The sequence below is a fragment of the Zalophus californianus genome, chromosome 5 (genome assembly GCF_009762305.2).
Source record: "Zalophus californianus isolate mZalCal1 chromosome 5, mZalCal1.pri.v2, whole genome shotgun sequence".
Classification (NCBI taxonomy): Eukaryota; Metazoa; Chordata; class Mammalia; order Carnivora; family Otariidae; genus Zalophus; species Zalophus californianus.
The window spans coordinates 119,854,097-119,975,120 of NC_045599.1; the positions used below are offsets into that span (position 1 = coordinate 119,854,097).

The following is a 121,024-nucleotide window of genomic DNA, read 5'->3' on the forward strand; positions in this document are numbered from 1 at the left end:
AATCCAAGTGAGGTAAGTAGGATATCCATACTATTATTACTGTCTGGACACTGGAGTGTGTCTATACAGGTAAGGGACACATGTTGCAGAAGTCAAGACCCAAGAAAGATGAAAAGGATGTCCACGTATGGGGACAGCCCAGCAAGGGAAATAAGAATCTGAGCAGAAGAGGTTCCCATGCAGAGAGACAGCTGGATGTGGGTGTCAAAGCCCAAGCAGACGAGGATCTACATAAGAGGGGCAGATGGGCATGACATATTGGAGCTCCAGGGTAGTACCAAGAGCATCCGCCAGGGAGGGTGCACCAGCAGCATTACGAATCTAGGTACCAACAGGGGGGTTAGTTAAATAAGTAAATTTATTTAGAGTAAATGGGAGCAAATGTTCTCACTTTTGAATCACAAATACAGAAAGAGAAAAAATAGGATCAGATTCAAATTAATAAATATTGGTGTGAACTCGTAGTTTTCAATATATACATATAGAGAAATAAATGTAATTATAAATAGATATGTGTGTGGTTGTGTGCCTATGTGTGTGTGTGTGTGTGTGTGTGTAGCTAGACTTTTAAAATATAAAACAATAAGCTATTTACAAAGAACAGGTCAAAAACATAAGGGCATAGAAAAGTTGAAAGTAAAGTTATCAAAAAAGGTATACCGTGCAAAGCTAAACTAAAGAGGAAATCAAGAGCCAAATTTCGAAGAACTTTATATGACACACCAAGGACTCCAGATGTAGCCACCATTATGTGTTGGGTAGTAAGAGATGCAATCTGGTTCACAAGCAAGACAGGTTTGTGGGTGAGAAATTCAGTACTGGTAGCAACTGGAACTGGGTCACCCAAAGAGTGCTAAAATTGAGGCAACTGTAATACTTTGATGAAAGGAGTAGAGCTCATCCAACTGTGACATTAGGGTGTATTTTTTGTCTGAGGGAGGCCAGTGGACTGTTCATGCAATCTAGCATAAGGTGACATTAGCTTGGTAAATTTACCACACCCAGAATCTATCTGTTTCTCAGAAACACTATTCCAACAGTATCCCAGAGTTTATCAGACTCAGGAAGAATTACTCTGACAAAGCTCACAGAAGCCTGGTTTATAAAACCAACATGCTGATTCATTAACATTTAATGAGAAAAAACCCAAAAATACTTATGGGTCAGGCTGACCAACCTATTGTCTTCTTGTATCTACATGGCAACCCATACCAGAAGATGATCTAATGAACTCGGAATGTTATGTGGTCTTCCTCTGCTCCTTTCCTCTATTCCTTTCCTTTCCTCTGCTCCATCTTCCTTTTTGGTCCTTCTTTGCCTAGCACCATGTCCAGAGAGGCTAGCCCCAGTGGCCTGCATGCACGCCCCTACCCTCCTTGCCAGAGGCTTCAGTTTGGGTTCAGCTTTTGAGAGGCACCAGCAGGAAATTAGAGGGTGGGAAAAGAGAAAAGTTGGGATGTTTCTTCCTTGGTCTCTCCTTGCTTGGTTCCACTTCTCTTGGCAGAAAGCTCGTCCCTCAAGACCACTGGGAATCTCATCATTTATGCTCCAGCTCCACTGCCTGGGCGCTGAGCCTGGAAACACCACTTCCTCCCCCTTGCGTCTTCAGCCTCCAGATAGGTAATGGCTTTCAGTTGTTGCTAGTCTCCACGGACCACCTCAGGATCTAGTTTGTTTCCTCAACCTGCCCACACCTCTGTACGTATCTTCATTAGAATTATCTGGGCTGACTTGCAATTCCTGCGATTTGAATGAGTAATACAGTGTTTGTGAAACACCAAACATTTTTGTATTCTACTTGAGAATGACCAACCATCTCAATTTGCACAGGACTGAAGTAGGATTCAGGACATTCTGTTTTCCTATCAAGATGAGTTGATCGGGGGGGGGGGGGGGATGGGTTAGCCTGGTGATGGGTATTAAAGAGGGCACGTACTGAATGGAGCACTGGGTGTTATACACAAACAATGAATCATGGAACACTGCATCAAAAACTAATGATGTGGGGCGCCTGGGTGGCTCAGTTGTTGAGCGTCTGCCTTTGGCTCGGGTCATGATCCCAGGGTCCTGGGATCAAGCCCCACATCAGGCTCCCTGCTCCATGGGAAGCCTGCTTCTCCCTCTCCCACTCCCTCTGCTTGTGTTCCCCTCTCTCGCTATGTCTCTCTCTCTCAAATAAATAAATAAAATCTTTAAAAAAAAAAACTAATGATGTAATATATGGTGATTAACATAACATAATTAAAAAAAAAAAAAGATGAGTTGGTCACCCTAATCCCACCTGACTTTGACATATCTTCTTGCCACAACTACCTGGCTATTTATTTCATTTTTTTCTTGAAATTGATTCAATTCCCATTCAATTTTCCCTTCCTTCCCCTATGATCCTCTGCACTGTTTCTTATGTTCCACATATGAGTGAAACCATATGATAATTGTCTTTCTCTGATTGACTTATGTCACTCAGCATCATCCCCTCAGTTCCATCCATGCCGATATAAATTGAATTTAAATTTAAAAAAGAAATTGATTCATTTCATTAACTTGTTACTTTTAAAAGAAACATTAAGTCACTACTTTAAATGGAAAACTAATATAACTTGCCTTTGATTGAACAAAACATATTATAGAAACAAGAATAAACGGAAACTAAGTAATAATATTAAATTTAAGAAGAAATTATTATTTGTAAAGGGACCTGAGCGCGAGTCCTGCTCTCTCTATGCTTAAAAGGGAAATTGGTATTAAAGACATTCAAGACACACTGGCCCCAAAATGAAACTCTCTGCTTCGTGTATCAGAATATGATCACATTTTCACCAAATAAGTCTATGTTATTTAAGGACATGCATGTATTACCTACATCATCTTGTCTATGCCCTATGGTATGGGCTCCATCCTGGGGGAAACAATAGTGTAGTGGAGGGTCAAACACCTAACAAGGTCAGGCTCTACCACTCTGCTGTCCCAATATCCACAGTCAATGTAACCAGCAGACTGACCGGGTGCTTACGTGGCCCCGACAGAATACACTTTACCCCTGGACAGTGCTGGGATGGACATCATCACCAGGTGCTTCCATCTTTATTTCTATGAGCCCAAGCCCTATTCTATTGGACAAACTTTTTTCGTTGGATACAGCAATCCTTTTATAAGAAAATAGCCAAAGTTTTTAAACCAGGGACAGTTTGGTCTCTTTCAAGTAACTTCATAAATCTCTAATCTGATAGAGTGTGTGTTTATTACACATTTCAACTCTTAGAATACCATCTTATTTCTTTCCATTTTATGTTTTTAGAAGGTCACTTAAAATTACATCCGCGTTCTACCTGTAACTACAAAATACTCTGGCAACTTGTGGGAGTGGGAGTGAATAGGTATATGTACAGCGACCAGGTCTAGGGTCATACAAGAGGTGACATTAGAGCTCGGACTACAAGACGAGTTTGCTTTCTTTAGATGGAGAGAGACAGCAAAGTTAATCTGGGCAGAAGGAACAGCATGTGCAAAGGCACAAGATAATGAAAAAATAAAATATATGCAGGGACTGAAAGTAGTTAAATATGATCTGGCAGCGGACTCTCAGAGGGCATAGTTCCTGCATAAATAAAAGAAGCCCAAATTCATATAATAGTAATTAGTATGGCACAGAGGTAAAAGACATCAGGACTTAAAGTCGGATTTGTGCTATTATCTCAGTTTCAGAAATCACTCTTTGTATGACCCTCAGTAAATTCTTAACATTATAAGCCTCCATTTCCTCACCTGTAAAATGGGAAATAATAATTCTACCTGTTCCATAGAATTATTATGAGGATTAAATTCAACAATATCCTTAGACCTGTGGTTCTCAACGAGGGGCAATTTTGCTCCCCCCCCAAGACATTTTGTAGTGTCTGGAGATATTTTTGATTATCACACCTGGGAGAGGATGAGAGGCTGCTCCTGGCATGTAGGAGATGAAGATCAGAGATGCGGCTTCATATCCTACAATATACAGGACAGCCCCCCACAACAAAGGCTTATTTGGACTAATATATTAAAGATGCTGAGGTTGAGAAACCCTGGCTAACCTAATACCTAGCTTGCAGTATGCAGCCAGTAAATGTGATCCCAAAAGAGAAGGAGGAGGAGGGGAAGGGATGATATTGTACAAAGGAGATGAGTTCACTGCAGCTGCCTTCTCGGCAGGTGAATGCCCAACCATCATGACCTGCTGTCACCAAGTTCACCCCCAGTGCTGGCCACCAGCTATCTTTCTACATGGACAATTGGTTGTAGGGTGACTAGATAAGAATTATAAACTGGTGGGCCCTGGAAGAGGAGTCAAGCACCTGACCAGTTTTCTAAAACTGAAGTTTTCTAAAACAGGGAGAGTGACCAACCCTCCCTGTAACTCTGACACATGGCCACCATCTCTTGTCCAATGAGCAAGTATCTCAGGCCTGAGAAAACAAATGGCAAGACTCAGTAACCAACTTTGGCAGGTCATTCTGTCCACGAGCCTTGAAATAGTGAATCATCACAACTCAGGTCTAATGGACCACACATGTATTTAAAAGGGGTCTCGGTACACTATACAAACAGGTCTTGCATAAAAAACCCGGGAAGCCAGAAGACTTCTGATGATCCTTCCATCCAGACGATGCTGAGGCAAAGCTAGGAGGGGCTGGGGGCCAGAACAGTCGATGCCCTGAGGAGCATGTAGTCTCAGTGATAGTGAAGCCTTTTTCAAACTAAGTTTCAGCTAACCACACTTTGGCAGAACAAAATACAGAAGCAAGGCTCTGCCAACAGAGGCTTGAGCCACAAACCAGAGAGCAATCTGCATGTATACATAATGTGGAAAGAACTGCTTGTCAGCTGTTGGTTTTTCTCAGCCACAGCACACATGCGGTGGTATCATCTTCAAATTAGGAAGGACAGTTTGATTCTTTGACAACCCAGGCAAGCGGGGAACTAATGAAGGATAATGCCCTATGTTGACAAGTTAATGTCTCAGCGGGGAAGACCAATTAGGAAATGTGTCCTTTAGGGTGCTGCCTATACTTCCAGAATCGATTCAAACAATGTCTTTGTTTGAACTGACATCTCAGGATAATGCATAAAATTCTGAGGCTCTGGAGTCAGATGGCATGGGGTTTGATTACTAGCTCTACTGTTCGCTGACTATGCAATCTAAGGAAAGCTACTTATTGAACGTCTCCAACTACCCATTTCCTCAATGGGAAGAATGGCAATAATGGCAAATGAGGTTGATAACACTGGCAACTCTGTGGAGTCGTGGTGAGCGTTAAATGCGATACTTCCGGAAGAATTCCTACCATCGCCCTGAGCCGAGTAACTCCTTGGTAAATACCGGCTGTCTTGTGGCCATCATGGTCTGTCCAAAAAATCACTTACATTTTCCTCACAGATCATCTCCTAGTTTTCAGCACAAAGGACACAGGTCCTGTCAATCATATCACATGATGATAACTGTCAGTTGGGGCACAGGGGTCCACGTACACTACACATAGAAGTGTAAACAAAACTGTGACTGGTGACCTTGTTGCTGATTCTTCCTAGACCTGGACATAGCCTTTCTCCAGTTTTGGATGTATCCATTCAAATGTATGTCCTTTTCTTTTTCACATCCATATTGCCACCATTTGGGGAAGAATACATATTTCTTTTGAATAATTTCTTCCTCACACTCTTTTCTTGCTTTGCTGTGATACTTGCCATCCACTGTAGCATCCTTCAGGTTCTGTCAGCCACAGAAGCTCCCTGGGGAGAAGTTTGCTGTCAGTCACTGCAATCCTTCAATCTCAGGGACTGTAACAAGAAAACAAAACCGTCTTTTCCTGAAGTTTAGAAGAAGCTAAGCTATCCCAACCATCACACATTAGAACAGAAATGCCTAGTGCTCACTTCGGCAGCATATAGACTAAAATCAGAATGATACAGAGAGGATTGGCATGGCCCCTGAGCAAGAACATAAATGCTTCGACTGAGCATGAAGGGACAGTTTGTCCCCTAAACAAATACTTGGTAAATATAAGTGAGTTTCATAGATAAAGTCAGAGTGGTAATAGGTCAGAATCCTGGAATGAGGAAAAAAAGGAAAGAAATGCAAACTTAATTAAATTGACATTTTCCATGATTGTTTTGTGACTTGGAATATATTAGACTTGATTGGTAAGTGAAACATGATGAGAAATGTCAAGAATGTTAACATTTTTTGAGGGCTTACTATGTGCCAGGCACCATTTTAAGTCTTTTATATATATTGTCACAACAATCCAATAAGGTGGAAACTGGCACCCTCATTTTCCAAGATGAGGGAAAGGAAGTTTAGAGAGGTGAAGTCCCAAGATTACACAGCTAAGAAGGGGCAGATCTGGGGTAAAGTCAAGCAGTATGAATCCAGAGACTTCTCTTTCAACTCCTACACTTTAAAGCCTCTAAATGAAAAGAAAGGAATACCGCCTATCACGCCATTTGAAATCTGAACAATAACCCACTTCACAAAGTAACACTATGAAATGGAAAGATTACTCGCCACATGTAACAATTTAAATGGTTTTGCTTCCAGCCAAAGATTAATGCTGCATTTTAAGGAGAGGAAAGAGAATTTTTTAATTCACTAGGTTTGGACAGTTAGCCCACAAAACATTCAAAATTTGGTGATTGTTCCTAATGAGTACTTTTTTTTCTTTCAAGAGCTTAATATTTTTACCAAAAAGGAAGATGAGATTTTCTCCAAGTAGTTTAACAACTCTAAAAGGCTGTCTTGAATTTTTCTAATTTTTCATAGCCTTATTCTATTTAATTCACAAATTTCCCCTTGCTTCCCCTTCAGTGAATAAACCATAAACCCAATCTTTCTCTAATTGGCTCACAAGCACCATCTAGTGAAGAAGCAGAATAATTACAGAACATTTCCTGCTGAGGAGCACGATTTAATCTGTACTAACGAAGACTAAATAAGAACCATTTTACTGCTGTCCTACAAGAGAATGAGATTTGTGAAATGCAAACATTATGGCTAAGGTCAAAAATATGCATTCCAAGTTTTTTTGTTGTTTTGAATTTTTAGAAATTGAGAATCAGCTTGCTTTCTATTTCCAATTCCCATCAGCCTTTCCACTACCAAAAACTGGGTCCTAAGACAGCATAAAGTGGCACATTTCACTGTACCAATATCCCAGGGTAGTTTTGACATTTCATTTTCTGTATCGGTCCACGCACTACTTTCTTCCTCCCCCTTTCATTTATCACACGAAAATGACTTTTTTAATATATTCACCTAGCCATTTATCAAGGACAATCTCTGCCCTCAAGAAGCTCACTCTCCAGCAGACGTAGACTTTAGGGAAACAAAATATTACAGGTGTTCTGACAGAGGTAATGTGCTCATAGACTGTTAATTACAGTGGCAGTATCCTAAAGAAGAGACACTTTCCATAGTGGCTGGTCAATGCTGTCAAATGTTACAGAGATGTCCAAGAAAATTAGTTCTGAGATTTATACTGGGTGATAAGGAGGTCATTACTGACTTTCAAGAGAGTGATCTTAGTTAAGTAATTAGGGTAGGAGCCAACAACAAAGGTTTCTGAGGAGTGAAGAGAGTGTGGGCAAAAGTAAACTACCCATCTGAGAGCTTGGATTGGTAAAGAAAATAGTTTTTAGGTAGAGAAGATAAACTAATGTCAGATCAATGTTAAGTTCTCTTGTTTTAGAAAACCTTGATCATGTTCCACAATTTAGAGCAAAAAAAACCCCAAAACTATAATTAAAACTCAAGAGCATAATATGGTTAGTCTTCTTAGAATATTACACAGCTTCAGTTATGCTCTGCCTCTAATAATTTCATTTTAATTTTACATTTATTAGATAAACAAATACAGAAAGATAAGTTTGGGGGTAATACAGAGGAAGTAGAATATGGCTTAGCAGAATTATTAGGCTAGTAAAGAAGAAGAGTCTAAACCATGAGCAACTGCAGAATGAAAGACAATTTTCTGCCAAAACTGAATCAGCTCTGCTCTGAAGAAGCAGCCCCTGTAGGGAACGTGAACCAGCAGAAGACAAGGCAGACCCCAGGTGATAGCACGGAGGAGGACCAGAAAGAGAGGCAGGATGGAGACAGTGTGTAGATATGGAGAGCCACACCATTAAAAAAAGAGAAAAGGAAGAAAAGGAAAACTCATGAGCAGCCTGCACTTCAAAACCAGCAGTCCCTGTCCTAGGAGCGGGGCACAGGGTCCTTCTCATGGCACCGCACCAAAACATCACCCTCTGTATTTCTAAAAGGTGAAGACGTCTTCTGGAAAAATTGACTGCCAAACACATGCATGAAGTGAACAAGTGTCCAACTGGTACATGAAACTGCACTTCTTTGCTTCTTTGTTTAGCATCCCAAAGAGTTCACAAATTACAAGTAGTTCCCATCCTACCAAGATGTTGCTCTCTTAGTTGGAAAATCAGTTCTACGACCGCATAGTACTGTGGTTCAGAGTAGAGCCAGACTGCCCAGGTTCAAATCCTGACCCCGTCACCTACTGAATTCACCGGACTCTTAGCTTCCACAGCCGTAAAATGGGATAGCTACTCAACAGCTTGTTCTGTTGGAATTGATGAGTTATCACACTGAAAGTTTTTACAGTCATGCCTGGCACAACAAATGTTAGCTATTATTATAATTATCATGCTGATAGGAATAGAACACAGTAAGTAGTTCCTAGAAAAGGAGGATTGTAGAGCTGTGGTTATGGAAAAGGCCAGGAGAGAAATAAGTCACCAGGGATTTGGTAAATGTATAGACATACCTCTCTAAATGTATAAGAGAAGACTTCTCTCTAGGTGTTTAGCAGAGCACATTTAAATTCCAAAGAGCACATGAAGCAAAAAAATCAATTAAAATGCTGAATCACATTTCAAAATTCAGTGACCAAGTGACAGTGGGAAATGCTGTCTATTACATCCTTTCCTCTTGGAGCTTTACAAGGAATGTTATCAGTCCCTGTAATTAAAAAAAGGAAAATAGCATTGAATTTGGTTTAATCCAGCATTGCCTAAACTTTTGTGACCATAGAAACCATTTTCCTCAGTCAACAAAACCAAAAGACAACCGACTTAATGGAAGAAGATATTTGCAAATGATATATCAGATAAAGGGTTAGTATCCGAAATCTATAAAGAACTTATCAGACTCAACACCCAAAGAACAAATAATCCAGTCAAGAAATGGGCAGAAGACATGAACAGACATTTCTGCAAAGAAGACATTCCAAATGGCCAACAGACACATGAAAAAGTGCTCAACATCGCTCAGCATCAGAGAAATCCAAATCAAAACCTCAATGAGATATCACCTCACACCAGTCAGAATGGCTAAAATTAACAAGTCAGTAAACAACAGATGCAGAGAAAGGGGAACCCTCCTACACTGTGGGTGGGAATGCAAGCTGGCGCAGCCACTCTGGGAAACAGTATGGAGGTTCCTCAAAAAGTTGAAAATAGAGCTACTGTACAACCCAGCAATTGCACTACTGGGTATTCACCCCAAAGACACAAATGTAGTGATCCAAAGGGAGGGGTACGTGCACCCCAATGTTTATAGCAGCAATGTCCACAATAGCCAAACTATGGAAAGAGTCAAGATGTCCATCGACAGATGAATGGATAAAGAAGATGTGGTGTTATATGTGTGTATATATATATATATACATATATATATATATATATATATATATAATGGAATATTATGCAGCCATCAAAAGAAACAAAATCTTGCCATTTGCAATGACGTGGATGGAACTAGAGGGCATTATGTTAAGCGAAATAAGTCAATCAGAGAAAGACATGTATCATATGATCTCACTGATACGAGGAATTCTTAATCTCAGGAAACAAACTGAGGGTTGCTGGAGTGTTGGGGGTGGGAAGGATGGGGTGGCTGGGTGATAGACATCGGGGAGGGTATGTGCTATGGTGAGCGCTGTGAATTGTGTAAGACTGATGAATCACAGACCTGTACCTCTGAAACAAATAATACATTATGTCATATTAAAAAAAAAAGAAGATAGTAGGAAGGGAAAAATGAAGGGGGGAAATCTGAGGGGGAGACAAACCACTAGAGACTGTGGACTCTGAGAAACAAACTGAGGGTTTTAGAGGGGAGGGGGGAGGGGGATGGGCTAGCCCAGTGATAGGTATTAAGGAGGGCACGTATTGCATGGAGCAGTGGGTGTTATAAGCAAACAATGAATCGTGGATCACTACATCAAAAACTAATGATGTAATGTATGGTGATTAACATAACAATAAAAAAAATTTTTTAAAAACTAATGATGTAATGTATGGTGACTAACATAACATAATAAAATTAAATTAAAAAATAAAGAAAGGAAACCATTTTCCTTTTACCTGTCATTAGGGCCACATTTTGAGAAATGCTTCTCCAGGTCAATTACTTCCCAGATATTCTAAATTGAAGAATAAACAGCAGTTATCCCTAAGGAAATAAAAGTAGAAGCTTTTGATTTCACAACCCTCAGAGGATTATAAAAATGCTATTCATAAATTGAATATTGGCTAAATCATGATTGCCATTCTTGCTCAACCCATTCAAAGTCAGAATAGCAATGTTAAAATAAAACATAAAGCTCCAACACTTCCTTTTTTCTGCTCACATTAGTAAACCCATTATAAATTATTTTCTGTTTAATTATTACGTATTTTAATGAAGATAAATGTGAGAACTACAAAGTGTATTAAAGCGTTATAGTTCTGACTTACTATGGTGATCAGTTTGCAATGTATACAAATATTAAATCCCTATGTTGTACACCTGAAAATAATATAATGTTATGTGTCAGTTGTACCTCAAGTAAAATAAAGCATTACAGTTTTCCTTAATAATCCAAAATTGTTCAATTACAGAAGAAAGGGAAGCTTTTAACTCTTAGTGCATGGAAAAACAGGATTATTTATGGCAGCCCAGTGATGTTTTCACAAGGCATGCTAGTACTCATGTGAACTCTTATTAGTTTTCTTGCTTCTGAGAAGGTCTTTATTCAGGGGTAAGAATTTAAACGGATAAGGCATTGTAAGGGAGTCCACAATGCTCTAGTAAGACTTAGCTTCAGGGCGCCTGGGTGGCTCAGTAGTTAAGCGTCTGCCTTCGGCTCAGGTTATGATCCCAGGGTCCTGGGATCGAGCCCCACATCGGGCTCCCTGCTCGGCGGGAAGCCTGCTTCTCCCTCTCCCACTCCCCCTGCTTGTGTTCCCTCTCTCGCTGTGTCTCTCTCTGTCAGATAAAGAAAATCTTAAAAAAAAAAAAAAAAAGACTTAGCTTCAGCATAGCACTCAACTTTAATTTTCCCTCTTGAAACACCTCGTAGAGCTTTTAGAATGCCATGGGCCTGCTTTCTTGCCTGCAATAGAACGAAAACACCCAGTCTAGGCACAAAAATGTCTAAAGAAAGAAGGTAAAAGAGAAGTCAATTGTTTAGAATCTCAGTTCACCCACCCATCCATTCATTCTCTGACACATATGTACTGAACACATTCCACAGGTCAGGGTATATTCTAAGTATCGAGAATACTCCAGTGGGTAAAAATCAACAGGATCTCTATCTCCTTGGAGCTTATGGCCCCAGGTGGTATAAATATAATTACATATAAAAAAGGTTAGGGTATGAGCACCTGGAATAGAATAGACTTAATCAGGGGGTTCTGGGACACTTCCCTAAGAAAGTATTAATGGAGTCAAGAACTGAAGGAAGAGAAGTAGTTAACTGGATGACAAAATAAGGAGAAAGCCTTGCAGACTGATGTAAATGTGTGGGCAAGGCCCTCAGGCAAGGCAGGGCCAGCTCCTCTCAACGGCTTCCTGGGAGAGCAAACTAACAAACGAACCCTGGCTGCATGCTGAATGATGGGGAGTGATGTTCTGTGTCCACGGATAGTTGCGCATTCATCCTTGGAGATGGAAATTCTTAGCTTAGAAGGAAAAAAAATCATTTTTTAAATAATGTTGAAGTTTCAAGTACCAGGACAGACTGAGAAGGAAGATATTCTGGAGTAAACAGGGTTTCTAACTGTCTCCCAACTCATGCCACCTGGAAAAATGACCACCCATGCTCGCACAAGGAAAGGGGAAGTGGAGACAATGAAACGAAATAAGAAGGAATTTAAGGAAAGGGGGAAAGGCACCATAGTCAGAACTAAGTCGATGCATAGGTTTTTTTCTAAAAAAAAAAAAAAAAAAAAAAGGAAGAACAAAGTCTGTTATTAATACTTTGTCATAGCTGTTTCAATCTTCCATGGCTGTATAATGAACCACCCCCAAACTACAAGCTATTATTGCACAGAATTCTGTTTATTAGGAATCCTGGCAGGGTTCAACTGGTGATTCTCCTGTTACATGGATGTTGCTCATGCAGCTGCCTTCAGCTGCTAAGTCCAAGACAGCCCCTAATCCTCCAAACTCTCTCCAGATTGCCTCTCATGATTCAGCCCAAGGTTTCTTATAGTATGACCACAAGCTCCCAGGAAGGAACTTTCCAAAAGGCCAAGTCCCAATGCACAAGCACTTGTCCAGCCTCTCTCTGCAGGTCACCTGTTAATGCCCATTGGCCAAAGCGAGGCATGTGGTGAAGCCCAGAGTCAAAGAAGGTTTGATTCACATAAGCAAAAACAAGAGCTCTTGGAATTTCTAAAAATGTCCATCTTTCTCTGTATGTGTGCATATTCTAGAACCAAAACATCATGGAAATTTTTAGCCTGCTCCTTTTATCATACCTGGAAACATTCTCTCCACACCGCCCCACTCTATGCCAGAAACAAGATAGCTTTTACAAGTGTTTTAATCCCCCATGGCACTAGATTGTGCTCTTTGGAAAAAAGTATTAATCTATATGAAAGAATCATTCACTGAACTCATCATTCAATCCATTTGCAAATGTGGTGAAATGTGAGTCATCTAATTTTGATATTTGTTAAGAGAAATGGCTGAAATTATTAAATAAGACACTTGACCACCTGTAATTTCAATTACTTATGCCATCCTAATTCCTTATCACCATTAATGATCACAAATTAGTTACATTAGCATCATGACGTGTTGTGAAGGACTTATACCAGTTACGTTTCAATCAGGGAAGCAGAACCACAACGAGGGATAGGAAAAAAGAGATTTACTAGGAATGCAACTTGACACGATTGTAGATGCTGGGGAAAAGTGAAAGCCTATGAAAGGCCATTGGCTCTATTTCTGGTCAGGGGCCTGAAGTGACCATCAGTGAGCAGGGCTGACAGCCCGACATGAAGTGAGAGAGAGGACAAACTGGAACCCTCATCTCACACTTAACAACATGGGTGACCTGCACAAGCTGGTACACTTCCTGAGTCCATGTACATGAGTTTGCCCAGAAAGTTGAGAAGCTGAAGAAAGGGATCCAACAGGATTGAGAGGAGCTGGGGTCCCAACTGGTGTGCAAGGTCAACAAATGGGCCTGAGGGGCGCCTGGGTGGCTCAGATGGTTAAGCGTCTGCCTTCGGCTCAGGTCATGATCCTGGAGTCCTGGGATCGAGTCCCGCATCGGGCTCTGTGCTCCTTGGGAGCCTGCTTCTCCCTCTGCCTTTCTCTCTCTCTGCCTCTGTCTCTCATGAAAAAAAAAAGGGGGGGGCCTGAGATGAGTCCCACGGAGCTGCAGTGGTACCCAGGGGCCCTGAACAAGCCTTCAGAGTGGTATGGCTACCGCTTTGCCTCATCTCCCAAATTTCACACAATTTCTCTTGGGGCTAAGCTAGAATCAGACAAGGAAAGAAATTCTAGGAACCGTACTTGCTAGGTAAACTGACACAAAACCACACTGACTACGGTCACCACAGAAACAGGCTTGCTTCTTGTCTGATAGACTGATCTTCTGAGATCAACCCAAAAGTCAAAGAAAGTCCCAGACCTTGGGAAAAGGTAGAGAAATCTAGTACTACTGAGTTACCACTGCCCAGTTTCAACTGACTCCACTCTTTCTTGGTAACCTGAGCCTTCTGTAACACAAAGAATAGAGTCAGAGTCCCTCCTTCACGAGTGCTCTGACAAAGATGGGGTAAGGAACAGATTGTGAAAAATACTGGCAATGTTATTTTTTTATTTTACTTGTGAGAGCAGTGCAAGGAAAGGGAGATTCGTCAGTACCAAAATTGACAAATGACTATTGAAAGGCAGTAGAAAAACTTTTTTAAAAACAATGACTATTCCAAGAGCCATGACCCCAAGCATCCTCTCCACAATAACCTGGAAAATGACAGTCCTCTAGCACCAGAGTTTTATTTAAAACATTAATAACTATGAATAAAAAATCTGTGTTGTGTTACATATTTGAAGAGAATTATTTCCTTTGAAAAATCTTGATTCAGTGAATTTTCACATGCTATCTCTTCCATTTAAAATGCTTATTCCAGGGCACTTGGGTGGCTCAGTCAGTTAAGCATCTGCCTTCAGCTCAGGTCATGGCCCCACAGTCCTGGGATCTAGCTCCCTGCTCAGTGGGGAGTCTGCTTCTCCCTCTAACTCTCCCCACTGGCTTGTGCTCTCTCTCTCTCTCTCTCACTCTCTTTCTCTCAAATAAATAAAATCTTTTAAAAAATAAAATAAAATAAAATGCTGTTCCTTCCTTATGTGCCTAACCATCTCTTATTTAGCTTCCAGAATGCTTCTCTGCAAAAAGCTCCCCAGAATTCCCTCCTCTTACCCAGGCAACAATCATTCTCTTCTGTGAGCTACCTCCATAACTTGCAAATCATTTAGTTTTTGCACTTCCACCAAATTATAATTTTGCATCCCATATTTCACTGCAAGGGAACATGCCACATATATCTGCTCCCTGGTACAGCACATGGCAAAAAACAACAGCTAAGCTTGTCATTGCCACTTGATCATATATTTTATAGAAAGGAAACCCAACCGAGTCAATGGTGGAGGGAATAGAACAAAACATTTCAAGCATAAGCAATTTCCCACATCACCTTGTAGTCTAGAAAATGTCATTAGTGCTACCATTAACTCTTTTTATGGCTTCTTCCAGTTTAAATTGCAATTCCCTACTCCACATCCCTTCCAAAATTCTCATGCCAATGATCTCGGATTCTTCTTTCCTTTGCCATCCTCTCCCTCCACTTGGAATCAAGAAGAACAACCGTAGTTTGGGTTTCACCCACCTCATGAATGCTCCCTTGGTCTCTTTTCTCGGGGGCTTTTCTTCCCCATCTCCCCCAGGCTGAGCAGAGGCCACTTCCCCCTCTCACCCTCTGTTCCACCTGGACAAGCCCTCTCATCCCCCAGACTCTGGTACATTGGGAACACCTATTATGCTAAGCTCTCTACCTGATTGCTCCTTGTTGTCCCTTGCAATCTATTCTAAAATCATACTCAAGTGGTGGCATGAAAATACTAAACCATGGCACTTTTGAACATATTTATTATCTTCTTTGTTCCATTTTGCTCCAATTCCTTTACTTCCGGTGGGCGAGGGAGGAGACTATATTATTCCAGAGGAGCAAAAAGCTTACACGTAAAATAGGAAACATGATACTTATTGAAATGACCAAGCACTTGTAACTTAAGAAGACAAACATAGTTAATTGGCAGAAGATACCGTTCTTGTTGTTCCATCTGCCACAGGGTAATTAGGGGAACATTGTGATGCTTTGTGCTCCAATTTCCCCAGTGAAAATTAAAATAACATACACAGAAATTATTTAAAAAAAATTCATCAGTACAAAAAAAAATTAGATGGATGGGCTATAAATGCTGACTTGTGTTCTTAAAAAGACAATAATTATCAAATGAGCTGTTTTTTGACTTTTCTGTCTTTGTTTCAGATGTGCTCCAGATCTGAATGAATGGTTCAACTCTGGCTATAGATTTAATACCAAAGTACTACTGATAAACTAATAGATTAGATGAAAGAGCACTTTACATTCCTCACAGGGCAGAGGACCAAATGAAAAACATTCCCCAAAACAACTCAATGTCTAAATTTTTAAAATAAAGGTCTCTGGGGAGCCTGGGTGGCTCAGATGGTTAAGCGTCTGCCTTCGGCTCAGGTCATGATCCCAGGGTCCTGGGAGCAAGTCCCGCATCGGGCTCCCTGCTCCTTGGGAGCCTGCTTCTCCCTCTGCCTCTCTCTCTCTGTCTCTCATGAATAAATAAAATCTTTTAAAAAAATAAAATAAAATAAAGGTCTCTGAAGCTCATATGCTGTTAATCTCAGGAGAAAAATTAACTGGCTCCTCCAAATTTCTTTGCTTGAAGCATTCTAATCAATTCACTTTAAATTACTTAAATAGAGCACTTACTACTTTCTTTGTAGAAATTAATATTCTGTTCTCATACAAAGGCTTTTTCTAAAGTTTCACCCCAAATATAAATCGTAGGAGAAATTTGCCAAAATAGAGAGATTATCATTGAGATTATCATGTCCTCCACCTTGCGTATTTCTTCCTTCCCATTCTATATTGCTTTAAACAAAAGGAATTCAGTTCAGTTATAGAAAATAAAGTCATATTTTGGTACATCTGAGTTTGTGGCCTGGGAGGTGACAATTCACAGCAAGAAGCTGTGGCCTGACTGGCTGTTGGGTAGGAAGCTGTGAGAGGTCAAAGCAGACATGGTGGTATGGTAGCTATGATTCTGGAAAGCAAAACCCTGGAAGGGTTTTGGAAAATCTGCTCCAAAGACTCCTTGGTTCTGCTCCTAAGGAAGAAGCAACCCCAGGATTTAAGCTTTTGTGTATGAGGCAAATGGCAGCTTGGAGACAGAATGGGTGGAGAGACAAATCATGACGCGATAGGTAGCAATTTTTGTCGTGCCGTGTGTGAAAACAGCTGGCACTGGTTTCCTCCCCAAAAGTCACATTTCTTCATGTCATTTTGTAAGTGGTTGGCATCTTCTGGCTGAAATTTCAACTGGGTTTTTTTAAAAAATAGAGTTTAGTATGACGTGGTTCCTCCCTTCTGTGAGTGCCATCTTTCCTTTAAGCTACATCTGCTTAACAAACATCAAGAGTGGTTGAGTGGACCCTGCTGCCGTCAGGTAGAGGGCACCATCTTCTATTGTAGAAGGCCCTGAAAACTCACAGGATGCCAACAAGATGGTGCCTAGCACAAAATGAGCACTCATCAACTAGTAGCTGCTGTTACTATTACCAACTGAGCTACTAAAATGAGTAAGAGGGCAGAGTCTTTCTATCTGGAATTAAAAAAAAAAAAAAAGGGGTTAAGATAAACTTCCAGATGAGTCCTAAACAGAATTCCATGTGGAACACACATAAAAATGCACTTCCTTCCCTCCCCCCCCCCCACACCCATGGTAACATACTTATTAAAATGCCTTTATCTTTAATTTAGCAAAAGGTGAGACCCTCCAGAAATGTAGGCATTACCAAAAGTGATTCATAGTGATGCCATCACCCAACTACTTTTCCTGTATTCATCATTAAAATCCACTCATTCGTGATGCTTACACAGACAGCATTCTGGGTGAGATGCATGACAGCAAGGACCAAAAGCAGTACAGTACTCTAAAGCTCTTCCGTGTAGGATAAGATTTTCATAAGATTTTGTCATAGTCTTTGAATGTTCTATTGGTCTCATTTACAATGATGATTCTAATCTTTATATGAGCATGTTTCCAAGTTACTATAATTACACCCAACACTAATGAAGCAGTCATCCTCAATCAGACACAAGGGTGTGGACCTAAAGTATGTCTAAGCTTCCAGGCTCATAGATACCCCAATGGGACAAAACCACAGAGCCGGCTATAATTTGCAAGAACAAAATTTTCCACGAATCAGTAAAGCCCTGAAAGCTTTAAAAGGCCTTTTCTAGAAGGACTGATTTCTGAGGCATAGTGTTCCAGTAAACTCAGAGTAGTGACAAAATATTTTAAGATAAAGCCATGACATTCTGTTTCATCCCTCTGGGGAAGACGTTATCTCCCTACTGACGTAACACAAGGCAGTTACCCAGTCAGACTTTCTCCCATTTCTCTAGAGGTTTAGAGGTGACCTTTCAGTTCAGACCCAGCGTGTGTGTGTGAGGAGGAGGAGGAGGAGGAGTAGTAGTAGCAGTAGCAGTAGTAGTAGTAGTAGTAGTAGTAGCAGTAGTAGTAGTAGTAGTAGTAGTAGTAGCAGCAGCAGCAGCAGTAGTAGTAGTAGTAGCAGTAGTAGTAGTAGCAGTAGTAGTAGTAGCAGTAGTAGTAGTAGTAGTAGTAGCAGTAGCAGCAGTAGCAGTAGTAGTAGCAGTAGTAGTAGTAGTAGTAGCAGTAGTAGTAGTAGTAGTAGCAGCAGCAGTAGTAGTAGTAGTAGTAGTAGCAGTAGTAGTAGTAGTAGTAGCAGTAGTAGTAGTAGTAGTAGCAGTAGTAGTAGTAGTAGTAGTAGTAGTAGCAGTAGCAGCAGTAGCAGTAGTAGCAGTAGTAGCAGTAGTAGTAGTAGCAGTAGTAGTAGTAGCAGTAGTAGCAGTAGTAGTAGTAGTAGTAGTAGTAGTAGTAGTAGGGGCCTAGAATCCCAAGGTCTGGATGGAATTCACCAGGAACAGACCCTGCTCCATTTGTGTAAGCACTGTACTCTTGTGGAAAGTGCACTCCCAAACTGGAGGAAAGAAGGGGGGGAAGGCAAGCCTGGCTGACAGTGGTTCACTGGCTTTTGGACAATCGGGTCCAGAGAAGGGCTGATTTAGATAAAAGTTCACTGGCTAAATCTAGTTCTACACCTTACTGGAGAAGTTTCCAAGTTTTGTTTTTCCTGTGGTAAGCCAAAAACAAGGTAGGTGGATGGGGGAAAAATGGCCTTATCTGAATTTCTGAATGGTCCATTTCCACGGGTTTTTACTATTCCCTATACATCAAATCACTTTGTGCTGTGCTTTTCAACTTCCCAAATGCAACAGGAAGTTGGATGAGAAAGTTCTTAGATCTTCCTCTTCTGTCTTTATAACAAATAGGAACACCTCCAACCCCTTGCCCTAAGTTCTCAATTCCTTTTTCACACCTCTCCATCGTTGGGGAAAGGAACTAGCCACCATCTTCCCATGTGTCACCTGTGTACCCCAAATCCACACCACCTCAATTCTTCTCAAAGTCTGTGACAACCACTTTTACTCCCCACCATTCTATTGCTGACACAGGTACCTCCCCCACACTCATAATCCCCTGAGGTGGGCTAGATCACTCTCCCTCCACCTTCCACTCCAGCCCCTTCATGCCACTGTTATCCACAATGACCCACACAACAGAGCCCAAGCACCCAGATGTCTGAAGGGCTGGCTTGGTCTCTGAGCAAAATGTGAAATATCCAGGGACAAACTGGACTCCATATCCTTTAGGCTATCTTTTCATTAGTTATTATTCTTCAGAAATGGGCTTTTGGAAAGAACTGGAAAACAGAGTTCAAAGTTGTGATCTTTGGCAAGAATATGAAGTACAAATATTTTATATAGAATGAGGTAGTCATATGCTTTCACAATCAACATAACAGAGATGTAGATTCTCCCCACTACTTGAGCTCCAGCTTTTAAAGTTCTCCATAATCATAAACTGGCCTTTCTCTACCTATCCAATATGGTTTTCCATTCTTCCCCAAATAAGTTATCTACCCAGATCCAACTATCTTTTTCTACCATTACCTTAATCATTGTATGTCAGAGTTTCAAATATTCAACATTCTAATTACTGTCTCATCATCTTCATCACTATTTTATCCAAAAGGTTTCCATCCAGAATTATAGTATACACCATGGTAAATCTTTATATAACCATTAAATAGTGAACAGTTTAATTCCTTAGCCCAATATGTAACTTCTAAAAGTTTAAGAACAGCAATCTTAAGAGCTTCAAAATTTCTGCTCCTTTACTGCACTAACACTTTAAAAGTTTCACTTAAAGTTTTTCTTCCTTCCTTGTTAATTAAACTCATCCTTCTTTCCTTTGAGAATCTAAAGAGCAGCAGGAATATCAAGTTGCTGCCTCTGGAGTATAGGGTTTTGTTTTTTTCTTTTACCATTCTGACCCAGTGATATTTGTTGGCAAAGACTCTCAAAAACTGGTGGGAGCTATAAATTAGACATTTGAACTACCTCCCATAGCTATCCAAGAGAGCTATCCAACTTTCCAGTTCTAAAATGCTTTAACTCATAAGACTTATGCCTTAAGGGACTTGAAAATTTGCCTCTCAGTCAGATGAACACATGGGTTATGAGTTATTAATTATACATAATAAGGCTTTGGGATAGGATAAATTGAACTAAACCCTAAAGCTGACTGATACATAATATATCCCATATTTGTGTTGGATGACAAAACAGCAAAATCTAAAAGTTAGGGCCATGACTTGGATCAATTCAGAAAGGCCAAGCCCACCATCCAGATTCATTACCAAATACCTAACTGTTATTCCCTGAGTCCATAAATGCCTGAAACGCCCAATGTAGAAAAAGATTAGTCCTCTCTCTCACTCTTCTCTATTCCAATCCCTAGAAAAAATGGAGAGAATGATAAAAAGATTTATATGCCAGAAAACTGTCCACAGTTAGAAACATACATATAATGTATTAAAATGTATACATTTACTTATATACATTCTTTACTCAGACGCATAACTTTAAACACAAATTTATCCCAATTTATGACAAACAAGAGGAAAGAAAGGATTGTTAAAAAGGTCTAAAAGACACATCAACATTAGCCTTTCACTGCCTACATGTAATTCTATTTTTTTTTTTTTTGGTAACAGCCTCTGAGGTACAATGGTTTTTTTAAAAATTATTTCTAGTTGAATATCAATATATACTGTGAGCAATACAAGAATAAAAAGGAGTCAGATCTTCCAGTTGTATGACTTAGCAGAAAAAAAAAGTAATAAAATAGGATGGATGAAGATTATTTTTGTTGATATTAGACTTTTCCATAAATAATCCAAGGCCAGCAACTTTTAGGAGTATTACTTTAAGAAATTATGTATCCAAATTCATTTAAGTATCCTAACCAATAAAGTAAAAAAAAAAAAAAACAAAAAACTGGATGTTGGTTCAATTCAGTTAACACAACTGAATGACCAAGGACTAGTGAGCAGCAAAGAATGAGGTCCTCACTTTTAAAAATACTATAAACAACAAAAGTAAATAAATCCAAGTATAATTACTTTTAGTTCAAGCTGAATGCAGGAATTATCTCAAAAACAACAACAACAAAAAATCCAAGTTGCTGCTTTCCAGATGTACCTACTACTTTGAGAAAGGGAAAAGGACATAAATAAAGATACTAGTTTTTTCTAGAACTTGCATGATATAATTCAGACTTTAGGTTATTAATGATCTGAGATCCAGTAGCAAATTGCATTTACCACTTAAAAATTAAAAAGGAGTCTTTCCTGCTTTTAAAACAAACATATGTACACACACACACACACACACACACAACCAGATTTTAATCTCAGGCACAGCGAAACAGAAGCTGATTACCAAACCAACAGATACTGTGAGTTGTAAACTGAGTAAACACAAGCATTACAGTAAAAAATTTCACACCAGTTATATCTCTTTCTGGTTTAGAAATAGTTTTTATGTGTTTATAATTGTTTCGAGAAACTTAGTACCAAATTAGTTAAATAGAGAGGCAGATGTTCCAAGTATTCCTCACACATTCACCTATAAGGAGCTTTTGGAACAGTAGCAAAGTCACAAAGAAAATCTACACTTTTACCGCAAAAAGACATGGTTTTTACTGGTGCTTAGATAAATAAGTAGCTAAAAAAAAAAGTGCCACCATTTTTCTCAAATGTCATCAATTACATAAGACCTCAAAACACACTCTGATTTGGAAAAAAAATTCTTGCCAACAGTTAAGAGACCAATTAATTTCATCTATTTCATAGTAGCAAGTCCTCCCCAGATGTCAGTAACAGGCAGAACTATTCACTTTAGCCCTTTGTTACCAGAGACAATTGCTACATCTCTATGCAAACATGATGAACTCATTTTATTAGTCAAATACTTGAATTCCATTCAAGTGCACTTAATATAGTAATACACAGTATAAATTGATTGAAATTAAAAAAGATCTCTGATTGGAAATAGGATTTTTAAAAATACAATATTGATTTCAAATTACATGTTTCTTTGGTGTCCTGATGAAACATACAAAGCAAATGATTTGTTTCCAGCATCTCTGAAAGATTATCTAGTCCTTTAATGTATTAAAATAGAAGTCAGAAAATACATCTCTGAAACCTGGAATTGGAAGTACAGTTCGAAAAGTTGAAGCCAATTTGATATGGTTAATTCAGATTATGGTTAAATGGTAAGAGGATAGCTCAGAAGTTGACAAAAGTTTCAAATTAGTAACACTGGTTACAAAAAACATAAATGAAGGTAGCTGTAATGTTTACAGGGTCAGATTTTTCAGATCCATGTATATAATGTAAGTTCTAAGATCCTAAAGATTTAATTTCTTAAACACTCTACTGAGGAAGAATAAAAAAAAAAATCCAAATGGATTAGAACTAAAATAAGGCTGTTCTTTCTCCTTTTATAAAATACTTTTGGAATTCATAACACAAAAAATATGCACAGGAAGACATGTAGAATTTTCAATCTTTTTTTTTTTACATCAAGGGATCACTGCTCCTGAAAAATCTCCCTGCTTGCTTTGCTTTCTTCAGTCTTCTTTTTCTTCCAAGAGCTTTGCTACATACAGATGTCTATCAGCTGTATAGAGTGATACTTTATTTGCCTGTTCCCACAACAGAAGAGGTGGCTTTGTCAGACAACAGCTTGGTCTTTAAAGTTTACTTCTGGTAGGATTCTCTCACTTTCGCCTGCAGTGCATCACAGGTCTTCTTAGCATCGCCTAGAAGCATGGCCGTGTTAGGTTTGTAGAAGATTGGATTGTCCACTGCAGCATAGCCAACACCCAAGGACCTCTTCATAACGATGACCTAAGGAGCAAAGATGAACTGAGAGAGTGAGTGTATTTAACAGACCTGACTGGGATGTGATAGGCCGACCCTGCCCTGCCCTAGCTTTGAATGAAGCACGTACCACTACTAACTCCTGAGCACACAGACTTCTACAATACACAGGGAGTGCTTTTTTTCTTTTTTTGGTGGTAAATTTTTTATTATGTTATGTTAATCACCATACATTACATCATTAGTTTTTGATGTAGTGTTCCATGATTCATTGTTTGCATATAACACCCAGTGCTCCATGCAGTACATGCCCTCCTTAATACCCATCACCGGGCTAACCCATCTCCCCAACCCCCTCCCCTCTAGAACCTTCAGTTTGTTTCTCAGAGTCCCTGGTCTCTCATGGTTCATCTCCCCCTCCGATTCCGCCCCTTCATTTTTCCCTTCCTACTATCTTCTTCTTTTTTTAACATATAATGTATTACTTGTTTCAGAGGTACAGGTCTGTGATTCAACAGTCTTACACAATTCCAGGGAGTGCTTTCTAAAGGCATGTTTACATTGTATTAACTTTCATTTGCCCGTACTCCTATCCCTGAGACAAAAATCATGTTAACAATAGTTTATCTATGAATGATAAGATTAAAAGAGATTTTCTTCTCAGTGCTTTTCTTCCATAAAGACTATGTAACATTTTCTAGTCAGAAAAATAAGTATCTTTCTCTGAATGGGCTTCAGAGAACAAATTTAGCGTATAAACTTCTGCTACAAATCCTAAAATAAATGTAGCCGAGTGGGAAAATGGTGTGATTTTTATTCCATCACTTTAAAGTAGATCAGAAGATTCCAAGACAAAAGCAATCTAGCCTGTCACAAGACAGAGCTAATAACTAATATTATGCTCCTACAAAGCAAAATGGAAGAAGTAAAGCTATTTCTAATATTGATGTGTCACAGTCATTTACAATTACATGAATTATGGATGGTACTATTCAGTTAAATATCAAGTCAGTTCTTAAGGAAATGGAAAGCCCTTCTATAGTAGTCTAGGACATGTAATCTATCCAAAAATGAAAGCAATATAAACTTACTTACACTTCACACAGCCTTAGTACCATAATGCATTCTGCAAACTCTCAAATATTGATGACCAGTGCAATAGTTTTTCATCTACACATGAACAAGTGCATATCTCACCCACCACACATTTCAAGCTCACATATTTACAATAAAAAGAAACAAAATTAAAGGGAAATGTATATTACATAATTATGACTGTTAAAATGCAGATCTGACCTGAGAGTGGTAAAGAGACCTGTCCTCCACCAGGGCAGGGGAAATGTACAAGCCTCTGAGCTCTCTATAACCCAGAGTTAGCTTCCACAGAGGTGATGTGCGTGAGCACGCCTTGCTTCCTTATGCCATGTTATAGTTTGGATTTCTAAATCACCTTTCTTCTGGACACTCCATAACAACAACAAATTCCCTTTCAAAAAAATTAAATGAAAAAATGTGCTCGTCTTCATATATGAAGGCGATGATACTGACTCACTGTCCCAGAGGGAAGCCATCTGCTTCACTGGACTCTATCTGGAAGTCAGCCAGACTCATTCCAAAAGCTCACAGCTCTTTTTTCAGCTGTGGTTACAGATTTTGTTAATCCACCCACATAATACCATCTAGTTCAAATGGTGACCAGGGCATTTACTTGGGTTCTCTGGTGACCACCGAATAGACAGAAGCTGGATAAGGAGAGCTGGGCCCTACACCCACTCTAGCTCCTGGGGCTCCCAAAAGGCATCGGTGCTCCTCACCAAGTGAACCAGGACAGCTCTGGGTGCATGTTGTAGGAGACATTTGATTATTAGAATGAAACACAAGTCTGAAACCTTACCTGCTTTGATTTCCAGACCTCGAGGACTGGCATGCCTGCAATAATAGAGTTGGGGTCTTCTTGAGCTGCTGAATTCACAGTGTCATTAGCTCCAATCACAAGAACCAAATCGGTGTCTACATAATAAAGGAAAAAAAGTAAATAAAAAACTCAAATGGGTCATTTTCACTTTTTCCAGGCAAATTATAGTGATCTGGACTTTAAAACAACAATAACAGAAGGTAATATTTATAGGATGCACGCTTGTGTCAGGCACCACACAAAGAGCTTTATCAGAGAGGCTCAGTAACCTAGCCAATGTCACACAGCTAAAAAGCAGTAGGCCCTGCATCTCAGCCTGAGCACCCTGATGAGCTTGCATTATTGTGCTTCCCCTTCCCCCAGGGGATCTGCCTAATCTGACTTTACAGTTTTTTTATGAACTCACAATGATCTTGCCAGTTATATTATTTTATAAGATTTGCATCCCATTTTCATCTTTTAAAATGACCCCCATAAGATGCTATTTTGATGTCTAAAAGAAAATGGTCTAAGGGTCTGTACTGTATTAAAAGCTTGGTCCATAATTCCTGGAACTGGCAGGTTTCACAGATCATTTAGCAATAGTGAAATCTGAAAAGGGGCATAAAATGGCCCAAATTCCCTCTTTAAGGACTATAATATAAATTACCTTAGAACTTTGCCAAAAATGCCATGTGAATGTAGATATACACACAACTTCATTATTTTTCTCTAATAAACAGTATTTTTTAAGTTTACAGTGGATACTTGCCAGAGGGAACTGGTTTAATTTTAACAAACATGATCTTGAGCCAAATGTCATTAACATTCAACATCTACCCAACGACAGCCATAAAGTACGGCACCTTATCTAGTGAAGTCCTAGTACTTTAAAGGAAAACAGAAAACTACTTTCTTGATCATGAGTTGGTACAATTGGAAGCCAGTAAAATCTCAGATGCTGACGAGAATTAGACATTAAGTTACCAATAGAAGCAATTTTATAAATGAGGAACCTGAGGCTGAGTATCTAGTTCCAAAAGTGGAGTCAAAACCTGGATCCCAAAGCCAGGTCTCTTCAGAGTCCCTCTTCCACTGCCTCCGGAGATTTTCACCACCCTTCCGATCTGCTCCTAGGCCCCAAAACTACCCATGCCATTCACAAGCCTGTTGTACCTTATTCAGTACTGTCTTTCGTTTATTTCATTTCAACTGCACACCTCCTAGGAGCAGGTTACTCTTCATCGGACTAGTAGGTCTTCAGTAATCCCACAATTTATGTCCTAAGACTGGTATCACTTTATTCGGACGAAGAACAAGCTTCACCATGCCCCCACTACTTACCTGGGAAATCATGGTTGATCTCGTCCATTTCCAACACAATATCATATGGCACCCCAGCCTCAGCCAGCAGCACATTAAGCTGACCAGGCATCCGGCCTGCAACTGGGTGAATTCCAAACCTAGACATAAAACAAATGAACAGTTGGCCTTACATGATGGGCCAAAATGTACAGAGACCCCAACATCACCTCCAAATCTGCACACTTTGTTCCTGGCACCTCGGCTCTTCCTGGTACTATCTGATCTCTACAAGAGGGGCTAGAACTAGTCCAGATATATGATCAATCTACAAATATTGAAGTTGGAGGTTTAATCTCTCCATATACACAAATGATAACTCCTCTCAAGAAATAAGTGTAACCTTAGAACCTGACTCTTATGTTTTAAGTACAATGAATTCCAACATTAGTAAATAATATCACCTTACATTTAGTAAGCATTATGTTCTCTCATGATACTTTCTGATAAATCTTGCATCTTTAAAAACTTACGTAAGTCAGCCTGGAATTAAACACTTGCCATGAAAAATCAACATTATTCCATCAAAAGCTGACTCCACATTCAACTTTAACCTCCATGTTCAAAGCTGGAGAAATAAAATATTGTCATGTACAGGAGTTAAAGGCCTCCAATCTTTCTGAGAGTGATATGAAGCATAACTCCACATCCCATGAGAAATGTGATAGCAACATGCTGGAGTGTTTCAAAGAGAGAGTAAGACACACATCAGAGCTCCACACTTTTATTAAGGCAAAAGAAATCGAAGCATCAAGCAATTTCTTTCAACCACAACCATGATGGGATCTTTGGGGTTATTTAATCCAGCTTCTTGCCCACAGTATTGATCTCTGTCTCCTCAGCACTGAGCACCATGCTTGACACATAGGCAGGGCTCAATAAGAAGTGAGTGAGTGAGTGAGTGAGTGAGTGAGTGAGTGAGTGAGTGAGTGAATCCAGCGAAGCAATGCATTTTATGGTAGTTCTTGGCAGGGATCCATCCAACCTCAGCTTAAATACTTTCAGTAACCAGAAACTTACTCCTTCCAGAGGTCTATTCCATTACTAGACAATCCCAATATTTACATCACACACACACACACACACACACACGTACACACTCATATTCAGCCAAAGAGAACCCCCATCTCATTGCTTTCCAAGGTCTGTAGTTTGGCCATCTGGAGCCTTAATGAGTCTACTCCCTCTTTCATATGTGGACTCCTTTGCGCTCTCCTAGGATGCCTACTAAGCAAAACATCCTCAATTCTTTCAACTATTCAGTGCTGACAGGACCCACTGCTGTCCTAGTCGCCTGTTTCTACATTGTCAATATCCAGCTCAAACCTCAGGCCCCCAAAGTGAATAAAATATGCTGGATGTGATCTAGATGCATAGGGCACAGCAAGAAAATCACATCCTGAGATCTTTCATTGACAATGCCCAAGTCTGGGCATTTACAGCCGCCACAACACGTTGCTGGCTCATACAAAAGTTATGGTCCTTTAAGATGCCCTGTTACTTTTCACGGTAACTACTGCCAAATCAGGCCTCCCCATTTTTAACACAGGTCCTGCTAGGAACAGATTAAAGCAACAGAGGAATTGACACCTCCCCAAAAGTAGACCTGAAAAGAGCTTTAAAATGGCCTCTATATTGCCCAAATAGCTGATAATTGATTTTCTACATCTTTAAAAGTGATAATGAAGAGCCTAAATTATTAGGGGTCTTATAATTGGGAGGGAAAAAAGACATCAAGTGACAGGTATTCTTTTATCGAATACACTTTTATATCACCTTCCTTCTGGGATCACTAAATGTTCCTAAATAACAATTTATGTTAAAACAAAAACAAAAACAGAAACCGGGGCTAAAAGGAAACAAAACAGTTACCTCTAAGCAGTTATACAAGAGATAATCATTTTACTTCTCCTCTTTTTTAAATACATTTCCCCAATTTTCTATGAGAATGTATACTTTTGTAGGGGGATCAAACCATGTCATTGAAGGGTTTCGGGGAAACTTCAAAGAGCTAGGAGGCCAATGAGATCGATGTCCTTGGCCCAGCTGGGATCTTCCCAGTTTCACAGTTGCCAAAAGGAAGAAAATGTACAACTTTTTATGGTGGAAAAAAATTAACTTCAGTTAAAATACTTAACTTCATGCTCTCCTATTGTAATGCAATTTACAAATGATTTTTCATCTATTGTTTCATTCTATCCCTAATCATCTTTTAAAAATCTCCACCAAGATTAGAATGTAGAGCAAGTGATTCAAGCCCAATCCTCAGTGAAATAAAGAAGGCTGTAGAGCCGCATTCTCTATCTAACAAAAAGAAGCAAGAATGTAGACCTATTTTGGCACAGTGGCTAATGCTGGCTCTTCATGAGGTGCTATGCCATTTGTACAACTTTTTTAGTACATAGTTAAGCTGGGATTCAAACTCAGGTCTTTCTGCCTCAAGAGTCTGAACTTTTAACTACTATATAATACAATAGTATAGTGAGGCAACTTGAGAGGTATTTTTGCTTAGTTAACAGCTCCGGTTTACTAGTTATGTTGATGTGGAGCAGGTTACTTAAGGACTCTCTGTGTCTCAGTTTTCCCATAGAGTAGTAACCAGCTGTTACTATAAGCCCACATCCTGCCAAGGGCTAGAGAAAATTCTGCATAGAACAGGCTTGAGAAATACCTATTTATCTCTGCTTGAAGGAGTTCCAAAAATCCAATTCACAGTGTTCTTTGAGAATAATTGAGAGCCCAGGAAGTTTCAACAATGCTAAGAGCTATAAAACAAAATAAATATCTGCATGAACAAATAGACACAGGAGAAAAATGTGTCTCAGTATACAAAGTATCTACCACAATGTAAAACTTTTAGGAGCACCTGCTGAACGTTGGGGAAGTCTATTCTGAAAAATTACTCGGGATGGGAGTTAGAAATTACCTGGACAGAATGAACTATTTCATCTCTTTCAACTACTTCGTCATCTTTCCCCTTCAGTGGGCTAGCTGTAGTTTTATTCTAGTGAAAATAAAATTAAGGGCAGTCATTAGTTCACTCCAGACCACGGTCACCCAAACTCACCACCTCATAAGGTTTTAAGTTCTTCAACCACAAATTCTTCTGTCATTTTGGGGATTGTAACAGTTCGACACTTGAGCACAATTTTAAAATGTTCCCTAAAGACAAGATTGCTTTCTTTTTAAACTGCACATTGTTATCCTAATGTCATAATCTATACCAAGTCAGAGTTTTCAATCATTCCTGAAAACAAAAGAAGTAAGGCAAAATACTGACAATTCATGTTCTCACTCTTCATGTGGTCATGTAAACCGTATTCAGTACTGTGGCTCTTTTCACACCGTCTCGGAGCAAGCATTTCTGCAATGTCAACTGGACTCTTTGGTTGGGGTATGCTACTTTAAAATTTTAGTATTTTGTACAGTGGCAATAACATAAAATATTTTTTAAAAAATTCTCTAGGAACCAAAGCTTATGCTCAATAAATGGGGCTTATTATTACTAAACCTCAAATGTGAACATAAATATCATTTTAATACTTTAATAATAATATAGTATTTTAGGGGCGCCTGGCTGGCTCAATTGGAAGAGCATGCAACTCTTGATCTTGGAGAAGTGAGTTCGAGCCCCATGTTGGATATGGAGCCTATGTAAAAAAAGAAAGAAAGAAAAAATAATAATATAGTACTTTAAGCATGAATATAAAAAACAGACCTAGAGAGAAAGTGCATTATATTGAAATAACTAAAATATACTGCCAAGCCTGCTGATTGCATGAATTTAAAAAAAGACAAGACATATTGAATGGAAGTTTCAAAGGTGCTTGATTTTGTGAACAACAGCAGGGTGGTTCTCTCACGTTCTTAAAAAGGTACTCTTACTTTTATCATTGACTAGACCCAATGAAAAAACTAAACAACCAAATTTAGTTCTGGGAGCTTTGGTTTAAAAGGATCAGAGAGTACCTGGCTAAGATGCAAGAGAAACACAAAACATCTAACGACTTAGAAAATAACACACTCTAAGTGAAAAAAGATCAACTGGCTCAAAAAAAGGCAAAACATGATTTTCAAGCAGACCAAATAAAACAGAAGTGGACCAAATCGTCCTCATTTTCATAAAACAGAAGAAAAGAAAATGTATTCAAATGCACAGGAAAGCAGGAGGATAAAAAAAATTTTTTTTTTAATAAAAAAAGAAAAAGACTCTCTGTTAACTGTTTAAAAACAAATGCCCCAGTTAGGGAAAGTTTCCATCTTCTTTTCTGGGGTCAGGAAGAGAGAGGCTCAATGTGAGCTGATGTACCATCCACCAGTTCAGTACAAAAAGGATTCAAGAGCATCTCCCATATATAACAAAGGATGGTTGGCTGGCAGTGGACATAATCAAGACGGTTGCGGCTGCTTAGACCGCCCTTCATTTAAGGGAGGATTGGGGAGGATTTAAAGCAATGGTCTTAACCACTAGTAAGAGACAGCAATGAAATTCAGGATTTCCGGAACTACCAGAACCACTCTACCTCAAGCCAAAGGTACTATAATTGCCACGAATTACTCATTTGTGCTCTTTTGAAATGTGAATAACAAATCTTGAACACCAAAAATTTCTCATAAGCTCCCAATCTTACTGATCACCAATAAGTGTTTCCTCCTTCCCCCAGGTCCGAACCTCTTCCCAAAACCTGATTCGTAAGACTTAAGGAAGACTTGCAGTCACTGTACTATGTGATATTTAAGGTCTGTATTAGTTTCTGATTGCTGCTATAACAAATTACCACTTATTTAGTAACTTAAAACGACACAAATTGATTATCTTACAGTTCTGGAGGTCAGAAGCAGAAAATCAGTTCCCCTACACTAAAATCAAGGTGTTGGCACAGCTGCATGTCTTCCAGAGGCTCTATGGGAAAATCCATTCCTTGCCTTCTCCTGCTTCCGGAGGCACCGCCATTCCTTGGCTTATGGCTGCATCCCTCTGACTACTGCTTCCACTGTCATACCTCTGTCTCTGACTCTCTCCAACTCCTTCCTCTCTGAGGACCCTAGTGATGACATGGGCCTGCCCAAATAATCCAAGATAATCTCCCCACTTCAAAATCCTCCCCTTAAATCTACAAAGCCCCTTTTGCCACATGAAGTAACATGTCCACAGGTTTGGGGGATTGTAGGTGGACTCTTTGGGGCCATTATTCAGCCTACCACAAACTTCCTTTCCAGCCCTAAAATTTCATGAACTAGGGTTTCTATTGTAGCTGAATAATCCAATATATGCTATGCAAATTACTTTTGGATTGCAGTTCTGTATCCCTCCTTTATTCCAGTAAGTTTTTCATCTTAATTAATTTGTTTTTAATACTGCCCTTGCTTATCTTTAAATTAATCCATCTGGCCATCATCTCTATGCTTTAACTGACATGTCTTGGGCCAAATTAGAAATCAAAGACCTCTAAACGTATTTATTGTTATTGTAACATTTGATTAGCTACAGAGTGCATAAAGACATTATTTCTGTTGAGCTAGTTGTGAAGGGTAAATAATCACAAAGCTAACCAATATGTTATGTTGAATACCCCAAAGGACAGATCATTTTATATCTGTTGGCATAATAATTTATTATACTAAACCTTAAGGCTCTAATGTTGGAGAAAAACACATGCAAGGCTCTTACAAGAAAATGCCAGTATTTTGAGAGAAATAACAGAACACACTGAATTTGTAGAAATATATATGTGTACAGTGATAAGTCAATGTGAGTTAATAACAACTCTGGCCCATGTAACTGGCTAATCTCCAAAGTATGTATTAAAGTTAATTATACCAGACATTGGTTTGGCCATGACCAGCAATTTCCAGGAACTGATGACCAAAGCTCATCAATGTTCCATCACTGTATGAAGAATATCCAGAATTTGAAAATGCAAAGCCTACTAGACTTTTAGTTCTTCCCTTTGAGCCATGAAAATTATCTTTATTGTACACATGCTTAACAAAGCAGAATCAGCTGTCCCTGTCCACAACAAGATTCTACAAAAGGAAAATACTAAAATGAGATCACAGAAAGATCTTCAATGTTCCCAGAACTCTTTCTTGATGCACCTCCTCCTTATGATGTGCTGCAACATAGTAACATCATAGTAACGTAATGTGTCTTATTTATCAGCACCCACAGCACCTGGCACTCCTTCTAGGGACTCAATGGGAGGGAAGGAAGGAAAGGGTTTTAAGTAACACAGTGTGCCCAGTGAGATACATTGACTCAAAAACGTTCTACATCTCTTTTTAGAGAAAGAATTTAGGGAAGTAGTAAAGAACTGCAGTGAAAGGTCTGGAGTACCACTGCCCGGATTCACAACCTTTGGACAGTTTACTTCTGTATGCCTCCCTTTCCTCTGCACAGTGGGATTGAGAATAAAGCTCTTCAGAGAATTATCATGAGATTTAAGTGAGATAGTTCACATAAAGAGTTTTTCCTACAAAGTACTTTAGACCAATGCCAAGCGTAATGAGCCTTTAATAAATTAACCTTCAGTGGTGATATTCTATTCAAGTACATCTGTGTGATATAAATGCTCGTGTATTTTTCAAATAAATGCACCGTTTAATGATCATTTATATAAAAATAAATACACATTTTTACATTAAAACAAATGGTGGTTTGATGTCAACATTTTCTGAGTTGGTTTTCTAATTTTTACCTTAAAATTCCAATAAATATCAATATAGTCCAATAAAAGCCAGAAGTTCTTTGTATTCACAACTACACTGAAAGATTAAGAAAACTATATAGTCAATATAGTCTGAGGCCTGTAACTGTGAATACTGGACTCAGTGGGAACACATTCATAACTTGTATTCAGATACGCACTTATTTGATAAAGTCAAATTCCAAAAGGCCACATTCAACCCTTCCACAGATACTATTAGGCAAAAAAGTATTGTTTCCTCAAGTGACAGATACAACAAATATCATTATTAAGTCAGGGTAATCTTTTCACTTATCTTGAAGAAAAATTTCAACACTTTTTGCTATTTTCCTCTCTCAAATATGAAAATGATAGTCTTTTGTGACATATTATATAATAAAAACTAAGGCCTCAGTCCCTGATTAAAGATAGACCCAGGCACAGCTCAAAAAAAGTGGAATAATCTACTCAAATAAAGCAACCTGATCTTCAGAGACTTTTAAATCACCCAAGAAAGAACAAAAACAATTAAGAGTAAATACAAGAGCGGGGCGCCTGGGTGGCTCAGTTGGTTAAGCAACTGCCTTCGGCTCAGGTCATGATCCTGGAGTCCCGGGATCGAGTCCCGCATCGGGCTCCCTGCTCGGCGGGGAGTCTGCTTCTCCCTCTGACCCTCTTCCCTCTCGTGCTTTCTATCTCTCATTCTCTCACTCTCTCAAATAAATAAATAAAATCTTTAAAAAAAAAAATTGGTTAAGAGTAAATACAAGAGCGATTTGTAAATATCACATGAACTGGATAAAACTTGGTAAAGAGGCAATTCAAAAAACACCACATTTTCTAATCCTCTTTTAGAACACATGATGATATAAACCCCATTCTTATACTTTTTTGCAACTTCACATTAGATTTCAGACACCACATGTTCTAAAGGGGACACAACAATGTGAATTCCCATGATCGCAGGCCATGGAGACAATATGTCCTGACCAGGGTGCATTACAGCAGTTATTCTAGGACATGTGGGACTAGTAAAGAGTATAAAACATTCACCACATGGATCCTACCACAACTGTTCAAATAAACTACATTTTCCTTCTTGCATTATGGAAATATCCAGATTTAGTTCAGCAATAAAACATGAAGAAGAGCCAAGTAACCCAATTCAACCATAAGACAAAGAAACTACAGAGACAACAGGGCCTCGTTCTACAGTATTTAGAGTGTTTTCTCCATTTTGCTGCCTCTTAGTATTATACATACTGAAAAGGATCTTCATATCAAAAAAAAATCCTTTTATAACTTTCAACTATTTGGTCATACATTTTGCCAGTCACTGCACAAAATGTGTTTTCATACTCAAGATGTTCAAAGAGTTCGTTTCCTTTCTTTCACTGTGTTTTATACTTTCAAATATACATTGAATGCATTTGGGAAGTCTGCCTTCCCAATACCATCATCCCACAATTTTCCTAAATATGTTATTCCAAGATCCTAGGAAATTGACAAATGAGGAAAAAGACCTAACAAAGGGAAAATTTTTTGAAGTTTCACTTGTTGAAATCCTATTTATTCTTCCTGCTTTTAACCATAAGTATTTATAAACCAATAAAACCTTAAGAGCCAAAATAGAGGGATGGGGCTTGGGTTGTGTGTGGCCGGCAGCCACGAGGCAGCTTGGGAGCCAGGCCTGCGGGACGGCTCTGGGCCTCACCCAGCTGTCTTGGAGCTGCTACTCCTTCCTGTGATTACAGGCAAGGCAAAGGCATGCTTCCACACTCAGAATGGGTTTGGGGGAGTCACTTCACCATTTCTCTCCTTATTACCCTACCTCAGGATTTCTCAGATTTTTGTCACTTACTATCCAAAGATCTCCAGCAAAAGAATTTTTTCAAGAGCGCTAATGATGATGATATTTCCCAGGGAGAATGCCATCCAATTCCTCGAACAAGAATGTCTTGGTCTGATTGAGCTGCTATAACAGAACACCATCGACTAGGTGGCTGAAACAACAAACATGTCCGTCGCACAGTTCTGGGGGCTGGGAAATCCAAGATCAAGGCATTGAGAGATTACTGCATCGTCTGGAACGGAACCTATAACATCTCCAAGCAAGGGAAGCCAGAAGGCAGTGGAATAAAATCTTCAAATACTGGAGAGAAAATAATTATCATCCTGGAATTGTGAGGTATATAAAAAGAGAGGAAGAAAACTTATTATTAACCTCTCACTTAAGAACCTTTAAAAGATATGTTTCATATGGTATTTGTCTTTCTCCGACTTATTTCACTTAGCATAATAGCCTCTAGATCCATCCATTGTTGCAAATGGCAAGCTCTCATTCTTTCTGATGGCTGAGTAATATTCCACTGTGTGTGTGTGTGTGTGTGTGTGTGTGTGTGTGTGTGTGTGTGTGTGTGTGTGTGTGTGTGTTGTGTGTGTACTGCATCTTCTCTAGCCATTCATCAGTCGGTGGACATGTGGGCTGTTTCCATAATCCGGCTGTTTTCGATAATGCTGCCATGAACATCAGGGTGCGTGTACCCCCTTGAATTAGTATTTTTGTGTTCTCTGGGTAACTGCCTAGTGGTGCAATTACTGGATCATAGGGTAGTTCTATTTTTAACTTCTTGAGAAACCTCCATACTGTTGTCCACAGTGGCTGCACCAGTTTGCATTCCCACCAACAGTGCAAGAGGGTTCTCCTTTCTCCACATCCTCGCCAACACCTGTTGTTTCTTGAGTTGTTGATTTTAGCCATTCTGACAGGTGTGACGTGGTCTCTCATTGTAGTTTTGATTTGTATTTCCCTGAGGATGAGTGATGTTGAGGATCCTTTCTTGTGTCTGTTAGCCATCTGTATGTCTTCTTTGGAAAAATGTCTATTAATGTCTTCTACCCATTTCTTAACTGGATTATTTGGTTTTTTGTTGAATTTTATGAGTTCTTCATATATTTTGGATACTAACTGAAACAGACTCTTACCTATAGAGAATTGGTGATTACCAGAGGGGAGGTGGCGGGGGGGGGGGGGGGGGGGGGGGGGGGGGTGTGGATGAAACAGGTGATGGGGATTAAGGAGGGCACTTGTGATGAGCACCAGGTCTTGTATGGAAGTGTTGAATCACTATATTGTACACCTGAAACTAGTGTAACACTGTATGTTAACTGGAATTAAAATAAAAGCCTAAAAAATAAAAAATAAATAAATAAATAAAAGTTAAAATAGACCTTAAAGATTCTCCAATCAACTACTTCCTAAGGCAGGACTCCTTTATTTAGAATTACACCAAATATGTGTGCACTGTATTCTGTCACAAAACAGGTTGGGAGCTCCACTGCAGATGCAATGAAGAGTCCCTGGTCTGGGCTACGTACACCTTAAGGACTCTTGTATCCTATGTTTGCACATGGCAATGCTCTGTTCTGAGGAGGGCCTGTGAAGGTAATAAAAAGATCTTGGCACCTGGGTGGCTCAGTCAGTTAAGCGTCTGCCTTCAGCTCAGGTCATGATCCCAGGGTCCTGGGATCGAGTCCCACCTCAGACTCCTTGCTCAACGGGGAGCCTGCTTCTCCCTCTCCCTCTGCTGCTCCGCCCTGCTTATACTCGCTCTCTGATAAATAAATAAATAAAATCTTTTTTAAAAAAAGGTCTGTTACTATATTCAATTATTTTTGTAATCTAATTGTGCATTTCACCTGTGAAAAATATGGTGGGACCTGAAAAAGGCAGGTTTCTTTGGTCTATCACATTCTGATCAGAACTTCTGATTGACAGCTACACATCACTGATTAAAAATATAGGAAGTTTTTTTAAAAATAAATAACTGTAGTAAATGCAGTTTAGAATAAAAACTTATAAAACATGAAGCAGGGCAAATGTTACACAAATCATCCTTACTGCTGGAAAGGCTGGGACCAGCTGGGTAGGGTCAGCTTATCCACCTGAAGAGAAACATGGTAATGAAGTAGGGAAAACCACCCTGACAAGGCTACTGCTGTCCACAAAAGCTGACTAATGAGAAAGGCTGTGGAATCAACCTTCTGGCGAGGCTTCTTAGGTAAAAGGACAGACACCCACCTCTCTAAAATTGTGAAAGTCCTTAGAAGCAGTGGTTCAGACAAACTCACAGATTCTCAGTGGGAAAAAAAAAAGTTCATTTAATTTTCTAGAACATTCCAATAGCCAGAATTACAGAGCATTATGTACCTTTCATTCTTCTTTTTGAGGGCAAATCAGGGCTGACCTGCTACTCTGATCTGAAATCTGATGTTTATCTATGGTCTCCCCTTCTTCAGGAAAAAAAAAATATGAATGCTAAAGAGCTCTAAAAATGGCTCAGGGGCACAGTTTTTCTAATACAGAATAATAGAACCTGTTCTATGACTGTGAATGAGAAAATGTTTAACAAAAGGCTACAGTCCCATTTTCCATTTGTGCATGTGGCCTGTGACACTGAGGTCACCAGGAGAGTGAGAAATCATCTAAAGAGGATCAGGCCAGATGATAGTGCAAACATCAATGGAGCCCTCTGCAGAACCACATCACAACACCGCCCGTTCCCCTCCGGGGATGTTTTTATAGATTGTGCCCAAATCTGGGTTTTCCATCACTGAGCCAAATCCAGCAACCAAGCCCAGAATAGAAACTGTATGATGACTGACACACTTTTTATTTCCAAAATAACCAACAAGACTATGAAGAATGATATCACAGAAAAAACTGAAATTCTATTGGCCACTCATGTTCTAAAATATTATATTCTGGCATATTGCAGAGACTTGGTTAAAAAAAATGCATAATTTCTTCTTGTCTGAATAACTTTCATGATGCTGTTGGAAAGTAATGGCTACTGAAGCACCATAAGATGGAAACTGTAAGCAAAATATTGAAGAATTGGAACATAAAATGAGAAACGGGCTTTTATTTATTTATACTCCACCATGTTTACGTGACCCTCACTGAAGAACCTCAGCTCAGAGTTTATTATGACTAATACTAGAACAAGAAGCCGAAAAACATCCTGATGGTCAGAGGCCATCATCAGTAGTGAGAGCTTCTCCCTCAGACCACCAGAACTCCTGTGACAAGACAGACCGAGCAATGAGTCCTAGAATGAATGGTAAGGCAGAGGCTGTACAAAGCATCTAAATCACAGGCTTTCTTTCCACCACACCAATATGCTATGAACAGTACAAAGAGAAAGCCAAAGCCAAATTCTGGCCAACAGTCAGGATCTGGGAGGAACAGCGTTGCTTTCTAAAAGCACGAGAGACACCTCTGAGCTGAGAAATTACTGGCAATTCTGTACAATAGGCGGAACACAGATGTGAGTGAATGTACATACTTTCTTTGGCTTTCCTCTCTTCCACCGAAAGTTTCACCCATATGACTAATTACACAAATAACTCCCACCACACCCACCTTCCTACCACTATGTTGTTCAAATAGGCAGGCTCAGAGCAAAATGCAAAGAAACACACCATATTCTTTCAGAGAACCTGAAGCACTGGCTAACTCATTACCTAACAGTACTGGTCATAGCTCTGAAACTCTGGTCTATGCTACAGCTATGTGTCATCCTTTGCACCAGCATCTGAGCTGGAGACACAATGGGGTGTAAGTATCTCCAAGCCAGAATATCTTCAAGCCTATTAAATCACCTCCCAGCGAATGTACACTTCACAGGCTCAGGAATTTTCATCTGTGTATTCACGGATGTATTCTCAGGACCTAGAAGTGCCTGGCACAAAACACTATGTAATCAGTTGTTCAGTGAATGGTCATTAACCTGAATAGTCACATCTAAAAAGAACGTATTGCAAAGCTGTCATAAAAATGCTAAGGGCGCCTGGGTGGCTCAGTCAGTTGGGTGTCTGCCTTCAGCTCGGGTCATGATTCCAGGGTCCTGGGATCGAGCCCCGCATCAGGCTCCCTGCTCAGTGGGGAGCCTGCTTCTCCCTCTCCCACTCCCCCTGCTTGTGTTCCTGCTCTCGCAGTCTCTCTCTCTGTCAAATAAATAAAATCTTAAAAAAAAGAAACAAATCTGAGAAGGCTGAGCTCTATTTACTTGAATTACATGTAACCCACAAAAAAAAGAAAATACAGTTAGATTGACAAAATATCTCATCCTGAAATATCTTCAAAGAGTGGATTCCTAAGCAAAACTAACATATATTTAAACTTACAGCCATGCCACACAAGACTGTAAAACACTATTAAACCATAAATACCACTGGCGGCTAGATGTGTTTAGACAGAAAATGTAAAAAAGATTAAATGTTTTTAAAAACCTGCGCCTGGGTGGCTCAGTCGGTTGAGCTTCTGCCTTCGGCTCAGGTCATGATCCCAGGGTCCTGGGATCGAGCCCCGCATCGGGCTCCCTGCTCCGTGGGAAGCCTGCTTCTCCCTCTCCCACTCCCCCTAGCTTGTGTTCCCTCTCTTGCTGTCTCTCTCTCTCGTCAGATAAATAAATAAAATCTTTAAAAAATAAAAAATAAAATAAAATAAAATAAAACTTCTAAAAAAATAAAAATAAAAATAAAAATAAAAGCCTGCAAAGAAACTCATGTTACAAGTAGCATAAAAGGTTTAAAATGTCCCCTGGACAAATAACTACTCTTGTTTGCATTCCGACCCTCCTTCTACTCGATTTCTCCGAGCACACTGTCACATTAAATGGACTTCATTCACTGATTCATTTGTTTATAGGTTTGTTTTCTTCATAACTATACACTTTTGAGAGTGGCAACTTTTATCTCAATACCTGATAAAAATAAATTTCTATCAACAAATTATTAATAGAAAGATATAGTTGAACATTAACAAGAAAGCAATGTATAACATCAGTTAACCAATCAAACAAATTGAAAGGTGGTTTCATAAATTCAAAAGACTTCCGTGATAATCCAAGCAATAATGCTTTCTGAAAAGAAAATCGACCTGTAATTAACTGCAAAAAGAAAAAAACTACACCTCTTTCTCAGAATTACTCAGTGGGAACACTATTTCTGCTTTATAATGAAAAGCCCACTGTATGGATCCAAAGATTGGGAAATAAAGAGAAAAAAATGTCTGCATTCTCATAGTGTAAGATTTTTATAATAAAATGCTTTTAGAGATCAGCCATAAGTTAGGTAAGTTGCAGAGGTGTTCTGGGCAACTGGGAAGCAACAATATACTGGCCACTAAAGAAAGTCTAGGTCAATGAACACTCATGAGCTCTTGTCATGAAATGTCATGTGCTTCATTATGTAATCTCAGCTCCCGGTCAGCACGTTATGACTATAGCCAAAGTAAAGGAAAACAGGAGTGTCTCTAAATCAATCATGAGCCATGAAGCCAGACAGACTGTATGACAGATGCAATTTTTCTTGGCACCACTTGGGCATAACTAATTGATGACAATCGTATGTCCACACTGGCACATTTCCACGGGGGATGTGTGTGAATATGTCACAACATCTGGATGCTAGGCATGCTGGGTCCTGAGGCACAAAGATCTACTAAAATGAGAGGCCCAGCAGCTGTGCTCAATGAACACCGTGGGAGCTCCACTGGGTGATGAAAGGACTAAATTACTGCAAACTGTAAATACAGATTTATTTCATTAAAATGCGAGGTAACGCTGCAGCCATCTCTTGTGCAAACAGACATTTGTCTCCTTAAAAAAAAAAAAAAAAAAAAGGTAGCATCTATGGATACACGTATTCCTAACTCCGTCAAGAAAATCCACATTTCTCTGAGGAAAAGATGACGATGCACATGAGACAAAATCAACAGTTTCTATGACTCCCTTTAAATAAAAAAATCCCTATTCAATAACTAGCAAGGAAAAATAGGATAATCTACTGTCACTGTGTTAGCAATAGTTCTAGACTCCTCCATGTAATTCAAACATGAAATCTGCATAACTTGTTACAAAGCCATGTTGAAAATTCAACGGATCACAGTAACAAACTGATATATTAATATATAATTTCATCTTAATGTGAAATTGATCAATATAAGTGGTTAATGTTTCCTAACTCACAAATAGAGAAATTAGACTGAACAATTTTACTCTGATCCTACATAATAAATTATTAATAAGTTTATTATTAAAAAATTATTTGAACTATGACAATTATGTGAAATGACAAAATGCTCTCTCACATCAAGTGTGACATCCTGTTCACAAAATTACTTCAATAAAGCACAAATTATAACTGAGATACTATTTATATATGTTTAATTAAATATCTCCCATAAATCTTAAGTAATTATTTTTCCCCTGCAGGGTGACAGAAATCATCCTAAAACAGCAATTTATCTTATGTCCTCATGGATCAAAATCAAATTTTAATCAGGTCAGAAACTGAGATTTCATCTGTCTCATCCCTTTTCTTTCCAGATTTTTCCATCCCTCTTATTCTTTTCCCCTCACATCCTGCTTCCATCAAGCTACCCTACAGTCATGATGCTCCCCAACTTTGCATCCACCTCACTCTGCACTGATTTTCCAAGATGTCTGGTCAACATAGGCTGGTCAATGCGTATTAGAGAGGGATGTCAGACTAATCACTCCCTTCCCAAAAGATAACTAAGACAGGAAAGCCATCTTTCTCTACTTCATTAAGATTGCCACTCATATCCTAAACATTTGTGGTGATAGAAGGCATTACTAATACATTAGACTTCTTACATGTGGACTGAATAAAGAAAAACAACTTCTTTTTAGGAAAATCATAAAAGATTCTTTAACACATCCTTTCCTTATATAGGTCTGCAAATGCTTTAAGTGGCAAGCGTCTGATTAAAAGGGCAGCCCTGAACAATACCGGATAAGAAAACGGGCAATGGTGACCAAAATGAGACTTCATACGGGAAAGTCAAAAAACAAAGTCAGGGCGGCACCTGGGTGGCTGTTGGTTAAGCATCTGCCTTCAGCTCAGGTCATGATCTCAGGGTCCTGGGATTGAGCCCCATACCCAGCTCCCTGCTCAGTGGGGAGACTGCTTCTCCCTCTCCCCCGCCCCCTGCTCGTGCGCCCTCTCTCTCTCTCTCTCTCATGCACTTGCTCTCTCTTAAATAAGTAAATAAAATCTTTTTTAAAAAGTCAGTGATTTTTCTCATCTTCTAGCTTCAATTTTCTAAGACTATACTAAACATGGAAACATCTACATCACAGAAAAGCTGGTCCTACCACAAAATAGTATTTTGACTCTCTGTATATGAAAAACACTAACTATGGATCACAAGAAGGCAGAGTGGGTAAGGAGTGAGAGAGGGGAAGAAAGAAGAGGGAAAATGCAGCTGATAATAAAATGTTAGATCCACTTGGGGCACCTGGGTAGTGCAGTCAGTTAAGCGCCAGACTCTTGGTTTTGGCTCAGGTCGCGATCTCAGGGCCCTGATCTCAGGGTCGTGAGATAGAGCCCCGTGTCAGGCTTTGCACTCAGCAGGGAGTCTGCTTGAGATTCTCTCTCCCTCTCCCTCTGCCCCTCCCACTCGTGCGCTCTCTCTCTCTCTCAAATAAATAAGTAAATCTTTAAAATAAAAAAATAAAATGTCAGATCCACTTATTTCATCATGTAAGTCTCTTCACCACTGTTAATAGCTGGGACATTCAGGATTCTGCACCCCATCTTGCATAGACACTATGACTAGTTCTGGGCAAATGGTTGAGCTTATTATCTTATCATTTGTCCCAGAAAAAGTGTAAGATAGACATCTAAAAGGAATTTTCATTAATAGACATTAACAGTTTTTTCAACACACATTAACATTCTGGTGAACAAATGAATTTTATTTACTAATAGAGTTAGCTTGTCTCTCTGACTTATGGTACCATGTCAAAGAAACTGCGAGAGAACCAGCTTCTCTAGCAAAGAGGCAGCAGGTATCTACTCCCAGGGACAACTCCAGACAGTCCCTTCATGGACGCCAGGACAGGGATCCAAAGGTGCACAGACCAATGCAAAGTACTGCAAAGGTCTGTTACCCACTGACCCCATCTTTACGTCCCTCAAACCCTTTATCCAAGGTCATGGGGAATAATCTGGAAATGCAGAGTTCTCAAATTCTCCATTGTGCTCAAGATCCTCCAAGAGCAATCTAGTGCCCAAATGCCAAGTGGCAGGCACAGCTACTGCCCTGATTCTTATTTCAAAAAGTGTATGGTGTTAGGAAAAGAACATTTGCACCAGTCTTTTCCATGGGAGAATATGAGAGCGAACCCAGTCGGGCATTAAGCAGCCCACAGGATCACCACCAAGTCTCACTCAGTCTTCAAAGACCTCTCATTTGAGATACTGTTCTTCAGTCAGTGTGAACACCAAAAACCAAAAAGGGAAAACTCAATGTGGTTCTAATGATTTATTTGACCTCCTTCCCCAAATCCAACCAGAAACAGAACTTCTGTTTTTCCCCATTAATAAAAATCCTGGAATTCAGTATAATAGTTTCCCTTTCTAAAATGAGCCTGTATTTAGGTTCTGTGGTACTAGAGACAGCAAAATGAGGTAGCCAGAATAAGGCCAGAATAGGGTTTTTACAACTCAGTTTCTTTACCTGTGATTACATATGTAAACTCCACTCTAAGTAAGAAAATCATCCAGATGTAAGTCATCACTTTTCCTTTTCTCTCTCTCTCTCTCACACACACACACACACACACACCCCACAAGACTCGTGCTACACGCACTGACCTCACTTTCTTGCCCTGTTCCGAGAGCATCTTCACCAAGTCAGCGATGGGGTACTGCGCTTTGGCTGCACAGAGACCATAGCCTGCAAAGAACATGAAGCACACAGAAGAGGGTGATTTTTATTTAGAAATCTTATGAATAATAATTTCTTCCTTGATCAAGACATATTTTTAAGCCAAGGAAGGCAATCCGCTAACAGGATGAGACATGAAAGCAAACTTTTGGCCTTTTTAAAGTATTAGCCTAAATCTCAAATTCAAAATCTAATGGTCCCTCCTCAATCTTCTGCCTTGTCTGATACTGCTGGGCACTCCCTCCCCACACACCACACCGCACACACCCTTGTGTATGCACACACTTTGTGTGTGGGTGCACCTGTGGCTCACGTAAATGGTTTCCAACTGTCTTCATACTTGGTTTTGAGAAGACTCCTGCAGCTGCAGCTCCCTGGTTCCCCTCCTCACTTTACTATTCTTCCTTGATATCCTTGAATAGATCTCCTTCTGTTTCCCTTAAACAATGAAACTCCCCAGGGCCTTGGCTTTGCCCCTCACACTCTCCTTGGAAAGTCTCGGCCTGTCCCATGGCTTCAAGAACCATCTGATGACTCCGATTTGTGTCCAGCCTCAGCCTATCCTTTAGCTCCAGGATGGCATGTTCATTGTCCTATCTCCATCTCAAACTTAATGTCTCCTACAAAGAACTTAAAAATTTCCCCCTCTGCCAAAAAAACCCCAAAGTGCTCCCTACTTCCGATGTAATTACAGGTGTGACCACAAACTGCAGGCCTCTTCCTTCTTCTTTAACCCCTACATTCTGTCCGCTCCCCCTGTACAGTCAGTCTCACCTGTCCCCACTTTTCTACCCCCGGTTTTCCCAATACCAGTGTCTGCTCAGGCTGTTCCCTCTGCCTTCCCCATCCCCAACACCATCTATCCTTAAGGCCCAAAACAAACCCTCACATCCTAACAATGCTTCTTAGGTTCCTCATGATTAAAAAGAAAGTGTGTCTACCCAGTCTAATCTAGCCCTTATCATAACCCACCGTGCACTATTTATTGATCTGACTTCTTCCCTGGATGGAAAAATGTCTAAAAGAAAGAGTGTGTCCTTTATGTCTTTCCACCTCTACATTCCAGTTGTGTTTCTCACCAGGCAACAATTACACCACTTTGGCTGGGATCATTCATGATGCAGGAATGTCCCAGGTAATACAACATATTTAGTGTGTCTGCTCTCACACACTAGTGGACAGTAGCAGCCCCAGCTGTGAGACAAAAACCCAAATCCACAAGTTTCAAATGCTTCTAGAAAGTGATACTGCCCCAATTGAGAACACTTGCACCTGAACATTCAATTCTCCTAGTGTTTGGTATTTACATCTTAGCATATAACCAACCAGCAAACCACCCACATGTCAAATCAACAGATTTCCTTTATAGAAAACTCTTATAATACCGTAATAGACTTAAAATCTTAATCTGAACCCAAAGTATTACCTGTAATACCACAGCATTCTGTGGTACGATTAAAGAAAAATGGAGCTAACCCTCAAAAAATTAGGGAATTGAGGCTGGGAGATTAAATGATGTGGTCAATGTCAGGTCAATTGTTAGAGGCAAAACTAAGAACAAAAGTGAAGTGTTGGGGCGCCTGGGTGGCTCAGTCGTTAAGTGTCTGCCTTCAGCTCAGGTCATGATCCCAGGGTCCTGGGATCAAGCCCCACATGGGGCTCCCTGCTCAGCAGGAGGCCTGCTTCTCCCTCTCCCACTCCCCCTGCTTGTGTTCTCTCTCTGTCACTGTGTCTCTCTGTCAAATAAATAAAATCTTAAAAAAAAAAAAAAGTGAAGTGTTACCACTCCCAGACCAAGTTCTATTAGGCCATGCTACCTCATCTTATTGGAAACCACATGATTATCAATGATTTTTTAAATATTTACTTTTGAAAAGAAAGAGATTAACATTTACTAGCATTCACTGATTTAATATTTAATTTTGACAATAATTCCAAAAACTATCAATGAGGAACAAATAACCAAAACTCAAAGATGACTAAAACGTTGTGTACAGAATCACAGAAAGACATGGATAGAACCTACCACATCGATCTGTAAAATCTCTATGTGATTCCCCGAAATATTAACCCTAAGCTGAGGATTCTCAACATTTTTTAGTTGGTAATCATAGGGTTGCTTCAATGTTTCCATTACATTTTCAAAAATGGATAAGTTCCAATTCAATTTTTTTCCTATTATAAGAAACTGTATTAACATAATCAATTCCAATAGCGATTATAGGTTGGTTTTTTTTTTTTTTTTTTTTTTTTACCTGGAGTGATAATAATGCTATTAGCTTCTCGAATCAAGTCAATTGCATTGTCAAGGTTGATTTCTGTATGTGTGCCAGAAATTTCCATGGGTTTTCCACCAGCTGTTGAAGTAGTACCATAGCCTCCGAGAATCACATTAGCCAGGGAGCGATTCATTGCCTGGAGAGCAAAATTATTAGCTGTGAGAGTTTAATCCACATAACTTTTTGAAAGTGGTATGAAGCCTGTGTATATGATATTCATAATTATTTTAAGAGGTTTATTTGATCATCTAAAAAAATCACATAGATCACATCTATAAAGTCAACTGTACACAGATATATTTTCAGTAAAAGTTAATTTTAAAAAAGAATTTAATGGAAAATTACCAATAATATTAAGAAATTAATGAAAAATTCAGATCCAGTTATTACTGTCCGTGTACTGATCAAGCAACTTCTACGTCCATATTCACATGTATTTCACCAGAGTAAGAGAATGATATCTATGAGAAATTTTCCAAGGTGACTACAGATGTCTCAGGCGAATCCTGCTACCAGCTGCAAGCTGTCAAGAGGCTAAAAGAAGGAAAGGAAAGCGATCCACGGCATTTAGAAGTCTGCTGCCCTCTGTCGTCAAGAAAAAAAGAAAAGTGGGAGTTGATAAGGTCTTATTTTCCAAATCAACTACATACAGCTCCAGGAAGCTGTGACAGAAGTGACTGGATTCATTAGGCTCCTAAAATATTTACTTCCAAAAAGGCAGATGAGTAAGTTCATACACTGTTTCATTAAAACTTACATCTGCCCTTTTAACTGGAAAAATAATCTCGTAAAAGAAATCAGAGGAAGGCATGCTCATTTACAATCATCCAACAAAGTGCCACACAAATGCGACAACTGAAACATGACAATGGCAGGTGTGGTTTCTAAACAGTTCATCTGTAGACCTCGGGAACTGGGGTGGTAAAAGCAAGAAGCTAGATGGTTTGGGTAACCAAATGCCTTTTAAGAATTCAAATCACTGTACGTGAAGAAAGCAGTCATTTTACATGATCATAACTGGATTTCTCACTTCAGAAAAAAATCCAAAAAATTATTAAACCTTATTTTAAGGGCTATAATAAACATATCATTGATCCATTATTTATTCCTATAAAAGCTATATAAGTGTTAATCTATCACTTTTTTTAAAAAAAGACAATACTTTATTATTAAAGAACAAAAAGCACCTGAAGATTTTCAGTGATAAGTAACACATTGGGAGAAAAAAAAAAAAATCATGACCATCCATCCAAAGACAGCCCAGCCTGCTACCATCTTAGTGGAGACATGTACATACACTGCTCAAGTGGGACAGAGGTAGAGGCAGGGAGGAAAAAGCAGCAGAGAAGATAAACAAAAAGCCATTAAAGGCAGCATATCAATAACATAAACATGATGAATCAAAATGTTGTCAGAATTTTTTAAGTTGCCCTTTTGACCGAAGCTCATTTCTCAGACACAGCATTCACATTTTACAGAGCCCACACCCCAGGAAACTAGCCTAAGATTATTACATACAAAATAAATACCCTCAGAATACCTTTACATATTTATGAAGAGATAAGAGGGTCAGAAAAATCAATAATGCTTTTAATTAGGGTATATAGTCCCAATCTGACACGAGGATTTATATTCTTAACCCAACCTCCTATACTTAAATCCAAGTTCTACTGAAAATCCAAACAGCCATACCTGAGACTTCCAAACATTCAATATTTGTGGATTTTGACAAATCCTTTCTAGTTCTGAATTAGAAGATTCTGAAATTAAATTACCAGAAATATATTCTATCAAATGTTTGCCTTAAAAACTGGCTCAAAGGACTATTTCAGACATTGACATATTTCTGTCATAGATAACTTCTTTTAAAAAAGTCAAACCCACAAAGCGGCTCCATCACCTGCATCACACAGTCCTGCAGAGGGACAGATGACAGAGGGACATGATGTAGAGGGACAGATATACAAAAATATGACCACTTTATTCTAACTTGGCTTAAAAGGAACCATTCTATACAAAAAATACAGATTCGAAGGGACACATACCACCTCCGGTGTCTATAGCAACAATGTCCACAATAGCCAAACTATGGAGAGAGCTCAAATGTCCATCGACTGATGAATGGATAAAGAAGATGTGGTATGTGTATACAATGGAATATTACTCAGCCATCAAAAAGAATGAAATCTTGCTGTTTGCAACAACATGCCATCTAGAGGGCATAATGCTAAGTAAAATAAATCAGAGAAAGACAAATACCATATGATTTCACTCATATGTGGAATTTAACAAACAGATGACCATAGAAGGAGGAGGAAAAGAAAAAAAGGAGAGAGGGAAACAAGCCATAAAAGACTCTTAAAAACAGAGACAAATTGAGGGTTGATGGAGGGAGGTGGGCAGGGGATGGGCTAGGTGGGTGATGGGTATTAAAGAGGGCACTTGTGATGAGCACTGGGTGTTATATATAAGTGATGACTCACTGAATTCTACTCCTGAAACCAATATTGCACTGTATGTTAACTAGGATTTAAGTAAAAGCTTTTAAATAAATAAATAAATAAGGAACCATTCTCTCCCTATAAAACTGAATGGAGGAGAAGAAAAGAATTTCTGAGGACATTTAATTAATGTTTACCCACTATTCTAATGGCATCTTCAGGAGGAAAAAAGGGAACCACACAGTAGTTTAACAATCAAAGTCAACTTGTTGAACACATAGCCACAATTATATCACCATTAAGCTGATTCCATGTGGTCTCTTAAAAACTAAATTATTTTTCATCTCTGAATTTACCATTGCAACATCATATTTTCAACAAATGTTTAGGGTTTAGGACTTTGTTCTGTTCCTTTTTTTTTTTTTTTTTGCTTGTTTAAGTGATTAATGAGACTATCCTGTGACCACTGATCCACAGATTGAGGAGTTCCCAGCTTCCAAGACAAAGTATTCGCAACACTGTCCAAGACTGTTCCTTTTAAGTTATTAAGCCCTATAATGAAAATTGCATGCTACATTAAAGGGACCCTTAATTCACATAATTCCAAGCAAACTCTAAGAAAAAAATCTGAAAACAAAGGAAAGGCCATAAAATAGACAAAACCAAAGCAATAATAACATATACTCCATTTACTATCATCTCTCATTTCGATGCTTTGTGGGTGCTGAGTAACTGACTGCAAAGCAAAAAAAAAAAAAATTATTTTTGGTTTGGCTTTGATCCACTTCATTCTGTTCTATTTTCATTTGGAAACAAGTAACGAAGTGCAAAAATCAGAAAATTCAGTTTGAAAATGCTGTCCCATTTTTGCAAGCCCTCTATTTCCCAGGCAATTTGGACACTATCTCAAGTAAATGGACTGTAAAATCATGAAGAGGTTAATGTCTATATGACACCTGACATAAAGCAAATTATTCATTTGAGGGGGCTGTCTGGACACTATCGACATTTTTCAGTTTAATATTGGATACTGTATAACCACAGCATGCAGCTCAGAAGACACCCAAAAGAATTCTTTGTCAGAACAAAAGTGCAATTTTAGGGATTATTGATTAGCCACTCGGGGAGCATTCCATTCCCTCTCACATAATAAAACCACTCTGTTCCGGTTTGGACTTGAAATGTTTCTTCAATAAATAATAAAATATTGAAGCTAAACATACTAGTATTATTAACAGATACTGATATATGGCAGTACATCTGTTACCATAACCTATCCAGAGAAGATTCCAAAATATGAAATGAGCAAATATTCATTTAATGTTCATTTAATAATTATTATACTCATATGAGTGTGCCAGGTGCTCGGTTAGCCTCCATAAACACAAAGGCAAATAACCAATGGCGTCTTCAAATACCTTCCTTGTAAAATGAGAATATTTCCTACCTCCAGAATTAGCATGGAGATTAAATGAGCTAATATTTGTAAAGCACCCAGTGTTAATGCCTACAGTATGTTAATGCCTACTACTACGCCCAATTACACGCGGCTATTTCATTTTTATTATTAACATGAACCACTCTGAGCTGCTAAAACACCAGCCATGAAGAAACAATTTCTTATAATAAAGAAGCACAAGCCAAGAATCAGTGAAGATTAATGGGAAAAGTCAAAATCAGGGCAATTTAGAAGGAAAGAAAATTTCTATCTTCAAAATTGAAAAATACAGCAGGCTGGTTTTTGCTGTTGCCTTGTTTGTTTTGTAATAAGATGAAGGGAGGGAGAGCGTGCAGGAAAACAAGTGCGCCACACATCGCTGGTGAGAGCTCAGCCTGGAGAGTCCTTTGTGGAAATCAATTCATCGATATCGACAGCCAACACAAAGCCCTTACTCCATTCCCAAGGAAATAATCAAAATGCGCAAGGAGGTACACTGAAGGAAAAAAAACTATTAGTGAGATAATTAAACAATTCAGAATATATTCGAACATATGCTTATGAAAAAAGACTGGAATTAGAATATTAAATTTTAAGAGTTAAGTGGTATTGGCATTATAAATGATACATCTTCTACTTTCTTCCAAATTTCCCACATTAAACATCTTTTATTTTTGTAATTGCATAGTATTTTTTTAAAAATTAAAGCTTCAACTGTGTTTGAATCCAAATTACTACAAGTTGCTATTTTAAACAGAGCATCCATCTGATCCAGTGTGACACGTATGGTCATGGACAGCTACAAGAACACGTTATTATAGAGCGCAGGAATAAAAAATAGCTATGCTATGTTGCCAATAAATGACATGCCTGAGGCGGTGGAAATAGAAGAAAAAAAAACAAAAGAAATATAGAAAGCAGATCACAAAATATGAAAGGAAAGAATAAGAGAAAGATGATATAGGTACAGAAGTACACACAGAAAAAAGTATTTTCAACAAGTGCCTCTTACTACCTTATTCTAGTTAGTGTCATAGAACTGCTACTGTAAGTGTCTGTAGTTACTAGAACCAATAATAATTAAAGAAACTAGATGAAGAGGAAGGGAGAGGAAATAAAAAAGACACAGACAAATTTGGGATATACTACTGATACATTTAAGAACCTAAGTAAAACCATTTAAGAAAAAAAACAGTAAAGGCAAAAAGGCACCTGTAATGACACTCCAAGAACTACACACAGGTCCACACCTCTCCCCATATCAATAGGCCACTGGCTTTGTGAAAATTCAAATCCTCCCATTTAATTTTAAAATCAGAATTTTGACCAACCACAAGTTTAAATAATAATGAAAATCTGCTGCCCCCTGCTGATCATTCAAATTCACCAAATGAAGCAAAGTCAAACTAAGAGTTAAAAGTTCATTTTTAGACGCTAAGTGAAATAAGTCAGTCAGAAAAAAGACAAATACCATACAATTCCATTCATATGTGGAATTTAAGTAACAAAACAAATGAACAGAGGAAAAAAGAGACACAAACCAAGAAACAGACTATAGAGAACAAACTGATGGTTACCAGAGGGGAGGCGGGTGGGGGATGGGTGAAATAGGTGAGGGGGATTAAGAGTGCACTTATCATGACTTACCATGATGAGCACTGAGTAATGTATAGAATCGTTGGATCGCTATATTATACACCCAAATCTAATATAACACTATATGTTAACTACACTGGAATTAAAACAAAAAACTTTTTTTAAAAGTTCATTTTTAGAGAAAACTATTTCTAATACAACTGAATAAATTTTTCCTTCTTTATAAACATTTGTTTTTTAGAACCCCACAGCCTGAACCTTTTCAAATAGGAGACCCAAACCACCTCCTTTCCAAATTCCCTGAACGACTTGGGAGATTTAATTTTAAAACCTCTTCCTCAGGGCCAAAGAAAACTGATTTCTTATTATAAAAAGATAACTTCAGCACTCAATTTACAAAGAGATTTTCAATTAAAACATGAGGAATTCTGAGTTATAAAATAAGGGGCTTTTTAAATACTGTAATAAAAGAACGGAGGTGGCAGAAGTACCCTTTCTCTGCCTGAAGGATTAATCACCGTAGAGTCATGTTCTGAGGTCACTCCACTGCACACTCGCCCTTCCACAGCCATTCAGAACTACCACTGAGAAAACAGTATCTATCATTTGGAAAAGTTTCCTAGTCAAACCTTTAATTATTTCCAGTATACCTTCTTGCCTTCTTGTAGAAACAAAAAGGAAGCTAGGAAGTATTTGTTTTCTTGATTTTTTTCTTTTCTTTTTATTTTTTTAAAAGATTTTATTTATTTATTTGACAGAGGGAGACACAGCGAGAGAGAGGGAACACAAGCAGGGGGAGTGGGAGAGGGAGAAGCAGGCTTCCTGCTGAGCAGGGAGCCTGATGTGGGGCTCGATCCCAGGACCCTGAGATCATGACCTGAGCCGAAGGCAGACGCTTAACAACTGAGCCACCCAGGTGCCCCTAAAAAGCAGCTTAAACAAGAAAATTACTTAGAATATAGTAAGAATATAGTAAGATGAAAAGAATAAAATGGAAGGGCGGTGGGTGGGGGGATGGGGTAACCAGGTGATGGGCATTAAGGAGGGCAGGTGTTGTGATGAGCTCTGGGTGTTATATGCAACCAATGAATTGTTGAACACTGCATCAAAAACTAATGATGTTTAATACGCTGGCTAATTGAACATAATAAAAAAAGAAAGAAAAAAGAATAAAATGTAAAATAGTATACAGTATGATACGTAAATACACAGATATGCAGTAAAGAAAGAAACAGAATAGAAAGAAATAAACCAAAATCTTAAGTGCTTATCTCCAGATGGAGGGAGTCAGATTTTTTTAATCTTGATATTTAATTTTCCTAATTATCAACACTTGGGGACTTTAAAAGCAGTCTTGGAGATTAGAATGAAACACTCTGATATTTCTACTGAAGAAAAATAAGAACTGACATAGTCGTTTTTTACTGCAAATAAAGTAACAAACATATCCTTATTTTCAGAACACCATTTCCTTTTTGTTCAAACACCTGTTTCTTACCACACACATGATGTAGGACAAGATAGCGCCAGAGGAGCCTATGAGTGCCCCCACAATGGTCAGCAGGTTGTTGTTCAGCAGGAAGCCCTCCGCACACAGGGCCCAGCCTGAGTAGCTGTTCAGCACAGTGATGACGACGGGCATGTCCGCACCCCCGATAGCAGCTGTCAAAGTCACACCCTAGGATGAAATCCAACATGGAAATCAAAATTAATAAAATAAAAATAAAACCTCTGACACTGGACATCTTGGTTCTTAATCATTCTGGTTTTCCAATTAATATATTTATCTTGAAGTTCCACGGGGTAATGACCAAGTGCCTCCCATCTGATCAATTCTCCCACAGATATAACACGTTTAAACACTGAACCACCCCCTTCCCCGAAATATCCCTAAATCCCTCACAGGCAGTGATGAAAAGCAGGCAGAAACTAGAGAGGGGTCTGCACTTGAAAAAAAGTAACAGCACTGAGTGAATTTCCCAGTTTTTATGGCGTTAATGTAAGGGTAGGCCCCTGGTAGTGCCAAGAGAAACAGCTAAATCTGAAATATAAGCCCATAGTCTTGCTAGTTTCAAGGTCCTAGGATAGGATTTAGGGTGACTACAGCAGCTGCAAAGTGAGAAGGGAAACTACAGAGGAGCAGGCTAAAGAGAGGGAGCCCCAAATTCTATGTATGAACTCTGCCCAAAACTCTGGCTCTTTATGCATGTGGGCAGACTCCAAGCAAACCTATTAAGGATAAAATAATAACAGATTTCAGCTGCTCCCACCATAAGGGAGCCAGATTTGAAATCTGATGCAGCCAAGTTAGCTGCCTACAAAAATAAATAAAAAATAATGATCAATACTCCTTGGAGGAATACAACAGAATCCAAAGTCTCTCTAGTGCAACCCCAAATCACTAAACACAGGAAAGGGAAAAGAACGATGGGGAGAAAGATTTTTGCTTTTTATTCCACAAACACCTATGTATTTTGAGTTTAAGATGTGAATGTATTCATGTACTACCTAATGAAGTCAAAAGCAATTAAAATAGTCCACAAAATATTTTATTTTAGTCATTCTCATATAAGCATAAAGTACCTCTTAAATATCAAATTCACCTCTTCTCAAAAATAGTAATTCTTAAAGTTTTGCATTTCTGTGCTGTTGGTTTTATTTTGAGACATTCAGCTTTACTGGATAAAAAAAAATATCAAAACCGTTTTTCTTTTCTTTAAAATAAAACAAAAGCCAGTGCTATATATATAAGCCAGAAAAAAAATGGACTGTCAGTAGTTATAAAAAGAGTTTTAAGTTAATTTTCAGACTTTTCTTTTCTTTTCTTTTTTTAAGCAGCCTCCATGCCCAGTGTGGAGCCTAACACTGGGCTTGAACTCACAACCCTGAGATCAAGACCTGACCTGAGATCAAGAGTCAGACACTTAACTGTCTGAGCCACCCAGGAGCCCCTACTTTTCAGACTTCTAAAGTTTCTCTGGCAAAATCAGTCCTCTTAGGATTACATAAAAATAAGTATCATTTTAGGGCCCCTGGTTGGCTCAGTCGTTAAGCGTCTGATTTCGGCTCAGGTCATGGTCCCAGGGTCCTGGGATCGAGCCCCGCATCAGGCTCCCTGCTCAGCGGGAAGCCTGCTTCTCCCTCTCCTACTCCCCCTGCTTGTGTTCCCTCTCTCGCTGTCTCTCTCTGTCAAATAAATAAAATAAAAATAAAAAAATAAGTATCATTTTTAACACTGTAAATCTTCAATCAAGCAGCCAGTATGTATTTGATAAGCAATTACTGTATGTCTAATTTTGTGCTAAGCACTACAAATTATTTTAAAAACCTAAAACAAACCAATGTCTACAACGTAGACTCCAGACTAGACAAACATGAAGGAACTGGTGAATAATAGCTGTTTTGCAAAAGCATCCTACACTGATATAATAAAATGCTATATTGTAGCATATAGACACCCAGATAATACTGTATGTATCAATATAATAAATGCAAAAATCAGAGAGGGAGAAGAGGACCATACCTATCATGAAAGACTTCCCTGAACTCCCCCACTGAACACACAGGGTTTATTAACTGCATCTCATTTTATATAATTCTTTAACTTGGTATCATAACTTCCATTAAATGAGAGCGCAACTAATGGGCAGGGAGTATCTGACCCTTATTGCATAAAACCCAAAGCACCATTTTGTGGGCCTTGTCACAATAAGTAGGCACCTAATGAACAGAACTGAAACACTTGGCTTTTTAAAATTCCCATTCACCAACACATTGATCCAGGGAAAAGACCCCAGAGCAATAAAGATGTCACCCGACAACTTTGAAAGGAACCATTCAGTGGAGAGAAAGAGTGGTTTTCTTCTTACACTTTTTTGTATTTTCCAGATTCTAAAAAGAAGAACATGTAACATCATTCTAAAACGTGTTTATTCCATCAAGGGTCTTGAAGAGCTAGAAATAGGTTAGACTGCAATCTAATAAAATATGCCAGTTCCTCATTGAGGACATGCTTTCCACCCCAACTTCTTACCATGACAGCAGAGAGAGCCGACACAGAGCCCAGACAGGTAATGCCCATGGTAAAGCTAGGGTCCATCATGAATGGGATTATTCCACCCACACTAGCAGCCAGCAGGCCTGCATTAAGTAAGTGCCTCCCAGGAAGCAGGAGAGGGGCAGATTTCAAGATACCTAGGACCAAGTGCAAGTCAGTCAGAAGCTAGCACATGTCATGAAAAACCCCCTCACACACTCTCTCTCTCACACACACACACACACACACACACACACACACTCTCTCTTAAGTGCATGTCATTTAATCCTTAACTACCAAAATTAAATATCAGAATTCTAAAAAATGGTCCTGAAACATAAAAGCAAATTAGGGCTCTTACACGTAACAAATGTTAACAGAAGTAGGAAAAGTATGGCTCAACTTAACTGTTCTTTACTTTGATCACACAACAATTTCTTTACTCTTTGTCCTAGCATCTTAAAAAGTTACATTTTTCCCGTATGACCAACACAGAAGTTGTTAAGTGTGGTTTCATTTATTTAAAACTTCAAAACAGAGTCCTAGCACATTAGCATTTCTGATTCTATCAACTGAGCCCAAGGGAGCAGAGCCCCAGTTTGCTAGTTGTTTTTGAAACAAAGCATGAGACAAGAGCATTGGAGGCTTGAAGTTCTTTTGTGATTTTTAAGTTTCATGGAAGTTCTCTATTTAATTTTATGGCTTGATTACTCAGAGGAAAAGACCAGATTTTTATATCACAAGCTAGTTTCTCTATAGACTCACTTATTCATGAAAACACTGAAAACAAACTCTGTGAGGTTTGGGGGTTCTTTCTCCCACTTCCAGTCTCAGCCATGAGAAGTAGCAAAAGATGGTAAGCCAGAGCCGAAAAATGTGTATGTGTTCAAAATAAGTACGTATGGTGATCACACAAACTTATTCAACAAGCTTCTCTCTATTCTGGAAAATGTATAAAGTTCATTTCTGTGAACAGGCATCCCTAACTAAGGATTAGGAAGATGTAGTTTTGTTCACATGTATTATCAATTGTCAACTAGTCCTGCTACCCCAATTTCTGTGCACTAGCCATCTGCAGAAGAAATCGCTTCAAAGCTTTGTGAGCTCTGTAATCAATGAAGGGAAGCAATCTCGATGTGGAGGAAGGGTCTTTTAGATATCTCTCAGCGCTATATAAATTCTTCACCTAACAGGTTCTACCATGAAGCCATTTTCTGAAACTGACACAGACCCTCAAGCCCTGTAAACAGTAGCTATTGACCCCTCTGTGATGTGGCATCACTTACCCTGCAGCTTTCCGTAGGCAACAAGAGAGCCACTAAACGTGACACCACCGATGTAAGTACCGAGGTAGGCCACGATCTTGGTGAGATTTGCAGCTGCATCCATGGCAAAATGTGGATATTCTACAATGTACTCAGCTATGCAAGTAAGCACAGCTGCCAAGCCCACTAAGCTGTGGAATGCAGCAACTAATTGAGGTAAATCAGAAATCTGGATGCGTTTGGCAATTGTCAATCCTGTTGGGAAACGAAAGTCAAAGAGAAATTAAAACTCAATAGACCTTTGAGAGGCAACTACAATAAAGCCAACACCTGAGTATTATTCAGCCATAAAAAAGATGGAAATCTTGCCATTTGTGAAAATATTGATGAACCTTGAGGGTATTATGCTAGGGGAAATAAGTCAGTCAGAGAAAGACAAATACCATATGATCTCACTTATATATGAAATCTGAAAAAAAAAAAAACGACAACAAAAAAAACCGGGGCACCTGGGTGACTCAGTCAGTTAGGCGTCCAACTCTTGGTTTCAGCTCAGGTCATGATCTCAGGGTCATGGGATTGAGCCCTGCATCAGGCTCTGCACTCAGCGGGGAGTCTGCTTGTCCCTCTCCCTTTGCTCACTTGCTCTCTCTCACTTTCTCTCAAATAAATAAATAAAATCTTAAAAAAAAAAAAAACAAGTTCATAGATACTGTGAACAGATTGGTGGTTGCTAGAGAAACGGGATGGGAGGTGGGCAAAATAGGTGAAGCTTCCAGTTATAAAAGAAGTCATAGGGATATAATGTACAGCATGCTGACTATAATTAATAAATCTGTATCACATATTTGAAAGCTGCTAAGAGAGTAGATCTTAAAAGTTCTCATCACAAGAAAGAAAATTCTGCAACTATGTATGGTGACAGATGTTTACTAGACTTACTGTGATCATTTTGCTATAAATACAGATACAGAATCATTATTTTACACATCTGAAACTAATATGTCAATTATACCTCAATTTTATTTATTTTTAGAAAGAACACATGCATACAGGAAGGGGCAGACGGAGAGAGAGAATCCCAAGCAGGCTCCGTGCTGAGCGTGGAGCCTGACACAGGACTCGATCTCACCACCCTGAGATCATGACCTAAGCTGAAATCAACAGTCAGACGCTTAACTGACTGAGCCACCCAGGCGCCCCAACTATACTTCAATTTTTTAAAAAAGGACCACATTTAAGGATTTCCATCCTTATCCCTAATAAGTATTTATCTGCTTCCTAATATGGGCTAAATATTCTCTTACAAGGACTATACAGAAGGTAAGGACACTGGCTATGTATACCCTTTCAAAATAGCAGGTTTTCTCAACACACCTAATGAAGATCCAGCTCCAAAAACCCAAACACACAACACTAACACATGCCTCTTCCATCACAACCTGCAAACACTCCCCTAACACTTCTTCAGATTACTTGAGGCTCCAACCAAACCCTTACATTCTCCCCACTGCATGAATAACCCAAGCTCTCTTCTCCACAAGCCAAAACTTGCTCCTGAGCACGGGAGAAAACAGCTGAAATATGAAGGCCTGTGTTTTCAGGTGGGTGAGTGGGAGCCGTGTCCAAAGGTAAAGAAATGCAAATACCTGGGTAGTCAATGTCCAAATAAGGAGACTCTTATTTGGACATTGTATGTATGGCTCTAGGTAGGTGATAGAGAAGGGGTGCACCTCAGAACATTTGCTAAGATCTTGTCTAGAGGTTTTCCTGCCATGAACCTACAGCACATTTTCCTTCGTTCCTTTCCAGGGACTATCAAGAAAGGACACAAAACTTTCCTGGGGAAGTATAAAAGGAGTCCTAAAGCTATTGTTATACCAGTAAATATATAACCACCAGCTCCTCAGGATAAAAACATGTGCATATATAAATATGTCCAAGAATTTTTAATGATATAAGGTAGCACATAATTTTCAAATAATAAAATATATGGTACTCTTTATTGTAAACCCCATATTGCCAATTGACTTTCACAGAATGTACTTGTTGACTTTTGCCAAACTCTTGTCAAATCTGTCACCAACCTAGTGTTTGCAACTGATGAAATGAGTGTAGTTCCCACGGGAATGTTGGCTGACATTTTTGTTTGCACTGACAAAAGTGAAACGAGGTATATGTGAGAACCTCACTCACTGTCAACAATGTGAGCAACAGCTTGACTCTGATAATAGTTTTCAAATACTGGAAGAATATTTGCTCAATTTTTGTGATATTCACAATGTAATGGCTACAGAAACAGCACACTTTTAAGTTTAAGCTGCATTATTAATATTTTCTCCATCACTTTCTTAGGTCTGGACAATCAACGAAATAATAAATGAAATCCAGATTTGTAGCATTTGTTGATTTCCATGGTGTAAATGCAACCACCATGGTCAATTTCAAGCTACCAATGCATGTCATTAAAGATGGAGTTGGGAAGAGATGGACAAAAGCCTACCTTTACACAGTATTTTTAAAACCAGATATAATATGGGTAATCTCAGGAGCATAGAAAATAAAATCTAACAAATTAATTAGAAAGTTATGAATAATGTAATTAACTTTGTGTCTAATATATTTATTTTGGTGAAGAATCATAGTTGGTATAATTCTCATTAAAATACAAACATTTTAAAACATTTAACATTGAGTAAGTAGGTCAACTATGTCCAAAGAGTGCGCTAAAAAAATGGGTATGTGTTCCCATAAAGGCAGATTTCCACCAAGTGCTTACCAATGGTACCGCCCAAAGCCATTGCTCCAGACATCTGAGCTAACAATTCTGGGGATGGTTTTAGGCCTCCGAGGGTGGCTGCCAGGCCTCCAGCCACCCCAATCATGCCCAATGCATTGCCAAGACGAGCTGTTCCCTGGGTGGAAAGGCCGGCCAGGGCACCAACACAGCACAGACCTGAGCCCAGATACATGATCTTTTTAAACGAAAGGGAAGAGAAGAGAGAAAGAGAGAGAGAGAGACTATCAAAACTTCCAGTCTATTAGCATAGGGAGGACTTCTCTTGAGGAAACATGATTTCCTAAGAACAATTTTAAATTCAGACAATAGAGGGACCAGTCGGACTTCTTCTTTGAATATTTCAATATATTTTCCTATCCATCAGGCATATTAATAAATTAAATACCTTAGATTGTACTTGCAATTATACCATTTATGTAAATTGGTTTCTTTTTGGATTTGATAGCATGCACAAATGCATATAAAAGTACCTAAATTTAAACAGAGTTATGATGGGACCTGACCAAACACTATAAAGGAGCCAACCCCTGATGCTGTAAATGCCAGGGACCATACATACATTTTACTCAAGTCAGCCCCATGAGATTCACAGAAGTTGAAGGAATCATCATCCTCATTTTGCAAAAAGAGAAAACCAAAGCTTGAAAAGTTTACATAATTCTTCCAAGGTCACATGATCAGAAAATAGCAAATCTGGGATTCAGACATGGGTTTCTCTGACATACCACTCCAACTCCTCTCAAAAAAGATTTTGTTCACTCAACAAGTAAGAAATGTTGTAAACAGCAGAAACCAAGGGACACATGATTTTTCTGTTGTCAGGTGCAATCTTGTGGTAGGCATCGAAAAGTGATAAAAAATACTGAGTTCAGAACAAAGTTAAGTCTCTATTATAATCATATTGAGAGATGGAACTTTCGAAGTTCAACTTGATTATTTCTGTTTTTTTATAAACATTCATTTTTACACTGTCTTTTTTAGATGAATTGAGATAACATCTCCTGGTTACAAGAGATGATGCACTGAATCTGTGGAAGAAAGTAAATAGGAAAAGAACTAATAGTATTTAACAGAAAAATTTCAGATTCTGTTACTGATTATTTCACTGTATTCCTACAACAATCCATCCAAGTATAAAACAACCTTTTGACACTTTTTACAAGTAGAAAACCTGAGGGACAAACAGGTAAACCCATGTTAGCACATTCAGGTAGCAGGCAAATCTGTTTCTAGAATCCAGGGTCGTGAACCTTAGGGGATAGGAATGCTCTATTTGACCAAGATGTTTCTAGAGTTATTATTGTATTTGCTTGGTAGAGCCTGAATTGTGGTAATGATAATGTTAAATCTAGTTGGAAAGAAAACACGGTGGCAAAAATAAAAATTCTCCAAATAGTCTCTTACTTGTTCAATGTTATAACCACTGTAGAGGGCAGCTAAATATCCTCCAACGAAGGTTCCAGCAGGGAGCAGATACACGTAATTGTATTCTGGGGGATCTGTGGGACGCTTGAACATGTCCAGCATTCTCTGGGTCACCAGAAAGCCGCCTGACCAAAGTAAATATGAAACAGAAAGAGGTATTTTGAGCAACATGATTTTTAAACTGGTACAATTTTTCTATTTTAAGCACATCTTTATCTCCTAGGGATAAATATATTAAGTAACATTTTAGAACCTCAAAATTAAAACTTATTCTATCACTCAAGCCAGTTTCATTGAAGGTGGGGAACCCTATATTCAGGAAGAAGACTTGCAATCAGAGTACAGAACCAACTATTTCTGCCTGACTACAAGTAAATAGGCATTCAAACAGCTTGGGAATGCAAAAGATCAAAGGCTAGTGTTTTTTTCAAATAGGTTACTCTGTTTGTTAAACCTATAATAACTGATAAAAGAAAAAAATGCCACATCAACAGGCACCGGATTTCTTGGACATATTAACTAATTTTTAGCTACAAAATAGCATCAAATGAGCTACACAAGTGATGTGCTAGGCTTTCCGTTTTCAGAAACACAGGCTAGGATAAGGCAAAGGCTAAAGTTTTTATCTAGAAGTATACTCATTTACAGATGTTATGGTGATAGCTACAAGTCGACGTGATTCAAAACTATGCATTCAATAACTTTCCAGTTAACTTGTAGCAAGACAATCATTTGCTTGTTTATTTTGGGGCACTGAGGAAGGGGGTGTTCTATCAAATAGTTTCTAAAAATTACAAATGAGCAAAATAAGTTTTCTTCATAGAGAGCATTTATGGTCTGAGTGAAACAATTTTTAAAGGCACAGTTAAATTCTTAAAATCCAAATGTCTAAAAAAGTCCAAATGTCTATTCTATAATGAATATATTTGCTTCTCATGTCTCCATTAAAAATAGCACTCTAGGGGCACCTGGGTGGCTCAGTCATTAAGCGTCTGCCTTCAGCTCGGGTCATGATCCCAGGGTCCTGGGATCGAGCCCCACATTGGGCTCCCTGCTCAGCAGGAAGCCTGCTTCTCCCTCTCCCACTCCCCCTGCTTGTGTTCCCTCTCTCACTGTGTCTCTCTGTCAAATAAATAAAAAATAAAATCTTTAAAAAAAAATAGCACTCTAGGGGCGCCTGGGTGGCTCAGTCATTAAGCGTTTGCCTTCGGCTCAGGTCATGATCCCACGGTCCTGGGATCGAGCCTCACATCGGGCTCCTTGCTCAGCGGGAAGCCTGCTTCTCCCTCTCCCACTCCCCCTGCTTGTGTTCCCTCTCTTGCTATGTACCTCTCTGTCAAATAAATAAACAAAATCTTAAAAAAAAAAAATAGCACTCTAGGGGGGCGCCTGGCTGGCTCAGTCAGAAAAGTATGCGACTCTTGATCTCGGGGTCGTGAGTTCAAGCCCCACGCTAGGTGTAGAGCTTGCTGAAATTTTTTTTTTTTTTAAATAGCACTCTGGGCTCTCTCACCACCACTGCCATCATACCTGCAATGTTGACTGAGGAAATAAACGTAGCAAGAGCGGCAAGGCCCTGAGAAGTTGTGGAAGGATACAAATGTCCTCCCATCAGTGCCAACCCACCAACTGCAGTCAACCCTAGGAAGAAAGAAGCAAGATGGTGAATGGTTACAGAGACAAGGCCAAATGAAGTATCACAGCTGTAGGATCTCACATGGACAGACACAACGGAGAAAGTCCTCACGCACCATTGTCACTGAAGTACTCTTGTGGGCAAACAGTCAACAAAACTTTTTCTCCTTCTGCATAAAAATTTGGCCTCCCTTTAACTTTCTAGCTCTGTTCCCCTGATAAAGATCTAAATTGATAATGTTATTGGATAAGAGGTAAAAAGGGACCGCGGGTGGATAAACTGCTTCTGAACTGGAAGAAACTATGCATGAACTAGAAATATATGATGGCGAAGCCATGACGTTGACCTTTCCAGAGTATGGTGCCCCTTGGAATTAGCCATGTTCCCGGCAGAGCCCCTAGCAGCTGTGCCTAGAGCCCTGCAGCACGAGGCTTCCAAGCCAGGGCTGGCCCCACACCTTCCCAGGTGGGTCTCACTCCTCAGATCTGAGCATCACTGGGGGCCAAAGAGAAGAGCTCTTGGACACCACAGGGACCACTGTGAAGACTCGCACCACCAGTCTGATGTTCGGCTGATGCTCAGGGGATGCTCGGCTACCCTGGCTGGCCAGCTGGTCACTCAAAGGCTTCAGAGTGAATCTGATGACAGGTATGGCCTACTTACCACAGACTTGCTAGGCTGGGGATATTTAGGTGAATCTAAGAGCCCCTAAAGGATGCTACAATTACGATTCTGTGATATCAGAGGAATACTTTCTTTAAAGGAAATTACAATCAAAAGGAAGAACAATGGCCCTGCCCTGCTTGAAATGGGAGCAGCCCCAAGGCCTGACAAGCTTGCTGGGCCCCTCACTTCTAGACCCACCCTCACCCCCTCGGGGAGCCCAAACCACCACAACCACCACCTCAAGAGGCCAAGCCATACAATTTGTAAACAAAGACTTTGGAAACCTCATTGAAAGCAGTTGCAGAGTTGAATAAGCCCATGAAAACCTAAAATGAGGGGAAACGAGAGGAGCAAACCTGAGATTGCATTAGTCACAGACATCAGTGGTGAGTGGAGAGCAGGGGTCACTCCCCAGACGGTGTGGTAGCCCACAATGCCGGCCAAGCCAAAAGTGGTCACCATCTGGGAAAAGGCTAAATTGGGCGCCACAATGCCCAAACCCAGCATCCCAGTGAGACCTACAGAAAGAGAAGAGTATGAGCTGACCTCCAATTATCTCAACATTAAAAGCATGCACACCCACACACAAACATGTGCAACAGTCAATGCTTTTAAATTCTACACCCGATAATGAGTCTGCCAATAATGAGATTTTTTACATATTTCGTGATGGGGGCCAGGGGAGGTTAAAGGTATTATGAACAAAACTTAACTTCCTGACCACCACCTCCCAAAATAAAATAAGCTGTAAAGATCTAGTAAAATTTATGAGTCACCTTAATAACAATTTCCCCATTGTCCTCTTTCCTGTTTTGACTTTCACTGACGATGCCACACGTGTTTATACAAGTGCTTTTGTTCCAGAATTACAGACCTCCACAGGATCTACCAAAGCATTTTCTACTTGGGCAAGACACGACCTTTACAAGACAGGACTTTTTTGAAGCCAATTTCATGTCACTCAGCTTTGGCTGAGGAAGAGGGATTTTAAGAGTAGGAAGGATTTCATTCACTCCAGCACCTCCCCAAAACATATGGCCTCCACCTCCCACCCCCCCACCCCCCGGGACAGAGGTTTTGCAATTGCTCCTGAAGCTGGACTGGACTGCTGGCCAGGGCAGTCAGCTCCAGCCTCAACACCAAGTCAGCAAACAGGATTTTACAAAGAAAAGGAAAAAAAAATACAAATTAAATTAAGAATGTGCAGAATACAAACAGTCAGCTCTGAACATACATCTTTAATTATTGCCTTCCCTAATAGCAAACATGTGGATGGCTGTTCTGCAACAGAAGGAAGGGTTACCTAGTGGTCAGTAAAAACAGAATGCGAATGGGGGACCAGGGAGCTGGAATTCAACTTTCTTGAGTAAGGTACTTTTTTTTCCCCGTGATATGAAGTATTTCTTTATAAGTGGCACAGCTAGAACATCTAGGAATTGACATTAATTTTACTTTAGATCATGTAATAAGACTTCAGTTTTAATTTATATTTCCCTACGCACATATAAAATGCCCAGGGTTCCAATACATGGCCTGTTAACCATCTGGAGGGAGAGTAGACAGAATATTGTTTTGTGTTCTAGTTAAACATCAGAGAAGCTGTATAGAGTTGTGGTTAAGAATATGTTTTCATAAGCCAGATTGCCTCCTTCAAACTGTGGGTCTACTGCTTGCTAGCTGTGTGATTTCAGGCAAGCTACTTAACTTCTCTGTGCTATAGTATCATCATCTGTAAAATTATTAACCCTCTCTGTCCTCAGCTGGAGAAAGAAAATAATAATATGCCCACCTCACTGAGGTCTTGTAAAGAGTAAATAGGTTAAGGCATATGAAGTGTTTAGTGCAATGCCTAGCATTCATTAAATGACCACGTTAATCAAGCAGCACTAATTATAATCTGGAGTCCATTCTTTTGTTGGGCATCTAAGATAGAAATCACCTATCTAAAGGTTTTTTTTATCAACTCTTTAGTAAACTAATGTCTTTTCTATAGTATATTTCACAATGTCAACTATGCTATTTCTATACTGTTTGTAACAAAGGAAAGAGAAAGGCAGAGAAAAAAGAAAGGGAAAAAAAAGCAAATCATATTCTTTGGAGAATGCTATTCAAATGGATTTCTAACACACACATAAAAGAAAAATGCTTGTTTTTATTATAAAGGAGGAAGTTTAAGGTAAAGAAAAACAAATAGGAGGCCATTCTTTTATTCCCTAAAATATGCTAATGCCCTATCTATTAAAATGCAATAAACCTTCACTTAACAAATGAGAGAGAAACCTAGAAAAATAAACCATCATACATGCCGCACTGTATTTCCTCACAAATCGCAAAGAGAAATGGAAATTTACAATCCTTCCAAGAATCCTCTCCAGGTACAATATAATAATCTGGTTTCTTTTTTTTTTTTTTAACAAGTAAGTGCAAGTAGGGACACTGCCCCATTTATTCACCATGTTCACAACTAGAGGCTTTCAGTCATTTTGCTGAGACTCGCTCTTTATTCAAGGAGAGTTACATATTTCTCTTTCAAACATCTGGGCTCGCATGGGAATTTGGAGAATGCTGAGGCTACAAGAATTGTGTGCCTGGTGCTGGTCCTTAATTCTTTATAGTTTGCTTTTGTTTTGTTTTTGCTTTGGCTCCAAGTAGATCTAAATATTTTTAATTCATTCGATGAGAGAGAAACCAATTTAAAACCAAATGTCCCTATTTCAGACTCTTAACAATTCATAACCAGAATGAATATTTACCACTATTTTACAGTGATTGCTTAATGTTTTCATAAAGGCGAACTAAAAAGCAAAGAATTTGTGTTAAACTGTAAAGAAATGAAAACTTAAAAATTGAATTTTTTTTACTAGGTGAAGAACTTAGGATGTTAGACAAACGGTCAAGGGCCATACCTGTCTCCTACTGTTTATTCTTCAACACAAATATGTGGTTCCCCAGTCTTACCCAACGTGCAGATGATCACAACTGATGTTTTATAACTCGTAAAGATAAATAAATAACCATATTTACAGGCACTTAACACCAACACAATCTGACACAGATCACTACTCGATATACTTGATGTAAGCCAAAACTCTTAACAGCTATATTTTAAATGTTTTCTATGAAAGAAAAGCACTAACAGCCCGTCTATGCTTTCACACACATTCATGCCAGTATCCAGCAAACACCTGGATCTCTGGGGTCAGCCATCAGTGCAGTCTCCAAGGCCGCGGAGGTGAGGCTAGTAACACATTTACAAAAACTTGCTTCTAACAGGCCCACTTCCTCATGGAATCCAAAGGAGGACAACAGGATCTCATTCACTAATTTTGACAATTATATGCATTTCTTACAAAATCCAAACAATCAGGACTCAACCCTCATGAATGGGGTCCTCACCTGCTGTATATGCAGAAGCCGTAGTCATTGTCTTCCTGAAGGGGGTGATGGTAGCTGCTTTCTCAGCTTCCAGCTCAGCCACTGTCTTCGGTTTTACTGGGGCACCTTGAGGAATATTTTTCGGGGTGGGAGCAGGGAAAATTACGTCACCATCCTAATAGAAATTAGAAAAATAGAAATTTTTTTAACAGTCAATCCAGCATTTCAAAAACACAGAAGACAGTGACTCTCCTGGGGGGGAGGGACTGTTCTTTTAAATATAATTTTTTAAAAGATTTATTTTTTTTTAAGATTTTATTTATTTATTTGACAGAGAGAGAGAGAGAGAGAGAGAGAGAGAGAGAGAGAGAGAGAGAGACAGTGAGAGAGGGAACACAAGCAGGGAGAGTGAGAGAGGGAGAAGCAGGCTTCCCGAGGAGCAGGGAGCCCGATGCGGGGCTCAATCCCAAGACCCCGGGATCATGACCTGAGCCGAAGGCAGACACTTAATGACTGAGCCACCCAGGCGCCCCTACAAGATTTATTTTTAAGCAATCGCTACACCCAATGTGTAGCTTGAACTTATAACCCCGAGATCAAGCATGGCATGCTCTATTGACTGAGCCAGCCAGGAGCCTCTTATATATAATCTTAAATAAATTCATGTCATTTATAACTTATTTTATATAAATACATATGTGTATATAAATATAGAATGTTTGTTATGCATGGATACACAATTTCTATGTGCACAGAACATATATGGAAAAACATAGATCAATCCCCTAAAAGGAGATAGGTGGCAAGGGGAAAGTTTAATTTTTACTTTATTCAGTTCTGGTTTTTTGTTTTGTTTGCTTCTGTTTTTCAAAAGCAATGCATATTTCAGATGAGTTCGTGTGTATATAAGCCTTTGTGATTTTTTCTTTAAATCGTTCTGCATTTATAAACACTTTTTATTGGTATAAACCCAACACATCAACCCTTTATTAGACTATATCTCCATTCCAAATTAGGATCCTTCCATAAACAGAAATCCTAAAACACATTTCTAATGAAAACTCAGAAAGGAACAGGTCTCTTTACTTACCTTCATCACTACAGTTCCTCTAATGACATGACCCATCGTACCAAAGTCAAAGTCGTCTTTCACTTCAAAATAAAAATTATCTTTGTCAGGGCTGATGGCCTTCAGGAGCTTGGTGATGTTGTTGGAATATAAGGTGCTGGCCTGCGTGGCCATTCGGCTGGGAAGGTCTGTGTAGCCTATGTGAGTAACTCCCTACATGAACAAAAATGCAGTCAGAAAGGTCTAATTGTATCTGTTCACATTCCTTCTAGGACACTCCTCAGTCATCGTCAAGGCTAAGCTGTGAAATTACATACCTTTATAAATATATACATGTCTCACAAACAAATACAGATTTCAAAAAGAGCTTTCAATGTGCCTGTTTTTAATTTTAAAAATTTTCAGGACTCAGTTTCTCTGACTACCTTAAAGGAATAAACACTCCCTTACAAATCACTAAAGACATGGGAGATGGTTCGTAGATAGAAGAAGCTGTTTGGTATACCTTATGAACATAAAGTTCTCCCGGCTTAGTGGTTTCAAAGTTTCCGCCAGCCTCAGCAGCTAAATCCACAACAACTGAGCCTTCCTTCATTGACTCAATCATCTCTTTACTAAATAAAACTGGAGCTTTTTTACCTGATAAAATCAAAGAGAACAGTACAAATTATATTATATTTTTTACAACTTTATTTCCTAATTATTACAGTAGTCTCTGGACACTAAAAAATGTAACATCTGAAATATTAACTCTTTCAAGATACCCCGAAAGTCCATCACCAGGTGAAACTGGTCATCCTCCCAGGAAGAAACATGATAAGTATGAACTGCAAAGCCAATATGCAGAGGGATCTTGCCGTTCGTTTACTTAGTACTGCTCTTCCAAACTGGTTTACATCCAGGACCATTCATGAAGACATAAACATTTTGCCTGTTTCTTTTTGAATGCAAAATAGTAAGCTATTAAGAAAACTGTGCACCTGAATTGGACAACTCATAAAGATCACAAATGTCAAGGGAATAGTCAATAGTAATTTATGAATTACAAAATGGAATATTTCCAAACATCTTAACAAACTTCACCAGATTTTCCCACATATTATACTAAGCTACCTTCATTTATCACAGGATAACTTCAAGGAGAGAAAGGGAAATGCCACGAAATGAAAACAATAGGAAATCCCAGTTTGGGATTGGGAATCATGCATACACTTTTATTCCCCCCTCAACACTGTTTATTCTGCCTCTGATGAGTCAAGCCCTATACCTGGTGCCCAGAATATACTGGTAGATAAAGAGAAAAGATCCTGTTCTTATGGAACCCTCTAGTCATGAGATAGTTGAGATAGTTCCCATTTTAAATTCATTCACTAATTCTTACATAAGATAAAGCACCAAACATAAGGATTTTTCAAGCTAACCTAGATTAGTTATGTTCAACAGGGCCCACATTGTCAGAATATCACCGTGTTCAAGTTTCATAGAACAATATATACCTAAGCCAAAAGACAAAGGAAATAAACTTGTGAGATTGGTAGTAGGAAAGCAGAGGGTTAATAGCCTAAGTATCTTTATCTCCTCTTTTAAAAAGTTTTCAACTCTTTTTCTTTTAAAGATTTTATTTATTTATTTGAGAGAGAGAGAATGAGAGATAGAAAGCACGAGAGGGAAGAGGGTCAGAGGGAGAAGCAGACTCCCTGCTGAGCAGGGAGCCCAATGTGGGACTTGATCCCAGGACTCCAGGATCATGACCTGAGCCGAAGGCAGTCGCTTAACCAACTGAGCCACCCAGGCGCCCCTCAACTCTGTCTTTACAGAATTTTAGTAAAAACACTATTGACTTTATAAGGGGAAATTAATATAAAATAAAATTTGCACTCTAATAATCTGTTTTTCAATCTACTTGATTGGAATACATATGATTTAAAAGAGAAAAATGAAGATTTGTAGCACATATGGGGAAAAAAAGTTGTAAAGATACAAATGCGTATTTATATAGTACCTCCCTCTTTCTCAAAGCCAACTTTCCACTTCCAAGATAAAGTACAAATCCCATGCCTCCTATTACTGAAGGCCTTCCTGACTGGGTATAAGCACTCTTTCTCCCATTCTCTCTCATTACTGCCCCCACTGGACCTTCTGCTCCCACCAATGCAGGGCTAACTGCCATGTGGTTTGTTGGATAACCTTTTGAGTCTCCATGAAAGAGCAAGAATGAGGAGGTATTTTCCCCCAAAGACAACACTCTGAAGTCCTGGTGGTTTCATCACTTCTCAAAATTCTCTGGAAATACTCCTTTCCTCTACTCTCCCCACTAGAGTCCAACAAAGCCATCTTGAATATTTAAAATTTTACTCAAACATGAGAATTTGGGGATGCAAACAACATACATCTGAGGACTCTCGCGCCCCCCCCCCCCCCGCCCCCACAAAGAAGGTCATGCTGCTGAGCTCTGCAGTAATTTACAGCTATGGATCATACGGTCGCATCCACATAAACTGGCAAATTTAAAGTGCTAATGTGTACTTTCTAGGTGTTTAAGATCATCCCCCTTCCTCTTCTCTAGTCCACAGCCTCTTCTCCATTAACCAACCTCTTCTCCATTAACCAGCCTCTTGTCTGCTACAGCTTTTCCTCACACCTTACTTGTTCTCTCCAGTCCTAGGCTGATATGCCTTAAACTGCATTCTGGATCCAGGTCCACCCCCTTTGACTTCTAACTGCACTGACTTTACCGCCATCAACTTCACAAATTTGATTTGGCTTCTAACTAATTCCTCCTGCCCTAAAAGTTCTGGATTCCTTCTTTCTTCTGACCCAGTGAGAGCTAAGGATCAGTTCCTGGACTATAACCCTACTGACTTTACAAGACCTCATGTGGCCAAAACCATTTAGGCTCCCTAGAAAACACCAGATATATTACTAATTTGTCTTTGATTTTACTCACTCAACCTTCACAAAACAATTATGCAATAGCTGACACAACTTTAAATGCACAGACCACACACACACACATAAACACACTTGCATCTTAACAAAGATAATATGTGTTCTGTCCATACCGTCAGTCTGAAATTTAATCACTTTTGAAAGGGTAGGCTATTCTTTCACACAAAGGAATTTATCTAGTCAAATAACTAGAGGGTGAGTTAAAATTTATTTAAGGAGGGATAATTAGAATACATGAAACTATTATAAGTAAAATGCACACAATGAAATAGTATGTATAGACTGCTGCCATAAGGTAAATAAAAATTTTATATACACATATATGTTTCATATATATTTATATACATACATACATAAAATACTATACTATATAGTTTCTAGTAAATTCTACATTGTGTAATGTTTAACCATAGCAGGATATCTTTGAGTGGTAAGAATATTTTCTTCTTTGTGCTCGTCTTTATCTCCTAAATTTTCTATAAGAGCTAGTTTTATTTTTATAATTTAAAAAAATCAATAAAGGCTACAGGGAATATGATGATGAATATAACAGTGCAGCTGGCTTTAAGCATTCACATGTGGATTAATTTTTTGAAAATTCTAAAAGTGCAGAAATGAAAATTGAAAACAGAAGGGAAAAAATAGAGCCAAAAGAGGAGCAGGGTAGTACATAAAAGTTCCAAATGAGCAAATCCTCAAAAGAATAGCTCAAGAGGAAGAAAGACTAGGAAGGCAATTTCAAAATACTATCTTACCCTGATGGCCTACTAGGATAAAAATGTAATATATGATAAATGTGGCATCACAAAATGGAAGGAACAAAAGGAATAAGATGATCAGTTAGGTATCAGGGGGAAAAAAATCTACCCAAACCTAATATCAGACTTCAAACTAAACTCTAAATTCTATAGACCAGAATGAATTATAAAAGAGAATCAGCCTTTGGGACACCTGGCTGGCTCGATCGGAAGAGCATGCGACTCTTGATCTTGGGGTCATGAGTTCAAGCTCCACGTAGAGATTACTTAACATAAATAAAATTTTTAAAAAGAGAGAGAGAATCAACCCATAAAGAAAAAGAAAAAAGGAAAACCTTGGTGAATATCTCTCTAGTCTTTGAATTAAAAAGTATTTCTTAAATTTAAAGCAATGGGGAAAATGAGAAAAACATCAATGGATTTAAATATGAAATACATATATATTATAGTCCTCAAAAATCAACATGACAAAAAATTAATATAATAAAAAGCTCACAAAAATGTAAATAAAGACAAAACACAAAGATCCTAACACATGAAAAACAAATACAAATGGTCAATTCTAAAAGAAACGGTAACAATCAAATTAAAAAAAAAAAGTTCATCCTCATATGAATCAAAGTTACAAGAACTGAGATACTTTTTTTTGTCTCTCAAAATGAAAGGTCAAAAAATCATAATAATGGGGGCATCTGGCTGGCTCACTCAGTAGAGCATGGGACTCATGATCTTGGGGTTATAAATTCAAGCCCCACATTGGATGTAGAAATGACCTAAAAATAAAATCTTTTAAAAATCATAATAATGTTGAAATGAAACAATTAGCTGGATGATCTATTAATGAGATTATGAACTATGCAAAAGTTTCAGGAAAGCATAATTTACCAACATGTAACAACTGGCCAAAAATGTTGATATCCACTTGTCCAGTAATTCTACTCCTATTCTACTTCTACTTCTAAAAATTGATTAATCCTGGCAAAATAAATGAAGACACACACACTGGAATAACACAGAAAAAAGGTTAGAGCATTATTTTTAATTGACAGAAAGCTGAATTAAGTGAAAAGCCCAACTTTGGGGGAACCATTAAATAAAATGTGGTACATTAACACAAGAAAATTCTACAAAACCATTAAAATATATATACAAAGATTTCTTAAAGACTCATCATGTTACATGAAGGAGAAAACTTATGATATAGTATTAAATGGGAAAAATGAGAAGGATATTATATCCTGATCCATCATGATAAAAATGCATTGAAAAAGGCTAAAATGTTAATGTATTTAACATTTAACTCAGTATTTTTCACTGAGAGATCACAGATGATCTTTATTTCCTACTTTGTACTTTACTGCATTTCCAAAAGTCACATACTATTTTTATAAAAATAATAATAATAATAATAATAAAGTACTCCTGCATAATCACAACCAGTTTCTTCTCTAGGTTGAAGACATAAATTAAGAGTTGTACTAGAAGAGGGGCACCTGGGTGGCTCAGCCAGTTAAAGCATCTCTTTTTTTTTTTTAAAGATTTTATTAATTTAGTTAAAGAGAGAGAGAGACAGCATGAGAGGGGAGAGGGTTAGAGGGAGAAGCAGCTTCCCCACTGAGCAGGGAACCCGACGTGGGACTCGATCCCAGCACTCTGGGATCGTGACCTGAGCCGAAGACAGTTGCTTAACCAACTGAGCCACCCAAGCGCCCTAAAGCATGGGACTCTTGGTTTCAGCTCAGGTCATGATCTCAGGGTTGTGGGATCAAGCCCTGAGTTGGGCTCCACACTCAGCGTGGAGTTTGCTTGTCCCTCTCCCTCTGCTCCTTCCCTACTCACGCACTCGTGTGTTATCTCTCTCTCTCAAATAAATAAATAAAATCTTAAAAAAAAAAAAGTTGTACTAGAAGAATTAAAACAACTTAAAAATGCCATTAGACCAACTATTTTCTTATCAATCGAAAATTGCTGCAGCAAATGAAGCTACTCATTAGGACAGCCTTTCAAAGTTCTTCTAAAACACTTACAGAATGAGACAGAGACCTAACTAAGGATGGACAGCAAACAGGAAGATTTTTACAACATAAAACAAAGAGAAGAATATATCCAATGTTTAATTCAAATCCTTCAAATATAAATCTATACCAGAGACAGTCTGGTATAGATTCTAGATATAAGAATAAAAGATCAAATGATCATATCAGGTGTTTCAAGACATAACTGTAGAAGAAGTCAGAAGAGTTAATTAAAGGGGTGCCTAGGTGGCTCAATCGGTTAACCAGGGTCCTGAGATCGAGCCCCACATCCAGCTCCCCACTCAGCGGGGAGTCTGCTTCTCCCTCTCCCTGTCCTCCACACTCCCCCCACCCCACTCACGCTCTCTCTCGCTTGGTCTCTCTTTCTCTCAAGTAAATAAATAAAATCTTAAAAAAAAAAAAAAGAGTTAATTTAAAAAGACAGATAAGCTTTTTTTTTTTTTTTAAGCAGGCACCACTGGGCTTTTCCCTTTGACTGCCCTTTTCTGTTAATTTTGTAATTTTATCTGTAAAACATGAGGTACGTAAAAAGACCAAAATTGTTACATTTCCTCAAACCACCTCCCCCCAAAACAACTATGACAACAGAAAATACGATAGACTAAAATCAACAAGGAGATAATTTTTTTTTTATGTATTTCCTGGCACAATGCAAACGGTGGGTAAGAGATCTGGCATGATATCCAACTTCATGAAATATTTCTTGGTTCCTTCTGGTTCTTGGACATTACATGCCCTGGTAAGATTATTCTGCTCCCTCCCAGTTGGGGATGTTTATTTCCATATTTTAGCCAAGACAGTGGTAGGACACCATGTAGTCACAGTCATCATTCAAATATTTATTCATTCACCCAACTAATATTTAGTGCCTACCATATGCAGGCTGGATAGGGAAGGAAAATTTTCCCTATAGCTCTGAAGACTAATATTTTAGGACTGAAAGAAGCTACATTCAAAGGTTAGTGAACATTTTTATTATCCAAAATAGCTGAGGTATTTAAAGCAGTCATCTAAAAATTTTCATAGTTGCCTAATTGGTTGGTCACTATTTAGGATGAGTAGGGATGGCATAGATTACGGTAAGTATCCTTGAATCTCTGTGTACATCAGGAATTGACTGTAGGCTGAAAAAATGCCTCACCTGTGCATCATTTCTAGATGGACAGATGTATGGCTGTGATCCATACAAATTCATTCTTAAATATGATTGAATTCACAGTTTAAGAATTCATAGAATTCTTTTCATACTCATGTACTTCCTCATTAAGTGAATGCTAAGATGAAGTTTTAAAAGTATTAAAGTTAGAAACTGGTAGAGGCGCTTGGGTGGCTGAATCAGTTAAGCGTCCGACTCTTGATTTCAGCTTGGGTCATGATCTCAGGGTTGTGAGATTGAGACCCGCAACCAGCTTCATGCTCAGGGAGGAATCTGCTTGAGATTTATTCTCTCCCTCTTCCTCTACCCCTCCCCTTCATGCTCATTCTCTCTCTCCCCACAAAACAAATAAATAAATCTTTAAAAAAAAAAAGAAATTTCTAGAAAAATTACTCATTTCTAAAAACAGCTTTAGGGGCACCTGGCTGCCTCAGTTGGAAGAGCATGTGAGTCTGACTCTTGATCTCAGAGTCATGAGTTCAAGCCCCATGTTGGGTGTAGAGATTACTTAAAAAGAAAAGGAAAAAAAAATAGCTTTAACAAATATGGCTATATAGCAAAAGAATATATCACTGGCCTCTCTGCAAGACTATATTCAAAAAGAGTTATTTAGCTTAAACTAAATACCAATGGGTAGAGATGCACCAGAAAGTTTTACAATACATTATACCCCATTGAATGAATCAGGCCTAATATGATCATCTGAAATAAATAAATTCTCAGACTCTACCTTACTGGGAAAAGAATCAAGCCCTCACAGACAACTTTAATCACACTAAACAAATAAACAAAAAAATTAAGAGGAAACCACTAAAAATATTAAGAACAAGACACCAAGGGGTGCCTGAGTGGCTCAGTCTGTTAAGCATCTGCCTTCAGCTCTGATCATAATCCCTGTTCAGCAGGGAGTCTGCTTTTCCCTCTCCCTCTGCACCCACCTCCACTTGTGCTCTCTCCCTCTCTCTCCCTCTCTCTCAAAAAAATAAATAAAATCTTAAAAAAAAAAACAACACACCAAGATGAAATGGATTTACCACAAAATTTTATAATGATTCTAAAGAACATTTAGCATTATTTACTGGAATTATTCAATAGCATATAATTGGATGGGGAAATTCCTAACTTCCTGGCCTGTAAGGCATCAAATTTGACAAGCTCAAGAACAGTCTTCTGCTTTAACAAGATCATAGTATATTTAACAGTACAGTAGGAAAGAGATTAAAAATACAAATTACAGAATATATTTATCCAAATCAAAATAGATTTTCATGGACAAGCCCTAACAAGACAAGGAGAATTTTTAACGTAATGCAATGCTATACATTTACTCAATGGAAAATACAGCATGTAAAGACATTCTGAACTATAGCATTTATCCATAAAGAAATGTCATTATTAAGAGAACACAATTTTGCACTGAACAGCACCCACTTCGTTCGTCCTCTTGTCACTACTCTGATTTCCATTTTCTCCACACAGTCCAGGAACTTCAGGAAAAATGACCTCAGAAACCACTCCAGATGCAAGCATGGCTGGCCTAAAGGTCATCTCATCACCTTATTAGTGACCGGGTCAGAAATCTAGATGTAAGCCAAGGGGCATCTCATTGCCCTGCCTCCATGAATTGGCTCAGAGATCAGCGCTAACCCAATGGAGGTCAATAAGAACAAGGGAAAGTTTGCTCAGAAACTTCTGAAAAAGAAGTTTCCTTGCTCTTCAAGATGGAACCATTGGAACTGACCTGTCTTATCCTCTGGATGTTGTGTTGGGCACACCAGAGGCCCCAAAGTGCCACTGACCTCTAGCACTGAGGATGAGGCCAACTCAAAGAGCAGGGCAAGGGAAGAGAATACAGGAGCACAACCAGAGCCCCCTGATGTCCACACACTTATGACTGGACTTCCTTCAGATGCATAACCCAGGGAATCTCCATTCTTAAGGCAGAATGTGCTGGAATTTCTGCTGTTGGCAGCCAAAGTCATCCTAATTGATTTACACATCAAAGGCTCTTTTGGAATTTCAAAATCACAGATGGGAATAAAGCACTGGGTCTTAAGCTATAAAAATGCTACAGAGAAGGACAAAAGGTTTTTTTTATACACGTGTGTATACCTATGAGAAAAAGTTAATTGATTATGTAATACACAGGAAGTGGCAAGAAACTGCTGAATATTTGATCCACTGATCTATCATCTACTGGGTCTGTGATTTAGCCAGCCTTACGGTGCATGGAGAAATATACTGATTCAACCCCTCCATCTATGTTATCACTGGTTAAGCTTTACACACAGTTGCATTCACGAACAGAGATTCTGATCCAAGCTTAAAGAGTCAAGCAGAGTACTTTATACGTGAGTTCTATCCAATTAAACTAGAGAAAAATGTTCTCTGCACAATTATTTGTATAAGGAACCAGAGAGAAAGGCCCGCAAAACCTTGGCTTTTACAAATTGAATACCGTGAGATATTTCTAAATGTAATACTTACGAAATATGATTAGTCAACAGCATATTTTAGCAAATTAGAGAAATCCCTAAAGATCTGTTTAAAGAAAAAAACTAAAAACAAGCTTTTACCTAATTATCAAAGGACACATTTATAAAAATTTTTAAGGATTATCTTAATAATTCACCTCTCATAGCTGCAAAATTCTGTATAAATAAAAATCAAAATTAGTCAAGATTTTACCATGGCTCCAAAAGCAATGGGAATTCTTAAAAAACCAAAACAGTCTACCATATTTAAATAGTAACACAAACGTACAATATTCTTTTTTTTAAAGATTTTATTTATTTATTTGTCAGCGATAGAGAGAGAGCACAAGCAGGGGGGAGCAACAGGCAGAGGGAGAAGCAGGCTCCCCACTGAGCAAGGAGCCCGATGTGGGACTCGATCCCAGAACCCTGGGATCATGACCCGAGCCAAAGGCAGACACTTAACTGACGGTGCTACACAGGTGTCCCAGAAACATATAATATTCTTATACAAATTATAACATTCTTTGTGTTCCCTCCAACACGTTTAGATGTACCTTTGCTACCAAAATGCCTTAAAAATTGAAGCAGTGAATATTTATTACACATTCTGATTTTACTAGTTTTATAAAATAATTAAAAGATTATTTTTAAAAATAGAAATAATACTGTTTATTTCCCAGGTTATTCAACTTAGGTCAGAATGAGATTAATTGACAAAAGAGCCTTATTGAAATGCATTATCTTCAGAAAAGTCAGTTTTTCAGGGACCGTCTTAGACATTCCATACAGTTCTTGAGAAGGTCTGAACTTCCTATTAAAAAAATCAAGGGTGGCTTAGTTGGTTCAGTATCTGAATCTTGATTTCGGCTCTGGTCATGAGGCTGAACCCCAAGTTGGGCTCCACGCTCAGCGAGGGATCTGCTTGAGATTCTCATTCCCTCTCCCTCTACCCCTCCCCCAGCTCGTGCACCCGAGCGCATGCTCGTTCTCTCTCTCTCAAATAAATAAATAAATAAAATCTTAAAAAATAAAATAATAAGACTAGGCATCACCAATGGCAGAAAAAAGAATGATGCTAATGCTCTGTATGTCAGGCCCTACATGGCATTTTTTTCTTCATCTATTCAATGAAACAGCTCTGTGACATAAAAATGTTACCCTGTTTTCAGAGATGAGGAACCAGAGGTTCAGAGAGATCTATCAGCTATTAGGCAATGGAACTAGAATCTGAATCTACTCTATCTGGCTCTAAATCCAAGATCGGATCCCCAGTGAATGGATTAAACATAAGCAGATAAAATTACAAGGTGAGAAAAAGGAAAAAGCTATTAGCTGTTCACCAAAATCCATGTTTGTTTTGGGCTGAATTGTGTCCCCAGAAAATTCATATGTTGAAGCCTTAACCCTTAGTACCTTAAAATATGACCATATTTGGAGATATGGCTATTAAGGAGGTGATTAAGTTAAAATGAGGCTATTAGGCTGGGCGCTAATCCAGTCTGATTGATAGACTTAAAGTAAGAGAAAATGTGGATACAAAAAGAGACCAAGACCATGCGAGGACATAGCAAGAAGAGAACCATCTACAAGCCAAGGAGAGGACTCAGAAGAAACTAAACCTGCCTATACCTTGACCTGGGACCACCACCCTCCAGACTGTGAGAAAATAAACTTCTGTTGTTTAAGCTGGGATTTTGTTATGGCAGCCTTAGCAAACTAATCCAATGTTCTGTTATTCCTGGGCACAAGGCCAGGCAACAATTCCCAGCTTCCCTCACAGGTTTGGCCATGTCTTAGCTAAAGTCTTAGCTAAAGAAATGTGAGCAGGAGTGGTATGTGCCATTTCTAGACATTCCATGCACATTCTTCTATGTCCCTATCCCTTCCGACTGGCTGGAGGAGAGACCAGGCCTAGAGTGCCCTTCAGAGCCTCATAATGGCGACGGGAACATTGTCCTACCTGAATCCCCAGAGGACCACGTGAAGGAGAGTTGTCCATCAGTGTGTCAATCACGAATTACTGTTAACTGAGTAAGAAGTACATTTCCGTAACATCTGAGCTTTTGCGTTGCTTTCTTAGAGCAGCTAGACCACCTCGACACTGAGGCACAAGAAAGTATGGGGAAAGCGGAAAGAAGGAAAATACAGAAATGCATGTGGTGGGCCGCACTAGCTGCAAGCAGTAACTCCATCCGTCCGGGGCTCTTCCCCAGAGATGGCCTCAGCCTCCTGATCCTTTTCAACTCAGGGACTGCCAGGGACAGGAACACAATGCTTCCAATCTTGCAACATACTTTTGGAGAAATAACAGACCAAACCAGAATATAATTCTGTGCCATAAATTTTCTTAGCAGAACATTTGTTAAATCTGGCCCAATAACTCACTAAGTGTGTTCAAACACACTCTCAGAAGTCATGTCTGATAAATGGTAATGGAACACTCCCCCATCTTGGCATCTTCCTCCTGATGACAAGTTGCCCTGTTTGTGCTGAAAGCTACCAAGAGGTGTGTAGACAGCCTGTGGTTACCAACCCTTGATGTTGCAACATTTAAGTGTTTCTCTCTGTCCTTCAAAACTCTCAAAACAAATGAAACTTTGTGGAAGTCATTACAAAATTCCATACAGCCATATGATACATTTAAGGGAGGGGAGGATGACCGATGAATTAGATTAGTCAATAAAACATAATAAGTAATAAAAAAAAGTTAGAAATGACTGATCTATAGATCATCATGCTTACAGAGAAGGAAAACCAATCTTCTCTGAATAAACTTTGACTTTAGGTAAAAACTCTGTAGAGGCATCAAAACAATATTATCTTTGTGGGGTTTCACAAATGGAGAGTATATCACTGTATCAGTTATTCTCTTTCCTGAAAGAACAAGTTTGAACATTACTGTGAAAAAGTATTCTTGTGTGCCATATTTCTACTCTTTGGGATAGATAGATTTCAAAAAGACAAGTAATGTCAGATGGAGAGCCAATGCTGATTTTCCAGGCGATGGCAAAATCTCTCCAGTTTGGTGTCATATGCATATGGCCTTTTTGCATATCTGGGAAAAGAGCCCCTCCCAATTCTCCAGAGTCATGTAGAATTATCACAAGGGTCCTTTATAGGGTATATTCTACAGACCTTATCTAGTATAGATAAAAAGTACTGTTACCATAATCTGGATTGTATCTAAAAAGAGGTCCAAGTATATATGGCCTAAGATATTATAATTTATAATCAAGCAATGAGTATCTTCCTTCCTGACTGATAGACACTTTCTAACTCCTGGACAGACCTGCTACTACTTCCTAATTCTATCTCCTGAGAGGCCTAGCTAACCACCTCAAATTGCAGACTTGGCAAGTATCCTGGTTCTGAAAATTTAAGAAAGCTAGGTTCCCAGTCTTAAGTTAGCCTCTGCAGTGTTCCTATCCAACAGAGTGTTCTCCCTCTCATTCCTTGGACAGCACTGGAAAAATAAGACTATAACAACGAAGACCTAAGGAAGGCACCCAGAATTATACAATGCCCTATGGTACAGACCCACTATGATAGAAAAAAGCCCAACACTTGTGCTGCATGCCCAAGGAGACAGGACCACTACCAGGCAGTAAGCCCGGGAACATGGGAATCCCAGGCACGGGCAGTGCCGTGAATGCAGGAATAAGAATGTTTATGGCTGAGTAGGAGAGAGCAGAAACTATGGAGGAAGTGGTAACTGGGTTAAGCAAGATTTCAAAAGGCAAGGAAGGGCAGGGATAGCATTCCAAAGAGAAGGAACAGTATGTGCAAAGGCCTGAAAGTCCTTGGCCTATCTGAAAAGATAATAGCAGCCAGCATGACTGAAATCAGGCCCAGAGAGTAAGAAATCAGTTTAACATGAGCCCAAAGGCTAAATCAGAACTAGAAACTAAAAGGCAACCAATACCTCACCAAGGAGCCTAAACTTTATAGCATGGCACGTGGGGATTGTGACCCAAGCCTAATCACTTTAGGTGACTCTATCCAATGACGCTGGGAACCCAAGCAGTCCAAGTCACTGCCATCATTGCTAAACAAAATCCCAGGCTCTCCAGGAGCTATGGTTCAACTACAAAATAAGGGCAAGACCTGAGTAGGGGAAGGGGTGGGGCAGGAAAGCTGGAGGAGCCTATGAGGCTTACAAGTTTGTAGTGAGGCAGTCATCAGGAAGGTTTTAAATGGAGAAGGCTGTTTCTGTCAGAGTAGATTTAGCATGTGCACCACAGTACTCATGATTCTTCCTGGAATTTAGGTGAAATATGCCTAACACAGAGGCAGTGCTAAACCACTAGGATTCCTCCTCACCCCACCCCATCCCTCCCTAACTTACCGATCCAATTTTCAACCTGATTCAGTCTGTTCCTGATTAAATACTCCAAGTTCATGTAAAGTCTCCCTAAAAAGGTTCCAGAACAATAGAGATGCTGAAAAATCTCGAGTTTCAAAAAATTTAGGAGAAAAGATTATGAGCACAGCCTGAACATGACCAGAGGGCAGGACCGCCTTACTTTTTTAATAGTAGCCCCAAAGGGCAAAGAGCCAGACAGGAAAGTTGGGGAGTCTTCCCATGTGTGTAGAGCACCACAAAACAGGACTGTCAGCCCTGTCCTGAAGCTACCTACATTAAGTGACACTCGAGCCTTTAGCCCTTCACCCACCCCAATCCAGGGAGTCCAGATGACGGCCCAAGTATGTGGTACAAAATACCAGCAAAATAATTAGCAAGCTCAAGGAATATTTCATTCCACATACAATCTACATAAATACAATGTTATTGTTCTTTCAAGCCCAAGGACTGAGTGCAGCTTGGAGGAACAAAAATGTGTTCCTGAGTGCAGCTTGGAGGAACAAAAATTTGCCAACTCCATAAGGTTGCTACCCAAAGCGAGCTAACTGCCCATGTCCCCCTGTCAGTGTCCTTATCCCCAGCCGGTCTTCCGTGCAGCCTTCCCAGCACCTGTGTCCCAGTAAGTGAGCTTGGACGGCTTCTGACATTTGACTTAATCCCCTTTGGAACCACTCAAGGAAAACTTGAGAACAGCTTCTGTTCCAAGAGTCTTTCAGGAGCTCAACACACCACCAGGTGACGCAGGCAAAGGCTCAGGACATAAAACAGTCAAGGTACAATGCTGAGGACAGTTTTTCAAAGGGCATTTGTGCCTTTATAGAATCTTTTCATCTTTTTATTTAAATGCTCACACTTCCAGGTCTCAGTCCCCCAGGAATACGTAACATCTTTAGAAAGATCACCTTCTTCCTTATAATATTCTCATTAACTTTTCCTTTTTTTTTTTTTTTGTTTTAAAAAAAAAGTAATGGAAAGACCAGCCCTCTGAGTGCCTCCTCTGGGCCAGTCCACTGGTCAGGGCCTTCCTCTAACTTGAACATACTCTGAACAGATCACAGCTTCAGAAAAGAGAAAATAGGAGAGGCTCGGTGGAACAGATTAACAAAATGTCTTTAATAAATCCTCTTTAAGACTATTACACAATTTGACCTTTTACTAAAGTACACTTACTATAAAGTCCTGATTTAAAAAATAAGATATTATTGGGGGGAGTAGGCCCTAAAAGTCAGTGTGCATTTTATATAAGAAGTCTTGAGCTGTACCACTTACTTTAGGCTGTATCATCAAATAATAATTCTATATACTACGTCCAAATTATCCTATGTCCAATAAGAGCATGACCTGACTAAAACTAGCTTCCCCTCCAGATCATTTACTCCAGGAGGAAATGTTTTAGCACCCTCTACTGGCCACTTGTTATATCTAGTCAGCTCATAACCTCTCCCCAAGGTGCAGCTAACTTCCAAAGTTGGTGGTGGCTACAACAAAGGCCGCCCCATCTCTCCTTCAAAGCCACCTGTGCAACAGCTGGGCCACAAACCACTGTCACAAAAGGAAAGGACAAAATCCTTAAGTGCTCTCCTGCCACTGCTTATTCATGAGTCCTATCAGAGCTGGCAGATTTCACCAACACCACCATGAGCCCCTGGCTTGCCTGATCCGCATCCACCTCCAGTAACCGACCCTGCCTCATTTCTACATTCACAGATTCTTCTATGGGCTAAGCCTATATCACCAGCCCATCCAGTCTGCTTCATCTCGCCAGCTCTGGTGGGATGTGGGTGTCTGGAGAAACCAGCTCACCTATCTGGTATCACCCAGGTAAACAGAGGACAGACACCCAGGTAAACAGGGGACATATTTTCCCCCAAGCTCATAGATGTGATGTCAATCAACTTCCTGCCCTTGCATGTAGATTATTCAGACAGGGGGTTGGGGGAAGATGCCAGAAGAGAACTTCTCCTCTCCCATGACTTCATGACAAAGCAACTTCTAATTTTCCACTGTCCCCTAGAGAAAGCTCCTTTAGTAGGATCTAACACAAGCAACCATTAACCCTGTAAGCTCTCATTGTCTGACCCACTTCCTTTCAGAAAGGAAAACAGTAGAGTCAGCATGGTATTCACCATTCAATAACAGAAGGGAAGGGAGAAGAGGAGGGGTTAAGAATATAAAAGGTGGAGCGTTTCTTCACTCCCAAATCTTGCTAGATCAAGCTACTGTTTACTGATTAATAAGTGCTTACTGGTTTGGTATCAATCATCTATTGAGTGAAAAAGATTTTTAAAAGAGGATGTGGTAAAGGACTGAAAAGTAATTCCTGCCATCAAAGAGCTTGAAATTTGGTTGCAAAGACCAAACATGCTAAAGGAAATCATTAAAAAAGTGATAAAGTGTCATATCCTTTAGTAAAAAACATATACCAGAAATTCCACAAATACACACACACACACACACATACACCCAAGTCCCCTTCTCTTTCTCTCTCATGTATGGAAAAATGATTAAAATATTAATAATCGTCATCCCTGTGGCAATTTCAAGTCTGTACTTTTTTTCTTCATATTTTTCAGTACTGTTTGAATGACCTATAATAAGAATGTAGTATCTTAACAAAGAGAACAGAAATAAATTAAAAACCAATTTATCAATGATATAAACAAAGGAAATTGCTTACGAATATAATATGGTATATAGAATATGACCTATGAACATGGTTACATAAAACTATATGGAAAAAAGACTGGAAGAAAACAGATCCCACTATTAATGATCATTTTTATCTAGGGGCTACCGTGATTTTTGTCCTTTCTGCCTTTCATGTGCTTTCTTATTTTCTAGAAAATAAATCAATCTTTACTTAAAGAAATTCAAATGTTAAACAACTTTCACTCTCATTCTAAAATATCATTAGTCAAAGTGCTTTCCTGATAAGCGTGGGCTTAAGGACATACCTGGAATAAGTGCTGTGCTGATGAGGATATCCACCTCCTTGCACTGTTGAGCAAAGAGTTTCATTTCAGCTACGATGAACTCTTTGGACATCTCCTTCGCATACCCTCCTTGTCCCTCACCAGATTCCTTCAAGTCCACCTCCAAGGGCTCAGCACCAAGAGACTTGAACTGCTCCAAAGCTGCAGCTCTGGTAATTATTGAAGGGAAAGCAGTGGTTATTTTAGGCCCTTAATAGAAATCAGGATCATCTTTTACATATACATTTTTGGGGGTTTTGGGGGTTTAAGTTTTTATTTAAATTCCAGTTAGTTAACATACCGTGCAATATTAGTTTCAGATGTACAATATAGTGAAGCAACACTTCCATACAACACCTGGTGCTCACCACAGCAGGTGCACTCCTTAATCCCTAACATCTGTTTCACCCATTTCCCACCCCCGCACATCCCTTCTGGTAACCAGTTTACTCTCTATAGTTAAAAGTCTGTTAGTTGGTTTGCCTCTCTTTTTTTTTCCCTTTGCTTGGTTGTTTTGTTTCTTAAATTCCACATATGAGTGAAATCATATGGTATTTGTCTTTCTCTGACTTATATCACTTAGCATTAGACTCTCTAGCTCTATCCATGTCGTTGCAAATGGCAAGATTTCATGCTTTTTTATGGCTGAACAATATTCCATTGTATACATATATATGTGTGTGTGTATATGTATATGTATACACACACATACACACACACACACACACACACACACACACACCACATCCATTCGTTTATCCATTCGTTAGTCAATGGGCACTTGGGTTATTTCCATAATTTGGCTATTGTAGATAATGTTGCTATAAACATTGGGGTGCATGTATCCCTTTGAATTAGTATTTTTGAAAAAAAAAGAATTAGTATTTTTGTATTCTCTGGGTAAATACTTAGTAGTGCAATTGCTAGATCGTAGGGTAACTCTATTTTCAACCTTTTGAGGAACCTCCATACTGCTCTCCACAGTGGCTGCACCAATTTGCATTCCCACCAACAGTGCAAGAGGGTTTCTTTCTCCACATCTTCACCAACACCTATTGTTTCTTGTGTTGTTGATTTTAGCCCTTCTGACAGGTGTGAGGTGAAATCTCATTATAGTTTTGATTTGCATTTCCCTCATGATCAGTGCTGTTGAGCATCTATTCATGTGTCTGTTGGCCATCTGTATGTCTTCTTTGGAAAAATGTCTATTCATGTCTTCTGCCCATTTTTTAATCGGATTGTTTGTTTTTTGGGTGTTGAGTTTTAAGAAGAGCAAACTGTATACATGCAAACTGGAGATTTTCTTTTGATGTCTCTGACTGGACTATTTCAGTTATTTCCAAAAGTATGTGCCACTTCTATGAAATTTTTTTTTCTGGAAGGATAAAAATTATAGGGAATTCCAACTTCTACTTACTTCAGTTACAAAAGGAATTTCACTACTGATAACTCCAACAATCAATTCGTTTCTTGGGGCCCCACTGTCAATGACGACGTGAACCCTGACCTACATTAAGACTTGACCTCAGGGGTGCCTGGGTGGCTCAGTTGTTAAGCATCTGCCTTCAACTCAGGTCCTGATCCCAGGACGCTGGGATCGAGCCTGGCATCGGGCTCCCTGCTCACGGGAGGCCTGCTTCTCCCTCTCCCACTCCCCCTGCTTGTGTTCCCTCTCTCAAGGTAACCCTGTCAAATTAATAAATAAAATCTTAAAAAAAAAAAACTTAACCTCATTCAAATCACTCAGGTTGAGGTTTTCATTTGTAAATGTTCTGACTTCTGGGGATTTCTCTCTTATGAATGACTCTTAGACATATTTTAACAAAGTGATTTTTGTCCCGAGTCCTCATTAAATTGTCTTTGAAAAAAGCAACCTATAAAAAGTATAAAGAGCCAACAAATTTAAATTATGTAAAAATACATTCAGTTTGAAAAAAATAAACACTTAGGGTGCCTGGGTGGCTCAGGTCATGATCTCCAGGTCCTGGGATTGAGCCCACATCAGGCTCCCTGCTCAGCAGGAAGTATGCTTCTCCCTCTGCTCCTCCCCCTGTTTGTGCTCTCTTTCTCTCTCTCTCTGAATGAATAAATAAAAAATCTTAAAAATAAAAAAAATAAATAAATAAACACTAGCTGTGCACCGTGTACTGGCTGGAAAACCAGAGCCAACAAAGATCTCTGCTCTGTGGTGGACGGTGTGTTTAACTTGCCAACATCCATCCCACTACAGTGAGTCCCCAACTTCCCTGAAGACGATTACTTCAGGTGCTTGTTAAAACTTCAAATTCGCAGGCCTCTCCCCAGGGGCCAGCAGAGAGACCAGAAGCTTATTTTTAGCAAGAGCAGCAGGTAATTCTGGCCATCAGGGAAGTTGGGGAAACTGTGGTCTTCTCCTATCAGTCCCGAGCATCCGTCAGGGTCAGAGAGTGGACCCAAAGCGTGGGACAGGATTGAGCAAGAGGTCCTCACCCTTTCTGCTGGCTGGAACAAGGAAACTTCTAGCCCAGATTGCCTGCGGAGGCCAACTTGTGACTCAGGGGAATGAGCCAAAGCTGAAGACAACAGAAAGGACAGAAAGAACCTGGTCCTAGGAGGGCCCCAATGCGCTACTGACGTGAGTGTGAAAAAGGGAGCCCTTCCCATGAATTTTCATTTAGGACAGCTAAAACATTTTCTCAGAGTTTAAGCCAGTTTGAGTTATTTTCTATTCCTTACAGCCAAAGGATACTGCTATTTACAAAGTTTTGGAAATGTGTACTATTTTTAACGAAATAAGATAACTTTAAAATGAGATAACTTTAAAATGACATAAAAAATAAAATAAATAAAATAAAATGATGTGTGTGTGTGTGTGTGTGTGAGTGGTCACAATTTTGATCAAAAGGTATCTACATAAATATCCATAAGAAATGACGCCTTCATTAGCAATTATATCTAGCTGGGAGAATTATAAAAGGTATTTTTATTTTCTTCCTTAATGTTTCTCTGTATTTTTCAATAACGACTATTCATAATTGGAACCATAAATGCTATTTTGGAATCTTTGCCTTCAAAATAATTATCATTTAAAACTATTATAATGTATCAAAATGTAAGACCTGAATATTTTTTACCTCAAAATTCCACTTCTAGGAATTTATCCTAAGGAAATAATGAAATCTCTCCAAATACATATGTTCTTACATAGACAATATATGCAGCATTGTTTATATACAGTAAAAATGTCCATTTATAGAGGACTAATTAAATAGGTCACTGAACTTCCACACAGCGGAATCCTGTGCAGCCATTAAGTATATTTGTAGGTAAGTAAAGATCTTCACGATCTACTGTTAAGTAAAAAAAGGCCAGTTAAATAATACTATTAGTAAAATTATCTTTTTAATTAACGTGTAGAAAAGGGAACATATACTAAGATGTTAATAGTTCTCTCCAGAGAATAGACTATTTTATTTTCACTTTTTGTACTTTTCTGAATTGGGGGAATAAGCATGTATTATATTTATGATAAGAAAAGAAACCGAATGTTATAAAATTGATTATATTTCTTTATAGTATGTAAAGTAGGGCTAATTATGCCTACATCATAGAGTTTTGTAAAGAACAAAGAAAGCGTATAGCATAATGCCTAGAAGAGAGCAAGCGTTAGTACGGGTGTCCAAAGAAAACTACAGCTCCTGACCTGCCAATTGTTTTTGTAAATAAAGCTTTATTGGAACACACACATACACACACACACACACACACACACAAAGAAAGATTAAAAAAAGTAAAGCTCTTATATTTCTAAACTTCTCAATACAGGCAATCGGTAGGATGCTCACTCTTGTTACAAAGGGAATCTCTTGGTTATTGTTCGAAAAAATTTAAAAATCACACCCCTTTAATATCACTGGGCAATGAGTTGTCCTTAAGTTTTTAGGATGTTTATCTGAAAATATATATTATTCAGTCTTCCAACAAGAATTTATAATTAAGTGTGTTTTCTAATACATTTGGATTTCATATTTATATATGATACCAATCCCTAGTCTCAAAATAGTGAATAATGAGCTATAATTCTTAGAAAAGTTTATGTCTGTTCAGGCACATCTTTCTTCATTGCATACGTAAGCTATCCTAATAAATGGTAAATGGAGTTAAGCAACAGCCATCCTCAAGCTATCAGCTGTGTGCACAATCTAAACCAATGACATCAAAATACCTAATAAATTCTCAGTAGCTGACCCAACACCAAGTTTCAAATCATTTCTAAGTATACACATTTCCATTTTAATGCCACTTACTGTTGCTACAGCGAAAACTTGCACAACCTCCTCTCTCTGGGTTTGGCTGTCTTCGAAGACTTCACATCAGCAAACATTAAAAATTAAAAGACAGCACTACTGACAAGCTTGACTCTGGCTATCCCTGCCTTACATCCTGGTTACTTCAAAAGTGTCTTTTCTCATGTCAGCAGGACAGCTTTCTATCAGTACATCACTTCTCTAAACTCCAGGTAAGCCCTGGAAACCATGTTCTATGGAACATTCCTTACTCCAGAAACAAACACTCTTTCCAAGTTTGAATAATGCAAATTTTTTTTGATCATTCTATATTCAAGATTAGCCAGGGTATCATTCCTCTACTGGTCTCAGCTGATAATAACTACATGTTTCAACCTCGAAATAGTATTCATACACATCAATGATAGCCATTCTCAATAAGCATTTAATAAAATCCACTATCTAATATCTTCTGAAATGAAGAATTTTAATCAAACTTTTCTTTAAAGAATTCTAGAAAACGTTGATATGTCTGCTTTAAAGTATTATACTATGAACATAATTGACTACTTTCACCTAGGGGCTCTACTATTGCCCAATCAGCTTTATCTGCTTCCAACCATACAATGCAGAGTATACCCCTCACCTCTCTGCCCCCTGTCTGTTCTCCAAAATATCCCCAATCCTGACTTTTTTTAAAGTAAACTCTACGCCCAATGTGGAACTCAAACTCACGAGCCCAAGATCAAGAGTCCCATGCTCTACCAACTGAGCCAGCCAGGTGCCCCCAAAATATCTCCTATACTACTTTCTTTCTTCAAACTCACAGACACATTGGTTCACGTCCTATCTGATTTGTAAATGCATTCTGAACAGAAATAGGACATGGTAGAGCAACATACTACAAACTTGGGCTAGGATTAACCCTGGTCCCACTGCTAGTCCACATAAAGAAACAAAACTGAATGCAAGTTGTTCGTTTTCAATTCCTCTGCTTTTAAATTATTTCTGCTGTACTGAATCTAGGTCCTTAAATTTTTTCCCCCACTAGAATATTTTTCCACTTGAGTTACCTTTGAAGAAGTAGAAACAAAAAGTGTAAAGAGCTTACAAAGCAGTTTTTGATGTGCAACTTCCATTTATAAATTCTAAAGAAAACATAATATCCACCTGAAACAAAATGTTTTTACCTTAACAGCAATCACTAGTAAAGTACTTACCTGGTGTCAAATCCTCGAACGATTGCGCCCATCGACTTGGCTGCACCTGCAGAAGCCAGCCCAGCAACACCACCACCAACTATCAGAATCTAGGGGAAAAGACAGAACGGTGTGTTTTAAATAAAGTTCATTATCAACTGATTATGAAAAACCATCAGCTAAGAACTGTCAGCGACTGGTACACAGGGCGCCACAGTTAATTCAATAAGACAACAGATGTGCTGGTGGTGAAAGCCCTCAGTAAATACACTGAGTGGAGAGGCAACGCTTTCACGGAACCACCATTTTTACAAATTTATCAAACAAACACTTGCTGGCAAAGGCCCACAACCTTCACTAAAAACAGTCAGACAACCAGCATCTCTGTGTGGAAGCCATATACAGCCCAATAAGCAGTACATATGTTAAAGATTACCAGGTCTTTTCCAGTGTATAAAAGTTACGCGTACTGAAATAAATTCCCAGTGTAGCATTCTAGCTAGCTCTCCCCGCTCAGATGTGAAGGTTTCTCTATGTTCATAAAATGTCAAAATAAGTTTCAAAGATGGGTACATCTTTGGTGAAATATCCACTCTACCCTGTATTTTGAGCTCAAATGCTTCTGAAAGAACAGCAGGTGACCAACTATGTAATTTTGAACCAATATGAATGAACTGCACCACAGCAACACAATGAATCTCCCTAACCATGGAAGGGTCAGAGCCAAGAAAACCAAAGAATTCCTCAGAAACAAGAGTCTCCCCTGCCTTCCAAGAAACACAATAAGAGCAGTGTTGTCTCTAGTCTGAAATGGGCTTTCCAGAAAAAAAGTTCTATTATACTTCCCAGTCAATTGAGGCAACTCCTTGTGGCTGTGTAAAAAGAAAAAAAAAAAAAAAGCCAACCACAGAAACAGTGAAGCTTATAAATTCCCACCTACCCATCATGTCCACATCTCCTTCTGCCTTTAATTAAGAAGCCAAGTCAACCCATGCTCCAGTGACCCGTAAAGAGTGTTTTCGAGATCATGTGAATTCATCTTGAAGGTGATGGTTTGGGGCTGGAGGGTTACTCCACAGAAAAGGGGACAAAGGAGGACCAAGGGGGCTTTGGGCTCAAAGGCATTCACCCCACTCCACACTAGGAGAATGTGAAATAAGGGGTGCCTGGGTGGCTCAGTTGGTTAAGCGTCTGCCTTCGGCTCAGGCCATGATCCCGGGGTCCTGGGATCAAGCCCTGAGTCTGCGCCCTGCTCAGCGGGGAGTCTGCTTCTCCCTCTCTTTCCTGCTTGTGTTCTCTCTTTCTCACTCTCTCTCTCTCTCTCTCAAATAAATAAAATCTTTTTAAAAAAGCAACAAAAAGAGAAAATGTGAAATAAAAATAAGTAAAAATCACAGGACTAGACCAAGTTATCCTGAACCAAGAAATAACAACAACAACAAAAAAAAAAAACCCATAATTTAAAAGACATAATCACACAATAATAAAGCCATGTAGATCTTACAACAGCAATTTACTCTCTCTGGGCAGCACGGGGTGAAGAAAAAGACACAGAAATTAAGGGTCACAGTCAAGTCCTGACTCGACTACCAGTCCTGGCTCTGGGTGACCTTGAGCAAGCTACTTAGTATCTGCAATAAAGCAGTCAAAAAACCTTCCCAGGGGCGCCTGGGTAGCTCAGTTGGTTAAGCGACTGCCTTCGGCTCAGGTCATGATCCCAGGGTTCTGTGATCGAGCCCCGCATCGGGCTCCCTGCTCGGCCGGAAGCCTGCTTCTCCCTCTCCCATTCCCCCTGCTTGTGTTCCCGCTCACTCTGTCTCTCTCTCTCTGTCAATTAAATAAATAAATAAAATCTTAAAAAAAAAAAAAAACCTTCCCAGATGGCAGTTATATTAAATGATGGAATCCAAAGCACTGACTGCTAATTGGCACACCATAGACATAAACTCAAGAAACAGGGAAAGGCTGTGGGAAAGGAATGTTCTTTATCTCCGGGACTCCTGGTTGGCTCAGTTGATCAAGTGTCTGACTCTTGATTTTGGCCCAGGTCACGATCTCACAGTCATGAGATGGAGCCCTATGTCGGGCTCCACACTCAGCATGGAGTCTGCTTGAGATTCTCTCTCTCCCTCTGCCCCTCTCCTCACTCACACTCTGAATAAATAAGTAAATAAATAAAATCTTAAAAAAAAAGGGGGGATTTTCTTGATTTCCTGTCATTTAACCTGTTCCCTCCGCTTAGCTCCCCATCTCCGTTAAGGGCACTAATTGTGCACACAACTGTTCAAGCCAAAACAGGAAGGTCATCTTGAGGCTTCTCTTCGCACACGTTTCCACCTCCAATCCATCAGCAAGTACTCTTGTGTCAACCCTCAAATATCTCCCAAATCCATCCCCTTCTACACATCTCTATTGCCACTCCCTTCCCAGGGCACTACTTCTGCAATCAATTCCGAACAGATCTTGCCTTCACTCTTCCCCCTACTAACCATTCTCCCACAGAACTTCCAGATGATTTTTTTAAATCCTCATGAGATTTTATACATATATATATATATATATATACACATATATATATGTGTATATATATATATATATACACACACACACAACTAGTCTCTGTCCCCAGTTCCTGACACAGAACTCCTAGAACCCTTGTTCTAGGGAGAACCCTCCTAAGTGAGAAGAGCACTAGGAACATTTTTTGTCCTAATATCTGGTCTATGACTCAGTTCATGACACAGAGTTTCTGAATCCCTTGGAATTTCGAGGGCGATAGCAGTATCTTTTGTTCTAACAAACTGACTCTTGGTGGGCTCCTGGATGGCAGCTGATCACCAGAAAGTCCGTGGATAGCAGCTGGGAATCTTCAGCCCCACCTCCCATTCTCCAGAGAAAGGAGAAGGGCTGGAAAAGGAGTTGAGATCAGTGATGTCCATGTGATGAAACTTCCTTTAAAAACCCCAAAAGTACAGGGTTTGAAAAGCTTCCCGGCTCGTGAACACATGGAGGTACAAGGAGAGAGGTGTGTCCAAGGAGGGCATGGAAGCTCCATGCCCCCTCCCACATACCTTGCCTCAGGCATCTCTTCCATCTGGAAGTTCATCTGTATCCATTATCATATCCTTCTACAACAAACTGGTAAACGGTAAGGAAACTATTTTCCTGAGTTCTGTGAGCAGTTCTAGAAATTAACTGAACCCAGGGAGGGGGTCATGGGAACCTCTGAATGATTTATAGTCCATCTGTCAGAAAAGTGGGTAACAACTAGACTGGCAGTTGGCACATGAAGGGGGATGAGGGCATCTTGGGGGACTGAGCCCTTAACCTGTGGATCTCACACTATCTCTAGGGAGACGGTATTAGAATTAAGTTGTAGGGCACCCTGCTGGTGTCACAGAGTTGCTTGGTGTGGAGAAACCCCCGCACATTTGATGAGCAGAAGTGTCAGAAGTGTTCTATGTGAAAGCAGAGACACAGAAGCAAAAGTGGGTTTTTCCAAAACAATCCTGAATCAGACATTTCCCTCATCTGTAAGAGAATCTGAGCAAGCCCAGTATCATCCAGCCCCAACCTACCTTTCTACAAACTCAGATCCCTCTCCACCTTGTTCACCACACTCCAGACCAATAGCCTTCTTTATACTTTTCTTTTCCATCTCAGTGCTTCATAGATGCTGTGCCCCTTGCCTGAAATCCTAAATACCTGGTTCCTTTCTCGCCATCCTTTAGGTCTAAGCTCAAATGTCAAAGGAGCCTTCCCATCATCTTAGCGAAAGGAGCTTGCCCCTCTGACTCACTATCACATCATTTCTTTTATGTTTAAAAATTATATAATTCATTGTGTATTTATCGCCTCACTGTGGCCCTACTAGAGTGTAAGTTTCACGTGGCAGGGATCTTGTTTCCTGGATTCCGCAGCTCCCAGAACAGTGCCTGACATATGGTAAGCCATCAAATGATGGACTGTTAGCTCATTCTAGACAAGAACCCTCCATATTTACAGGAAACCCAAATAAAATATTATTCAATCTACCTTGATAAGACCCCTAGTGTCTAATTCTTCAATACCAGAAAACTATTTCTGACACATGACCACAATCCTGTAAACTGCAATTTAAATTCTCAGTAAAAAACTAATGATGTAATGTATGGTGATTAACATAACATAATAAAATAAATTCTCAGTAAAAACAGTCCCTTTTCTACCTTCTAAAGACTGACTGATTCTCCTTTCTTTAAGCCTCTTGTCTTTTATTTCACTTTTTATCGTATTTTTTTAAGATTTTATTTATTTATTTGTTTGAGAGAGGGGTGGGTAGAGCAGAGAGGGAGAAGCAGGCTCCCCGTTGAGCAGGGAGCCCGACACGGGGCTCAATCCCAGGACCCTGGGATCATGACCTGAGCCGAGGGCAGACGCTTAACTGACTGAGCCACCCAGGCACCCCTTGTTTCATTTTTTAATCTCTAATATATTCACAGCTTTCCTCTCAGTTTCCACATACTTCAGGAAAGAGTCTAACCAAAACTAAGCAGTTGGTTTGTGCATTAAAGCATTCAGCCAGTTTAAAAACAGCATTCAACTTCTGGCCACCATGAGTGCCAGACCTATTCTTATGATCCTGACAAAGAAGCCAAACAGAATCACTTCAGGGGCGCCTGGCTGGCTCAGTTGGAAGAGCATGTGACTCTTGGTCTCTGGGTCATAAGTTCGAGCCCCACGTTGGCTGTAGAGATGATTTAAATAAATAAATAAACTCAAAAAAAAAAAAAGGCAATCACTTCAATATCACATCCATTTTTTTGCTAAATTTCCTTGTTATGTATTCTGGCCTCCACTTAAACCACTTGCCATTTTCTTCACCCGGCCTGTTCTTAAAGCAGTATAATCACTAGATTCCTCAAAGCTGCCAGTATCTTTTTTTTTTCATTTTTTCTAAGAGATTGATTTCATATGAGTTTTCAGTTTGTATAACAAAGTACTTAAGAGCAGGAAGCACCAAGGAAACCTGTACCTACAGACATACTCTTCCGTCCTATTTCCTCTACCCAGACAATGTGCTTATATTGTCATTTAGTGGATGCAGTGTTGAAGGGTTACAATGTATTCTATTCTTCCACCTAACCATCCCCACTGCTCAACTGCTCCTCTCTGATTAAAGAAGCCATAGGCTTTCCTTCTGCCAAGTACCCAGATTATGCCACCTCCCTTCCCTCCCCACTCATCCTAACCCATTTTTGAAAAAAAGTGAAAAACCTAAGACAATCTTTTCTATGTGTGAAATGTCACTGTGATTCTGTTTGGCTTCTTTGTCAGGATCATAAGAATAGGTCTGGCACTCATGGTGGCCAGAAGTTGAATGCTGTTTTTAAACTGGCTGAATGCTTTAATGCACAAACCAACGACTCAGTTTTGGTTAGACTCTTTCCTGAAGTATGTGGAAACTGAGAGGAAAGCTGCGAATATATTAGAGATTAAAAAATGAAACAAGGGGTGCCTGGGTGGCTCAGTCAGTTAAACGTCTGCCCTCGGCTCAGGTCATGATCCCAGGGTCCTGGGATTGAGCCCCGTGTCGGGCTCCCTGCTCAACAGGGAGCCTGCTTCTCCCTCTCTGCTCTCCCCCCCCCCCTCTCTCAAACAAATAAATAAATAAAATCTTTAAAAAATACGATAAAAAGTGAAATAAAAGACAAGAGGCTTAAAGAAAGGAGAATCAGTCAGTCTTTAGAAGGTAGAAAAGAGACTGTCTTTACTGAGAATTTATTCAAGAATTTGCTGAACTAAGACCATCTTTCCTATGAACCAAGTGTCACAACACTGGGAAATTGAGACCTTACTGAATGGTATCTTGAAGCTTTTTTAAAAATTAGTAATAAACACGCTAACTCGAATGAGTTATCCAAAACCCCTTTAAGAATTCAAGTTAGTAAGTCAAAAACAGAAAAAAACTAGAACTTCCAGAAATGTCAAAATTCTTTTTTGTCAAGCAATTGTAAACAGCCTTGAGGCTCCACCGTGTATCTGTATATGCACAGGATTATCAATGTGAAGTCAACACAGAACAAAACTTTTAAAATAACTATATTTTAGTACTACACATACCCTCACTTTTAATCAATTCATAATATGAAAAAACATTAAAAGTTTTACCTACCTTAGCTGGAGGAACTTTTCCAGCAGCTGTGATCTGACCAGTAAAAAACCGTCCGAAATGATTTGCTGCTAGTACAACAGCTTTATAACTGAAAAAATAAATATTTCCATAAAATGAAAGATCTTAGACTCATATATTATCCTAAGTCGCCAATTAAACTTTCTTTTTTATTATTATATGTTAATCACCATACATTACATCATTAGTTTTTTTTTTTTAAAGGTTTTATTTATTTGACAGAGAGAGACACAGCGAGAGAGGGAACACAAGCAGGGGGAGTGGGAGAGGGAGAAGCAGGCTCCAAGCCTGATGCGGGGCTCAATCCCAGGACACTCAGATGAGCCTGATGTGGGGCTCGATCCCAGGACGCTCGGATCATGACCTGAGCTGAAGGCAGACGCCCAACGACTGAGCCACCCAGGCGCCCCTACATCATTAGTTTTTGATGTAGTGATCCATGATTCATTGTTTGCATATAATACCCAGTGCTCCATGCAGAATGTGCCCTTTTTAATACCCATCACCAGGCTAACCCATCCTCCCACACCCCTCCCCTGCCAATTAAACTTTCTTTAATAGTCAAAGAATAATTGCTAACATTTTGTAGTAACCACTACATGTCAAAAACCGTTCTTAGTGTCGCATGTAAACCTACTCCTTTAACCTCCATAACAATCCTGTGGAAAGGTACAGTTATTACCTGCATTTTGTAGATGAGTAAACAGAGACACAGAGAGATGCAGAGACTTGCTAGTCACTCAGCTCGCAAATGGCAGAACCAGAAGCCTAACCCTGGCATCCTGCCTCCAGAGGCACACTCTTACCCAGGACACTCCCTGACCTCTTCACAACGAATATTGCACAAGATCAGTTGGGGTGAAAAAATGCTAACAATGGTTTTCCTTGGGTGCTGGAATTACAGATACTTCAAACTTTCTGTTTTACTTCACTCTACTGTCCAAAAGTTCTTAGATGATGATGTAGTATTTATATAACAGGGAAAAACTTCAAAATGAAAAAGAAATTAGATGTACCTATATACTTGTACATAATAAAATTCCAACCTCAGAAAAACAATTCCTTTGATCACTAGTGGTTGAAAGCATGGGATTTTGAGACAGAGTGCCCTCAGCACAGGTCCCAATTCTACCACTAACTAGCTTTGTAACCTTGGGTAATTTTCTATAATTCTCTAATGCTTGGTTTCCTCAGCTATAGAGTGGGGGCAAAAAAGAGCATCTGTCTCTTAGTGTTGTTACAAGAACTAAATGAAATAATGCAGGTAAAGTACTTAGCACAAAGCCTGCCACAATAAAGCTTTGGTAAATATTAGTGTTTGTGGCTAAGGAAACACTCTGTGCAACAAAAACTAGTAAAATATACCATCTTTCCTTACTAGGATATTTTTAACATATTAGACTAAGTTGATTTGCAGATCATTTTATACCTAAAAGGCACTTCTGCACATTCTCACTTGATAACATACATATAATTAAAATTATAATGCAACTATGTAATGAGATCTACCTGCTAGCTGACAATAAAACCTTTCCCTGATCCTATTTTTTATAAAATAATATTTGATACAATAATGGATGCAAAAGCATAAACTGGTAACCACTATTACTTTAAGTTAAATCATATTACAGCAAGCAAACAATATTTTAGAGATTATGTTGTTAGTCTTACTTCTGAATCAAAGTGATAGAAATTTTCAAAAAGCAAACATAATAAAGATTCAAAGGCCACTGTAAGAAATTGGAATATTTTAAAAGATTCAGTTGCTATACTGAAAAAAAAAAAAAAAACAAAAATGAGATGGATCACACAGGAAATGTGTAAGAAAACGTTGAAGGTGGGAAAAAGTGATAAGTTTGCCCTTTTTTTGATGAGAGCAAAAAAGCTCAGAATGAACATCAATGAACTATAAGGAGCGTGTCTTCACTGTACTAGGGCTATGTGTCTGAGTTAGATAATGATTTATCACATACTGTGTGGATAAGCATACTTGAAGATTCACCTCAAACTATGCCCTTTGCATATATCAGCTCAGGACATAATACAGTAATTCTTTAAGTTGTGCCCCATGGATCCCCAAAGGTTCAAATTCCAGCCAGCTCTGGGGCCATTCCAGGTAGGGTAGAGAATAAACATGTTTCTGGACACCCCTCCATCCCTCGATTCAAGCAAGGCCACTCTGCTCTTACTGTTTTGTTTGTTTTGTTTATATTGCCTCATAATATTTCATTTGCTCAAAAGATTCTACAGTTAAAAACCACTGATCTAGAGCCACTGACTTTGATAACCTTTCATATATATGCATTTCACAAGACAAAATCAACAACACTCTTAAAAGATTACATTGTACATTTTCTATAGAAAATTTTTAGTCCCATAATACATAATGTAACTTTTCTACAAACTAAATAATATGGCAAAAATTTTGTCCTTTGGTGTATACTTCATATCACAAAAAAATGTCTTCCAAACCAACCATTTGCCATATTATAGTAAGGATAACAAAATGTGTTTTTAACTTGCCCATTTTGTTTTCTGCTTTTCTATCAAAAACGAACAGTTGAAACCCAAAGTAGAATCCATTTGCTCTACCGGCCTATTTGGTATGCTACACCCAAGATATAAAACCTAAGAAAACCCTCAGTTCATGTGTCAGGCCGTAAAAGGCTTTATTCAAGTTAGGCTCTCTTTCAAGCACTATTTAACCATTTTCATCTGTTGGTGCCTCATTCACACTAGCAAATTGTCACTACCAATGGTTTTCATGCTTAAAATCTAATTCAACTAGTCTCTTAGAGTAGCTGATTTCATAAGCATCATCTGTTTTCAGATTTTTCCCACTCTCTAGGCAGAGTTGGCAATGCGCTGCACTCATACAGCTACTCCTACCCCTCCCCAGGGCAGGCACGATTACTCAGTCTGAGCCACATTCCTCTGAACAGAATGCACCTTAGTCCCCTCTCAACAAAGCACTCCAACCAGTACCCTGGGAATGCGTGAGTGGCGGGCAAAGATAAGAGGACATAGTTAGCCCTCAGTTAGCAATATGGGGTTTGACACCAGATGAAACTTCCTCAAGTCCAGACATTTTCCCTGTTCATTAAATATTTTATGAATTTACCTAAGCAAAACCTAATTAAAATGGTAAATGCTAATATATATATATGTTAGGTTGAACCATTTGAAACTACCAATATCCAACCATCTTTTACCTATAAACACAGCAATTTATGTTAACTAAACTTACTGTGATAATCATTTCACAATATATTGATCTATCAAATCATTATGTTTATACCTTAAACTTATACAATGTTATAAGTCAGTCATATCTCAATAAAACTTGAAAAAAAACAGTCATTTCAACCTAATATATACATATATACACACATATCCACACATATCCTGAAGAGAGTCTATTCCTCATACAAATAATTTCACAATCATTTGCTCTGGTGAAAGGAAATAAGGCTTCTACCTATGAAGACTAAAAAAGGATATAAAGCAGACTGCAATATGAAGAGTCATTTCCTATAACTGTGAAATAATAAAATGAGCCTTAAAAAATAAGCAAACTCTCGGGGCGCCTGTGTGGCTCAATTGGTTAAGCGTCTGCCTTCGGTTCAGGTCATGATCCCAGGGTCCTGGGATCGAGCCCCGCATCGAGCCCCTGCTCAGCGGGGAGCCTGCTTCTCCCTTCTCCCTCTGCCTGCCGCTCTGCCTACTTGTGCTCTCTCTCTCTCTCTCTCTCTGTGTCAAGTAAATATATAAAATCTTTAAAAAATAAAATAAAATAAAAAATAAGCAAACTCTCCAAAAGCTGCAATCTCCAACAATTATCACAAGTAAAATCCCTGTAAGAGAGAAGAACTATAATGAGCATGTTTCTAGAGTACCGCTGTGCTTTTGTTCAACTCAAATGGAAAAGAATCAACATACCCAGCAATGTTGGCCATGGAGCTTAGCGCATCATATCCCTGAGCAATTGTGACTCTTGGAACCTGGTCCATTGCCAAAACCGTAGTTTTTCTTTTAGAAAGTTTATTTAGCAAGTCTGGATTTTGGGCTGGGTAAATAAAACTAATCAGTGTTCCCGATGTCTTTAAAAGGTCGGCTTCATGAACACCTAAAGTTGGATTAACCATGGGGGCTCGCACCTGAGGAAAAAAAGTCACATCACTGATTAAAAATGTAAATATCTTAATCATATTTTTAAGTAAACAGGACAATTTAAATAATATGCAATGACTGAAATAACACTCCAGAAGTAATCTTCCAGCAATAAATTTCTGACTAAATTCCTAAACAAGGCAAGGAACACAAAAATCTTTGCCATCTGTCCCCTGATTGATGACCTATGAACTGTTCTGAGTACAGAGCATGCTTTTATTCTGGTAAGATTAAGAGATATTAGAATAATCGGGCAGGGAGTTTTGTTGTGTGGTCAAAGGTTCAATTCTTGAAAAGTTAAGAACATTTTAACCTAAACTTTCCACTGTCATATGTATAGATCTATGTCACCCTAAAATTCCAGCCGAATATTTCTAGATGAGCACAATTCAAACGAGTAGGCTTGCTGAATTGGGCTTAAGTAAAAAGCTATAATATAATTTTGTTCCAGGAAGAAGTATCAAATAAGTCAATGAAGACACACACACCATATGTTTGAAAGTTTCAAATGTCCATGTTTCGAAGCCAAATTTTTTTTAATCCCACTTAAAAAGTATTTTAAAATGTGGCTTTTGTTTTGTTTTTTTAATTTTACTTGATCTTAGCCAAAAGGCCGAGAAGCGATGTTTTTTTAATTTCTTACAGCCATTTTCAGGGACCTTAATGACTTCAATGTCTTTAAGGCTCGGAACATGTCTTTACTATCACCAGTTTTTCCTAAGTTCCTGCAGCATTCAGGTAAGCAGATTCATTGGCTGGCTTTTAAGATGTGTTTTATAACCAAGTTTAAAAATCAATCTTCAATTAACATGTATCCTTTCATTAGCTCTTATTTTGCAATAGCGCTCTTAGGCAAGTAAGCCCAAAAAGCAATAGCTCAGGGACTTATGTTTTAAAAGGAAACAGACACACAAACACTGGGTCAATATTTTCATTTCACAGCATTTCATCTCAATTTACCTATGAGACACTTTATTTGTTACTCCCGTGTCAGTTGCTGCTCTGGTGATTCATGTGATTTTAATTAAGGTTCTGGACTTTAATTAAGACTCTGGCAAGGTCTGTTTTTCCTCAGTGAGAATCTATAATATAGATTTAATAAAAATTAGAGGACAACTTTGAATTAATTCTACTGGCACCTATCAAATCTCAGCTGAAACTGTTGGCATCTGAGTGATTTAAGTCAATAGGATGTTTCCCTGAATGTGCTTTCTGGATCACTAGTTGCTCAAGATATTAACAGGCTTGACTCAGAAATTAGGTCCCAGAGCCAAGAAGTTTATTAATGCAAGCGTAAAGTTATATAAGTTTCTATATTGTAGGATTTCTCAGTGCTTTTAACATGCTCATATACACTGTGAATCTCTAATAGGAACACAAAGCATTTCCAAAACTTATGTGTACCATACCAACCCTTTACTGTGGGACATCTCAAAAGTTTTTGATCCTTGGAATGGATTATACTTATTTTTGTACCTAAGCTCTTTTACTATACTAAGTTATATCACCAAGTGTCTGTAAACCTAAACACTCTAAAAGCTTGAGTTGAATTACAACTTACCCACATACCATAAATGTTACTGTTAACGTCTATAGCAAAAAATTTTGTCTTCTGCAAAAATCACTAAAACCCTACCCAAGTTATTCAGTAGAGTTTATGCAAAAAAAAAAAAAAAGGCAATGTGATTGATTTACCTTAGAAATTAATACACAAACACACACACACACATACACACACACACACACAAAGCTGGTGTTTCCTGAAAAAGTAAGGAGCTTCTTTCAGCCTAATGATCAAGCTTCTACAATCCCTATTTCCCTCCTTGTCTTGGCTGCAGAAGGCTTAGGATTTAAGTTAATGCTCCCCTCTAGTAATTACCTCTGGTAGACTTGTGATGCAATCTCTTCCTTTCTCTATATGATTTTTTTTGCTTCAGATTTTACATCTAAAGTTCTTCAGCATATAGATTTCTATTGTATATTAAGACCTTTTATTAAAGTAGGTAAGGCTACTCTCCACTCAGCCCCCTCTTGCTTTCTCCAGGGCAGCCCTGCCCTCTCTAGAAATAGCATTTATGTCAGATACATCACTCTTCCTTTTATGTATCAGAAGATCACAGCTACATCACTGTTCCTTCTATATATCAGAAGATCACAGTACATTCAGTCCCAGGAGGAATTCCATGCCTTTTGTTCTATTCTAGCAGCACTTACTCACCTGTAGGTATTTGGGATATATATGAACCAGGAAGTGCAAATTCTCCCTAGCCAATAAGAAGGGGATTTCCATATGACGAATGTAAAAAGGAAGATCACTTTCTCCCCTCATGGTTAAACATGGATCACATTGCCTGATAAAAGTTCTATTGGAATATGAAGAATATTCACAACATACAAGCATTTCTCTGAGGAAAGACATTGTTTGAAAATATGAAGAGACATAACAATAGAGTAGTTTAATTTTCCTACGAAAAGTTTTTTAAAAGTTGGCATGCCATAAATGAGGTGGGGAAAGGAATAATTACTTTGACCACCAAATCAGAAGCCAGCACTTCCTTCACCCCTTGGATCTGGGCACCTGCTGCTTTGTAGTGATCATCAGAAAACTTGGAAGCTTCACCAGCACCTGATTCCACGACAACACTGAAACCCTGCTTGACCAAGGCGTGAACCCCAGCAGGAGACAATGCCACCCGCTTCTCATTTTGGAAAATCTCCTTGGGGACACCAACAGTCAGTTGTTTATATGGAATTCCTACAAAGGCAAAAAAAAAAAAAAATTTAGTAAAATACAACAACATAAAAACAAAAATAGGCAGTCTGTTCAAAATATACTACACATACAAGTTGCTGCTCAAAATAATATTCCCACTTCATAATCATAATTGAGTTTTTTGATCGACGATGGGAAATATTTTTGCCCACTCTCCTGAAAATTCCAAATATTTCATTTAACCCAATGGCTCTCTTCAAGTCACATGACTAGATTAGTTTATCCTTAAGGGAGAAAAAAATGGGTTGTGAGCGATCAATCAACATGCAAATTCCACTCTTCAAACTAACGCTCTGGGATTTATGGTCTCCTTGTCCTTACCTTTAAGGAAGACAGAAGTAATTTGCTGTTTTGAAGAACAAGTCTATACTAGACACTTTGGTGGCCTGCCACACGCAAGAGTTTCCTTCCTGGCAATTTAACCAACACAATTCCTCATAGATTTCCAAGGTTGTATCCTGAGACCCTACATTCTTGGCCCCCGCTGATTAGACCAGGGATCAACAGCTGGGTCAAAGATAATAGTCTACAGGCCAGACAGCCTCTGATGTGACTTACACAGGAACTACGTGAGGATACTCTATGTTGGCCAGTGATGACCCAACCCATTCAGGTTCTTTATCAGGGAGTCTGTGACCCACAGAAAAGGACAAGGGAGTAAATGGTACAGAAGCTATTTGTAAGCAACCATGAGGTAATCAAAGGGAGGTATACGGCAATAGGAGTAGAAACATCAGGAGTGGAGATACAAAGAGAGAAGATGAGCTACAGCTATGAAATTCAGAAGAACATTCCACTTTTCCAAGAAGTAAATGAAGACTTTCCGGGGCTTCTGTACTTCACAAGAACACATACAATAAACCCTCATCACAAAATATAGCCTGATAGGATCCTGTTCCTTGCAACCCAAAAGAGCCTGCATGATATATATAAAGTATTTATAGATGGTTCTGAACAGCTTTAACTAAAGTACATTAGTTTCTTCTGTTGTTTTACTCAACATGAGGGCATAAATAGATTTTTTTAAATAAAGATCTGCTTTTATATGTTTTACTAAAGCTTAGGAAATCTACTCAACAACCTAAACTCTAGATATACATAATAAAAAATTAAATTATCTCCACAGAATAACAATAATCATTAAGCGAATGAGGCCTCAGAGAAATAAAGTCAACCTAAAAATACCACCACTTGATCACAGTCTTAGACCCCATACTCGATAAATGGTAATAACTGATAGTAAACCAAAGGCAAACATACGCTGAATCTTACCCTCTACTTGAAGAAGAGGGAGGAAAATAATAGAAAGAAGGAAAATATTTTGGATTGATGTGCAAAGTTAAATCACATAAACATTTGGGGTTTACTTATCTGACAACCTCAAATTACCTAGGCCCTATATACCATAAGTCAAGGAAGCTACCAAAGACAAATGAAGTCCCATCAAACAGGTTTAGGAGCCAACCTGAAAGGGCAATCACTTGGCCAAACAGGAAACAATCTGAGCATGAAAGAGAATAATTAATTGCAATGTAATAAAACACATCCAAGTGAGTTAGTTATGATACTCAAAAAATAAGTATTTTTTTAAAAGCTTCCCTAGTCAACTTTGGCAGATGTGTAGTAAGCAGAGTGATGGTCTCCCAAAGATATCCACATTCTAATCCTCAGAACCTGTAAATATGTTAGAGGCTTGATTAGACTCAGAATTGTTTGTTTGTTTTTTCAAACAAACAAACAGCAAAGGAGAATTAGGGGAGCAGATGGAATTAAGGTTGCTCATCAAATGACCCTGAAATAAGGAGATTATCCTGGATTATCTGGGTGGTCCCAATACACTCACAAGGGTCCTTAACTGTGGAAAAAGAAGGCAGAAGAGTCAGAGTCAAATAGTAATGTGAAGATACTATGCTGCTGGCTATGAAGACGGAAGTGGGGGCCACGAGCCAAAGAATGCAAGCCAAAAGCTGGACAAGGTAAGGAAAAAGACCTCCCCTAAAGCCTCCAGAAGGAATACAGCCCCACCAATACCTTCATATAAACCTAGTGAGAGCCATTCCAGACTTTGGCCTCCAGGAGTGGAAGACAATAAATCTGTGTTGTATGAAGCCAGTATATTTGTGATCACTTGTTACAGCAGAAATAGAAAACTAATACTTAAGGGAACCAAGACATTATTACCAACACTAGTAAATAATGAGACAGAATCAAGCATTTATCCCACCTTGGCACCACAACCTCAGGGTAACTAAATAATAGAGGGAAAGTTTCTCTTTACAGAAAAATTCTAGCTCATAAATGAAGATAAAATGATAGAGTATCACCATTTTAAAACCCCCCATAAAACCATGCATTTAGTTAATGATCATTAAACGTCTGTACAGCCTTTGAGTGAAACAGTAATGGGAGCTTCCTAATAGATGGATACCAACAACATCTAAACTCACTGATGAATCTTGATGTAATGCAATAGATAGTACACAGCATCACCTATGAAGTATTCTTGCCAAAAAGAAAAAACAAACAAACAATTCTGAGTCTAATCAAGCCTCTAGATCTAGCTAAATGGTACAGAAAATACAAGGGACAGAGAAGTAGTAGTGCTGGGTTTAAATAAGACCAAGGGAATTCAGTCAGCCAAACCTAGAATGTGAAATTCTGCAGGGCAACGACATTCTTCAACAAATAAATTAAAAAGAGAAAAAAGGAAACAGATCAAAAGAAGGGATGTAGCAAGCAAATACAACATGTGGACCCTGTTTGGATCATTATTTGGATAAGGCAACCGTAAAAAAAAATTTTTTTTAAATATTAATACTAACTGGATTACTTTTCATGCTTCTCAATGTGGTAATGAAATTGTGGTGTTATACATTTTAAATAGAATCATTATCTTTTAGATATAAAAAGTGATTATCTAGGAAATAGTCAAGAGCCAGAAATTGAATAAACAAAAGTATCCTGCATAGTCAATATAGAGATCTTGATGTCCAGCCTTTAATCACAAGGACAATTCTCACGTCCTCAATGCAGTAACTTACTTCTATCTTATATACAATTTTATCACGCTTGGATCATCTGGCTTTCTAGAACACCTAAAATAAAAATCTGAAGATAAAGTTGAGGATTCTCAGGGGCAGGTACCTGGCCAACAATCACTTGTCATGTGAGAACAAGAAAAGAGGCTGTGAATTCTATGAAAGACAGACATAAGAACTCAAAAAGCATAGCGGTGTCGGGATCCTGAAAGCACCGAGTCCTACAAACATAAAAAGAAGGACATTATTCTATGTGGCAAAAATTTTAGGTTGCCCCCCCAAATATCTATCCTGTTCTTCCACCTTAGTTACAAAATGCCGATTTTAATGGAATATGTCGCCATCTAGAACAAAGGACCTCTTTTATGTCCAAGTCTCCCTTACAACCACATAATGGCCACCTATCTGAGTTTTGGCCAATGAGGTATAGACAGTCCTAGGAAGGTCTTTGTGAAAAGTGCATAAAGGGATCTCATTCAGCTTAGAAAGCCCTTATTTAGCTTCTCCTTTTGGCCTGCCACACTAGAACAGAAGCATGGGGATCCTAGCAGGGAAGGCCTTGTACACTACCGAAAGACTTCAGCTCTTAACTCTGCATGGGCTAGGACACCGTGGCAAATTCTGAATAGAAAAGTACATGATCTTTCATTTTTAAAAGATGATGCTGTCGTGTATAGAACAGACTGTAGCAGGAGCAGAGGCAGAAAGCATAGAGCACATTTGGAAAACAAGCACAACAGTCCCGTGACAGATGATGGTGGCGTGGAACAGGAAGATAACAGCAGTGATGGTGAGAAGAACAGACTCTGGATACAAGGTAGAGCTGAACCGCACCTACCGTGAAGATCTAGGATGACCCCAGGGTTTCTGACCTAAGCAACTGAGATGAAGTTGCCATTCACTAAATCAAGAAGCACTACTTCAGATTAATTCATATACTTAGTTGCTAATTCTTGAGCAGAGATAAGCCATGTATGTTACAATTCCTCAATACTGACAAGGAAAGAGGAAGAGCTGCTGGGAGAAATGGTTACTCTGAGCAATAGTTTCCCGGGTACAACTCAACTGGCGTATCGTTTCTCTTTTTCTATTTTCTTTTCTTCTCTATTAGCACTGACAATCAGGAACTAGTATACATGGAAAATATTTTTAAAAAGCACTCCTTAGGGGTTTTTTTTAACGCAAAATGATAACTCACAAACACCAGGCTGTAACACTGCAGGGCTTTTCCTTTTATCAATCATCAGGAGATCTATTAGCTCCTACGACTTGAAGGTTTGGTTTACATACATTGACGTGAGACTTTACCTGGTTTTACAGGAGCTTTACACCAAAGAGCCTGATGAGTATGAAATGTTCGTAAAAAATCCTTCTTCCCAGGTATAACCTTACAGGACCCCAAATTGCTAAGTAAAGGAGACGAACAGCCAGTCACCACAGTTTTCAGTAGATTCGCCATGTTAGTATGAGCTCCCAACTTTCTGAATCCCAAATTTCCTTGAGGGTAAATCACTAAAAGGAAAGAAAATAAAGTATTTATGTGCTAAGAAAAACATACTTTGTCATTTGAACATCAAAAACATTTTTTAAAAATACTCATTCAAAGAGCTTGGAATATAAAGTTTTATGTGGGCATCTACAATGAATTTATTTGCCAAGTCCTTTACTTACAGAAGATGCTTCAAAACTTTGTTTCCAACTCAGATATTTAAAACTTGAAATCCATTTTCCCACTTAAATTGTGGCTATAAACCCACTATTCAATTCTAAGTCTTGATCACCTAAGTCTAATTGATCCTCAATGTAGCTAGAAAGCTGAAAAAGAAAATTGCTATAAGACGAACCATGAGAGATGATGGACTCTGAAAAACAAACTGAGGGTTCTAGAGGGGAGGGGGGTAGGGGGATGGGTTAGCCTGGTGATGGGTATTGAGGAGGGCACGTTCTGCATGGAGCACTGGGTGTTATGAACAAACAATGAATCATGGAACACTGCATCAAAAACTAATGATGTAATATATGGTGATTAACATAACAATAAAAAAATTAAAAAAAAAGAAAATTGCTATAGAGTTCAATCACATCTTACATGAAAGTTACCTCTAAATCTGCACATACAGCAAAAATTGCACAGTTACCCTTGAATTTCCCTTAAATTGTCTATAATACTGTATAGTAGCAACCTATTTAGCCACCATGTACAAAAAACACTGGCAACCTACTCAGTGCAGCAAGATGTTTATCCTGTAAGACCCCTGAATTGAGACTGAGTGAACATGAGATGCATGTTTGCCAAGTGCACATCTCAAGAAAATTAAACATGTGTGAGATATGACTCCAATTTTAAAAAAGAAAGAAAAATGCCATTATCACATAAGTTTGTGCTTGTAGGTGTGGGTGTAACTAGGAACTCTTCCATCAGTGGTTCTCACACGTGGCTACTTCTTTACCAGCTCTAACTGGGCTGGATGAAGTGTCATTAACCTTTGTTATTATTGACCTAAGCTTCAGTGGTTACCTCCACTGCTCTCCATGACAGATCCCCAGGGCTGCACTGAAGGCATCCCCACCATTCCCTCGATTCCCAATGCTCCCCGATCCTTCTTTTCTTTCCTTCAAAATCAGGAAGAAGCAGATCTGGAATTCTATCAAACTCAGCTAACTCCACCAACTACTTTGTAAGCTCTGCGCCATCGTGTGGGCCCTACTGGGGTCCAGCACCCAATCCCAGCAGACTCCATAAACATTCTTCCAGCATCCAAAGGAAGGGTCTAGCTTACTCAGAACTGCTGCTACAACTCCCTGAAGCAACTTCTTACAAATACCAGAAAGCCACACTGGGAATGGAAATCCTTAATCCAGATGGGGCTTATTCTTAAAATGCCCTTTAATTCAACAAACACGTATAGAGGGATGAGTCAGAGGCACAGCCGTTAGAAGCATCTGTAGAATCAAACTGGAATAGGTCACACACTTTGAGATAAGAAAAGTCAACAAGTAATAACACTACAAAGCAGAGTAAGGCAAGTCCAAAGTTCTTTGAGGGATCAAAGAAGGAGATTATGTATTCCTACAGGGCTCAGAAAAAAGAAAAGAAACACATTTGAGATGGAGAGAGTAATGTGGAAAAAGCTAAGGAAGCAGAAGCATGCAAGATGGGTTCAGACATGCAATCAGAAATGTATCTGAACAATGCTTTGCACTTGAATAGGTTTTATATTTTCAGTGTTTCCACATGTCATTTCATTTCAATCCCAAGCATTTCTGAGTCCCATAAATATTCTCCTCATTTATTCATGGGTCACTTCTAGGGTTAGTCATGGCTAAGAATGGAGAGTAACAGTTTGAAATCCAGCCCCGAATTCAAAACATTCACAGAATCTATGCCAAGAACAAGGGAGATACAAAGATATATAAAAGATACAAAGATATTAAAAATTCTTGCCTTGAGGGAGATTTGTCCTACCATTACCAATGACCTAGTCTTTTTTTTTTTTTAAGATTTTATTTATTATTTATTTGACAGAGAGAGAGAAAGAACAAGCGGGGGGGAGTGGCAAGCAGAGGGAAAGGGAGAGAGGCAGGCTCCACATTGAGCAGGGAGCCCGATGTAGGGCTCGATCCCAGGACCCTGAGATCATGACCTGAGCCGAAGGCAGACACTTAACCAATTGAGCCACCCAGGCGCCCCGACCAATGACCTAGTCTTATCCCAACCTCCCCACTTACCCTAGTTTCTCTTCTTGGATCATCCCACCTCCCCAACAACCACCATTCTCGCGGGGCTGATGAGGTTTTCCCAGACCTCATCAGGGAAAGAACAAAGCTAGCTATAAGAAAGCCTGTGTGTTGTCTAAGTCTGCCACTCACTCCCTGAATCTCTCTGCATCTCAGTCTGCTCATCTATAAAAGCATAGGAAAGCTCGTGTTTTAGACCCCATTAGGCTCTAAAACTTTTATGATGAGATTTTACAATGCTTTAAAGCTGAAGTCCTATTTCATAGAATCTGGAAACACTGTCCTGCTTACTTAGAAAATGGGAATTTGATGTTGAATAGATCCCTGGCATCAGGCATCAGTTAAGGCCAAGGCCTTCAGAGGCCGATCTTGCCAAAAAATCCACCTACTTTAAGTTATGAACATACAGGACAGTGATCAGAAAGTAGTTTATTGGCAAGAACGGTCCCTACCACTAAGCCTAAATCAAATACAAATGACCATGAAAGAGATTTGGAGAATATTTGAAACCGTGTTATCACAGACAGGTACTTGTTTATATCGAACATAGAATACTAGCCTAACTGTCACATTTGTCCCTCTCTTCACTTAAAAAGCCCTCTGCTATTTTATTATCCATGTGTTTCTATGACTTTGAAGCAATGGGGGAAAGCTTTACAACTCAAAATTGAAAAAAAATTAGTATATCATTGATACAGCACTGTAATGTAAGTTATTCGGACAACTTTCTCCCCAGTAGGCACTAAAATTCTTGAGGGCAGGGAGAGAGGGCAGCCTAGAGGCTAACAAGGTGACCTGTGGGTTGTAAGCCCCCACTCTGTAATTTATTAGCTGTGTCCTTGGTAAGTCATTCACTTAACTCCTCTGAAACTGATTCCCTCACCTTTAAAATGAAGATAATTTGTGAGGATTAAAAGGACACAGTATTTTAATTGCTATTATTATTCACTTTGGTATTACATCTGGCCCAGTGCTTTGCACAAAATAGGAAAACAGCAAGTGTTTTTTGACTGAATTTTTTGTTTTTTGACTCAAATTTCCTTTGAAAATGAAATGCTGTGTATCCTTGCGGAAAACTGATTCCATTAGCAAAGGTAATCAGCCTGAGCACACTTGCTGATAAGAAAGTAATCCTAAACTGTACATTTAATAAAATTAAAAAAAAAAAACAGCCAGGTTTGCAAATCAAAGGGGTGTGATGGAGAAGAGGGGAGCATTTTAAATAAAAGCATGCAAGCCCCATCCAAACGGAGTCTGTCCTACAAGACTCCTTACAAGTTGATCTCTTTAAGGACTGCCCTGCACCACAGGGCGAATAAAGGACGCCTGCAACCGTAAACAAGTCACGCTTTTAAAGCAAAACATACCAACCAAGGGCACAATACCCTACAGAAGCTTAGACTGGCAGGCAGTGTGACCTCCACCAAACCCAATGGTACCGCCCCTCCTTCGGCCACTAAACTGCAGCGCGTCTGGCAACTGCCCGGGACCGCTATTTATAACCTTCCCCTGAAGTCGATTGGCCAAGGCCGAAAAATAGACATTCTGCCTCCGGGGTTCGAATCAGCCTGGCCCCCACCGCTGTCTCCTCCCGGTCGCCAACCCCGGGCCCCCCTCGGCCTGGTTGAAGTTTGCCCGGACCACCACCAGCCCGCACAGACAGACACACTCACAACGTTCTCTCGCCACCTCCTAGGTCTCCAGCTGATCGCCGACCCCGAATTCCCTTAAGGTTCAAGCGCAATTTCGGGGCGTCCAGCTGCCACTTCTCTAGGTGCACCCTCTATCAAAAGTCCTCTATGACCTCCCCTCCTCCTCCCATCTTGTGGGCCGAAATGACCCCGTACGACTCCCGCTGCCCGCCAAAGCTCCAAGATCTGCACCTGCACAGCTGCCTGTTCCCTGACCCCAGCGAGTACCCAGTTCCCCAACCACCCGCCCACTCCTTTCCACGTCGCCCCAGGAAGAGACAGGAAAGAGGGCCCTCGAGGCGCGGTTCTCCTTCCGGACCCAAGCCTCTGGCCTGCGGGCGCCCGGGTGAACCGTGCACCCGGGCCACTGCCGACCCCGCCCCCTTCTGCTCCTTGACAGGTCTCCTCCTCGGCGGGTGCCCGGACCATCCCCGCGAGCCCCGCGGCCCCCCTCCAGCTGCGCCCCAATCGCGCGCCCCGGCTGCCCGCGCCGCTCACCTTGGCGGGGAGGCCAGGAGGCCCTGGGCGGCGCGCGCGAGGGCGGCGGGGGCGGGGAACGCCGCGCTGACAGACCCGGGTTCGGGCCCCAAGGTTCTGCGCCTCCAACCCGGAAGAACAGCCCCAACCCCGCGGCGGCGAAGGCCACGTGACGGCGGCGCGCGCGCGCGCGCACACACACACACACACACACACACACACACACACACACACAGCACACGTGACGGCGGCGCGCGCGCGCACACACACACACACGCGCGCGCGCGCACACACACACACACACACACACACACACACCACCCACTCCCCCGCCCCGCGCCCCCTCCCCACCCGGCCCTTCAGCCCGCTCGGCCCCGGCGTCTGCCGTGTTCTCTCCGGACAAGAACCACGACCTCACCAAACGCCCCCTAAGAGCGCAAAGGCTAGTTACCCCAAGGGGCCCTTCACTCCTCAGTGGCAGCCAAAACCTCTTTGTCTCGGGCTCGACCCGCGGCCCCCTGCCCCGCCTCCGCGCTTTCCCTCCGCGCGTCCTTGTCAATCAAACCTGGAGCCCTGCGCCGGCGCTGAAGTTTTCAGGGCTACAATTGGAGCTGGAGAACCAGTTACAAAGTGTGATTTCCTCTCCAGTGTCCCACCAGAGCAAATACAAGGATAATATAACTCCACTTGTGGTACCTTTCCTCTAGATCTCTAGGAAAAATCAGAACTTCTGTAACAGAAGAGGACCAAAAGGAAGGTGGGAGGAGGCCGAGGTGTGGTGAAGGGCGGGAATGAGGGCACTGTTTTTCCATTCTGCCAGAGGAGGTGGAGTTAAATTCCTCGGAAATGATGCCAAGGCCCGAAAATTAACACACATCTACGTATTGGTCTTCCCACGGCTGGCCCAGAGAAAGCCGCGTGCTGTTGGTGGTATTTAATATCCAGCGCTAGAGAGCGCCCTTGGTGGACATGAAGTGGCCTGACAAGGCCTGGGTTGATGGCTGCAAAACTATTAAAGGACCCCAGAACATAAGGACCTGCTTGTCCTTTGTACATACGTCTGTCAGTCTTCAGGTGTCTTCTGATTAAAAGTGGAAAGAATCAAATGTAGAATATAAAATGGTTCTTACCCAAAGCTCAATCATCATGAAGTGTCAGCATGATCACTGCTTTTAACTTTAAGTGAAATATTTAAGATAGGCAAAACAGATATTCCTTAAAAAGAAACTTCAGAGAAACCCTTCCTTTAAGAACAGCTCTTGTGCTGGAATTCCCGGATGGCTCAGTGGGTTAAACATCTGCCTTCAGCTCTAGGTCACGATCATCCCAGCGGGGAGCCTGCTTCTCCCTCTGCCTGCAGCTCCCCCTGCTTGTGCTTGCTCCCTTTCTCCCTCTCTCTGACAAATAAATGAAAAAAAAAAAAAAAAATCCATCTCTTGTGTTTAACCAGCATAAAAGGTCATCCAATTAATAATGGATTTCCACTGACATCCACAGGATGTCAAGGGAAAATACTGCCCTTCTCCTGAAAGAGTTCACCGACAGGAAAGGACACAAGGTCCCTATTTTAGAAAATATAACGGGGGTGGGGGGGACAGCACCTGGGTGGCTCAGTCAGTTAAGCATAGGACTCTTGATTTGGGCTCAAGTCATGATCTCATGGGTCTTGAAAATGAGCCTGGCATCTGCTCCGGGCCCAGCAGGGAGTCTGCTTGAGATTCTCTTTCTTCCTCTGCCCCTCCGCCACTCATATGCGCGCGCGCGCGCACGCGCACTCTCTCTCTCTCAATAAATTTAAAAAAAATAAAATATTTGGGTGCCTGAGTGGCTCAATCGGTTAAGTCTCTGACTCTTGATTTCCGATCAGGTCATGATCTCAGAGTCATGATATCAAGCCCCGAGTGACACTCCATGCTCAGTGCGGAGTTGGCTTGGGTTTCTCTCTACCTCTCCTTCTGCCCCTCCCCTCCATGCTCTCTCTCTCAAATAAATAAATTTTAAAAAAATAATAAAAAATAAAAAATATAATGAACCGTGATAAATGTAACCATAGAGAAAGGTTCAAGATATGGCAGTTTCAATGAGGCAGAAGTAATTCATAAGGATTAAGACTAAGCCCCTTTCATGATATATGTAAGTCAAATCATTATGCTGTACACCTCAAACGTATACAGCGCTACATGTTAATTATATCTCAGTAAAACTGGGGAAAACAAATACTTGTTTTAAAACACTGGGGGCAAGGGTTTGCTGCTTTTCTCTTTCAAGACTTAAAAACCTGTGGTTCCCAATTGGGGACAATTTTGTCCCACCGTGTCTGGAGACATTTTGTCGTCACACTGCAAAGAGAAATCATCTAATGGGTAGAGACCAGGGATGCTGCTAACCACTCAACATTACACAGGACAGCTCCCTACAACAAAGAATTATCTGGTCCCAAACATCAACAGTGCTAAGACTGAGAAACCCTGGCTTAAATGAATGCTCAATGGGTTATTTAATTTCACCTTCTTATTTCACATCAGAACAAATCCAAAGATGACATACCATTTTTCACTTTTACCGTTAAACAGTAAGTATATGATAATTTTTAAAATTCATTCTTCTCATTTGTCGAACATAACTTGGTGCCATTGCTCCAGATGAAAACATTTGTCATTTGGAAGGTTCTGTTTTAGGCCCTAATCTCCTACATAGTAATTACAAAATATTCATAGGAGTCCCCACAGAAAACTGGATTAAGTTCCAAAAGTTTGTAAGTTAGTTGCTTCTGAATCTTAGAAAATACCTTGTATAAAATTTTTGCAAAACTTTTATTTTCCCTCTTAGGTTTTGTGAGGGCTTTGTCCACTTTGATATCTGCTTCTTCTTCCTTGGCTTTCTCCACCCCCAACCCCCATTTAGAAAAATACCTCTCCTCTCAGGACGCCCAGGTGGTTCAGTCAGTTAAGTGGCCGACTCTTGATTTTGGCTCAGATCATGATCTCAGAGTCTTGGGATTGAGCTCCATGTTGGGCTCCCTGCTCAGAGGGAGTCTGCTTCTCTCCCTCCCCAGCTGCCCCTCCCCCACCCATTCTCTGTCTCTCTCTCTCTCTCTCTCTCTCTCTCTCAAATAAAAAAATCTTCAGAAAAAAGAAAGATACCTTTCACATATATGTAAATTTTCATTAGATTGGTCTATGATTTGGATACTTTAATAATTAATTAAAGTTAAATAAAAACTTTAATAAATATTTAATACATAATTTAAATTTGGACAATCCAATTTTATTTTTTTTAAGATTTTATTTTTAAGTAATCTCTACACCCAACATGGGGCTCAAACCTAACCCCGAGATCAAGAGTCCCATACTCTACTGACTGAGCCAGTCAGGCACCCCTGGATAGATCCAATTTTAAACACATCCAAATTTAAACCCTCTGAAATTTAGGAGACTTTGTACCCACAAATGCTTAAAGATAGTGTTTACTATTCAGAGTCCTAATCTATTAGAAGCAAAAAAGGTAAAATCTTCAGAGGAGTGTAACACACCATTAGGGTCTGCTTGGAGCCTCAACCCAGAGAGGTGCCCAATAGCCAAAAATCAAAATGTAGACTGAGCCTGAGAAGATATGTGATCAAAAACTGAATCCTAGGGGCACCTGTGTGGCTCAGTTGGTTAAGCATGTGCCTTCGGCTCAGGTCATGATCCCAGAGTCCTGGAATGGAGCCCCACATTAGGCTCCCTGCTCAGCGGGGAGCCTGCTTCTCCCTCCCCCTCTGCCTGCTTCTCCCCCCCCCCCCGCTTGTGCTCTCCCTCTCTCTGTCAAATAAATAAATAAAATCTTAAAATAAAATAAAAACCACCTGAATCCTAAAGAGAACACATTACCAAAACCCTGCCTCCTGTTAAAACCAGGCCAGAGATGGGTCAATTAAATGTGTTTTCATTTATGATTATTATGTTAAACAGTTATCAGTAGTTTATGGTTTCAAGGCTCCCTTTTACAAGTAAATATTAGCAAAGTGAACAACTCCAATGAGAAAGTATTCTTAGACTCCTTAGACTCCAGGGATTTTGAATAATGCAGGCAGACACTTGACTGGTTTTAAGGCAATCATCACTAACCCCAATCTCAGCCCTTTTTTCCTAACAGACCAATCAAGACTGTGTTGATTTTAGGAAACAAATATTAACTAACTAAATGAACTTACACTGTTCAACATTAATTGGAAGAGGATCGAGGAAAACTGACATTAAATAGCCAGCACAGAGCTAAATAACTGGCAGTTTGTTTAAAGAAAACCAGTTTGCAGGGCACCTCGGTGGCTCAGTCAGTTAAGTGTCTGCCTTTGGCTCAGGTCGTAATCCCTGGGGTCCTGGAATCAAACCCCATGTAGGGCTCTCTGCTCAGTGGGGATTCTGCTTCTCCCTCTGCCTCTGCCCCTCCCCCATTCGTTCTCCCTCTCTCTCTCTCAAATAAATAAATAAATAAAATCTTTAAAAAAAAAAAAAAACAAACACCAGTTTGCATTTAGAATTGTTTAGAACTGGGCACCTGGGTGGCTTAGTCGTTAGTGTCTGCCTTCAGCTCAGGTCATGATCCCAGAATCCTGGGATCGAGCCCCGCATAGGGCTCCCTGCTCTGCTGGAAGCCTGCTTCTCCCTCTCCCCCTGCTTCTGTTCCCTCTCTCGCTGTGTCTCTGTCTGTCAAATAAATAAATAAAATCTCAAAAAAAAAAAAAAAGAATTGTTTAGAACTAACTCAGCAAACCTTTGTGGATATTGTTCTCCCCATATAGTAAGTGCCAATGATAAAAAAAATCTGTTTTTTTTTTTCTTTTAGAACATAAAAAAGTATTTATCTACTGATACCCTTGGGGGCCCAGGAAGATGGTGAGAGATAGGGGTAACAAATTGCTACAAACTGGGTGGCTTAAAACAGCAGAAATGCATTCATTCAGAGTTCTGGAGGCTAGAAGTCTGATATCAATGTGTCAGCTGAGTTGATTCCTTGGATGTTCTGAGAAAGAAATTGCCCCACACCTCTCTCCTACCTTCTGGAGAAAGCTTCTGGTTGTCAGCAATCCTTTGGTGTTCCTTGACTTACAGACACAAGACTCCCAATCTCTGCCTCCTCACCACACTGCCACCCTCTATGTGTATCTCTCTGTGCCCAAATCTCCATGTCCTTTCTCATATAAAGACACCAGTTAGAGGAATTAAGGTCCACCCTAAAATCCAAGATGATTTCATCTCAAGATCCTTAACTAATTACAACTGCAAAGGCTGTAATTCCAAGTAAGGGTGGTGATGAATTTGGGAGGGGGACACTCTTCCACCCACTGCAGGGGCATTCTGTGTTAGTAAGGGTACTACAATATAAAGAGGAGTCGTTTTTTGTTGTTGTTTTTTAAACATACGTGGAGGGCGCCTGGGTGGCTCAGTTGGTTAAGCGACTGCCATCCTCAGGTCATGATCCTGGAGTCCCAGAATCGAGTCCTGCATCAGGCTCCCTGCTCAGCAGGGAGTCTGTTTCTCCCTCTGACCCTCCCCCCTCTCATGTACGCTCTCTCTCTCATTCTCTCTCAAGTAAATAAATAAAATCTTTAAAAACAAAATAAAATAAAACATAGGTGGATTTATCAGTTCTTGAATTTAAAGTGGAAATCCAAATTATTTTGGGGAAATTCAGGTGGAAGTCATTTTGTATTAATAATTAAAAGAAACTCCTAATGTTTTGCTTTTTTTCAAAGTTTCTTTCTTTCTTTCTTTCTTTCTTTCTTTCTTTCTTTCTTTCTTTCTTTCTTTCTCTCTTTCTTTCTTTCTTTCTTTATTTTTTTGTAGTAATCTCTACACCCAACGTTGAGTTCCAACCCACAACCCCAAGATCAAGAGTCTTATGGTCCTCAGACGGAGCCAGCCAGGCACTCCTCGTTTTGCTTTCTTAATAAAGACTTGACCTAATTGCATTTTTCCCTCAGTTTTTAAACATATATAACTATATATTATATAGCTACCACTCTCAAGCTACTTGATTATAAAACTCCATAATAGCAGTTAACATGTTTATATTTAACTTTATAGATATTGCATTTTGATAAAAACTCTAGCTCAAATAAACAGTTTTTTTAAGCAGTCTTGTGAAACATAATCTCTTTGTAGATCTTTTTTTATGCTAGATGTTACCCATAACAGAAAAGCAAAAACCAGAATTTGTCACCTTTGCTGCTTGTGGACATACCAGTCTAGTAGAATGTCCTACTTCGTTAACCATTCATTCTCAGTTCTTTTGCCACTTAAATGTGCAAATGTTTCAAATGTTCCCTTGGCCCTCTTTCCTTTTAACTCTAGTACTTTTTTCCCCTGGCAGTCCAATGTCAACTGTACTATGACAACCTCCAAAGCTTAGTGTCCAGCCCAAATCTCTCTCTTGAGCTCCAGACCCATGTAGCCAATTGCCTACTGGTTATTTCCAATGAGATATCCACAGGTATTCTAAACTCAGCACGAGAAAATTCTCTCCTGTTCCTCTCCTTCAAGCTATAATATACTTACTGCTTCCTAAATGTACAAAGCTGTTCTATACCCCCTAGCTGTTTGACATGCTTTTTCTTCAGTCTAGAAAGCTCTCCCTGTTCTCCCTATTCTTTGCAGACGTGCTCATGCTTGTCTCTTCCTCTGTAAAGCATTCTAGGCAGGCTTGTTCTTCTCTCACTTCTCCAAACTAGCACAGTGTTTGGCACAGAACAGACGCTAAATAATGATTTTCAGGTTGTTGTAAAGAGGAGAGAAAACTACTGTAAAGAAGATAGCCCAGGGTCTGGCCCATTATAGAGTTTCAGAAGTGTCCAATTTAATTCTGACAAAGATGCAAGAGCAATTCAATGGAGGAACATTTGCCTTTTCAAGAAATGGTGTTGAAGAAACTGAACATCCATAGGCAACAAACACTCCACCTAAACCTAAGTCTCACAGTTTATACGATAATTAAATCGGAATGGAATACAGACTTTAATGTAAATAAAACTGTCACCAGCTAGACCCCAAGACCCGGTCTTTACTGCCCACCTGTTTGTACCTACTAACTTTGGTCTTACATTTTCCGCTAAGCTCTTCTTTCAGGATTTCCTCTAGACTCAGGCACATGAAACCTGAAACCACCCCCCTCGCTCCCCGCAACTGGTGATGGCAACTGCACTGACATAATCTCCCCGCTGCCCAGACCACCAAGACTGTCTGAGCTAAACCGGGCTCACACCTGTGCAGATGGGCTATGGTTTGACCTAGGGAATGACCTACAGTTACCTTCACCTAATTATACTACTACAATCCCTGCCCCAGGAGGAGCCTCAGCCTCATTTACATAACATACAATGTGTGTATAGGCATGTTTCCTGAAGGCACAGGCATGGCCTTATGCCCTCCTCTCTGCAGGATGACAAGGCTTCTCTATCTAAATATTCATCCTAACCCTAACCCAAAGGAACCCATTCACCCTCTGAGGGAGTCACAGCTTTGGAAGCCATTCCCTATGATCTCATTTGCTACAAATGAAAGTTTTCTTTGTGCCACAACTCAACCTGGTGCAATTTCTGACTCACCAAGGAACAAACTCATGTTGGTTTGGTTACAAAACCACAGAACCTTTTAAAAGAAATAAGAGAAAAATCTTCAGGGTCTCGGGCATGGCTTGACACCAATAGCATGATTTATAAAAGGAAAAACTGATAAATTGAATCTCATCAAAATGAGAAAACCTGCAAAAGACCAGGTTCAGGTTAAGAGAATTAAAAAACAAGCTACAGAATGGGAGAAGATAGGGGTGCCTGGGTGGCTCAGTGGGTTGAGCGTCTGCCTATGGCTCAGCCAGGGGTCTTGGGATCAAGCCCTGCATAGGATTCCCTGCTCAGTAGGGAGCCTGCTTCCCCTTCTCCCTCCGCCACTACCCCTGCCTGTTATCTCTCTCACTCTCTCCCGCTCTCTGTCAAACGAATAAATACAATCTTAAAAAAAAACTGTTGAATTTTGAGAGTTCTTTATATATTCTACATATACACCCTTTGTAGATAAGTGTTTTGCAAATATTTTCTCCCATTCTTTTCTTCTTTTTAAGATTGTATTTATTCGTTTGACAGAGAGACACAGAGAGAGAGGGAACACAAGCAGGGGGAATGGGAGAGGGAGAAACAGGCTTCCCGCTGAGCCAGGAGCCCGATGATGTGGCTCCATCCCAGGACCCCCCAGGATCATGACCTGAGCCAATGGCAGCCGCTTAACGACTGAGACACCCAGGTGCCCCAAAACTCAACAGTTTTTTAAAAATCCAAATGGAAGGGGCGCCTGGGTGGCTCAGTTGGTTAAGCGACTGCCTTCGGCTCAGGTCATGATCCCAGAGTCCCGGGATCGAGTCCCACATCGGGCTCCCTGCTCAGTAAGGGAGCCTGCTTCTCCCTCTGACCCTCCCCCCTCTCATGTACTCTCTCTCTCTCATTCTCTCTCTCTCAAATAAATAAATAAATCTTTAAAAAAAAAAATCCAAATGGAAAATAAATACTCATCTTACAACAGAAAAAAAAAATCCAAATAGATGGGCGCCTGGGTGGCTCAGTCGGTTAAGCGACTGCCTTCGGCTCAGGTCATGATCCTGGAGTCCCAGGATCGAGTCCCGCATCGGGCTCCCTGCTCGGCAGGGAGTCTGCTTCTCCCTCTGACCCTACCCCCTCTCATGAGCTCTCTCTCATTCTTTCTCTCAAATAAATAAATAAAATCTTTAAAAAAAAAAAAACCAAATAGAAAATGGGCAGGGGTGACTGGCTGGCTCAGTTGGAGGAGGAGGCAACTCTTTTTTTTTTTTTTTAAGTTTCAGATGTGAGGCCGGGGAGAGCGCGAATGGGAGTGGGGGTTGGGGAGGGAGAAGCAGATTCCCCACAGAGCACGGAGCCTGGACATGGGACTCAATCCCAGGACCCCCAGATCATGACCTGAGACAGAGGCAGATGCTTGCTGACTGAGCCACCCAGGCACCCAGGAGGTTACAACTCTTGACCTCGGGGTCATGAAGCTGCCTGGCTACATTAGGCAGTCAACACATATTTGTTAAGAGTTAGAAAAACAT

The 121,024-nt window shown here is 39.6% G+C and overlaps 1 protein-coding gene and 2 non-coding genes across 8 annotated transcripts; 1 reads left to right on the top strand and 2 right to left on the bottom strand.

The window, feature by feature from the left end:
- Nucleotides 1-5,905: 5,905 nt before the first annotated feature.
- On the top strand, nt 5,906-6,012 carry LOC113930058. The gene has a single exon (XR_003522429.1). It is a non-coding gene; the product is annotated as a U6 spliceosomal RNA (small nuclear RNA).
- A 15,579-nt stretch (nt 6,013-21,591) lies between these two features.
- On the bottom strand, nt 21,592-112,735 carry NNT (nicotinamide nucleotide transhydrogenase). Of its 6 annotated transcripts, none has more exons than XM_027605419.1 (22): nt 112,622-112,735; nt 107,328-107,531; nt 102,734-102,963; nt 99,978-100,195; nt 96,021-96,108; nt 89,888-89,976; nt 84,385-84,572; nt 68,197-68,330; nt 67,713-67,904; nt 66,644-66,797; nt 63,604-63,765; nt 62,476-62,586; nt 60,925-61,070; nt 59,500-59,695; nt 56,742-56,975; nt 55,453-55,613; nt 52,918-53,097; nt 45,921-46,080; nt 43,593-43,674; nt 26,200-26,318; nt 24,856-24,971; nt 22,839-22,988 (listed from the first exon to the last, which is right to left on the bottom strand). In XM_027605419.1, the coding sequence occupies exons 2-22, from the start codon at nt 107,476-107,478 to the stop codon at nt 22,839-22,841; spliced, it is 3,261 nt and encodes a 1,086-aa protein (XP_027461220.1). In that variant the 5' UTR covers nt 107,479-107,531; nt 112,622-112,735. The 6 variants fall into 6 exon arrangements, with proteins under 6 accessions (XP_027461225.1, XP_027461220.1, XP_027461222.1 ...); XM_027605421.1 differs by having other exon boundaries at nt 112,491-112,628; XM_027605422.1 differs by lacking the exon at nt 112,622-112,735 and adding an exon at nt 112,377-112,501.
- Nucleotides 100,846-100,970, bottom strand: LOC113930079. The gene has a single exon (XR_003522449.1). It is a non-coding gene; the product is annotated as a small nucleolar RNA SNORA33 (small nucleolar RNA).
- Nucleotides 112,736-121,024: the final 8,289 nt, after the last annotated feature.

What these genes read in the sequence shown, in the direction of transcription:
- NNT (XM_027605424.2), bottom strand. Translation starts at nt 107,478, where the DNA reads ATGGCGAATCTACTGAAAACTGTGGTGACTGGCTGTTCGTCTCCTTTA. An exon ending in GAGGAACTGTAGTGATGAAG is followed by an intron (nt 66,798 to 67,712) that starts GTAAGTAAAGAG and finishes AATTTCTATTAG; the next exon opens with GATGGTGACGTAATTTTCCC. An exon ending in GGCTTTGGGCGGTACCATTG is followed by an intron (nt 56,976 to 59,499) that starts GTAAGCACTTGG and finishes GTTTCCCAACAG; the next exon opens with GATTGACAATTGCCAAACGC.